The following is a 103,888-nucleotide window of genomic DNA, read 5'->3' as shown; positions in this document are numbered from 1 at the left end:
AGGGCAAAAATTGGGCAGATTTGCTTGAGCTCATTATAAAAGATTCAGGTACCCTAAACTTTGGGCTCCTCAGCTATGATGCAAACTCACTGCATGCTCAGCGCCCACATGGACCACTTTGCATTGCCCCTGTGGGACTCGGAGGGCAAGGGGAACTGATGAGAACGTGAAGCTCATGCTGCTTGCTGTGCTGTAAGTATAAAGTCATTTGGCTATGACCCAGGATCCATGAAATTGTGGCAGGCTAACTTGTAGCTTGCAAGTAGGGTGAAACCTCAGACCCTTCACAGTTCTGGACAGTGTCCTTACTACCGCCTCAGAACCATCACCATTACCCTAATGTATTAAGGTCTAATATATTAAGGTCCAGTAAAGTTCAGAGAACAGAGTTAATTTATTTGAGCAAGAGAGTACTTTTTTTTTTTAAACAAAATATTAACTTGAGCATAAAATTGTTGAGAACTGACAGAACTTTAAGGAATGACTTCAAATGCCACATTGCAAAACCAGGTCAACCAAGAGAGCTGCTGCTGCTTTTTTTTTTTTTTTTTCCATGTGGACTATTTTTAAAATCTTTATTGAATTTGTTACAATATTGCTTCTGTTTTATGTTTTGGTGTTTTGGCGGTGAGGTATATGGGATCTTAGCTCCCTGACCAGTGATCGAACCCATACACCTGCATTGGAAGGCGAAGTCTTAACCACTGGACCGCCAGGGACGTCCCCAACAGAGCTGCTTCTATTCTAAGTTCAGGAAACCACTCAATCCCAAAGTATACCAACGTGGCAAGCATCAGGATAGTGTCATCTAACGTGTCCACACCATGTTAGATGCTGTGTTTCATTCTCTTACCATTTAGGAACCTTGTTTCTAAACACTGGGGTCCCTGTCAGTAATACCTCAGAAAAATCCTTTTCATGAGCCTCCCTATCTGCTGGCATTAGCATACCCTCCATCTCTCCTCTGCCTTCTATAGGTGCATCTGCTCAACCAAAATACATCACATTCAGAATTCTAGCTGTAAGAAAGTCTGGGAAATGGAGCTTTTAGCTTTCTATCCTCTTGATTACAGGAAGACACAGAGTGTAGAATGAGATTAAGCCTCAAGCCTGCCCACCCACCACTCCTGAGAGCTTGGGTTGAGGTCAGGGATTATGGGCTAGAAAGAAAACAGCCGTTGTCATGATTCACAAGCTCAAAACAACGATGGGTCACTTGTCATTATTTGGGGTTTCAGCTTAAAATAATCTCTCCATCCTTCGTTTAAAGAAATATCAATAAGTGAAATAATTTAAACATGGCAATCAAACTCTAATTGATAAAGTATGTGTTTTTTTCATATCACTAGAAGTTTTGTAATAACTAAATTTGGTATTTACATAAATTAGTTTGTTGATTCTTACTGGGTTGCTGGTTTGAGCTTTTTAATTTTTATTTTTGGTATTCCAGCACTTCTACAGTTCTTTCTCCTCAGAAAGAAAACACAGCTACTAGCAGCTAGTAGGATGAATAAAGACAATGTCTTTAAAAATTAGTTAGTTGTGAAGGACATAATATATTGTGCTACTACACTTTATTACTCTATGGTATCGTTTAATGAGCAAAAGTCTTAATTTTAGCAAAGTCAAATTTATTGATCTCCTTTATAGTTAGTGCTTTTTGTATTCTATTTAAGAACTCTCTCCTATTCCCCGGGTTGTGAAGATAATTCTGCGTTAGCTTCTTGAAGTTTCATTGTTTTGACTTTAACATTTACACAGTGGGGAAAGGATTGTCATGTCAATAAATGGTGTTGGGAAAACTGGATACCCACATACAAAAGAATGAAAATGGACCCTCAACTTACACAAAAATCAACTCGGATTAAAGTCTTAAGTGTAAGAACTAAAACTCAGACTCCTAGATGACAACATAAGATAAAAGCTTCTTGACATTGGCCGTGGCAATGATTTCTTGGATATAACACCAAAAGCACAGGCAACAAAAGCAAAAACAGGCAAATGGAATTACATCAAACTAAAACTTCAGCACAGGAAAGGAAACAAAATAGTGAAAGGCAAGCTGTGGAATAAAAGAAAATATTCGCAAACCATATATCTGATAAAGGGTTAATGTTCAAAAACTGTAAGGAAATCCTACAACTCAATAGCAAAAACCAAAAACAGATAACCTGATTTAAAGTTGGGCAAAGGACCTGAATAGACATTTCTCCAAAGACGATATACAAATGGCCAACAGGTGTATGAAGAGATACTCAACATCACTAATCCTCAGGGAAATTAAAATTACAGTGAGATATCACGTCATACCTGTTTGAATTGCCATATCAAAAAAAAACCCCAAAAGATTTGTGGAATCTAAAATATACAATAAACTAGTAAATAAAACAGAAGCAGACTCACAGATGCAGAGAACAAACTGGTGGTTACCAGTGGGGAGAGGGAAGCGGGGAAGAGCGATATAGGAGTAAGGGGAAATAAAGGGTTATGGGATTATACAAAATCATCTGTGTGAAACTTTTTTTTTTTATTGGAGTATAGTTGATTTACAATGTTGTGTTAGCTTCGGGTGTACAGCAGAGTGACTCAGTTACACACATACATATATTCTTTTTCAGATTCTTTACCCATATAAGTTATTACAGAAAATTGAGTAGAGTTCCCTGTGTTTTACAGTAGGTCCTTGTTGGTTATCTATTTTATATATAGTAGTGTGTGTATATGTTAATCTGAAGCTCCTTATTTATCCCTCCCCACTACGTTTCCCCTTTAGTAACCATAAGTTTGTTTCCAAAATCTGTACGTCTGTTTTGTAAACTTTTGTAAATAAGCTCATTTGTATTATTTTTTAAAAATTAGATTCCATGTATGAGTGATACATAGGATATTTATCTTTCTCTGACTTCACTTTGTATGATAATTTCTAGGTCCATCCATGTTGCTGCAAATAGCATTATTTCATTCTTTTTTATGGCTGAATAATATTCCATTGTATATATATACCATTTCTTTATCCATTTATCTGTGGATGGACATTTAGGTTGCTTCCGTGTCTTGGCTATTGTATATGGTACTGCAATGAACATTGGGTTCATTATATCTTTTCGAATTATGATTTTCTCCAGATATATGCCCAGGAGTGGGATTGCTGGATCATATGGTAGCTCTATTTTTAATAGTTTTTAAGGAACCTCCATACTGTTCTCCATAGTGGCTGTACCAGTTTACATTCCCACCAACAGTGTGGGAGGGTTCTCTTTTCTCCACACCCTCTCCAGCATTTATTGTTTGTAGACTTTTTGATGATGGCCATTTTGACTGTGTGTATGAAACTTTTGAAAATTGTAAAGCACTATAGAATTTAAAGAACCTTTCATTCAATTTAAAAAAAGCATTATTTATCCCTTACATCAAAAAAAATAACAAAACAAAAAAAGATCAGTGTTGGCAAAGATGTGGAGAAAAGGGAACTTTTGTACACTGTGCAAATGTAAATTAGTACAGCCACTATAGAAGACAGTATGGAGGTTGCTCAAAAAAATTTTGCTTAGTCACCATTACAGCATTATCAAGAGAGGCTAGATTAGCAAACAATCCCCCAAATCTCAGGGGCTTACAAAAACAAAGGTTTATTTCTCCCTAACATGACCTGTCCACCATGGGTCAGCTGCAGCTTTGTTCCACATCCTATTCACTCTGGGACTCCATAGCAGCCTCTCTGAGGAACATCACTGACCATCATGGCAAAGGAAAAGAGAACATGGTGACCCATGAGCTAAATCTTAATGCTTTGGCCTAGATGCAACACATGTCACTCATTAATATCTCATGGCCAAAGTAAGTCATAGGCCAAACCTGCCATCAAGGAGAGGAGGATACATAATCATATGATTGGGAAGGACAGGAAATTGGGGGAACAATAATGTTTCCTACCACAATTATTTCCTTTTTCTTTGACCAACAAATCAAGGTTTTTACACATGAGCACCTCAATACCCCATTTTACTGAAAGAAAAGTGGTATGATTTTTATCTGTTTCTGCCAATTTAATGTAATCTTTTCCATTTTCCCCCTCCAAGCTATATTTCTTAGAGTGACAGAATTTTAAATTTGGAAGTGATTTTAGAGATAGTCCAACTCAAGCTACTTATTGTGTCAGTACTCAGGGAGGAAATTGTAACATGTCCATGTCCTAAATTGCAATTAGACACAAAACAGGATAGAACCCATGTCTCCCAGCTCATAATTGAATGCTGCTTCTACCACATATAGTTTCATTTTCAAACCTGAGTTATTAAAATGATATGCTTTTTAATCGAGTACATGTTATTCAATACACGAACATGATTACAGAAAACACTTAAACGTGTAGGAAAAAATGTAAAGATGGAACTCATGTTTGGATATCACTTTACAACATATGCTTTTGTATACAGAATCTTCTGGTTGCAAATGGAAAACCCAACTCAAACTGACTAAAGAAGAGGAAATTTATTGACTCGTGCAATTATAAAGTTTAGGAGAAAAGTTGGCTCTGAGCTTGAATCCAGGGGCTCGAATGATGTCGTCAGGATCCTTGTATCTCCAGCTGTTTCCTCTGGGTGGGCCTCCTCACATAGTCTCAAGTCACTGAAGCACCAGGCTTACATTCTAGAAATGTAGCAGTCTCAGCCAAAAGCCTAATCATTCCTAGGATCTGGGGAAATCTTCTCACTGCTTGCATCATATGTCTATCCTTGAGCCTATTCCTGTGGGCAGAGGGTGTTACCAAACCAAACTTGGGTCCCCTTGCCCCATACACAGCAAAGCCAATCTACTGACACAGGGTTGTAAGGAAGGCAAGTACAACAGTTATTGCAGGGCCAAGCAAGGAGAACAGGCAGGTCATGCTCAAAAGCCCCGAACTTCTGATGGCTTTCAGGAAAGGGACTTTGAAGACAAAGTGAGGGAGAGAGTCTCAGGGTATGTGATCGGCTTGTGCACAATTCTCTGATGGGTTGATGGTGAGGTAACAGGGTGATGTTTGGGGAATCTCCATCAACCTTCTGGTTCTAATTGGCCTGGGGTCGTCATGCAGTTATCTTCCTCCACCTGGCGAGGGTTTTCGTATCTGCAAAACAGATCAAGGATATGGCTCAGGATATTGTCTAGAGCCCTTGAGGAGGAACTAAAGGTCCTTGACTTTGTTTTATAGCTAAATTATTATTATTTTGTCTTGCGTGGCTGTTTTCCTATGTTTCTGCATTTTCTTACTCCTCTGATTAAATTTGCTCTTTGGAACTCGTGGAAGACCTAGGAGGCTAAAGCTTTTTAACAAACGAGGTGGGGGACGTAAGTGGGGGACCTGTCCCCAGGAAGCCCTTGCAGGGTCCTGCTTGGCTTCAAGGGAAGCAGTGTTCTGATTGGTTACATGTGAGGTCAGACCCAGACAAACCTTGTACATTGAGAGAGGAAGAGGAAGGGTTGGTTTGCAAAGGGAAAATCAGGCTGCTCTTTTGCAAAAACGCAAGAGGCAAAAGCAACAGATGTTCCTTATAGCTGCTGGTTGCGCTGGTTCTCTATAGGGAAAACCTGGAAATTTTGGCAAATTTTATAATCTTTAAAAAACTGAATAACAACCAGAAAATGGATTTGATAAATAGGTGTATGGTGAAAAATAACATGGGAGTAATTACTATAAGAAATTTTAGCATACACATGGTCAACTTTTTTGTGGAATCAAAGGAATCTGAATGTGAGGATAAGAAGTAAATTGGGAATCAAAATACATGTGATTAAAAGACTTTCTTTGGGAAGTGGCTGCACTTTTTCCCTCCTGTTTCCCTCCCAAACACACTACCCACCACCAATTTTTGTTAAAATGTGTGTGGGTTTCTAGGAGGAAAGAAATTTCTAGTTTTGTTGCTATGGCTCTCGGGTGAGTTGCCAGGAGGAAAACAACACCACTGCTATTTTTTTGACAGAGCATTCTGTCGCACTGAGAACTCACTTGAGAGCACATGAGCAAGCAGATTTTAAACCAATATTTCTGCTACTACCACCCAGTTCTCCATTTAAATTTTCTGCTTGAGTGTTCCAAAAATGTTGCTCCAAATTACATGATATGCAAATTATCCTTTTTCTCACTGTAGGAAAAAAAAAGTAGAGAACATTAATGTGGTCTTTCTGTCTTGACTGAAAGGGATCCCTATAAAAGAATTCTTGATGTAGGTTAGATCTTCACTTTGGAGTAAGAGATTACATGGAAGAAATTTCAGTATTACTCTTCTTGTTTGTGATGACTAGAGACTTTAAGAAGATAGAAAACCCCACTTAGCTAAGACTAAACTTTTTATCCTGGCACGCAGGCTCTCTCTAATTGCGTCCTATATCACCCACCCTACGTTATCTATTGCCACAGCGCTGCACATGTGTCCTCTGCACTATTCTAGCTAGTCTCCTTCCTGTCCTCCACATGCATAGTTATTACTTATTTTAATAATTTTTTCCTACATTTTCTGATAGATTATGAGCTCCTGCAGTGCAGGGTCCATGAGTCGACAATAAATAATTGTTGAATTAATGAATTTGATTGCTATGATGTTTTGCTTTTTTCTGTCTCTCTAAAACCTTCCTGCCCCCAACTGCTTCCCATTTGCTTCTGTTTCTTTCTACTCTGAATTCCTATCAACAACACCCAAAATCCACTATTCAGCAAATATATCAGATACCCTCCGTGCTGGGTCTTGGCCCTGATAGAGACTACATTTCCCAGACTTCCACGCAGCTTGGCTATATAATTGTTTTCACCAGCGAAATGTGAATGGACGTGGTTTGTGCACATCGCTCCCCTTACTCTTGCTTAAAAGGAAATTGCTGCCCTGTACTTTTCCCCATTAGGTTCTTCCTGTGTGCTGTAAACCCAAATGTGTCTGCAACCCATCTTCGACCAAATAGAAAAAGACAGGTTCTTTACTGCTTTGCTGCTCAAAAGAGTGATTTCCTGAGAGCTTGTTAGTATCTTAGACTTCATCCAAGACCTACTGAATTAGAAGCTGCATTTTAACAAGATCCCAGGTGATTCACATTCACATTAAACTTTGAGAAGCTCTGCTTTAGGGGCTGGCAGAGGAACTTTATGGAAAGAATGTTGGTCTTTGATGAAGACCTCGTGAAGCAGAGCAATTGCTCCTCCCATATCTATATGATTTGGGAATATATATGTTATATATATTATATATAAATAATTTGAATATGAATATACATGTTTTCAAATTATTTAAGGCTGGGCTTTTTCCCTCCAAGTGTTTATAATTTAGTAGAGGGGAAAAGATAGAGGAATATTAAAATTATAGATGCTATAAGAAAGTGTACTGCATATTTGCTGGTTTTCTTCTTAGGATGGGGGAAGCTTGTGGTAGACAGTGTAATGCTCCCCCAAAGATGTCTGTGTCCTAATTTCCTAAACCTGTGAATATGTTACTTTATATGCCAAAAGGGACTTTGCAGATATGATTACTCTAGGGACGTTAAATGAAATTAGCCTGGGTTAGCCAGGTGAGGCCAGTGTAACCACAAGGGTCTTTATAAAGAGGGAGGCGGAGGATCTGAGTCAGAAGAGTTGCCGGGAGGATGGAAGCTGAGGTTGGAGTGATGCCTTTGCTGGAGCAGAGCCGTGAGACGAGGAATGCGGGCAGTCTCTAGAACCTGGGAAAGGTAAGGAATGGATTCTTCCCTAGAGCCTCCAGAAAGAGTGCCGTCTTGCTAATACCATAAGGTTAGGACCGTTCGTGGACTTCTTCTGTCTGCCAGAACTGTTAAGATGATAAATTTGTGTTCTGGCGTTTTCTTGGTTTTTTGTTTGTTTTTGTGTTGTTGTTTTATTTTAAGCTACTAAATGTGTGGTAATTTGTTACAGCAGTGATAGGAACTAAATACATAGCTCTTTGGTTTTGGGCAGCCCATGCCCCACACCCTGATGTGTCTGGGAGGTGGAGCCAGGCATTCTTTTCCTCATCCTTGGTCGATTATATGTTCTTGCTCAGGACATGGAATTTTGAGAGAGTGAGGTAGACTTGGAATTAGAAATTAGTTATGGAGGTGGTGGCAGCAGTGGCCAGACTATTTCTGTGACATGACCTGGCCTATGTTTCCCACTGCCCATGTCACTGGGTTCCTATCCATTATCTAGACCTGTTTCACAGGTTTTCCTATTGATTCTGTCAGTTTACCCTGTCTTACCAATTAACTCCTTCTCTCAGGTTTCTATTGTTTACAGCCAAGAGCGCTGATGAATTCAGAGAGCCGTATAGTTAATGTGTGCATATTTCAATATTCCTAGTAGATACTCAGTCTTAGGAGGGGAGAGCCTTTGTTTCATTCATCTTTGTACCTACGGCTTTAGGTACAGTGAGTGTCTTGCACTCAATACATACTTGTTGAATAAAAGCAGCAAACAACTACGATGCTGCTACTTGAAAGAAAGGGGTAATTATAGAAGTAGGCTTGAAGTTTATACGAAGGAGTTAGCATTAAATGGAGACTTGAAAGATGCATAGGATTTCTGTTGGCCAGATAAGGAGGGGGCATTCTAAGCAATAAACCATAGGTGGTTCACCAGCTAAAAACCTTTCTGGTATTTGGCCACCTTTTAGAGACCTTGTTTATTTATTTATAAACATGCAGGTTAAGATATGACCAATATATTCATTATTTAAAGAAGTCAAGCAGAAGATTCTCTCCATTAGACACCTGCAGACCAGGGCTTAGCAACGTATGAGACGTGGGGCGAGGTTGCTGCTATCTACAACTCTTGCTGACATCCAGGGAGACCAGCCATGCAGATTTCCTTTTATGCTTCCTTTCAGTGCTAGCACTGTTCCACATCCTCACTGTGCCCCATTTGTCTTAAATTCAAATTCCCAGATCCCCCAATGAGGCTAGAAGATAGTTGTACCAAAAGTTGGGGGTGTGTATGTTGAAAACAAAGTTAGTCTAGAAGACTCCCTGGTCATGTACACAATGAGTAAGCTCAAAATAGTTTTCTCTCACATTCCAGTTCTCACAGCATCAAGTAATTCTAGAGTACCTGCCAGATAGCCACAATTCCTGTTTATAGTTTGGTCGAGGGAATACAGACGTTAAAGAAATAGAATGATGAAAGTTACTAGAGGGAAAGCACAGGGTGCGATGAGAGACAGTATATGATAAGCACTGGCATCCTTCCATCTTTAGGCCTCCCTTACTGTCAACTTCACAGGGCAGCAAAGAGTTGCCCACTGAGGACCTATCCAGTATATTTTTAAAGATATATTTTATAGAACTATATTACTGAACATTTGGAAAGTAGAGAATAAAGCTACCCATAGTCCTCTACTCGAGCCACACCCTACAAAATCCCTCTCAAGTATTTTTTTTTTTTTTTCCTGTACGCGAGCCTCTCACCGTTGTGGCCTCTCCCGTTGCGGAGCACAGGCTCCGGACGCACAGGCTCAGCGGCCATGGCTCACGGGCCCAGCCGCTCCGCGGCATGTGGGATCTTCACGGACCAGGGCACGAACCCGTGTCCCCTGCATCGGCAGGCGGACTCCCAACCACTGCGCCACCAGGGAAGACCCCCTCTCAAGTTTTTATTGTGTAATCTGAAATAGCTATCATTTATTGTACACTATGTGCAATGCCCTGTGCTAAGTATCTTCTATACAGGATCTTATTTCATCCTCGCAACAATCCTATAATGTAGACATTTTATCTCCATTATATAGATCAGGGAACTGAGGCTCAGAGGTTACACAGCTAGTAATGAGATTCAAAACAAGTCTGAATCACAAACCAAATCCAACAACACATGGAAAGGGTCATACCCCCAATCAAGCTGGATTCATCCCAGGGTCACAGGGATGGTTCAGTATACACAAATCAATCAATGAGTTACAGCACATCAACAAAAGAAAATACAAAAGCCACATGATCATCTCAATAGATGCAGAAAAAGCATTTGATAAAAATTCAACATCCATTCATGATTAAAAACTCACCAAATTTGGTATAGAGGGAACAAATCTCAGCATAATAAAAGCAATTTATGACAAACTCACAGCCAACAAAATACTCAACGGTGAAAAGCTGAAAGCCTTCCTGCTAAATTCTGGGACAAGACAAGGGTGCCTACTCTCACCACTTCTATTCAACATAGTATTGGAAATCCTAGCCACAGCAAACCGAGAAGAAAAATAAAAGGCATCCAATAGAAAGAGAGAGGTAAAATTGTCATTATATGCGATGACATGATACTCTATACAGAGAACCCTAAAGATTCCACACAAAAACTATTAGAAATGATAAATGAATTCAGCAAGGTAGCAGGATACAAGATTAACATACAGAAATCTTTTGCATTTCTTTACGCTAACAATGAAATATCAGAAAGAAAAAGTTAAAAAAAATTGCTTTTTAAAATCACCAGATACTATAAAACTCCTAAAGGAAGGCATAGGCAGAATGCTCTTTGACATAAATCGCAGCAATAGTTTTTTGGATCTGTCTCCTAGAGTAATGGAAATAAATGAGACCTAATTAAGCTTAAAAGCTTTTGCACAGCAAAGGAAACCACAAACAAACCACAAAGAAAACCTACAGAATAGGAGAAAATATTTGCAAATGATGTTACCGACAAGGGATTAATTTCCAAAATACACAAACAGCGCATACAGCTCAATATCAAAAATACAACTCAATCAAAAAATGGGCAAAAGACCTAAATAGACATTTCTCCAAAGGAGACATACAGATGGCCAACAGGCACATGAAAAGATGCTCAACATCACTAATTATTAGAGAAATGCAAATCAAAACTGCAATGAGGTATTCCCTCATGATGCTCAGAATGGCCATCATCAAAAATTCTGCAAATAATAAATGCTAAAGAGGGTGTAAAGAAAAGAGAACCCTCCTGCACTGTTGGTGGGAGTGTAAATTGGTGCAGTCTATGGAGAAGAGTATGGAGGTTCCTTAAAAAGCTAAAAATAGACTTACTGTATGATCATGCAATCCCACTCCTGGGCATATATCTGGAGAAAAAGATAATACATGCACCATATTCATAGCAGCACTATTTACAATAGCCAAGACATGGTAGCAACCTATATATCCATCAACGGATGAATGGATAAAGAAGATGTGGTATACATATACAATGGAATACTACTCAGCCATAAAATAGAATGAAATAATGCCATTTGCAGCAACATGGATGAACCTAGAGATTATTACACTAAGTGAAGTAAGTCAGAGAAAGACAAATATCATATCATTTATAAGTGGAATCTTTAAAAATGATACAAGTGAACTTATTTACAAAACAGAAATAGACTCAGACATAGAAAACAAATAATGGTTACCAAAGGGGAAAGTGGGGGGAGGGAAAAATTAGGAGTTTGAGATGAACAGATATTACTAGTCATAAAATAAAAAGGACTCACTGTATAGTACAGAGAAGTATATTCAATACCTTGTAATCTACACTGGAAAAGAATCTGAAAAAGTATATATATATTCTAATATATATATATAATATAGAATATATAGAATCACTTTTCTGTACACCTGAAACTAACACAACTTTTATTTTTTAATATTTATTTATTTTTGGCTGTGTTGGGTCTTTGCGGCTGTGTTGGGTCTTTGCTGCTGCGCGCGGTCTTTCTCTAGTTGTGGCGAGCAGGGGCTACTCTTTGTTGCAGTGCGCGGGCTTCTCACTGTGGTGGCTTCTCTTTGTTGCGGAGCACAGGCTCTAGGCATGTGGGCTCAGTAGTTGTGGCACGCAGGCTCTAGAGTGCAGGCTCAGTAGTTGTGGCACACTGGCTTAGTTGCTCTGTGGCATGTGAGATCTTCCCACAACAGGGATCGAACCCACGTTCCCTGCATTGTCGGGCAGATTCTTAACCACTGCGCTACCAGGGAAGTCCCTAACACAACTTTTAAATCAACTATACTTCAATTAAAAAAAGAAGTCTGGGGTGGGACAGGGAGGGTGGGAGGGAGGGAGATGCAAGAGGGAAGAGATATGGGGACATACGTATATGCATAACTGATTCACTTTGTTATAAAGCAGAAACTGACACACGATTGTAAAGCAATTATACTCTAATAAAGATGTTAAAATTTTTTTAAGAAGTCTGAATCTATGAACAATGGTTTTATGTACTGCATAAATCCGATATACTCAAAAATCCAATATACTCTTTCCACTTAATATTACACATATTACTTTAAATAACGTTCTGCGTATCTTTGTGTTATTTTGGTCACATTTTGGATCATATTTTTATGATAGGCCTTGAATAATGAAGTAGGGAAGGGTGAGTAAGACTCCTGATGTAGACTGATAAAACTCACTCTCCTATGGGCTGCACTGTTTTAAAATATGGACAATTTAATTTTGAAATAGGGACAGTTTCAACTCCTCGTTTGCAGTATAGGTGATCATTATAAAACCTCTATATTAGGCAAGAAAGCACCTCAATTTTAATTTCCACGTTTTCGGAATTCCTTCGTTCATTTACAGGTTCTATTTCCTTTCTAACTCATCTAGAAAGTTTTAAACTGATGTCAGCCGTGACAATTTAGAGTTTGAAAAAGGCCTCAGAAACCTTCCAGTCTATCTTCTTCATTTACCAGGCTGAGGAAACAGGTCCAAAACAATTAAGTGGAGGGCTGCACGTAACTTCCACGGGGCAGTCAAGGGCGCTGTTATCTACTCCTTTACTAGAGCCAACCTAGGGTACGAACAGGTGTTAGAAACCGCAGTAATACATTACAACCAAGACAGACCTATCTCTGAAATATTCAGATCATTTTGATGTTTATTTTTGTTGCAAAATCCTGAATGGGAGGCCTAGACATTTTCATTAATAAGTAGACCAAGTTGAGGGGCGGAGCAAGGCTCTTCTCCAGCCTACATTAACAGAGAGAATAAAACCCCAGCTCGTACTGCCCCACCGTTTGGAAACGGGTGAACGACTTCCTAAGAAGCTGCGGCTGGGACACTAGGTTCCCGCTAGGTCTGCAGCCGGGCGGGGCGGGGCGGGGCGGGGCTGGGAGCCGGTAGGCGCAGACGGGGTGCAGTGCGCAGGCGCGCACCTGTGAAGCGCAGGGGCCCCGGGCACCCGGCCGCTCCCACCTCCCTTGTCTCTCCACCCGCAGGCCCCGCCTTGCTTCCTCCCCTCAGACGCCCCGTGGCTCGGCCGGCGGACGGCGTGTTGCTGCGTCATCGCCAGTGGCCGGTTTGAATGAGGCTCTTGTCGCACTGAGTCTGCCGCCACTACCGCGCCTCCGCCTCGGCCGCCGCCACCACTTCTTTGCGGCCCTTTCCTTTCGCCGCTCTTGCCAGGCCCAGCCTTCCTGCGCCACCGCCGCCTCCTAGCGCGCCCTGCCATGCCGCTCTACTCCGGTGAGCGCCCTCCTCGTCTCGTGCTCCGCAGTCCCGCCCGGGGCTAGGCCTCTGTGTAGGCCTGGCCTGCAGGGCGGGTGCCCCGCTGAGCGCGGGGCGGGGATTCCGCGGCGTGGAGGGGACCCTGGCCCCTTTCTCTCTCCCTGCGAGTTCCGGGCCCTGCAACGCGAGGGAGCCGTGCCCCTCCTGGGCCACCGCGTGCGTGGGGTGGGAGCCGGAGGGGAGGTGGGGAAGCAGCGAGCGTCCGCCCCTCCGAGTGGTGACTCTGCAGAATAGTTCTGTCTCTGTCCTCGCGTGCGGGGTAGGGTGAGGTTGTGTCCCGGGGCAGCAGGGACCAGGCTGGAGGTGCAGTGGCATTTCCTGAACCTCTTCAGTGGTAGCCGTAGCCGTGGAAGGGAGCGGCCAGGAGGGGAAGCCTCGGTAAGGGAGTGATGGATGGACCAGAGATGTGAGGTTAAGCCTTCCTTCCTTCCTCGTTCTGGGGGTTTCCCTCCATAGCCTCCCTTCGCTTACCCCTTGCTGCCACCACCCCGTTTGTACCAATTTCATTTTTATCCCGAGGCAGATTGCGAGCTTTTTGCTTCATTTTCATTTCATCAGACACTGTTTTGTGTTTCTGTGTCCGAAGCACAGTGTTAGCTTTGAGAGGTAAAGGAATACAAATGGTCGCGGGTATCATTTCCTTTTGATTGGCGTTTGGCAGGGTTTTTTTGCGTGATGGCAGTCCGAGGGGTTGGCCAGGGATCATGTTTTTACCGAGTTAATGGACCTTGCTGTCTCCTAGTGTAATTCAAAATGGCCCCTAAAGTGTATGTGGTGGCTCCAGTTGGCTATGGATGTGTGATTCATTGGCCATCCTTGACACTGTATCATAATTCCTTTATTGAAGATTCAGCGTTTTCAAAGAATGACATCAAACAAAATAATGTTTAAACTCGACATGGATTCTCGATGTTCTAGAATGCTTTAATAATGATTTTTTGTTTGTTTTTTTGGGTGAAGTATAAAAGAATAGCTTTATTGCTTTGCCAGGCAAAGGGGGCCACAGCAGGCTAATGCCCTCAAAACTGTGTGTCCCCAAATGCTTTAATAATGATTGCTCAACCTCTTTTTCTAAGGCCACAACAATGGAACAGTAGAATGGTACTTGAAATATTCTGTTTATGCAGTATAGAATTTAAGTGGCATTAATGAAGTAACGGCGGTAAATACCTGTGTATGCTAATACTTAAGCACACACAGGTAGTTTGTTCCCCTCAAAAAATGCCTGTACTCACCAAACTTTCTTAGATATTGAGTTCCATCTTAAATATTTAATCAGATCTTTTCCTCATTTCCAAAATGAGGGAATTGAAGTAGATTTCTAAGGTTTCTTCCTTTGACATCTCCATATTGAGAATCTGTATTTTCAGATTCTGCAAAAAGCCCTGTATTAAAACAAGAACATCTTAAGTACTGTCATAAGTTTTGATAGAAAATTAAACGTCCAGACACTTACGTGTTTAAGAAGAAGTGCTGTAAAAATTAGCGAACACTTTTTTGTCTGGTACAAAGCTAATGTTTTTTTTTTTTTTTTTTTTTTTGCGGTACGCGGGCCTCTCACTGTTGTGGCCTCTCCCGTTGCGGAGCACAGGCTCCGGACGCGCAGGCTCAGCGGCCATGGCTCACGGGCCCAGCCACTCCGCGGCATGTGGGATCTTCCCGGACTGGGGCACGAACCCGTGTCCCCTGCATCGTCAGGCGGACTCTCAACCACTGCACCACCAGGGAAGCCCAAAGCTAATGTTTTTTATACATGTTGCTTTGTTTTAATTTTCAACATAGTCCCGTGGTACTAGTATAATTCTCCTTTATGGCAGCGGTCCTCAACCTTTTTGGCACCAGAGACCAGTCGTGGAAGACAGTTTTTCCACAGTCCCGGGGAGGGGTTGGGGAGGAATGGTTTCGGGATGATTCAAGCACATTACATTTATTGTGCACTTTATTTCTATTATTACTACATTGTAATATATAATGAAATAATTATACAACTCTCCATAATGCAGAATCAGTGGGAGCCCTGAGCTTGTTTTCACTTCCCACTCACTGATAGGGTTTTGATATGAGTCTGCAAGCAGTTGATTTATTATGGTCTCTGTGCAGTCAGATCTGTCTGCTAATGATAATCTGTATTTGCAGCCGCTCCCCAGCGGTAGCATCACTGTCTCAGCTCCACCTCAGATCATCAGGCATTAGATTCTCATAATGAGCGTGCAACCTAGATCCCACGCATGCGTAGTTCACTGTAGGGTTTGTGCTCCTATGAGAATCTAATGCTGCCACTGATCTGACAGGAGGTGGAGCTCAGGCGGTAACGCAAGCCGTGGGGAGCGGCTGTAAATACAGAAGAAGCTTCTTTCCCTCACCTGCTGCTCACCTCCTGCTGTGCGGCCCGGTTCCTAACAGGCCATGGTGTGGTATGGTCCGTGGCCTTGGGGTTGGGAACCCCTGGTTTATGGGTAAGCAAAAAGTTTAACTTGCCCATGGTGACACAGCTAAATAAATTTCAGATTCGTCTTCATTATTTCTAATACAGTTTTGATTTAGTCCTCCCTCTTTTGTTTGTACTATTGTTATATGTTTCTGGTTTGTCTCAATGATTGTAGTCGTTCCCCCTTCAAACCAGTATTTTCTCTGCTGCTGCTAGAGTGTTCTAATGTTCAAACCAGACCAAAGTGGCCTTTATGAAAACCTTTCAGGGGCTGCACATTTTGTACAACCTAAAGCCTGTATGTTTTAACGTGACTTATGTTATCTTCCCTGATTTGATCTTTGGTCAGTTTCTCCTTTTTCAGCTGCTTCCCCTTCACTCTGGGAATTACTTGTATCTCAGAGGACACCATGCTGCTTTATGCTTTTGAGTGTCTTTTCCAAGAATGCTTTTATTCTTATTCTCTAACACCTGATTTTTTTCTTTGAGACTCAAAGTTGATAGTGGTAACTCACAGTTAACACTTTCTCCAGAGAATCCTTCCTCCCTCATGAAGCATTCCACTGTGCTCCTCTAGCATTTGTAATATTTATATTGTATTGTTAATTATTTTAACCTTTTTCCCTCTCTCCTTTATTAAACTGTGAGTTCACAGAGAGTCTCCCTAATCCTTGTTACTGGGCTTATCATTGAATGAACGCTAACACGTTAATTGAACTAGTGAAAGAATAGGGATTTGGAGTCAGGGTCACTTTTTTATATTCTGATTTTAGTAATCAGAGAAATTAGACAACTATTAATTATGGGATTCTCATTTTGAGTAGGTATAAAGTTTTCAGTGGAAAAAACTGTGTACATCCTTGAGTGAGTGAGTTTGTTTGTTTGTTTATTTATTTATTTTTGACTGTGCTGTATGGCTTGTGGGATCTTCGTTCCCTGACCAGGGATTGAAACGGGGCCCTGGGCAGTGAAAGCATGGAGTCCTAACCACTGGACCTCCAGGGAATTCCCTAGTTTGTTTATGTTAACATATTTCAAAAGTTAGCTATTTTATAAGATAGAAATTTTTTTATTGTGGTAAAATATATGTAACATAAAGTGTAGTTTTAAACAGTTTTAAGTGCACAGTTTTTAACATTGAGTACATTCAGATTGCTCTGCAGCCGTCATCACCACCCACCTCTAGAAATTCTTCCCGTTCCTAAAATGAAACTCTGTACCCCTGTTTCCATTTCCCCCAGCCTCCAGGCAACCCCCATTCTTCTTTCTGTCTCTAGGAATTTGACCACTCTAGGTACCTCACATAAGTAGAATCATACAGTATTTGTCCTTTTGTGACTGGCTTGTGTCACTTAGCATAATGTCTCCAAGGTTCATCCATGTGGTAGAATGTGTCAGAATTTCATTATTTTTTTAAGGCTGATTAATGTCCATTGTATGTATATTCCACTGTTGATGGGCACTTGGGTTGCTCCCATTTCTAGGCTATTGTGAAATAATGCTGCTAGGAACATGGGTATACAAATATCAGTTTGATTCCCTGGTTGCCATACTTTTGGGTATATACCTAGAAATGGAATTGCTGGATCACATAGTAGTAATTCTATGCCTGATTTTTGAGGAACCACCATACTTTCTGTCACAGTGGCGGTACCATTTTTATATTCCCAGAGCAATGCACAAGCGTTCCAATTTCCCCACATCCCTGCCAACACTTGATATCTTCTGTGGTTTTGTTGTTGTAGCCATCTGAATGGCTGTGAAGTAGGATTTCTATAATTTTTAATAATTTAGCTATATTTTTGGATTCTTCTTAATATTTGACCACCTCTTGCTCAGGAGGCAGACCTTTCAGTTCTTCTACACCTTTCTTCCTATAATCCGGGATCTATATTCCTTAACCTGTTTTCAGTGTGCTTTATTTTCCCAAGAATATTTTTTCTTCTCAAAATACTCTAGCCTTTCTTTCCCCTCTCTATTTCAGCAGTATGTAATATTCAACTGATTTTAATGATTGTTTAAATAAACACATTCTGAAGTCTGTGAACTTTATTTTGGGAAGTGTTTCAGTGTGGTCATATTTTGCAGATACTATTGGAGTAGGATTCAGAAGCCCTGTATATTTACTGACTGGTTTTGTGACATTAATCAATCAGCTTCTTTTAAGTCTCAATTTCCTTATTTATCAAATGAGAAGTTGGATTAGATCCAGTTAAATTTTATCCAAGATCTGTTGCATTCACTTCACTCCTGATTTGGTAGGCCTTAGGTGTGTAAAAAGATTAATGACATAGTTTGGCTTTTAAGAACTAGCCTAATAGTTCCCTAAGGATCTTCTAAATCTTAAGTCTTGTTATTTTGTAAATTAAAAAAAAAATTATGGTTTGTTTGCAGTTACTGTGAAATGGGGAAAGGAGAAATTTGAAGGTGTAGAACTGAATACTGATGAACCTCCGATGGTGTTCAAGGCTCAGCTTTTTGCACTGACTGGAGTCCAGCCGGCCAGACAGAAGGTTATGGTGAAAGGAGGAACATTGAAGGTAAAATTTAGTCCAGATTTTCATTATGTACTAGTGAAAATAACTAGCACCAGAAAATGCAGCATTTAAGGTATTTTTTATTTGGTGAGAGTATATAGTCTGTGGTATTAAAACTCTTATTCATGTTAGTTTAAGGAAGGAACATTGTAGCCATTTCAAAACACTATATTATAAAGCATCATTAAAATTTTGATTTTAAAATGCATTTTATCAGTGATTATCTCTGGAGGTCAGGGGATTGGGGCACTTTCCATTTATCTGTGTTTGAATTTTTTTCTTATGAATGTGTGTTAAAAGTATTTCATTTTGTATAGACTAAAAAAGTCTATTTGTATTTCCTTAGTAATTTTCAGTTATGGGGTTAGAAATTTTATCTCTGTTAAAAATGTGGAACAGTATGGTAAATTTATTTTTTAAAGGCTACTACACAATGTGTTTTTGTATATACATGCGAATGTACCAAATTTACTAAGGCCCTGGTTCTGGAATACTAGAAAACTGTTAGTTTTTCCTTTGGCCTTTCTTGCATCCTACCATTAAAAGGAGCCCCTTTCTCTTAGAAGTAATCACTATCTAACATCTGCCTGGAGATGGGAGGAAAGAAATTTTTGTTTAAAAGAGAGGGAATTTAAGTTTTCCATTAGTTCCCTTGGAAGGATCACATTGATTACAGTTAAGAGTCCAAGCTTACCAGTATCATTGATGAAGGGCCACAGAAAAGATGTGAAGGTATTTTCTTTATTATTGTTTGTAATACTATATACTTTTTTTTTTTTTTTTTTTGTGGTACGCGGGCCTCTCACTGCCGTGGCCTCTCCTGCTGCGGAGCACAGGCTCCGGACGCGCAGGCCCAGCGGCCACGGCTCACGGTCCCAGCCACTCCACGGCATGTGGGATCTTCCCGGACCGGGGCACGAACCCGTGTCCCCTGCATTGGCAGGCGGACTCCCAACCACTGCGCCACCAGGGAAGCCCATAAGTATAGTTTTTAAAATACACTTTCTTCAAGAGTTAGATGTGAAATGCTAAAGAGCTCTAATTAACTTTAGAGATAAGGATTGGCTACCCCTGTTAGCTGGGCCGTAAAACAGATATTGGTGAAGAAACATTGTTTCCCCTCAAGTTGCAGTATGAGCTTCTGGTCATTAGTGAACTTGGTAACGTAATTTGTGCTGAACTGTGTACTGGTGGTATACTGTGGAGAATTACAGAAAAATGTGAATTAAATGAAACTATGACTAATAGCTACCACTTACTGAATACTTACTCTGTGCCAGGTTTTTGTTTTCTGTAATTGTCAACTGTATGTATATTAAAAATGAGGAAAGTAAATGTATTTTACATATTTTACTGAGCATCAGAGAGGCTTAAGTAACATATAGTAAGGCACCAAAAGAACATGTGATTTACAAGTCGAGCAGATCTGGGTTCATTTCCCAGCTTTGTGTGACCTTGGATAAGTAGGAGGAGGCATTATTTGAGGAGACATTTATAATTATCATTCCTTATGATTAGCAGTAATAGCCCTTAAACTGAGAAGGGCATTTAGAAACTTACTGTTCTACTTTGAAGCAGGATGCCCAAAAAGAAATAGTGGCACCACCAAAGGGAGGTGTATTGAGTGCCTGGTACCTTCAGTAAAAAGGAAGGAGTGATATGGAACTGACCATCCCCTGAAGGGAAGGGCTTTTAGCTGCCAAAATATCTGTGGACCAATCATGGCATTTCCAAAAAAACTTGATTTAAATTGAACATACTGAAGTCAAAGTATTTGTTAATTGATTCATAGATGTGAAATGTAGGACTTGAGAAACATTTGTGGATGCAGCAAATACTATTAAGGGTTAGTTTGCCTTGGGTAGTCTTGTTTACTCTCCTGGTATAATTTTTAGTAGCACTTTGATTCTCAAGAGTCTCTTGATTTGGGTGATTATATAATCACCCTAATTATGTAGACCTTATTTCATTTCTGAAGTTATTCTTTATTCTTGTCAAACATACGCTAGTTATTAGCTCTGCTGGTTCCAAATATGCAAAAAATTAGCATCTGTCATCAGTCAAGTGTTTCAGTACTTTTGGTGCTGCCAAGTTTACTGCCTTTTAGATTGTATCTTATGTAGTTTGAACAATTGTTAGACTTACTAGTTTTAGGACTGCATTTGTTTTTTGTTTTTTAAAAAATACTTTTGATTACAGTAATTTTAAGCAAAATCTGCATATAGACAATTTCTATTTTGAAGTAGAAATATAAAATTAGTTGATTTTTAGATTATGTTTGGATTATATGGGGGTGGTTAAATGTTTATTATTTGTCTTTAAAACAGGATGATGATTGGGGAAACATCAAAATAAAAAATGTAAGTATTATCTGAAGAACACTAGTTATAATGCAGTTCCCTAATTATTACACAAAATGTATTCCAAATGCCTTTATTTCTGTCTGTATATCCAGTTGTTCCAGCACTATCTGTTGAAAATATTTTCCTTTTCTCATTGATTTATGTCAGAGTCTTTCTTGAAAATCATTTGTTGGTTTATTTTTGGACTCTTGTTTCATTGATATATTTGATTAACCTTATACTAGTACTACATGGTCTTGATTACTAAAGCTTTATAATAAGTCTTGAAATAAGATAATGTAAGTTCTCCAACTTTTTCTGTTTCCTCAAGAATATTTTAACTCCTTTGCATTTCCTTATAATTTTAGAATTAGTCAATTCCAGCAAACGGACTCCTGGAATTTTGTTTAGGTTGCATTGAATCTGTAGTTCAGTTTGGGGAGAATGAACATCTTAAAGGTATTGAGTACTGAAATCCTTAAATAAGGTGTACTTCTCCATTTCTCTTAGCTCAGTTCTATAATTTTTCAGTGTAGAGAGCTTGCACGATTTTTGTTAGATTCTGGAACTTAACATTTCTTGGCTATTTAATGATACTTTAAAAAAAAATTGTTTTCCAATGTTCATGGCTAGATTATAAAAATACAGTTTATAGGGCTTCCCTGGTGGTGCAGTGGTTGAGAGTCCGCCTGCCGATGCAGGGGACACGGGTTCGTGCCCCGGTCTGGGAAGATCCCACATGCCGCGGAGCAGATGGACCCATGAGCCATGGCCACTGAGCCTGCGCGTCCGGAGCCTGTGCTCTGCAACGGGAGAGGCCACAACAGTGAGAGGCCCGCGTACCGCAAAAAAAAAAAAAAAAAAAAAAAAAAAAAAATACAGTTTATTTTTAACCTGTGACCTTGCCAAATTCACTTTCTAGTTCCAGTAGTTTTTTTGTAGATTCCATTGGGTTTTCTATGTAAGTAAGCATGCTCTTTGCAAATAGAGGCAGTTTTACTTTTCCCTTTCCAGTCTTTACGGCTGTTACTTCTTTTTTTGCCTTACTTTACTGGCTAGGACTTCTAATACAGCATTGAATAGAAAGTGGTGGGAGTGGACATCTTTGTCATTTCCTAGTTCACTAAGACCTTTTAAGTTATGAATGGCTCTTGAATTTTAAGTACTTTTCTGCTGATTAAAAGGATCATATGATTTTTCTCTTTTATTCTGGTAATCTGGCTAGTCTCATTGATTTTTAACTATTAAACCTTGCATTTTTGGCATGTGCAGTTCTCAGATTTCTTGGTCTTTGTGACCTCTTTACACTCTCAAAAATTATTGTGTTTTTTTTGCGGTACGCGGGCCTCTCACTGTTGCGGCCTCTCCCGCTGCGGAGCACAGGCTCCGGATGCGCAGGCTCAGCGGCCATGAATCACGGGCCTCTCACTGTTGCGGCCTCTCCCGTTGCGGAGCGCAGGCTCAGCGGCCATGACTCACGGGCCCAGCCACTCCGCGGCATGCGGGATCCTCCCAGACCGGGGCACGAACCCATGTCCCCTGCATCGGCAGATGGACCCCCAACCACTGCGCCATCAGGGAAGCCCTCAAAAATTATTTTTTAACCCCAAAGAATTTCATATATATGGGTTATGTCAATATTTATTGTATTTGAAATTAAGGCTGAGAAATTAAACATATTATTCATTTAAAAGTAGCAATAGCAAACCCATTACCTTTTTTTTTTTGAATTATTTTATTTATTTATTTTTGGCTGCGTTGGGTCTTCGTTGCTGGGTGCGGGCTTTCCCTAGTTGTGGTGAGCAGAGGCTACTCTTTGTTGTGGTGCGTGGGCTCCTCATTGTGGTGGCTTCTCTTGTTGCGGAGCACAGGCTCTAGGCACGTGGGCTTCAGTAGTCGTGGCTCACAGGCTCTAGAGCACAGGCTCAGTAGTTGTGGCGCACGGGCTTAGTTGCTCTGCTGCATGTGGAATCTTCCTGTAACAGGGCTCGAACCCGTGTCCCCTGCATTGGCAGGCAGATTCTTAACCACCACGCCACCAGGGAAGCCCTGTCTACTTCTTTTATCAAGCGTGTTGTAATCTCTATTATTGTGGATTTGATTATGTCTCCTTTCAGTTGTATCAGTTTTGTTTTGTGTATTTTCAAGTTCTGTTATTAGGTGCATGCATATATAGGATTGTTAAATCTTGATGAATTGACCTTTCATCACAGTGAACTGTCCCTCTTTATCCTTGGTAATATTCTTTGCTCTCAGTTTTACTTTGATTTTAATAAAGCTACACCATATTTCTTTTAATTATTGTTTGCGTTTCATGTATTTTCCCATCCTTTTGCTTTTAATACATCTGTGTCTTTGTTTAAAATGGATTTTTTTAGGTTAGCATATACTTGGGTCTTGCTTTTTTATCCAGTCTTACAATCTCTACTTTGTAATTGGAACCTTTAGACCACTTATGTTCAGTGTTATTATCTACATGTTTGGGTTTAATTTACCATCTTGCTATTTGTTTTCTGTCTCATTGTTCTTTTGCTGCCTTCTTTTCGATTATTTTTAATTTTGTGTTTATCTCTGACTTTGCTTTATCTCTCTTTTGTTATTTATGCTTTTATAATAAGTTTTCTGAGAAAATTCACTGACTATGAAATTCAGCGCTTTAAAATGTTCATTTCAGTGTGTTCTGCTATATTCATAGAGTTGTGCAACCATCAGCACTGTCTAGTTTTAAAACATATCATTATCCAAAAAGAAACCCTGTGTTCATTAACAGTCATTTTCCATTCTCCCCTCCATTCCCAGAGTTTTAATGATTTCTCTAGGGTAACAGTTCTCTGAGTGTATCCCGGGAACTCCAGGCAGTACCCAGGACTCTTTCAAGGAATCCTTGAGATCAAAACTGTTTTCATATTTAAAAAATGTATTTTCATGTTGACATTAAGATTTTATTTGCCTTTTCTATTGTTGATTATGTACAGTAATTTTTCAGAGGTTGTGGGACATGTGATACTGCAGCAGATTGAATACAGAAACAAATATGAAAATCCACTGTTTTCTCTTAAGTCAAACATTAAAGACATTTGAAAAAATGTAGAACAATATCAGTCTTCACTAGTTTTGTTTTGAGAATATAATTATCTTTCATAAAATGTTAATTATCTTAACATTAAGTGGGTTTATTGTTTTTGAATGAATATTATTAAAATTTCTCAGTTTTAATTTCTAATACGGTAAATATTGAGAACTACATAACAGAAGTTCTCAATTTTTAAGAATGTGAAGCAGGAGTCATCAAACTGTGAACTCTGAGCCAAATCTGGCCTGCAGCCTGTTTTTGTAAGGCCTGCAAGTTAGGAATGATATTTATATTTTTAAAGGGGTGGGGTTGAAAACAACAAAGAATATGCAACAAAGATGGTATGTGGCCCAGAAATTCTAAAATATTTATTATATGGCCTTTAATAGGAAAAGTTTGCCAACTGTTGGTATAAAGGGTCCTATGATGATGTTTGATGTTTCTGAATTGCTGTTGTAGGGTTTATATTATGTATCTATAACGAGTGATTTCAGGCATAGTATAAGACTATTACAACAGTGTATTTCCATTTCCCTGCTTTGTGCTGTTGTTGTCATACATATATATAGTTTACTTCTACCTGTTAGAAACTCCATACTACATTGCTATTATTTTTACTTTCTACATTGCTACTTTTGCTTTAAATAGTCATTTATCCTTTAAAGAGATTAAAAAACGTAGAAAACCCATATTTACCATTTCTGGTGTTCTTCCTTTGGATCCAGATCCAAATTGCCATCTGGTATCATTTTCTTCTGCCTGGAGAACTTCCTTTTTACATTTTTTGCAGAGCCTATCTATGAGTTTTCTCTGCTTTTGTTTTTCTGAAAAGCTCTTGGTTTCATTTCATTTTTGAAAAACATTTTTGATTGGTATTAAATTCTAGATTAACACTCTTTCAATACTTGAAAGATGTCTTCTCATTTGTACAGTTGCTGTCATTCTTATCATTGTTCCTCTGCATGTAATGTGTCCTTTTTTCCCTGGGTGCTTTTGAGATTTTTCTCATTATTGGTTTTCAGCAATTTGTTTTGGTCAGGTTTTCTTTATGTTTATTCTGCTTAAACCTCTTGGATCTGTGTGTTTATAGTTTTTATTAAATTTAGAAAATCTTTAGCTATTTCTTTATTTTTTCTGTCCTTCTCTTTCCTCTTTTTTGAGACTACAGCTACACATATATAGGGTAGTTTTGCCCATTGTAGAATTTTACAGGTTTTTTACAGATGTTCATCAGGTTGAGGAAAGTTCTCTTCTATTTCTAGTTTGCTGAGAGTTATCATGAATGGGAGTTGAGTTTTGGCAAATACTTTTTCTATATATATTGAAATTTTTCTTTTTAGATCCTTTAATCTCAATGTGATGAACTACACTGCCTTTTTCGAAATAGTAAACCACTTGGTCATTATATATTTTCCTTTTTATATAATGTGGATTCTATTGGTAGTATTTTGTTAAGTATTTTTGTGTCTCTTTTTTGTGAGAGATGGTTTGTAGTTTTCTTGAACTGTCTTTGTTTGATTTTTGCTATCAGTGTAATGCTGACCGTATAAAATGAGTTATGAAGCATTCATACCTCTCCTCTTTTCTGAAAGTTTATATATATATATATACACACACACACACACACACACACATAGTGTCTCGTAGAATTCTCTAGTGAAGTTCTCTGGGCTTGGAGCTTTCTTGGTGGGAAGACTTTTAATTCAGAATTTAGAGTCTTTAATAAATGCAGGATTATTCAGATGTTATATTTTCTTTACACCGGTTTGGTAGAGTCTTTTAAGGAATTGGTCTGTTTAGTTTAAATTGTTGGATTGATTGTCATACTACATTCTTACAGGATATCCTACAGATTCTAGAATCTGTAGTTCTGTCATTCCACCCCTCCCCCAGCCCCCGTATTGGCAAATTGTGATTTCTTGCTTATTGTCTTTATCATCTAGGCAGAGGTTGTAAAGTTTCATTGATACTTTTTTCTCCCCAGTACAAAGAGTTAACTTTTGCTTGTTTATTTATTATTTTATTGATTTCCCCTCTTTGCTTCATTTCCTCCTTTTACTTTGATTTTAATATATACTTCTGCTAGCTTCTTAAGGTGGAAGCATATTTAATTTAATTTTAAGCCTTTTTTGTTGGCTTTCTACTTATCTCTATTGCCTGTTTTTCTATTGTGCCTATATATAGTGATTTTTTTTTTAAGTTTGTCCTTTAAAATTTTGATTGTGGTAATGGGCAAGTTTTTAAGATTTATATAGTTATAGACTAGAGACATGAGTCCTTTCATCTTTTATGTCAATTTTAGAAAATCTTCCAAAAACAGTAAGACTTTTTAGAAAATAAACAAATGTTTTGTAATTATTTGTTTCATTTTATTTACGTTTAAATCTTCAGTTTCTAATTCATTTTGGGTGTGGCATATCATGAGGTGGAGAACTCAAAGTATTTTTTTTCTAAATTATTGTCCTCAGCATTCTTCATTTTGTAATCTATTTTCTTAATAATTTTAAAGGTATTGTTGTTTTTAGTCTTCTTTTTCAGAAATTTCTTAGCTGTTGTCATGGGTATGAATTTGCTACATGAATGAAACATTTTGTAAAGTTTCAGAAAGGAATTTTGTTAAATTTATATGATAGTTTGGAATCACATCTTTACATAATTTTTCTATTCCAGAAATCTTTCGTGTCTTTCAGTTTCTTTAGGTGTTTTTTAATATCCCTAAGTAAAGCTTTATAGTTTTCTTATTAAAGTATTACATATTTCTTGTTATGTTTACTCTTAGATATTTGTTGGTATTCTTTCTTTTCTGTTGTATTTTCTAACTGACTGTTGCTAGTATATTCCTCAGATATTTGGTTTTCCTGAGACAGTTGTCTTTTTTTTTTTTAATAAATGTATTTATTTTATTTTTGGCTGTGTTGGGTCTTTGTTGCTGCGTGCGGGCTTTTCTGTAGTTGTGGCAAGTGGGGGCTACTCTTCGTTGCAGTGCGCGGGCTTCTCACTGCGGTGGCTTCTCTTGTTGCGGAGCACAGGCTCTAGGCACACGGGCTTCAGTAGTTGTGACACATGGGCTCAGTAGTTGTGGCTTACAGGTTCTAGAGCGCAGGCTCAGTAGTTGTGGCACACAGTGTTGGTTGCTCTGGGGCATATGGGATCTTCCCAGACCAGGGCTCGAATCCTTGTCCCCTGCATCGGCAGGTGGATTCTTAACCCCTGCGCCACCAGGGAAGCCCGACAGTTGTCTTTTAAGAAAGATTCTTTAGTGATAGCTTAGTACTGCTTTGCTATTATCTTATAGAAAGTTTAAATAAAAATAATAGGTGATAGAATGAAGATTGTTGGATTTGAACATAGGTACTCATAAGACTATGAGTTTGGTGACCTTATTAATTTACTAATTTTAATCTTCGTCTAGATATTTTTATTTTATTGTCCTTTTTTTAAAAAAAATTTCTCCTTCTGGCCTTTTTTTTTCTTTTAAACCTCTCTACCCTCTGTCTTTGTCTCAGATGTTTTTGTCTTCCAGAAAGATATTGAATAAGATGTTCACATTTCAGGATTATGAGACTTAAGGTGACAGTGTCTCTATTGTTCTTCTATTGTATGGAATGGTGTATCTGTACTGAATATAAGTATTCCCTTAAGTTAATAATGTGTAGAATTATAAAATTAGATATTTTGAACTAATTTATATGTTTGGTTTGATATTTTCTATTTAATGGAGATTTCAATGCTTTCAAAATATTTCTATTCAAATGTAAATAATGGTTACATTTCACAGTAGACTTTCATAGAAAGAATCTTATCAGTGCTTAGTGTGTTATGGGGAGAAATGATGCCACAAAATATTAATGATCATTTGAAGAATTCTCTCCTTTCCAATATTGAAAACATTCTCAGCTTTCTTTGTGACTGTGTTTTTTCTGTTAACTTTATTGACGTATAGTATATAGAGAGTAAGATTCACCTACTTTAGTGTGAGAGTTTGATGGATTTGGTTAACTTTATACAGTCATGAAACCACTACCAGAGTCAAGATAAAGAAGTTCCACTATTCTAAGAAGTTTCCTTATACCCCTTTTCAGATAAGCAGATGACCTGTGGCCTGAGGCAGCCACCCTAGTACTTTTTTTTTTTTTTTTTTTAACAGTTCAGTGATCTTTAATGTATTTACAGAGTTGTGTAACCTTCACCACAGTCTCATTTTGGAATATTTTCATCACCCCAGAAAGAAATGAGTTCCCATTTAAAGACACTCCCTATTCTCACCTTCATTTCTAGCAACCACTAATCTACTTTGTGTCTCTCTAGATTTACCTTTTCTAGCAAATAGAAGCATGCAACGTGTGTTTTTCTGTGTCTGGCTTCTTTCATTGCACATAAACGTGATCAACTTTTCAGCATTTTCATGAAATTAATTTTTTTTTAAACAGGGAATGACTTTACTAATGATGGGGTCAGCAGATGCTCTTCCTGAGGAACCCTCAGCTAAAACTGTCTTCGTAGAAGACATGACAGAAGAACAGTTAGCATCTGCTGTAAGACATACCACATTTTATATATTTGATCACTACTTTTAAGAAATACAGTTAGTAAGATGCCTTTCAGAAAGCATCTACATGTTTTGAAGATTTAATCAATATTAAGATAGATGTTATTAGCAGTAAATAAAAGTTTTATCTTTGAAATTGGCTCAAGGAATCCTATTTTAATTGAATAATTCATTATAAAGTCAGTGAATATCTGTAATAAATATGTGTCTGGCAGATAGTACTATTTAAATGTTTACTGTTATTTTATGGGAAAACAGGCTCAAAGAAGTTAAATAGTTTAAATGCTGGGATATTTAAATTCTTAAAACCTTCCATGTTGAAAATATACAGTTTATCCTTAATTTAAATGCAGTGTTGGTTTAGAAACTGGCCAACACACACTTGTCAAATATTATTATTATTTTTACTACCCAGCATTTATATAGTACCATTCATTTTTTTGAAGTGTTTCTGTATATATTTTGTTACCCTCTTCCAGTGATAAACCTGCAGATGAGGCAGAACTGATATGATTGTTTTCTTATTATTTTTAAGAAGGGAATTAAAACAGGATGATTGTCCGCATGATGCAAGTAAAATTTTTTGTTAGGGAAATAAAACATTGTTAAGGTAGAATAAATTGGTATGAGTTGGTAAATTGTATTTGCTTCAGTGTGTTTAGTGATTTATATATGCTGTGTCATCTTTTAAAAATGATTTAATCCTTTTCCTTATCAGATGGAATTACCATGTGGATTGACAAACCTTGGTAACACTTGTTACATGAATGCTACAGTTCAGTGTATTCGTTCTGTACCTGAACTCAAAGATGCCCTTAAAAGGTAAGACAGAAGAGAGATTGTTTTATGTCGTATATATATATATATATATTAGCAGCTTTATCGTGATATAATCCATTTATCGTACAATTCACCCTTTTAACATGTTCAATTAGATGGTCTTTATTATATTCACAAGGTTGTGCAACCATCACCACGGTCTAATTTCAGAATATTCCCCTGCCCCCCAAGAAGAAACCTCATACTCATTAGCAGTCGCTCCTTATACCTTTCCCACCTCCAGCCCTAGGCAACCATTAATCTACTTTTTGTCTTACAGATTTGCCTATTCTGGACATTTCATATTAATGGGATCATACAGTACGTGGTCTTTTTGCTGACTGGCTTCTTTTACTTAGCATAATGTTTTCTACGTTCATCCATGTTGTAGCATGATTCAATACTTCATTCCTTTGTATGGATGAATAATATTCCATTGTATGGATATACTATGTTTTGTTTATCCATCAGTTGATGGACATTTGGATTGTTTCCATATTTTAGCTATTATGAATAATGCTGCTATGAACACTCAAGCACAAGTTTTTGTGCAGATGAGTTGTTTTCATTTCTCTTGATTATGAGTGGGTTGCTCGGTCACATGGTAACCTCTGTTGAGCAACATTTTAAAAGTATTGTAAAATGTTTAGCGTTCTCCTGCTTCAAGGTTTTTGCTGTTCTCCAGTTTTGCATATAACTAAACTTTCAAATCTGCTAACACCTGCTGCATTGATTCCACTCTGGATTCTAAGGTATCAGTTTCTTTTTGGAAATTTTTCTTTGCTTCTTCTAACATTTCTTGAAGTTTCTTCTTGAGAATGGCTAATGAAAACATCACTAATCTGATGAGATATCATTAAGCAGTTGTCATCTGCAAGTGTGATATCCTCACAAGCATCTCCTAAATTTTGGAGCTGTTTCTTTTTTAATTCTGTTTCTTCCTTTAACTGTGATTCTACTTGTATTCTGTGCACATTTATCTTTTGTTGATCTTCAGATGTAACATTGACATCTATGCAGTCATCTTCATGGTGGCTGCCATCTTGGGACTCTGTCTTTGATTATAGCCATCCTAAGGGTGAAATGGTATCTCACTGTGGCCCTCATTTGTATTTACCTAGTGACTAATGATGTTGAGCATCTTTTCATGTGCTTATTGGCCATTTGTATATCTTTGTAGAAATGTCTGATCAGCATATCCTTTTCCTATGCTTTAAATGGTTTGTCTTTTTATTATTCAGTTGTAAGTGTTCTTCATATATTCTGGGTACAAGTCCTTTTTCAGGTAATTTGCGAATATTTTCTTCCATTTTGTGAGTTGTCTTTTCACTTTCTTGACCGCATTCTTGTAGCACAGAAAATTTAAATTTTGATGTAGTTGAATTTTTTTTCTTGGTGTCATATGTAAGAAACCATTGCCTAATTTCTAGGTCATAAAATTTTTTTATGAGTTATATAGTTTTAGCTCTTACATTTAGGTCTATGATCCATTTTTAGGTGATTTTTTTGTATGGTGGGAGGTAGTTTTCCCCATTCTTTTGCATGCGGATGTCTAGTTCTTTCAGTACCATTTGTTGAGAAGACTAGTCTTTCCTGTTGAATTGTCTTAGCACCTTTTTTGAAAATTAATTGACCATAATGCATGTAATAAAAAGTAAGATTGGATTCTCGATTCTAGTCTAGAAACACATACGTTGTATGTTTATCCTTATACCAGTGAGTAACGGTTTTTAAAAGAAATAGAACTTTGTTTTTATACTACTGTATTTACAGTAAACAGTTATCCATGTTTTGAGAACATATCAAATAGTCTATAAAATGAGGGTCCCTTCTCTTCAGTGAGTATAAATGTGTAACTTTAAAAAATATGTAATTTAATTCTGACTACATTTATTACATCTGTTTTGATTCATACATTGCCAGTTATTAATATGTGGTGGAATTCTGAACTACAGTTTGGATTCTTAGCTTTATGAATGCTGTGTGGTTTTTTCTCCCCTACTGGCTTGTGAAATGCTTTGATAAAATTGAGCAGTAGAGAGGAGAGAGAAGGGACATGCAGAAACCTGAGAGTAACTGAAGGTTTTCCGAATTTCTCTGAAGTGAACACTTGTCAGGTATTTACATGAAGTTGCCTAGATTGCCACTAATATACTGCCAGTGCATAAGACAGAGCACCTGTTTTCAAGGTACTGATGGTCTGATGGAGGAAGACTACCAAGTAAACGGGTACTGTTTCAGAACAGCTTTGCTGGGAAATGTTAAAGTCAGTTATTTTTCCTCAGAGATTCATAGTTATTTCCCCACTGTTGTAGTGTGCCCATGGTTACTGATGAGAGGTCTGATATCAATCTCTATTCTTAATCTTTTGTCAGTAACTTTTAGGGTTTTCTCTTTATTTTTGTTTTCAACGTTTTCCAACAGTCCTAAGTGTGGGTTTTCTTTTATTTATCTCATTTAGCCCTCAGTGGGTGCTTTTAGTCTGAGGACTGTTGTCCTAAACTCTGGGACATTCTTAGCCATTATTTCTTCAGATATTGCTTCTCTTCTATTTTACCTTCCTCTTATATTCTAAATATTGGGGTTCTTGGATCTGTTGCTAATGTCTTTTTTTTCTCTGCACTTTTACTTTTATGTGCTGTGTTCTAGGAGAATGCCTCAGTTCTGTTTTACATTTCACTGATTTGTACGTTAGCTTTGTTTCACAACTGCTCATTTATCACAACCTTCTTTTTAATAAAATCTCCCTTTCTTAAGTTTTGGATATGATTCCTGCTTTTATTTCTCTGAGGCGCCAAAGTATTCTTATTTAAAGGTTTTTTTTTTTTCCTGTTTGGTCCTTTAACTTTGTTCTCTTTGGATATATAGATCTTCATTTCTTTGAAGATGGTGTACTTATCTTATGCAGTGTATTCTCTTGTGTCCCAAGTGCAAATTATCTGAATGAGTAGCTTGCTGGGGCAGCTCCCTGTCATAGAGGGTGGCTAGTTGGGACAGATTTGCCTTATTTCCAAGACTTCCTCTTTACTTTTTTCATCTGGGATTCCTTATTATAGCCTCTACGTCAAGGAGAGCTCTCTTTCATGTTTTGGAGTTAACTTCTCTAAGTTTTTTATAAGCAGGGAGATTTCATCTTGTTGCTTCCATTTTCTTGAAACCAGGTAAACTATTTTGAATTCTAAGTTGTTGCAAGAGGGTGGAAGCCCCTGTACTTACTAACTTAATCGATACAGAATGATGTGGATGGGGTTGTATGTCTTTGGGAAAATGACACTAACTGATAAAATAGGAATGAAAGAAAAGAGGACAATTCCATGAAAGATGCTTTACTGTTGGAGATGCTGAAGTTCATCCTCAAATGTATGGCAGGTTCTGGAGAGTGGGATGTATACTGATGAAGAGTAGAAAGAAAATGCATTTAAGAGAAACAGGCTGGATTAGCTGAAGAGAAGCAGTGAGGGCCAAGAACAATACCTGCAGATAAAATCTGGTTTGCTTGATGCTGCCCAACAGTGGAACCTCATCTTAATGTGGGAGTTCTAAATTTAGAACCTAAAGTGAAAAGTGTATATAATAAAAATTACTCTTGAAAATTCTGTGTTACTTGTAAAAGACAGTATCACATGACAGTATTTTTGTCTTATTGGAGACTGGCAAGCCAACTCTTAGTAAGTACAAAATAGTCTTTTCATTAGCAATTACTAGACTGCTATTTTACTTTCATTTTCAAATTTGTAGAGGAATGATCTATTCTTGATAGAACTTAGAATTGATAGAATAAAATTGGCTGGACCAATGGCTGATAGAATTGATAGAATAAAATTGGCTGGACCCAGCTTTTTTGGGGGCATTTTATTTATTTTTATAAATTTATTTATTTATTTTTGGCTGTGTTGGTTCTTCATTGCTGCGCATGGGCTTTTCTCTAGTTGTGGCGAGTGGGAGCTACTCTTCGTTGCGGTGCACGGGCTTCTCATTGTGTTGGCTTCTCTTGCTGCAGAGCACGGACTCTAGGCATGCAAGCTTCAGTAGTTGCAGCACATGGGCTCAGTAGCTGTGGCTCACAGGCTCTACAGCGCAGGGTCAGTAGTTGTGACGTATGGACTTAGTTGCTCTGTGGCATGTGGGATCCTCCTGGACCAGGGCTCGAACCCGTGTCCCCTGCATTGGCAGGCGGATTCTCCACCACTGCGCCACCAGGGAAGCCCTTTTTGGGGCATTTTAAATGTCCATTTTCTGTGTCTTTTTGAGTCAGTTTTGGTAATTTATTTTTTCCTACGAATTTGTCCCTATGTCTTTAAACTATTTTAGCATATGAGTTACTCTGTTTTGGGATCTATTTTTTTCTCCATTTTTATTTCGTATTAGTTATTTTTTCTCTTTTGATTACCTTGCCAGAGGTTTGTGTATTTTTCACAGAATCAGCTATTAGATTTATTCACTCAGTTCTTTCAGTTGTCTGATTCGTTCTACTTTTGTTTGTATTAACGTTTTATTTCTGTTTTCCTTAGGCTTGTTATATTATTTTTTAAGTTGCATGCTTGGATCATTAATTTATTCTCATGTAGGAATGAAAGTATTTAATTCTGAGATTTTGCTTGTTTTCTATTCATTAGATGAGATTGCTCAGATGTTTTTTAAAAAATGTTATAAAAGGGACTTGCCTGGTGGTCCAGTGGGTAAGACACTGTGCTCCCAATGCAGGGGGCCCGGGTTCGATCCCTGGTTGGGGAACTAGATCCCACATGCATGCCACAAGTAAGAGTTTGCATGCTGCAATTAAGTAGTCCACTTGCCGCAACTAAGCAGCCCGCATGCCACAACTAAAGATCACGTACGCCACAACTAAGACCTGGTGTAGTCAAAATAAATAAATATTTAAAAAATAAGTTATAAATTCTTATCTTTTCCTTTTGCCCCAAGTTTTTTGTTTTTTGCTTTTTTTATTGAAGTATAGTTGATTTACAGTGTTGTGTTAATTACTGCTGTCCAGCAAAGGGATTTGGTTATACATACATATATTCTGGTTTTTTAATATTCTTTTCCGTTATGGTTTATCACAGGATATTGAATATAGTTCTCTGTGTTATACAGTAGGACCTTGTTTTATCCATTCTGTATATAAAAGCTTACATCTGATAACCGCAACCTCCCACTCCCCCCCCCAACCCCCGCCCCCTTGGCAACCACCAGTCTGTTCTCTATGTCCATGATTCTGTTTCTGGGATAGGTTCATTTGTGTCATATTTTAGATTCCACATATAAGTGATATCATATGGTATTTGGCTTTCTGTTTCTGACTTACTTCACTTAGTATGACAGTCTCTGGTTGTATCCATGTTGCTGCAAATGGCATTCTTTCTTTCTTTTTTTATGACTGAGTAGTGTTCCATTGTATGTATGTGCCACATCTTCTTTATCCATTCAGCTGTCGATGAACATTTAGGTTGTTTCCATGTCTTGGCTATTGTGAACAGTGCTGCTATGAACATAGGGGTGTATGTATCTTTTTGAATTATAGTTTTGTCCAGATATATGTCCAGGAGTAGAATTGCTGGATCATATGGTAATTCTATTTTTACTTTTCTGAGGAACATCCATACTGTTTTCCACAGTGGCTGCACCAGCTTATATTCCCACCAACTGTGTAAGGAGGGTTCCCTTTTCTCCATACCCTCTCCAGCATTTGTTATTTGTAGACTTTTTTTAAAGGTATTATTATTTTTAAAAAATTTATTATTATTTATACTATTTAGTTTTTGCTGCATTGGGTCTTAGTTGCAGCATGCAGGATCTTTGTTGCGGCATGCGGAATCCTTAGTTGTGGCATCTGGACTTCCTAGTTGCTGCACACGGGCTTCTTAGTTGCAGCATGTGGACTGTTTAGTTGCGGCATGCATGTGGGATCTAGTTCCCTAATCAGGGGTCAAACCCAGGCCCCCTGCATTGGGAGTGTGCAGGCTTACCTACTGGACCACCAGAGAAGTCCCTGCCCATTTTTGGATTGGCTTGTTTGTTTTTTCGTTGTTGAGCTGTATGAGCTGTTCGTATATTTTGGAAATTAAGCCCTTGTCTGTTGCATCATTTGCAAATATTTTCTCCTGTTGTCTTTTCGTTTTGTTTATGGTTTCCTTTGCTGTGCAAAACCAAAGTTTGCTTTTAATTATTGAATTATATAGAAACATATACAAATGAATTATCCCAGAGTGAACACATTCCTGTAAGTGATGGGGATCAACAGAACTCTGTTAGCACTCCAAAAATCCCCTCACCAATCCCTTCCTATCCACTGCCCCCACCCTTCTTTGCAAAGTTGTTATACTCACCTGACTTCTAATTTTGAGTAATTTTGCTTATTTCGAACTCTTCATGAACAGAAACATACAGATTATGTTCATTTGAGTCAGGCTCGTTATATTTGGCTTTTCCATGTTGTGTGTGTGTTCATTCATGTTCATGCTGTAGGGCAGTGGTCCCCAGCATTTTGGCAGCGGGGACTGGTTTCATGGAAGACAGTGTTTTCATGGACCAGTGTGGGGGTGGGGGGGAATGGTTTCGGGATGATTCAGAGCATTACATTTATTGTGCACTTTATTTCTGTTATTATTACATTATAATATATAATGAAATAATTACACAGCTCACCATAATGCAGAATCAGTGGGAGCCCTGAGCTGGTTTTCACTTGCCACTCACTGATGGGGTTTTGATATGAGTCTGCAAGCAGTTGGTTTATTATGGTCTCTGTGCAGTCAAACCTCTCTGCTAATGATAATCTGTATTTGTAGCCACTCCCCATCACTGCTTCAGCTCCACCTCAGATCATCAGGCATTAAATTCTCATAAGGAGCAAGCAACCTAGATCCCTCACATGCGCAGTTCACAGTAGAGTTTGCACTCCTATGAGAATCTAATGAGGCCGATGATCTGACAGGAAGCGGAGCTCAGGCAGTGACGCGAGCGATGGGGAGCAGCTGTAAATGCAGATGAAGCTTCTCTCCCTTGCCTGCTGCTCACCTCCTGCTGTGCGGCTGGGCTCCTAAGAGGCTACATACTAGTACCATTTAGTGTCCCGGGGGTTGGGGACCCCTGCTGTAGGGTACACCATTGTATGTATATACTACCAAATAATTATTCATTTTTCTGTCAATGAATGTTTGGGTTGATCTGATCTGTGACTGAATGTTGTGAATATTTCACAGATGATAGAAAAGTCAAGACATCCTCTTTTTGTAGGTGATAAAGTATAATAGGCATTAAGTTTATTAGTTTTTTTTGGTTTCTTTTTGTTTTTTTTGCGGTACGCGGGCCTCTCACTGTTGTGGCCTTTACCGCCGCGGAGCACAGGCTCAGCGCGCAGGCTCAGCGGCCATGGCTCACAGGTCCAGCCGCTCCACAGCATGTGGGATCTTCCCAGACTGGAGCACGAACCTGTGTCCCCTGCATCGGCAGGTGGGCTCTCAACCACTGCGCCACCAGGGAAGCCCTAAGTTTATTAATTACATTCAGATTTTCTATATCATTATTTAATTTTTATTTATTTGCAAAGATTATGAAAGGTACTCTATTGGTTCTTTTGTCTGAAAAACCTCTCAGTATTTGTATCTGTTAAAACTCTTAGTACCCCTGTCAATTCCTCCTCTTTTCTAGCAGTTTTTTCTTTGTGAAGTTCATTATGAATGTTTGGCTTATTGGATGGTTTTATCTTAATTAGGACTTATAAGTTTTCTTGGTGTAATATTGAGAGTTTTAGGGGGATGGTATTAAATTAGCTATGATTTTTCTGTTCTCAGATAATAAAAAAAAGATTGATAATTCATTAATGCAGCTTTTGTCATAAACGTAGTAATAGTTACCTACTCATGTTACCCTGTAACTAGATGTAAATTCATAACAGTGGCATTTATGTAGTTACATACTTCAGTGATGTTATGGGATGCATCTACTTTATGAGTACTTCGTTTTAACTTCAGAAGTGCCCTTTAAAAAGTTGCTAAACTGTCTGACAGGGAAACTATTATGATTTCTTTTTTTTTTTGGCGGTACACGGGCCTCTCACTGTTGTGGCCTCTCCCGTTGTGGAGCACAGGCTCCGGACGCGCAGGCTCAGCGGCCATGGATCACGGGCCCAGCCGCTCCGCGGCATGTGGGATCTTCACGGACCAGGGCACAAACCCGTGTCCCCTGCATCGGCAGGCGGACTCTCAACCACTGCGCCACCAGGGAAGCCCATATGATTTTTATTTTTAAAATGAACATATATAATTTAGACAACATGCATTATTGTATATTGAAAAATTAAGAATTTTTTAGTTGCAAGAGTTTCCAAAAGATCTAAACAATTGAAAAAAAGAAAGAAAATTATTCCATTGAGTATAATTTAACATAATATCTTCTGTGACCTCTTTCATTCACTTACATAAGCACAGAGTTTTTTTTTTCTTTCTTGGCTGCATTGGGTCTTCGTTGCTCCACAGGCTTTCTCTAGCGGTGAGCGGGCGCTACTCTTCATCGCAGTGTGTGGGCTTCTTATTGCAGTGGCTTGTTTTGTTGCAGAGCACAGGCTCAGTAGTTGCAGCACACAGGCTCAGTAGTTGTGGCACATGGGCTTAGTTGCTCTGCGGCATGTGGGATCTTCCTGGACCAGGGATCGAACCCATGTCCCCTGAATTGGCAGGCAGATGCTTAACCACTGTGCCACCACGGAAGTCCCCTTTTTTTTAAATTGGAATATAATTTACGTCTAGTGAAATGTATGCATCTTATGTGTTCAGTGTGATCAGTTTTGACAAATGCAAATTCTCTGTAACTCATTTTACAATCAGATATATAGAACATTTTCATCATCCCAGGACGTTTTATTGTACCTTTTCCCAGTCAACTGCCCATCTCCCCCAAGTAAGCACTGATCTTATATTAGTTTTGTGGGATCTCTCCCATTGCCCGGTGTTTTTACCTGAATGATAATTTTTGATCCTTTGTCGTAAAACATTGTATAAGTAACTACAGTGGTTTGGGTATTTCCTTTAGGGTGGCCAGTCCTTTGTACTGCTGTAAATTAACTGAGAATCATAAAAGTGAATTTAGAAATCATTTAATAGGAACCCTTCATTTTATAGGTGAGAAAACTGACTTGAAATTTAAGTGACTTATTTAGTGTTGTGTAGGAAGTTAGTGCTGAATATAGATTTATTGATTTTTGATTTAATTTTTTTTGTTTGTTTGTGTTTTTGTTTTTGTTGTTTTTGCGGTACACGGGTACACTGTTGTGGCCTCTCCCGTTGCGGAGCACAGGCTCCGGATGCGCAGGCTCAGTGGTCGTGGCTCACGGGCCCAGCTGCTCCGCGGCATGTAGGATCTTTCCAGACCGGGGCACGAACCCGTGTCCCCTGCATTGGCAGGCAGACTCTCAACCACTGCGCCAACAGGGAAGCCCTGATCTAATGTTTTTGATCTAATGATTTTTTCTTCATTTCTGAAATTATATTTTATTTTCTTTGTAATAATGGATATTAAATATGTGCTTTTTAATTTTATTTTTTTTAACATCTTTAGTGGAGTATAATTGCTTTATAATGTTGTGTTTCTGCTGTATAACAAAGTGAGTCAGCTATATGTACTTTTTTGTTTACACAATTTTTAGAAAATGTTATAGATGAGTTAGACAAGAGGAAAGAATTTAAAGTAGGCTTCATTCATCTAATTTCCATTTTTTCTTAGCAGTCCTTTTTTGCCCATGTAATTCTTAAAGGAACAAGACCAGAAGAGAAGAAGAAAAAATGGTGGGAACAACTCAGAGAAACTTGTAGTTGAGGGTTTCATAATAAGTCCTTTGAACTAATTTCTTCCCATTTGAGTTTCAGAATAAAGTGAATATTTAATTCTGTCTTAATGTTCCTAGGTATGCAGGTGCCTTGAGAGCTTCAGGGGAAATGGCTTCAGCACAGTATATTACTGCAGGTCAGTATCTTAAATATACTACTTTTCAAGAGGGAGTATGGTATTCAATAAACGTCATTTTTCACTCACAGTTTTTTTAGTATCTTTCTGTTTTCAAAATGTATTTTTAAAACATCACCTCATTAAAATTAGAGTACTTACACTTACATGAAACAACTTGGGACTTTTTTTTTTTTTTTTTGGCGGTACGCGGGCCTCTCACTGTTGTGGCCTCTCCCGCTGCAGAGCACAGGCTCCGGACGCGCAGGCTCAGCGGCCATGGCTCACAGGCCCAGCCGCTCCACGGCATGTGGGATCTTCCCAGACCGGGGCATGAACCCGTGTCCCCTGCATCGGCAGGCAGACTCCAGCCACTGTGACACCAGGGAAGCCCTGTAATGGCTTTATTGAGAGATAATTCACATACCGTACTATTCACCCATTTAAATTATACAATTCACTGTTTTTTAGTTTACTCATAGAGTTATGCAGTCATCACCACAATCAAATTTAGAATATTTTCATCACTAGAAAATAAATCCTGTAACAGCAGTCACCCTGTTTCCTGCCACTACTACCAGCCCTGTGCAACCAGTAATCTACTGTCAGTCTGCGGATTTGCCAATTCTAGAATGTTGATATAAATGGAATTGTACAATACATGGTCTGTTTTGATGGCTTCTTTCACTTAGAATGTTTTTGAGGTTCAGCCACATCGTAAACATGTATCAGTACTTCATTCCTTTTTATTGCTGAGTAAGATTCCATTGTATTGGATATATCACATTTCATTTATCCTTTCATCATTGATAAGACATTTGGGTAGTTTCCACTTTTTGACCAATATAAATATTGCTAAACATTTGTGTACAAGTCTGTGTGGACATATGTTTTCATTTCTCTTGGGTATATGTCTAGGAGAGGAATTGTTGGGTCACATGGTAACTATGTGAGGAACTGCCAGACTGTTTTCCAAAGCAGCTGCATCATCTTATATTCCTCCCAGCATGTATGAGGATTCTGATTTCTTTGTATCCTCACTGACACTAGGTATTGAATGTCTTTGATTATCGCCATTCTAGGGGTGTGAAATGGTATCTCATTGTGGTCAATCATTAATTTGTAATACTATAAACAGTAGGTTTCTTTGCATCATTTGGAATTAGTGAGATTTTCCTCTAACCTTTTTCCCTGAAAGTAGATTCATTTGTTGAAATGTTTTGTTTTCTTTTTTGAAGATGTTGGGGGTAGGAGTTTATTAATTTATTTATTTAATTTTGCTGTGTTGGGTCTTCGTTTCTGTGCGAGGGCTTTCTCTAGTTGTGGCAAGTGGGGGCCACTCTTCATCGCGGTGCGCGGGCCTCTCACTCTCGCAGCCTCTCTTGTTGCGGAGCACAGGCTCCCGACACGCAGGCTCAGTAGTTGTGGCTCACCGACCTAGTTGCCCTGCGGCATGTGGGATCCTCCCAGACCAGGGCTCGAACCCATGTCCCCTGCATTAGCAGGCAGATTCTCAACCACTGCGCCACCAGGGAAGCCCCCTGAAATGAAGTTTTTACTGGGAAAATGTGATCATATATCTAGTTCATCTTGTAACTTACGTATCTAAGAGTTGCTCAGAATTTCAACAGCTTCTCCAGAGTCTTACAGGAGGTTTGCAGTATTTATGGGATGAAAAATACCGTTCTTTACTTTTTGCTTCTTGATTTTTTAAGTTTTTATTTTGAAATAAATTTCAATTCACAGAAAAGTTGCAAGAATTCACCAGTTACTAACTTTTTGTCACATCTGGTTCATCACTCTGTGTAATGCATGTTCTTTTTATCTGAACCATTTGAGAATAAGTTGCAGACATCCTGTTTTTTGTTCCTGAATACCTCAGTATGTATTTCCTGAGAATAAGGACATTCATAGCCACAAGATGGTTATTTTTCAAAGTCTGGGAGTTTAACACTGATGTTAACTCGTAATACTGACTTGATTAAATTTTGCCAATTAACCCTGTATTGCCCATTATAAAGTTGTTTTTCTTTTTTGCTTCAGGAGCCAATTTAGGATCACACATTGCACTTAGTTATGTTGTTATGTCTCATTAGTCTCTTAATGTATAGTGTGTCTTTTGACCTTTTTCTTTCAAACTAATGAAGTATTTGAGATGCTCTGTTCATGGTATATATTAAATCATCTGGGTTTTTTTCTTGTTTTTTTTTTTTTTTTTGAGAAGTGTATCCTTTAAAGTGTTATTACAATTTAGGCTTTTTTTATTTTAAAAATTATTAGCTTAGTAGGGATGCATAATTTCAGCTCTACCTCCTAAAATATTTTTTAAACATTGTGTTTAGTAGTTTTATTCAGGAACATTTCATTGAGTACTTACTTTGTGCTGAGATGTTATATTTTAGTATTTGCTATGCTAAATAGTCTGTATACTAATGATAACATTTCACATTTTAGTTAACAAAACAAGGCAAGATAAGCTAGATTAGAGTTTTGCTATACATGAAGTAAGGGCAAGGTGTGATAGCTAGGGAGTCAACAGAGAAAAAAGTATTCTGAACTCAAGAGCAGGGTTGAGTTTATGACCATCATGGGATTTATGGTCATGTTGAGAGAGGATAACATACTTCATTTAAACATACTCCAGATTTCAATACTCAGGAGTTCAGTACACGGGAACCAAGTATGGGCTTAAAGGGAGGAGGGCTGGGAGTGGTTACCTGACGTCCTGATAATGGCGGAACTGTAACATCATGCCTCTGTGATTCCTAGACAAAAGTTATGTGTTGTCTGTATTAAATGAATATACCTTGCTTTATTAGGGAAGACAAAGGCTGTCAAGGAGAGAGAGACATTGTTTATATCTAGTGATTGTATTGTAGAGTCTTCTGGTGAGTTAAGATTTAAAAACAAATTATTTTCTTATTAGGGATCCAACAATTGCAAAAGGAATACATATACTTAAAAATAATAGGCATTTCTTGGTATTAATTGAGAATTAATTTACAGTAGCATGTATTAAATATGTCACTATTTTACTAAGGAAGTATTTGCTTTGTTTTTAAGCCCTTAGAGATTTGTTTGATTCCATGGATAAAACTTCTTCTAGTATTCCACCTATTATTCTACTGCAGTTTTTGCACATGGCTTTTCCACAGTTTGCAGAGAAGGGCGAACAAGGACAATATCTTCAACAGGTAATCAGGGCAAGGTTCTGTGGTTTTTATTTTGTAAATGTAAAATTTAGGCGTCCTACACTTACTGGATTATATTTGGAAATACAAATAATCAGTCCTCTGTAGTTCACACCACCATTATCTCTTGCCTGGAGAGGTGAAGTAGTCTGTTAACTGATCATCTTGCTTCTGCCTTTTGTGGTGTTTCTCTATACAGCCCCAGAGTCCTTTTAAAAATGTAAATAAGATTATGCTGGTTTCCTTGTTCAGTACCTCCTAGTGACTTTCTGTCTCAGTCCTAAACAGTCTAGCTCCTGGCTACCTCTCTGAGCTTATCATGTGCCACTCTTCCCCTTGCTCAATTCTCTCCAGATACACTGACTTCCTTGCTATTTTTAAAAAACCCCCCAAGTATCCTCTTTCGGTAGGGCCTTTGCTCTTGTTCCTTTGGCTCCCAGGTGCATGGCTTGCTTCCTCACCTCATTCAGGTATCATGGCTCAAATGTCAAGGCATCAGAGGCTTTCCTTGACAGTCCTATTGAAACAGCACACTTCCCTTCCCCTAATCACTTTCTTTTTTTTTTTTAACATCTTTATTGGAGTATAATTGCTTTACAATGGTGTGTTAGTTTCTGCTTTATAACAACGTGAATCAGCTATACATATACATATATTCCCATATCTCCTCCCTCTTGCATCTCCCTCCCATCCTCCCTATCCCACCCCTCTAGGTGGTCACAAAGCACCTAGCTCATCTCCGTGTGCTATGCAGCTGCTTCCCACTAGCTATCTGTTTTACATTTAGTAGTGTATATATGTCCATGCCACTGTCTCACTTCGTCCCAGCTTACCCATCCCCCTCCCCTTGTCCTCAAGTCCATTCTCTACATCTGCATCTTTGTTCATGTCCTGCCCCTAGGTTCTTCAGAACCTTTTTTTTTTTTTTTAAGATTCCATGTATATGTGTTAGCATATGGTATTTGTTTTTCTCTTTCTGACTTACTTCACTCTGTATGACAGATTCTAGGTCCATCCACCTCACTACAAATAACTCAATTTCGTTTCTTTTTATGGCTGAGTAATATTCCATTGTATATATGTGCCACATCTTCTTTATCCATTCATCTGTCGATGGACACTTAGGTTGCTTCCATGTCCTGGCTATTGTAAATAGAGCTGCAGTGAACACTGTGGTACATGTCTCTTTTTGAATTATGGTTTTCTCAGGGTATATGCCCAGTAGTGAGATTGCTGGGTCGTATGGTAGTTCTATTTGTAGTTTTTTAAGGAACCTCCATACTGTTCTCCATAGTGGCTGTGTCAATTTACATTCCCACCAACAGTGCAAGAGGTTTCCCTTTTCTCCACACTCTCTCCAGCATTTATTGTTTGTAGATTTTTCGACGATGGCCATTCTGACCAGTGTGAGGTGATACCTCATTGTAGTTTTTTTTTTTTTTTTTTTGCGGTACGCAGGCCTCTCACTGTTGTGGCCTCTCCCGTTATGGAGCACATGCTCCAGACGTGCAGGCTCAGCGACCATGGCTCACGGGCCCAGCCGCTCTGCGGCATGTGGGATCTTCCCGGACCGGGGCACGAACCTGTGTCCCCTGCATCGGCAGGCGGACTCTCAACCACTGCGCCACCATGGAAGCCCCTCATTGTAGTTTTGATTTTCATTTCTCTAATGATTAGTGATGTTGAGTATCCTTCATGTGTTTGTTGACAATCCCCTAATCACTTTCTGCTCCCATATTGCTTTTTTTTCCTTCATAACCCTCTCTTCACTTGAATTTGTTATATTTTGTTTATGTTCCCCATTAGAACTTTTTCTGTTTTGTTGACTGTTGTGTATTCCTAGTGTCTAGATTAGTGTTTAGCATAATGATGAATTCACAAAACATCTCTTGAATGAATGAATAAACTATTCTGGAATTCTTCATTGTTTTGAAGATCATATAATATTTAATTTGGCTTAATATTTTTTAAGAAAAAAACTTCCTTCCCCTTCTCTAAGGAAACAGTAATTACTTTGGAAGCATTTTATAGATCAAACACTGTAATAGCCAGGATTACTTACTGTGTCACTTTTTAAATTACAGGATGCTAATGAATGTTGGATACAAATGATGCGAGTATTGCAACAGAAATTGGAAGCTATAGAGGATGATACTGTTAAAGAGGTAATTGAAATACATTTGTGAATATAGACTTTGATTCTCTATCCCACCCCCACCCTAAAGTCAGTTCATCTTAATAGGTAGACATGTACTTGAATACTTTAGATGCTGAATCTGTAGTTGGAACTTGACAGCTTGCATTTGATGCTTGAATTCAATGAATTATTTGCTAAATTTAATCAATTGAGATTATTGAGCATCTGTAATTTTTTGGTAATATTTTTTGATCAGTAGAAGAATTTTACAGAAAGGGATTACATTTTAAAAAGTCTAAATGTGTGTTACTAAACTGGATTGTGTGGGAGCCAATGTACATTAATATCCATATGAAGTAAAGTTGGAATTTTTATTTCATCTTAACTTTTGCAGACAGATTCTTCATCTGTACCAGCAGTGACACCTTCTAAAAAGAAAAGTTTAATTGATCAGTTCTTCGGAGTTGAATTTGAAACTACGTATCCTTATGAGCCAAGATTAGTATGACTGTAATCGTAACTTAGAAGTGAATTGGTATAAATAGCGTTGTTGCCTGCTGGAGTGGTGGGTGGGATATGAAGGAAAATTCTTCAGAGGTTTTTATGCTTAAAAAATATGGAAATTAGGAATTTGGAAAAATACACCCTTTGGAGTGCTCTTGAAGTTTAGATAAATGTACTCTTTAAGGACATTCATATTTTTTCCTAAGAACACCTTTAGCAGAATACCTCATTAATTCACCTCATAGAGAATTAATTTTTAATTATGAAATGGGATAAATCAGCTAAATTATATACATGAGATTGATATAATTAATAAAACATGAATTTAGGAGAATACTATTTTCTACATCATGGGTGGAAACTTAGAAAAAGATTTGTTTATCTATCGTTGGGTTATTAAGACCATTTTAAGACTATAAATACCAACTTAAATTTGTTGAGAGTTTATCCTTTTACACACATTCATTAATCCGTATTGTTGGTAAGTGAATGAGCATTTTTAAGTATATTAAAATGAATCTCTATTGGAAGACTGAAATGTTTTAAATACCAGTGAATGATGCTATTAATTTTAATAGCATTAGGATAACTTATTCAAGATTATATAACAAATTGAATGCCTATTGGAAAATTCCTTATCTTATTTTTCAAAGCATGAAATGTACAGAATCTGAAGAAGAAGAAGTCAGTAAAGGAAAGGAAAGTCAGCTTCAGCTTAGCTGTTTTATCAATCAAGAAGTCAAGTATCTTTTTACAGGACTTAAGTTGGTAAGGACAATTGCAGTTCCTCCCCATTGTTCGTAGATTCTGTATTTGCAAATACACCTACTTGCTAAAATGTATTTGTAACCCCAACATCAGTACTCATGGTGCTTTCATGGTCATTTGTAGATATGCACAGGGTGACAAAAATTTTGAGTTGCCTGACTCACACTGTTTCACCTGAGGTCCCCAAAGGTGATGCTCTGCCTTTTTTTTTTTTGCGCTACGCGGGCCTGTCACTGTTGTGGCATCTCCCATTGCGGAGCACAGGCTCTGGACGCGCAGGCTCAGCGGCCATGGCTCACGGGCCCAGCCACTCCGCGGCATGTGAGATCTTCCCGGACCGGGACACGATCCTGTGTCCCCTGCATCGGCAGGCGGACTCTCAACCACTGTGCCACCAGGGAAGCCCACTCTGCCTTCTTGTTTCAGTGCTCATACTATAAACAAGTACCCTTTTTGCAGTAATTTTAATGCCACATTTCTTGCATTTTTGTGCTTTTTGTTGGTGATCTTGCTGTTTATAATGGCCTTCAGGCATAATGCTGAAGTGCTGTCTGGTGTTCTAAGTGCAAGAAGGCTGTGATGTGCCTTAAGGAGAAAATAACCTTTGTTAGATAAGCTTCATTCAGGGATGAGTTATAGTTTACTTGACTGTGAGTTCAGTGTATGTTAAGGTGTCATTAAATAGCAGAAACACACATAAAACAAGGTTGTGTATTGATTGGTTGACAAAAATGTTGTGGCCAGAGGCTCGAAGGAGGCCTCTGAGGGTATTATAATGAGGATATATTAATAATTGTGAGGTAAAAACTGGGGTTGTACTGTGCAAATACGGGCATGTAGTCATTCTGCCATTGCACTAGTATTCAAGTTGAGGCCCTAGAATTTAAGTGACTTAATTGGTTTGTGGCAGAGCCAGAAATAAAACTTGCTTGTCTTATTATTCAGTTAGTACTGTTTCCCCAGTGCCATACTAAAGAATCCACCCTAATGAGCAGATTGATAAAAAAGAACAATTTTGCTTGCCTAACATTTATTTGATACGGTTTGGGGGAATATGTACATCTCTTGAATGATGGGCAGTGAATTGGGGCAGGGATTACATTGAAAACAAGATTATTTGTTGTCAGGGAGCTCTCATTTACAGTTTGGGGTAAGATTGGTTAGGGAAAGTATTGGTAAATGTTTCTATAAGAAACAGATAGATAAATAGTGCTATTCTTTGCCCTGTGATAACTGAGGGAAGAGGTGTGGTGAGGCATAATGGCTTTTAAGAGAAGTTCACTTGAAAAGCATACGTAAATATATGCAAATCAATGTGATAAACCATATTAACAAATTGAAGGAGAAAAACCATATGATCATCTCTCTAGATGCAGAAAAAGCTTTCCCCAAAATTCAGTACCCATTTATGATATAAACCCTTCAGAAAGTAGGCATAGAGGGAACTTACCTCAACATAATAAAGATCATATATGACAAACCCACAGCCAACATCGTTCTCAATGGTGAAAAACTGAAACCATTTCCTCTAAGATCAGGAACAAGACAAGGTTGTCCACTCTCACCACTGTTATTCAACATAGTTTTGGGAGTTTTAGCCACAGCAATCAGAGAAGAAAAAGAAATAAGAGGAATCCAAATCGGAAAAGAAGAAGTAAAGCTGCCACTATTTGCAGAAGACATGATACTATACATAGATAATCCTAAAGATGCTACCAGAAAACTGCTAGAACTAATCAATGAATTTGGTAAAAGTAGTAGGATACAAGATTAGTGCACAGAAATCTCTTGCATTCCTATACACATGATGAAAAATCTGAAAGAGAAATTAAGGGAACACTCCCATTTACCATTGCAACAAAAAGAATAAAATACCTAGGAATAAACCTACCTAAGGAGACAAAAGACCTGTACACAGAAAACTATAAGACACTGATGAAAGAAATTAAAGATGATACTAACAGATGGAGAGATATACCATGTTCTTGGATTGGAAGAATCAACATTGTGAAAATGACTGTACTACCCAAAGCAATCTACAGATTCAGTGCAATCCCTATCAAACTGCCAATGGCATTTTTCACAGAACTAGAACAAAAAGTTTCACAATTTGTATGGAAACACAAAAGACGCCAAATAGCCAAAGCAATCTTGAGAAAGAAAAACGGAGCTGGAGGAATCAGGCTCCTGGACTTCAGACTATACTACAAAGCTACAGTAATCAAGACAGTTTGGTACTGGCACAAAAACAGAAAGATAGATCAATGGAACAGGATAGAAAGCCCAGAGATAAACCCACACACATATGGTCACCTTATCTTTGATAAGAGACAAGAATATACAATGGAGAAAAGACAGCCTCTTCAATAAGTGGTGCTGGGAAAACTGGACAGCTCCATGTAAAAGAATGAAATTAGAACACTCCCTAACACCATACACAACAATAAACTCAAAATAGATTAAAAACCTAAATGTAAGGCTAGACACTATAAAACTCTTAGAGGAAAATATAGGCAGAACACTCTTTGACATAAATCACAGCAAGATCCCTTTTGACCCACCTCCTAGAGAAATGGGAATAAAAACAAAAACAAATGGGAACTAATGAAACTTAAAAGCTTCTGCACAGCAAAAGGAAACATAAACAAGATGAAAAGACAACCCTCAGAATGGGAGAAAATATTTGCAAATGAAGCAACTGACAAAGGATTAATCTCCAAAATTGACAAGTAGCTCATGCAGCTCAATATCAAAAAAACAAAACAACCCAATCCAAAAATGGGCAGAAGACCTAAATAAACATTTCTCCAAAGAAGATATACAGACTGCCAACAAACACATGAAAGGATGCTCAACATCACTAATCATTAGAGAAATGTAAATCACAACTACAATGAGGTATCACCTCATTATAAGTCAGAATGCCCATCATCAAAAAACGTACAAACAATAAATGCTGGAGAGGGTGTGGAGAAAAGGGAGCCCTCTTGCACTGCTGGTGGGAATGTAAATTGATACAGCCACTATGGAGAACCATATGGAGATTCCTTAAAAAACTAAAAACAGAGTTACCATACCACCCAGCAGTCTCACTACTGGGCATATACCCTGAGAAAACCATAATTCAAAAAGGGTCATGTACCACAATGTTCATTGCAGCTCTATTTACAATAGCCAGGACATGGAAGCAACCTAAGTGTCCATCGACAGATGACTGGATAAAGAAGATGTGGCACATACATACAATGGAATATTACTCAGACATAAAAAGAAACGAAATTGAGTTGTTTGTAGTGAGGTGGATGGACCTAGAATCTGTCATACAGAGTGAAGTGAGTCAGAAAGAGAAAAACAAATACCATATGCTAACACATATATATGGAATCTAAGGAAAAAAAAATGGTTCTGAAGAACCTAGGGGCAGGACAGGAATGAAGATGCAGACGTAGAGAATGGACTTGAGGACAAGGTGAAGGGGAAGGGTAAGCTGGGAAGAAGTGAGAGAGTGGCATGGACATATACACTACCAAATGTAAAATAGATAGCTAGTGGGAAGCAGTCACACGGCACAGGGAGTTAAGCTCGGTGCTTTGTGACCACCTAGAGGGGTGGGATAGGGAGGATGGGAGGGAGATGCAAGAGGGAGGAGATATGGAGATATATGTATATGTATAGCTGATTCACTTTATTATAAGCAGAAACTAACACACCATTGTATACTGCAATAAAGATGTTTAAAAAAAAGTAAAAATAAAAGCATACAGATACTAGCTTACCGCCCTAAGTCCTATAAAAAATTATGATGCAAGTTTTGGGGCATCAAAACGTGCTGTAAATGTTAATTGGAGAGTGTGGTATAGAATGTTTCGGCAGGGACTCTCCAGGGTGTATTCTTCGTAATTTTATAAAATTCCAGGATACCTGGAACTTCTAGATGATCATGAATTGATGATAATGATATGTAGCTTACCTGATGAGTAACATTGTACCATGTATTCTTTCTTTAACAACATGTATTAATGAGATGTTGTATTTGTTGTCTTGGTAATTTTTTAGATTTCTTATCATCATTCGTTTTATTTTTGAGTAATTTTGCTCCACATTTCTTTACCTCTTTGTTGCCAGATAAACTTGGTTAAATGTTAAAAAGCTACTCCATGGTGCTTTCTTTTGTAATTAGTAATTTAAAAAAATCAAACCTGAAACAATTTTTATACAAGTATAACATGCTTGTTGAACATAGAATATATACCAAATAGTTCTCCAAGTTTTCTCCATGTACAAACTCATGTAATTCTAACAATAGCACTGTCATGTTAAATGCTGTTAGCACCATTTACAGACCATGCACCATTTACAGATGATGCCCAGAGGGATAACTGTCTTGCTCAGTGTCACACAGGCTGTAAGGAGTGGAATGGCAGACATGATGGTTATAAGATATAATGGCTAAAGGCTTTCCTACATTTATTAGATTAACAGAGGTTTTCTGTGTTACGACTTTTCTCAGATTTAGCAATAACTGATTTGTTCTGGAAGGCTTTGCTAAATAAAGCATAAAGAACAAGGGTTATCTGCATTCTCTTAATTTTCTTCTAATATGAATATTCTGTTGATCCATAAGTAGAGGAATACCATGAAAGGCTTCCTTAGGTTGTATAAAATACAGTATAAACTCTCAGAATCTGAGCATTTGGGTCATAATTAAAAGACTTCAAATATTATTTACATTCTGAGGAGTTCATGCCAGTAAAAATTGATGCCTTTTAAGAACTGAACCATATCTAAAAGCCTTCCCACATTGTCTTCATTCAAATTATTTCTCAGGGGTATAAATCCGTTGACGTCCTGTGTGTTGTCTATTAATTAGTAGTGCTGATAATTTTTAGAAGAATTAAAGATATAACTGTATTGCAGAAGAAAATTCTTTAATGTTTGGACTTCTGTTATGTTCTTTTTTAGCGACTTCAGGAAGAAATCACCAAACAGTCTCCAACATTGCAAAGAAATGCTTTGTACATCAAATCTGTAAGTTTTGGAATCCAGTTCCATTTACTAGAAGGGTTTCCAGCTAATTAATGTTACCCAGTCTTTGTTTTTACCAAACTGAGGAATTAAAAATTTGCGTGGTATTTGTATGTTACAGAATTTCTTTCCACTTTTTCTCCTCAGTCCAAGATCAGCCGGTTGCCTGCTTACTTGACTATTCAGATGGTTCGATTTTTTTATAAAGAGAAGGAATCTGTGAATGCCAAAGTTCTTAAGGTTAGTAATGAACTTTACTATAATGAATTATTGTAATTCTTTGAAGGTAATTCATAACTTACAGTAGGTTTCTTTATTCTTTTAGGGGTAAACTCACTTTAAAATACTATAAATAGGGAAGTTACTAACATTAGACAAGTGGTTCTTAATCAAGAATATATATTGGAATTATCTATTGTCCTTTTTATTTTAAATCATACACACGCCTGCCCCTCAACTGCCACCAAGCATCTGATTAAGTGGGGCCTTAGTAGGTCTTACATTTTTCAAAAGATTCCCAGATAATTCTGATGGATGCCATCCATTCCCCAGAAATATTGCCCTAGGCCAGATGCTCAGTTCCAGAGATACTGGTCCAGTAGGTTTGGGGACGGGAGTGGGGTAAGGGGCAATATAACACACTCTATTCTAGGCGGTTCCTTTCTTCCAGGTGAAAGGAGAGTGTTAAATTACTGGTGCCCAAGGAATACTTAAATTGTAATCGTTTGACGTCAGAGCTAACCTTATGATTTATCTGTTTTGTTGAACTGTAGCTCTGCTGTGCATCCATAGAGTCTGATCCTTGGGAGAGGTATATGTAATTTTAGCCTCTTGAGCTGAAATTTATAATACATTTTCAGATATACTTAGGGTCATAGGAACAGGTTAAATGTAGTTGAAATATCTGCTAGTCTAGTATTTCTGAAATGCTTCTTTAATTGTTTAAATTAAAAAAAAAACTTATTTGGCTGCATTGGGTCTTAGTTGCAGCACACGGGATCTTCATTGCAGCATGCGGGATCTTTCGTTGTGGCGCATGGGCTCTTTGCAGCATGCGGGCTTCTCTCTAGTGGCACGCGGGCCCTTCAGCATGTGGGCTCAGTAGTTGCAGCACTCGGGCTCTCTAGTTGTGGCGCACGGGCTGCAGAGCGCACAGACTCAGTAATTGCAGCATGTGGGCTCTCTAGTTGTGGTGTGTGGGGCTCCAGAGCACACGGGCTCAGTAGTTGCGGCACATGGGCTATCTAGTTGTGCGTGGGCTCTAGAGCACGCAGGCTTAGTTGCTCCGTGGTATATGGGATCTTAGTTCCCTGACCAGGGATTGAACCCATGTCCCCTGTATTGGGAGGTGGATTCTTAACCACTGGGCCACCAGGGAAGTCCCTGTTGTTTAAATTTTTGGTAACTCCTCTGCGGCCAGTTTCATGGGTTAAAATGTTTAATGGAAAAGTTAAAAATTTTTTTATCTTAAAGTTAGGACCACGGGCTTCCCTGGTAGCGCACTGGTTGAGAGTCCGCCTGCTGGTGCAGGGGACACGGGTTCGTGCCCTGGTCCGGGAGGATCCCGCATACCACAGAGTGGCTAGGCCCGTGAGCCATGGCCGCTGAGCCTGCGCGTCCGGAGCCTGTGCTCCGCAACAAGAGAGGCCACAACAGTGAGAGGCCTGCGTACCGCAAAAAAAAAAAAAAAAAAAAGTTAGGACAAGATTGAAAATAAACATATTTTCAAATGCTTAGATTTCCACGTGATTTTTACAGTTCTTATTTTCAACTTTATTTGAATATGAAAGCAGTACTTAAAAAAGTGTGATAAATATTTTAAATAACTACCTTTATAAGTCTGTTTACCCTTTTTCTTTTGGTTTGTATATAGGATGTTAAATTTCCTCTTATGTTGGATGTGTACGAACTGTGTACACCGGAACTTCAAGAGAAAATGATTTCTTTTCGATCAAAATTCAAGGATCTGGAAGATAAAAAAGTAAATCATCAGCCAAAGACAGTAGGTTCTTATTGGTCATTTTCTAATCTTAATATGTTTATCTTTAATCCGTGTCCAGTATTCATTTTATATTGTTAACCTGTTAGTAAAAATGGATGAACCTGTGTTTAGCATATATACAAATCTTGCAGATATTGGTGCAAGCCCTTAAAGTTTTAGGTGTGTTTTAGCATAAGAAAAAGAACTCTAGCTATGCTAAATGGGTCCTTCATGGTAGAATAAACTTAATATTTTCTTTTCCCATAAAAATCTTCAGCTTATATTCCTTTTATATCAATATTTATTTCCTCAAAGCACTTCATGTAAAATCTTGCCTTGTAAAATTCAGAGTATTTTATTATTTTCCTTGTAAGGCATCTCCATTTTTTAAAATGGAGTTAGTGTTATCGAATATTGCTTCATTATGCCCACTGTGACAACTTAAGTCATATCTTTTAACAAGCACCTATAACTGTTAAAATTATAACCTTAGCAACTTTATATATTTAATAAATTGTATATTTTAAATTCAGAGAAGGGACAGCTGAATTATATGTTGGATTTTCTTCAAAAGGAAGAAGATATTTCCTGGTAAATAGGAATATTTCCAGTGTGATATTATATACCAAATTTTAAAATTAAATTCTTCTGCAGGTTACTGTGTGTGTGTGTTAAAAGCAATTTTAAAAAAATTAAACTTTATTTTGAGATAATTGTAGAATCACATGAAGTTATAAGAAATAATAGAGTACCTTTTACCCAGTTTCTCCTAGTGGTAACATCTTGCAAAGCTGTAATACAATATCACAACCAGGATATTGACTTTGATGTAGTCTAGATGCAGTACATTTCCTCTACCACAACGATCCCTCATGCTGTCCCTTTGTAGCCAAATCCACTCTCCTTTCCCCCTACCCCGTTCTTTTTTTAAAAAAAAATAATTAATTAATTTTTGGCTGTGTTGGGTCTTTGTTGCTGGTGCAGGCTTTCTCTGGTCGCGCGCGGTGACTGGGGGCTCTTCTTTGTGTGGTGTGCGTGCGGGCTTCTCGTTGTGGTGACTTTTCTTGTTGCGGAGCATGGGCTCTAGGCGTGCAGGCTTCAGCAGTTGTGGCTCACAGGCTCAGTAGTTGCGGCGTGCGGGCTTCAGTAGTTGTGGCTCGCGGGCTCCGGAGTGCAGGCTCAGTAGTTGTGGCGCACGGGCCTAGTTGCTCCACGGCATGTGAGATCCTCCCACACTAGGGCTCGAATCCGTGTCCCCTGCATTGGCAGGCAGATTGTTAACCACTGAGCCACCAGGAAAGTCCACTTCTTGTACTTTGGTTAAATTTATTTGTAACTATTTTATTCTTTTTGATGTTTTTGTAAATGGCATAGTTTTTAAAAATTTCATTTTTGCATTCATTGCAGTTGATTTTTGTATATTGATCTTACATCCTCTACTCTCCTGAATTGGTTTATTAGCTGTTTTTTTCTCTTATTTTTTTTGAAAGAGATTGTGTAGAATTGGTGTTAGTTCTCTTTTAAACGTTTGGTAGAATTGTCTTGGTCAGACAGTCATGGCCTGCAGAGTTCTTTTTCAGGAGTTGTTTTTTTTTTTTTTTTTTTTTTTTTTGTGGTACGCGGGTCTCTCACTGTTGTGGCCTCTCCCATTGCAGAGCACAGGCTCCGGATGCGCAGGCTCAGTGGCCATGGCTCATGGGCCTAGCTGCTCCGTGGCATGTGGGATCTTCCCAGGCTGGGGCACAAACCCGTGTCCCCTGCATCAGCAGGCGGACTCTCAACCACTGCGCCACCAAGGGAAGCCCTTTTTCAGGAGTCTTTAAATTAAAAATTCAACTTTATAGTTATGGGCTATTGAAATTTATTTCATATTGGGTATGTTTTGGTAGTTTGTCGTTTTGTGGAATTGATCCATTTCATCTAGCTTGTCAATTTTATGTGTGCAGAGTTGTTCCTAGGATGATGATTATTCTGATGTTAGCACGGTGTGTAGTGATATCTGTCCCCTGTTTCATTCCTGATATTGTAAATTTGTGTCTATTTTTTTTCTCTTTGTCAGTCTTGCTAGAGGATTGTCAATTTTATTGCTCTTTTCAGAGAACTAGCATTTCGTTTCATTGATTTTTCTCTATTTTTCTGCATCTCGTTTTATTGATTTTTACTCTTATTATTTCTTGTTTTCTGCTTGCTTTGGGTTTATTTTCCTCCTCTTTTTCTAGGTCCTTATGGTGTGGGAACTTAGATCTTTTATTTCAGACTTCCTGTTTTCTGATGTGTGCATTTAGTGTTGTAAATTTCCTCTTAGCAGTACTTTCAGATTGTGTCCTACAAATTGTTGTATTGCATTTCCATTTTCATTATGTTTCTTGTATTTTTAAAAAATTTGAGACTTCTCTTTGACCTTGGATCATTTAGAAATGTCTTGTTTAATATACAAGTGTTTGGAAAATTTCCTGTTATCTTTTTGTTACTGATTCTAGTTTGAGTCGATTGTGGTGAGAAAACACCCTCATGTGATTTAAATTCCTTTAAATTTGTTGAGGTTTGCTTTATGGCTCAGGATGTGATCTATCTTGGTAAATGTTCCATGGGCACTTGAAAAGAATGTGTATTTTACGGTTGTTGAGTGGAGTATTATGTGATGTTGATTAGATCCAGTTGGTTGATGGTGTTGTTGCTTTTTCCTGTAACCTTCCTGTTTTTCTGTCAGCTGTTGAAAGAGGAGTAGTGAAATCTTCAACTAAAATTGTGGATTTGTATGTTTCTCCATTAATTCAGTTCTGTTAGCTTTTTGCTTTTCATGTTTTGTAACTGTTATTTGGTGCATACACATTTAGGATTGCTCTGTCTTCTTGGTGGAGTGATTCTTTGATTATTATGCAGTGTCCATCTCGGTTTGTGGTCATTTTCTTTGTTCTGTAGTCTACTTTATCTGATATTAATATTGCCTCTGCTGCTTTCTTTTTGTTAATGTTTGCATGATACACCTTTTTCCGTTCTTTTACTTTAAATTTGCCCATGCTATATTTGAAGGTAGTTTTTTATAGACAGCATATAGTTGGGTCATGTTTTTTAATCCTGTGTTAACCTCTGTCTTTTTATTGGTACATTTAGACCATTTATATTTCATGTAATTCTTAATATGTTAGTGTTTGAATCTATTTTATATTTTGCTGTTTGTTCTGATTTTTGTTTCTGTTTTCCCTTCTTGTAGGTTACATGAACATTTTTTAGAATTCTAGTTTATGTATAATTTTTTTTGAAAAATTTGGTTTTTAAAAAATTTATTTTATTTTTGGCTGCATTGGGTCTTTGTTGCTGCACACAGGCTCCCCCTAGTTGCGGCAAGCAGGGGCCACTCCTTGCTATGGTGCGCGGGCTTCTCACTGCAGTGGCCTCTCATCGTGGAGCGTGGGCTCTACGGCTTTCGCGCTTCAGTAGTTGTGGTGCACGGGCTCAGCAGTTGTGGCTCGTGGGCTCTAGAGCGTAGGCTCAGTAGTTGTGGCACATGGGCTTAGTTGCTCCACATCATGTGGGATCCTCACGGACCAGGGCTCAAAACCATGTCCCCTGCATTGGCAGGCGGATTCCCAACCACTGCACCACCAGGGAAACTCATGTGTAATGTTTTTTAATGTGTTTCTTTGTATAGCCTTTTTTGGGTTGCTCTAGGTGTTAAAAATATATAAAGGAATGGTTGACCTAATTGCCTTTCTTTGTTGTAAGATCCTTTGGCTTCTTGTCACTTTAGCTATCTTTTAAACTGCTTGCATTGTCTTCATTATCATTATAGTCTTCAAGAACTTTGTGTCCATATGCCTAAGTAAGTTTTTTTTTTTTAATTTTATTTATGTTTGGCTGTGTTGGGGTCTTTGTTGCTGCACGCGGGCTTTCTCTAGTTGTGGCGAGCAGGGGCTACTCTTCTCTGCGGCGCGCGGGCTTCTCATTGTGGTGGCTTCTCTTGCTGTGGAGCACGGGCTCTAGGCACGTGGGCTTCAGTAGTTGTGGATCGCAGACCCTAGAGTGAAGGCTCAGTAGTTGTGGCTCACGGGCTTAGTTGCTCCGCGGCATGTGGGATCTTCCTGGGCCAGGGCTCGAACCTGTGTCCCCTGCATTGGCAGGCAGATTGTTAACCACTGTGTGACCAGGGAAGCCCCTGCTTAGTTGTTTTTATATTACACACTGAAATGGGTTGAGGCAAGAGAGTTCCCACTGAAGTACCCTTGTTTAAAGTTGTAAATCATGCCTCTTAATTTAGGTAAATATTTGCTGAATTAAGTATTTTAGTTCATTTGAGCTGAAGTGGCAGGTGGCCGTGGCTTAGTAGATATAATATTAATTGCAGTAATTCGACTTGTTTTTTTGAGGCAGGTTTTCTTTTATCTTCACCTATATGGTTTGATAGTATTCTGGAAAAGTTGCAGAATTGGGTTTTCTTTTTTTACCCTAGAGCAGTGTTTACTTGTACTCTGTATTCACTGGTGTGCTCTAGGTTTAGTGGTTTGAAGTTGGTTCTGTAATCAGGATCTCCTACTATACATATGAGACTGTATGTTGTTAAAGAGTAGGACTTTTGGGTTTACAGCTTTATGTTAACTGTAACTGTATCATTTGAGCAATTTGTAAGGCAGATCATATTTTTTCTTTGTCTTGCCTTGGTGATTTGCATTATAGACAGTAAATATTTGTGGAGATGGATACTCATTGAGAATATAAATTTTATTTCCAATATCATGAAAACTTAAAATTAAAATTTTTTTCCCCTCAGAGTGACAAAAAGAGTAGTCCCCCAAAAGAAGTTAAGTATGAACCCTTTTCTTTTGCTGATGGTAAGTGAAATCTTCATTTCAGTTGACTTTTACTGTGTGTAGTGTTTTTTTTTTTAAGGTAAAATTACTGTCTTTCCACATATCTGTTTTTTTCAGGTACTGTGCTTTAAAAAAAAGTTGTTTCTTATAATTTACTCTAGTATGAGATAGTAAAAAAATCACTTTTTAGTGAATATATGTTCTATGAATGGTAGCATACTGCTTAAAACATCTTTCATGAACCTTTAATTGGACAGTAGTATCTTAGTGGATTTTAACAATAAAGTAGTAGTTCTCTAGGCTAAACTTGAGTTGTTCTTGCTTGTTACTTAGCTTGAGAAAGCACATATCTGTTCATTTCTAATATTACTGGGTTTACATCTTTCTTTAGACATTGGCTCCAATAATTGTGGATACTATGACTTACAAGCAGTGCTAACACATCAGGGAAGATCTAGCTCTTCAGGTCATTATGTATCATGGGTGAAAAGGAAACAAGGTAAAGATTGTTTTTTTTTTTAATTGTTCCATACTATTTTGATAAGTTGTTTAGATTTTTAGCACATTTGTTCTCAAACTTTTTGATCTCAGAACTCCTTTTGCATTCTTAAATTATTGAGGATCCCAGAGAGCTTCTGTTTATGAGGATTCTCTCTTAATATTTACTATAATAGAAATTAAAACTGAAAAGTTAATTCTTTTAAAACTGACAGTAATGAAGTCATTACATATTAACATAAATAACATTTTCAAAATAAAAATTACAATCTTTTCCAAAACAAAAAAAGGCAAAAAATGATATTGATTTACATTTTTCTAAGTCTGTTTTGTTAGGCTTAATAGGAGACAGCTGGATTCTCCTGTTTTTGCCTTCAGTCTGCTGCTTTATCACACATTGTGTAACCTCTGGAGAATTCCAAAGCACACTTCACAGAATGAGGGGGAAAAGGGAAATAATGCTTTAGGAGTGTTATAAAAATGGTTGTAACCTTCATGGAACCCCTGAAAAGATCTTGAACCTGAGTAGTCCCTGGACCACTCTTTGAGAACTGTTGGTATGGCAGATGGAATACTACTGTACATAAAATTACTCAGTACCTCTTTTGCAATGGAACTCTGAAAAAATCATATATGAGATTAATTTCATTCTTCTCTTTTGCACTTTAGATGAATGGATTAAGTTTGATGATGATAAGGTCAGCATCGTGACACCAGAGGATATCTTGAGGCTTTCTGGTGGTGGAGACTGGCATATAGCTTATGTTCTACTCTATGGGCCTCGCAGAATTGAAATAATGGAAGAGGAAAGTGAACAGTAATCTTCATTTTAGCTATTTATGCTTAGGTGTGAAATAAATGTTGTTTGTTGATCATTTCTATAACCCAGAGCTTTAAAGGAAGATTTTTAGGTGGTTTTACATGTTTCCCCTCATGTGGAACAAAAGAGGGCAGAAGCAGACCACTCTGTGTTATCAACCTAAATAACAACAGAAAAGAGAAAATTGCCTTTGGACTGTGCTGCCCTATATAAAAGTGACAGGAAGACGTTTTTAAAAAGCTTATTTCTTGGATTAATTTTTAAAAATTATGAGTTGAAATGCCTTTCAACCATTACCTTCTGTGGTAATTTTTCTTCCTGTCTTTTTCAGCCCAAGATTCAGCAATCAGATGTTTATTGCACACCTATTACTCTATTATTTGTTGTTTTTGCATGGTTCAAACCACCAGTGATTCAGTAGCTGCCCATCCTTTGCATTATCTAACAAAAATTTTGCCAGGACGGTGGAAAGGAAGTTAAGTGTTGATCTCATTGTGTAACTCAGTGCTGCTGTCCCCATCCCATGGAAACATGGGTACAATCAAGTATTTGTCCAGCCTGACTGTTGCTGGCTTCTCATGACTTTAAAATAAATTGTGATCAATAATAGTACATTTGATTATACATTTATTACTGTGTCTCTGATGTACTAGGTTTGTACATTTAACTTTGCAATGGTTTTGTAGTAATCAACCTTAAAAATAATGTTGACAAGCTCCGGTTGCTTATTTTTAGAAAATTAGGATATTTAATAAAAAAACAAAACAAAGAGGGACTAACAGCGTTTGACCTCAAGTCTTTTGTCTGTTGAGTGTTGGAGCTTGGCTGAAGTTCAGATATGTTTACTACTATTAGTTTCTGCAGATGGTTAGTTTAACTATGCTCTTAAGCATCCATTTAAAAATAGTCTTTGCCTGCTAGCATAATATTCTGTTTAAAAAGGAATAGAGTTGTAAAAGTAATGGAGTTCTTTGGATGCTGAATGCAACCATGTTATCAGATCTGTTCCTTGGCTCAGTTGGGTGTTTATTTCTACTCCCCTGTCAACTCCCAAATTCTTAATGTCTATCAAAATTTAGTACCAATGATTTTTAAAGTGATGGTAGAAATACCAGAGTATGAGATATCTCAATATATGGTATGTTTCTTCCATTTTAATACTCTAGTCAATTCATTTTTGTTTTAGGAGCCTTGCTTGGTTGCAGAAGGATAGAATATCAGCTGACTTGTCTGATTTCCTTTGAGTTAGATATTTATAATAAAGTTTTGGGGATTATCGTGAAATCTCATATTTGCTTATGCTGTTTTAATGCTCTGCAGAGCATAGTAGTGATAACTATAAGATTCTTAGAGAATAATGGCCATTTCCTCTCAAGTTTGAACAATGTAATATAATCTAAGAACACTAGGGGATAAAATAAGCATTTCAGGAAAATTTATTTGTAAATAGCTTCTTCAGCTAAGCTTTAATAATTGGCAATCAGTACTCCTTTTGCCTTGGAGGTGGTATAGAATAGAATAGGGAGGATGAGACCATAAGAATTGTAATGATTCTTTTATATATTGGTGTGATGCTTGTAAATTTGTGAAGTTTTTTTATTCACTAATTTTGTTCTGAACAATTTTGAGGACACCAATTTAGGAATTAGAATTCAGATTTTACGATTTGGAGGATGCTGTAGCTACTAGATCAGGTAGGGTTAGAACAAAGTATATAAGCCTTGTATGGAATTAGCATTTTAAATTATAATTCCTTAACTGTCATTACAAAACACTTCATTTTATTTGATCCAGAAAAGCATTATGAAGTATAAGAAATCGGACTTATACTAGTGTTGTTTTAAACTATTTAGGCTATTTTAGAATTCAGCCTTTCATATAAGATCTTTGAAAAGAGAGAATAAGCAAGAAAATGTCTTGATTGATTCCTGAGCGTGCCTTATGTGCTGTGCCCCTCGCACTGAGGCCCTTTTGATATTAGAGCTGTGCTGGATCACTGTTGGACTAGTGAGGTGAAGCCCCAGCAAGAATATTTTTAGTGACAGGCACTTAGCCCTCCTTCCAGATTCAAAACAATGACCGTAGCGCCCTAAAGGGTAACTTACGTGGGAATGGAAACTGTCTCCAGCCATGATGACTACATAGTGCTTTGCTGTTTGTAGGATGCTTTCACATACATCTCATTTGAACTTCACAACAATCCGAGGTATGTACCCCTATTTTAATGACTTGAGAGCTTAAAATAAGTTCTCTAAGGCTAAATGAACTACGTTTTAGACTTCACCCCATTTCTTTTAAAGTTGGGGGTTGGAGAATATTTTCTGCCATGGGCCAGGTATTTTAAAAATGTTTTAAGCTTTGCAGACCATAAGTTTTTGTTGCAACTATGTAACTTTGCTGTTGTAGCATGAAAGGAGCCATAGACAGTACTTAAAAGAATCAGCATGGCTGTGTACCATTAAAATTTTACTTATAAAAAGAGGTGACAAACAGACCATTGTTTGCTGATCCTCTGCTTTAAAGCATAGATGAGACTAGAGCAGTCATATAGTTTCAGAAAGTATTACTGTGGGATGTTCAGGATAGCAAGTTAAATTCTGTAACTGCTAATGGAATGCAGGAAACCAGTTTGGCATAGTGTATCTTAGGAAACACCATGCCCCTAAATATTGCTTACTGACTTTATAAATGTTTAATTAACAAAAATATTATGTGACCTTGAGGTCACTTTACTTTGGCCATTTCCCAACCTACCCCCTTGTCCCCCCAGACCCTGAGGTCAGTCATCAAGAGCCACCATGCGTTCTGTTGTTCTTGGAGCACCAGCCAACTGTACAACTGTTATAAAAATGTTTATTGTTTACCAAAACCAGTGAACCTCTTATCAAATGCTGCTTGGTAACAAAAGCTTATCACAGTTTTAATAATAAAAAAAAAAAGCTAACTATTTGTCTCATTGTCATTAGTTAGACTTTCTGCAAGGTCACTTAACCCAGACTTGTTGAGTGCATTGATCAGGTTCTCAGGTGTTGCGTGCACTCCCTCCTGATCCTGCCAGGCGACTAGCAGCTGCTTAGCTCTCATCTTCATGTCTTCACTGTCACACTCAATCTGTCTAATTTCTGAGTCTTTCATTTCCAAGTAGGGGGCCAGAATCTTCCATTGTTCACCCAGTTTGTTGGCAAATACCTCTATTTGGTCCCCTGTTACAGGTTTGTCTCGCCGAACATCAGGACCTAGAAAACACAGGAAACATAAATTATAAACAAAGTACGAGGATGTGTACGATTCAAAATATAAAACGGAATATGGGGCCACTGAGATATTAGTCACCTTTAATAAGCTTTATTTTAAAAGTAAAACAGTTCCTTTTTGTACTCTCCACGGGTTGAATTACCATTCTTATGATCATTAGGGACTCAATCAAAGCTAAAGCTGTTGCCTCTATTATAATTAGGAAGGCTTCTGAAACCAGTGGCCCTCAATCTAAACCCCAAGAATTAACAGAGGTATGAGTTGCCTTCAAATGTAAGTACTTTTCTTCCCAACACTTCCAAATTTTACTGTATAAAAGGTACTATTTTAAAAGTTATTATCAAGCAATGTTTTAGATTCCTCACTATAAGAAACAGCTGAGAAAGATGGTAGAAGTTGAGAAGTAGATCAAATAACGTACCTCTCAACAAAGAACCCCAATCTTTTCCAATTTTGTAAAATAGCCAAGAAAATTCAATTCTTACTTTCATTTTCCTTCAGTAAAGCATCATTATCTTCCTCATCTTCATCCTCACCTGTTTTTATTTCTTCAGAAGGAGGCTAAAATGAGTAAAAGAATGTTTTAAAAGAATGCCAACTTCCAAAATCAGATAACTGGGCATACTTTCTATTTAGGTACGAGATTCCAATTACGGGGCCCAGAACTTTACCCTTGAGAGTGTTAAATGTGAATGTCAGGTAAGGATCGCAGTGGGACAGTGTCAACCTGGAGAAGGAGGGGTGGGCGGGGAAGACTGAAGGTTGGAAAGACTCTTATTCCAACCTGGGAAGAAGGGAGCCAGTAAGAAGTATGGTAAGATGACTTGCAAGTACTCAGCATATGGTAACAATGGTCTAGGGAAGACTGGGGGAGCAGCCATGTCCTTAACACTTTTTTTGAGTAATTTTATTCAGATTTATGCATACAGTATAGTTATTACCATATTGTATTGGAAAAGAGCAGAAAGATAGGCCAAGCTGCCTACCACACTACCCCATGGGCCCTACCTTTGATAAAATATAATGCATTGGCACACAGAAAAAATAAGTTAAAGTATAATAAGTTAATTTTTATATAAAGTTACTTTATCTATTTATGTACTTCCTATAAATGTATACTCAAATGCATTTTTTTCTCATTCTAAACAAGGGGGTTTATGGATTTTTTTTTTCCCCCCACATGATAAAGGCTAAATTCAGCTCTTAGCTCAAACAGCAATAGCAGTCTAAAAAAAGAAGGTAACGCGAACTAAAGGATGTAAAAACTGATGTGTTACTTACTGGTAATTCCTTGGCTAGCTTTATTACCATGTTTTCGAGATATTCTGGCAAACTTTTAAACTGCTGGTTGGTTGGCTGAAAGAAGTGAGGGCTTCTCCGTGCTAACAGTCTCAGGGCTCTCCAACCATAATTAGAATTGTTCACAGCCCTATAAAAAGAGATAGTCTTGTAATTTATACTTCTTTATTTCTATATTCCCTTCTAGTTAATGTAGTTCACCAGGCAAAATTCTATACTCCCAGGTCAGTAGCTGAAGGCACCGTTCTTCTCATTCTGATCACAGCCCTAAAGAACCTCTCAGGGAGCAGTTCACTTATAAATGGAAACCAACAGAGTCCAAAGAGGCAGGTTCATATAGAGCAAACAGTTTTTAAATTTAAAAAGTTTAAATACATTTTAAGTTAAGTCAATTAGTATGTGTCCAGGACTGGCTAGATGCTGTGTGTGCAGGACAGATCATCCCCCTGGTCATTTAGAGAGAAAAATACTCATAGGTTCACTATGTTCGGTAGACTTGATATCCAAACAGGCAATGCCATCTGCAGGTGTGAGTTTCAGAATATTTTATAAACCCAACCGTTTTCATCATGTTAATTTATCTGTTTTTTAAAAAATTTATATAACATCTAAACTTTAATTTGCTGAGTATCAACCTCAGTGAATAAAAATTACTCCAAACTAAAAGGGACACATCCAGTAGCCAACACCATAAGCAGTGATACCAAGAACAGAATCCACGAACTGTTCCTTAATATAGGTGGTATACAGTAAGGTAAGAAAAACGTGAGAAACTCTAAAGATAATGTTTTGGAAACAGGCAAGCTACAGAGAATACAGAGCACAGATTTGTTCCACTTAAGAGTTTTTGTAAGTGACTTGGAAGTCCCCACAAGTTCTTAGAGTAGCAATCTAGTTTATTAGTCACTGCTCATAAATGAGCCTCATTACCTCTGAGACAGTCTTGGCACCTGAAAAACTACCGCTAGGCAGTGCGTGGTTCAACGTGAACCATCTTATTTAATGCTCAGAAGAACCCTGTGAGATGGGTACTATTACTGTTTAACAGATAACGAAACAAAGCAAAGAAGGGTTTAAATTAGCCCTTAGAAGCCTAGCCAGTAAGTGGTAGAGTCCCAGGACTGACCTAGGCAGGCTGATGAGAGGGCCCTTGCCCTCGGATCACTATGCCATAATGCCTATTTAAAACCACGGGGCTGTGTGGTGTCACCTGGAAGATACAGCTAAGACTGACTCCTGAAGTTACTACAAAATTTGAGTTAGATGGAGAGCCAGCAATGGAGACTGAGACAGTGAAGCTAAGGGAAAAACAGGAGGAGAGTGCAGTTAGATGGGTGTCAAGGGAAGAAAACATTATCTAAGCAGGGAGAGATCAACTGGAGAATGCTGCTGAGAGGTCAAAAAATGATCAGAGCTATTTCAGTGGAGTGATGGGGAGACAGGCATGGGCTGACCCAGAGAACAGGAGCTGAGGAAATGAAGGCAGTAATTATCAACCACTGTTGGACATACTGTGATTTGAAGGGGAACAGAGAAAAGAGGTGATAGAGGTGGGCTCAAGGGGGATTTTTCTACTTTTCTGACACAAGCGTGACTCTAAGTCATGCTTGTTAGTCGATGGGAATGGTCACTGAAATCAAGACGTGCAGTAATGTGAAGCTGGCACATAAACGCAGCTGAAAGAAAAAGTACTATGCTCTCAACTGTCTGCCTTGATAAGCATTCTAGTATACATACAGTTCTTAAGAGATATTAGGGAAATTAGTTCATGAGAAACATTACTTACTTGAATTCATTTTCAACCATATTTTCAGGGTCTGCCTGTTCAATGGCTTCTTCAAAGAATTCCTCCAAAGTTGGCATATATTCCCTGGGCATTAAAAAAATAACTAGTGAGGATCATGTCTGTTCTTATTTACAGTTATTACAGAATATTGGTTCTATTCCTTGTGTTGTACAAAATGGCTATATTTTCTTACTGCTACAAGAAGTACTTGTTTTTTCTAATTTGCCTGGTCCTTTTTGAGAGTGCCATGTTCCTTTTAGTTGCTTCTTCTGTCTGCTGATTCTTAGTCATGGTAGATTGTTTTCTTAAGTTTGGATGGTGAGTTTATCTTCAGACTTACCTGTAGAATCCTTGTGTGGCTTAGGTTGAAGGTGTGGCCGCCCTACCCCACCACAAGCTTTCTGTCAGCCTGGGACTTTTTAGTTCACCCTCTTAGCTTAAGGGTCGTTCCTTTATACTGCTGGTAGTATAAACTCTAAGACGGCATGACAGCAGACCTGTGGTTATAATTTCTCAGGGAATACTTTTTCCTTTTCCTCCACATCTCAGGTGGAAATGGATGAGCTCCTTGCTTCCTGTGCCAGTGAGCAAGTCTCTCCTCCTCCCGCCGTGTCCTTTTCTTTACAGATAGTGTGCACTGAGGGCCTCAGCTTTACTTGGGGGAAACTCAGTTACATATTTGTACAGTCCTAAGGCTTTACTTTCTGTCCTTTTGTGGCCGTTAAAACCCAAGTTCTCTGGTTCCCCAATGTGGGAATCACTTGCACTGCTCCCCAGCTAGAAGCAACCGGCAGCATTAGTTCTTACTTTGGTTTTTAGTTCCCCCTTCTTTTGCAAATCTTTATTTTTTGTGATTTCTATAATTATTTTATCAGTACTTCTAGGTGTTTTATGGAAAGCTATATTCTACTGGGCCAAAGTCAACCACAGTAAACTTTAAAATTTCTTTTGAGCTCTGCTTATAGCTGACAAAATTCTACTCTAGTTTAACATTTGAGAAAAGCAATACTTCATATGAAACATTTTAAACCTGCCTTGTCTCTGATTTACAGGCTTCCATATTATCAGGACAGAGATTCCAAAGCCTTGTTAACTCCTCACTGCAAAACAGACAGACACAAAGATAAATACATTTTTCTATGGACACCATTCTCTTCTACCTTAAAACTATAAAAATACTTAAATAGTGGATTTTGGGGTGGTGATGAGTTTTAATCATTTAGCAAATTTTCTATATAAGCATATATTTAATGATTTTTTTTCTCTTTTTTTTTTGTTGGAGTAAAATTGCCTTACGATGTTGTGTTAGTTTCTGCTGTACAATGAAGTGAATCGTATATGTATACCTATATCCCCTCCCTCTTGGCTCTCCCTCCCATCCCCCCCCATCCCACCCATCTAGGTCATAACAGAGTGCTGAGCTGAGCTCCCTTTAATGATAATGATAACCACTACTTTTTTCTAAAAATATTCAAGTGCAGTATAACGCGATGAATAGTTAACTAGAAGGTAAAAGAAATGAAAGGATTATAGTACCATGCAACAACTAGAAATAAGCTGGATTAATCTAACAGCAATTGTATTGTCTGTGACATGGAAAAAATGGCAGAACCTAGAGCCATGGATTTTGGAAGCAGGAGACAAAAAACTAAGTTTTGTCTCAATGCGTGAATCCATGATGGACCCTACAGATTGATAGGGTGTGGTTTGCTTTAGTCATCTGTGTACATACCAAACACACAAAAAACTGGAAAAACACAAAACCTTGGGAGTTCTTACAGTAATATTTTCACAATATAAAAGCCTCTATGATAACATCCCACCTATGAGACAGGTTAACCTACTTTCCCATCAGAATTTTTTTGTTGGGTCCTTTCCCTAGGAAGTCCTCTGGAGCCGTTCTCTTCCGTACTACTCTTGTCGGCTTGGTATCTGATGTTCTGTGGTGAACAAAACATACTGGAATTTCAAATGTTTAATGTAAAAGAAAATTTAGTTACTGTTTTCTTCCTAAAAAAGCTTCATATGAAAGTTTCATATTATTACACTCATCAGAGAGAAGACAAAAAGGCCACACCAGGGGACAAATTACAAGGAGTGGGTACACAGCATTTTTTTCCCAATAATTAATAACAGATCAGTTTGTTCTGAGAAGTTAATGACAAGAAATTTGAGATAAAAATGTCAAATAGAAATATATCAAAATGGTTGTAATTTTTATGGAATACAATTTACATTTTTTATATGAAATACATTTACACATATCTGTACATAATGTAAAACAGTCATACCAAACTGTATTCTGAAAGCCTTTCTCATATTGCTTGAGAGGAGTATATATTTACCTTTCTTTCACAAAACTTGGGCAGCCTTCATTTTTCCATGAGTTCCAGTTTTCTTCAGTGTTTAATATATGCTGGGAAAAACAAAGAAATTACATTTCCATAATGAAGACTTTGAAACTCTACTGGGTGCTAAGAAGACTATGTAAATATAAAACACATACCTCTACCATCTTTGAAAATCTTTCTCCATCAGGGGGGTTTTCAGATAGTAGCTGTGATTAGAAAGAATATACTAAGCTTTCAACAACTTTCTGCATCATAGGAGTGGTTTGTAGGCAGAGAACCAAGAAGTGTTTGTGGTCTTGTACCTGAGCTTAACTTTATCCTTATTTTCCTATTTGGGGCTGAAACAAAGAAAATTCTAAATTTTCATTTTGTTCAATCATGGGTTTGTTGCGTGATGAACTTACTTGATAAACTGATTTTGTAGTATCTTCAATCCAGAGTGATTGCTCATCAGTTAAAACATAGTTTGAACTAGGAAACAAAGCAATAAAAGCATGCTTGAGTTACAAGAATTGTATATTCAATTTTAAGGTTTATGTACCATCTTGAAGAAACACTGAACAAAGCAATGAATGTTTCCTAAAATAAGTTCAATGTGGGATAATAGCCTCAGAGAAAATGTTAACATACTCCTCTCCAAGATGCACATTCAAATAAGTCACACTATGTTCCTTTAAAACGCATTCAAGATACAATGAATGAAACCCCCAAAACTCTAGAGAAGGCTGAAGGCAGACCCAAATTGTTAACAGCTGCCATCAATTCAGCTCTCACTATGTACTAGGTGCTCTATAGTTTATAGCCATCCAACGAATACTGATAGACTGCCATGTGCCAGGATTTACACACATTATTCATTTAATTCTCAAAACAAGGACATGTGCATATATTAAACAGACTACAGAGGCTCAAGCCATAAAGCATGCATTCAAACCCAGGTCTGCCTCCAATTTCTACTATGCTATACCAAACCTCCACAACAGATAGAAGGATAACAAATAGCATTTTTGAGTGTTTGCTATGTGTTATCTTAAAATTACAAGTCTGAAAGCTGAATTGCAGCTAGTGGGTGATGAAAGTGGGATTCAAAACCAGAAGGTAGAAAGCCACATTCTTTACAACTAATACAACACTGCTCTGCAAACTTCCGATACCATCCAGTAACGGAGCTCTGCTTCAGTTTTAGGTGGGACAAGAGGGACTAGTCCGCCCTACAGGTGGAGGTATTCAGACTGACAGCGGAGGTCCTGATTAGGTTTTCTGAAATCCCAAAGAAACTAGAACTCCTCCGTGCTTCAAAGCTTTACCTAATTTTTTTCAGTTCTAATGTCCTAAATAGTCCCACACCTGGAGAAAAAAGTATTATTGGCTGAGTTTGCAAATCACGTTTGGAGAAGGTCTGAGTGAGGTGAGGAATGACGGAAATCACCACCCACCAAGACAACTGAGAACTCCCAGGATGCCAGGCTCTCAGCAAGAAAGACACTGGCAGCAGATACAGTCAATGCCTTTTCTCTAAAACAAATACCGTAGCATCTTGTTAAGCTAACAAAAGCCCCTGATTATCTAATATTGCTGCAAATGAAATGTTTCAGGGAGGTGAGCCTTCCACACAAAATGAGCCCGCTACATAAAAATATACATCAGTAAGCATTCTCTTTGCTGCTGTTTATAAACCATTTACTACCCATATTAACTTACCTTTTAAATTTGACCTGCCCCTTGAGATACTGGAATAAAATGAGATACTGCAACAGGATGTGTCGACGAAAGTTACTGTCGCTCAGTTGTAAATCCATCAGCTACTCGAAAAACAAGCACACACACAAACCACCACATTAAATTCAAGTTCTACCTAAAGGTGCAAGTGATGCTATTACAGAAATGGAAGATTTCAATTCAAAAAACACGTGCTGAGAACTCACTGCATGTGAGGCGTTACTGTACAAGCCCCAGGACAGAGTAGCAAAGCTTTATTTAGCTTTCTTAACCATTTTATGCCATGAGGTATTTATGTTGGTGGATAGCAATGTTATACCTGGGGTCCTGAGGTCAGGATAAAAGCGGAAATATAAAAAAGTAAAAGTATGGCTGTCACTTTCCCACATATAAAGAAATAATGGCTACAGAAGAGGTCCCTGTGGGTAAACAATACTGAGGGACGTCGCTCTTTTCTGTAGTCCTAGGAAGTGCCTGCAACAGGGTGGGTGCTCAATAACAAGCAAATGAGAAGAATCAGAGGTGAAAAGTCATCCATAAATTAAATGGATTGTTCTTATATTTTAGAAAAAATTGTATCACACCTGTATTATCACAGAATTTGGATTAGAAAGGACTTGAAGGTCATTTATGAGGAAGCTCTTCAACAACACTGCCACCTAGCTGGTCTTGCTGTAAGAATGACCGCAGTGATGAAGGCGTCATTCTGATTCTGTCCCACGTGCTGAGGGAAAGCTATGTCTATGTCCACAAACCCTGTTTGTGCTGTTCTGCCCTCCAGACCTAAAGCAACAATGGAGGCCTCCTTCTTCTAAATGAATAACAGTGAGACACACCTGACAGCCCTAGGAACCAATTTCCAGTACCAGGTCCCAAGTTCCTTGGGCAACGCATCACACGCTATGCTTTCATCTACTAACACAGCAGTTGGGCTGCACCCCACAGGCCTGGAAGCCCTGTACTTGCCCAGCCTCAAGACAGCAGAGCCGGAGTCAGCAACAGAGACATCAATGGTTTAACGGACGCGGAAGCTTACAGGTTTGAAAGCGAGGCCTGGAGTGACACCCCACCATGTGTGGCAGACGGTGGGCAGGACGAGGCAGCAGTCTTCGCTCCCCAGGAGGGAGGGGGGAGATTACCAGTTATAGCGGGAACTGATGTCATCGGTTACCAGGGAAACTAGCAGAGGCGCATGCCCCTCACTGCCCCTTAGGTAAGCTCTCCTGGTGGAGATCTTCTGACCTAAAGATTAGATCACCAGCTGGGGCCTGGGGCAGGTATGTAGAAGGGCAGTCATGTGAGCAGGGTGTGGGTGAAGCAGGCACTGGTTGGCAGGGGATGTACAGAGAGCAAGAGAACAGCCATCCTGGGTGACCTGGTCATGCAGCAGCCTAACGTTCATTAGCCATTTACTCACCAGCCACTTCTTCCACAAGGGTGGTTCTTGTTCAAGCAAATGCCATGCCCTTTTTTCTTTTAATTTTAAACATACGATTGGCCTTCCAGTGGGGGTTCCCTCGCCTTTAGAGATGTGATTTAAGGATCTGATTCTGTTACTGTATTAACCATCCCAAATTGGCAGGCTGAATGGCACGCTCCCAATCTCCCTTTCCTCCACTCCTGGATGACTTTATATCTCCGCTTGGGCTCTCAGTTCCCTGACCTCAACTCCACTGACAGTCACAGCCCCTCTACTTTGGTCCCCGACTACCATGGCCACAGCTGGACCTGGTTGTCACTTGCAGCTGCCCCAGCTCTGAAATCTAACTCACAAGAGTCTCACTTCAACCTCCTATCCTTCCCACTCAGTTGTCCCATTGTACCTAATATTTGGACTTTACTGAGACCTTAAGTTCCTTGGACCCTCTATTTTCTGGCTATCTGTAAGTCCCATCCTGTTTTTACTATAATCCTATTTTAGTCTAGGTAAAGGTCAGGAAACGTTTTCTTAGAGGGCCAGAGACTAAATATTTTAGGCTATGTGAGCCAAGAGGCATATTATGGATATTATGTAAGTACTTATGTAAACATTTAAAATGTATAAAAACACAAGACAGGCAGTGGGCCACATTTGGCCTGTAGTCAGCCGACCCCTGTTTTAGACTACGTGGTCTATCTCTTCAACAACTTTCTTGCCAACTTCCTTAACAGAAGTCCCATACTTCTGTCACATCTACTGAGCAAAAGGGCAACTTGGAGCAAACCAACTGTTAGTCACCTTCTCTATCCTAACACTAAGGCTTCCCATCTAGCCACAGGTGGAGCTGCTTGGAAAAAAATATAAATCAGGGCTTCCCTGGTGGCGCAGTGGTTGAGAGTCCGCCTGCTGATGCAGGGGACACAGGTTCGTGCCCCGGTCCGGGAAGATCCCACATGCCACGGAGCGGCTGGGCCCGTGAGCCATGGCCGCTGAGGCTGCGCGTCCGGAGCCTGTGCTCCACAACGGGAGAGGCCACAACGGTGAGAGGCCCGCGTACCACAAAAAAAAAAAAAACAGAACAAAAAAACAAATCACACAGCTACGCAAATGGTACCACTGCTATGTTACTGTCTCCAACTTAGAATTCTCCCTTGTCTCTAATGAGCAATCTTTATTCTCCAAGGCTGTTCTCCCTCCTATTCTCCATAGCAACTATTTCAAATCCCTTGTACTTACCAGAACACTACTTACTACCCCTCTCGCTCTCAGTAGATAATTCCCTCTACCTTCAACGAGGAGAAAAACTCATTAAAATGGAAGTTTCAACTGCACCCACATCCTCATTCGCCTCATCTCCTCTGCCACAACATCTTCAGGATCTTCGCTGAAGGTGATCCTTCTATCTGGACATCCCATCAGTTAACCACCCTGGTGCCTTATCTTCAACCCTTTCTTCTTTCCAAGCTCCTTTCCATTAGCATTTAATAACTTCTCTCAAAAAGATTCTACAGCTTCACCTTATCCTTCCTGAATAGCAAAGCTTCTTGTAAGAACTGGCTACATTCACTGTTTCCAATCCTCCCCTCAACCTGCCTCAACCAGTGGTGTTCTGGGTCACCAATCCACGGGAAGTGTTTTGCCAAGACCACCGATGACTTACTTGTTATTAAATCGAATGAGCACTCTTCACAGTCCTCATCCTACTCAATATGCTTGGCTTCCATGGGGTCATATTTTTCTAGTTCTCCTCCAATTTCACTGGCTACTCTTCTATCTTCTTCTCTCCTTCTCTTTTCCTTCTCCCTCAAATGCTGATTTTCTTCAGGATTTGGTTTGATGCTTCCTTTTCTTTCCAGTCTACACTCTCCTCTTTAATCACCACGTATAAGCTGCTAACCAAACTATATACCAAATCTATACTCTCAACCTAGATCTCGCTCCTAACCTCCAGATCTGTGTGCTCAAGAAGCTACTACATATCTCTATTTGAATGTCCCACTGACACTTGATCAGATTTCCTGTCCAAAATAAAACACACCAATTTCCTCAACAAAGTCTGCTTTTCTCCGGTGTTGGCTAATTCACCGAGAGGCTCCACCATCCATCTATTTGCCTAAACTACTCCAGGAATACTTCCTGGAAAAGGAGCAACCATGAGCCACAGGAGCAAACCTAAAGTTGGAGTGTATAGAAGAAAGAAACAGGAGGTACAAAGACTGAGGCAAGTAAAAGACTGGCCAGTTTGAAGACCCTGAGGCGTTTAGCTTACAGTGAAGACAGGAACTCCTGGCTTGAAGAAATAGGTGCTGTTTATGAACTTTTCATCTACCTTGAGCTTTAAGTCCCCTATTCCACATTTATTTTTTATGTTGGATGATAATTTTTTTTGATAGAAACAATGGATTGAAAACAAGAGTCAAGAAGACATTGAATCACAGGTGGGAGGGGACTAGTTTGATCATTTAAACTAACTGCATCACACTATCCTTAAGAAAATGAGGCCCTGACAAGTTAAAATGACCCCTGCAAGGTTACACAGCTAGTTAGTAAGAGGTGTTGTATTCTTTCTTCAATAATATATTTTTTCTAGTCCTGCTTTTCTTTGGTTATTTTAAAAATTACACCATTTACATCATGCATTTGGTCAAATATTTCTTTGCTGTCTTTGTTTTGTGAACAAAGGGCCTTTTATTGTCCTTAGCTTTTACTACACCTCTTAGCTCAGGCCTCAGCCTTCCTGATTATTATTCTAAACCTAAAAAGGCTCAGGCTACTCTTCTTAGTTATTCTTATGTGCCTTTCTGTCAATAAATCGTACATACAAACAATATTCCTTTCTGCACATTTGAAACTTTTCATAATAAAAAAATTTAAAAGCAAAACAATGCTCTGGAAAAATTAAACTGAAGTATGAAATCTTCCATTTCTGTTACTTTAACACAAAATGCTTAAAAAATCTTTACTAAAAAACAAAATATTAAGAGCATTCTCATTAATTAAATTCTTACTAATTTGTGATTATTAACACATCAGATGAAAATATCCAATTTTCAAATTGTGGGGTATTTTTTAAAGTTCAGAAAGGTACAGTTAATACAACATTCATGTCTCACGATCCAGTTACTTATCAAATCCTAACATTTTTACTTGTTCCACATTTCTTAAAGAAATAGAATATTATCAAAACTGTTGAAGCCCCTCTATAAGCTCCCTCCACTACGGAAAGCACTACCATGTATTCAGTGTTGCTGATTCTAATGCATATTTTACACTATTATACATATAGAGGCATCTATAAATATCAAGGTATTTTGCATGTTTTCAAACTCTATACTACACACATTATTCTGCAATAAGCTATCTTTCATATATTATGTTTGACATTTACACAACTTGATACATGTAGCTCGAGTTTAGGGGTTGGCAAATTTCTGTTAAGGGTCAGTAAATTACTTTAGGCTTTGTGGTCATACAGTCCTCGTCCCGACTACTTATCTCTGTTGCCATGCAGAAGCAGCCACAGACGACACGTAAAGGAGTGAGCATGGCTGTGAGCCAATAAACTCATTTACAGAAATAGGCAGTAAGTAATGTGCCAACCCCCATCCTAAGTCATCCATTTTCAGTGCTTTATAGAAATCGATGGTGTAAATTTACCATAATTTACCACCCACCCAGTCTCCTGCTTATGAACATTTAGGTCGTTTCTACACTTTCACTCGCAAACACCTAAGTTACAATGAGTCATATATTTCCTTGTGCATATGTGTGATTCTCCAGGGCCCACATCTTAGAAGTTTTAACTTTGCTCTTTATTATAAAATTACTCTGCAAAGTGGCTGTATCAATTTATACTTCAACCAGCAGTGTGTTAAAGTTCTCCTTTCCCCACACTTTTGCCAATACATTTCATTTATTGTTAGGATATTTAATTTTGGTCAGTTTGACAAATGTGAAGTGATTATCTCATCATTTTAATTTCTTTGGCTACTAGTGACATTTAGCATCTTTTATAAGCTCATTAGCTATTCAGGTTTCTACATCTGTAAATTACCTGTTCATACCATCTTTCCAGTTTTCCATCTGGTTGTCTTTTTGTCAACGGTATATTCAAAGTACTAATCTTCCTCAGTTCTGGAGATGGTGAATATCTTCTCCTACTTTGTGGCTTGTCTTTTCACTTTGTCTAGTCCTAGTTCCTTTTTCTTCTTTATACCTGTACTAATACTTACTGTTTTAATTACTAGAGCTTTATAGGTCTTAGTATCTATATCTGATAGGGCAACTGTTCCTTCTTAGGAGGAAGTAGTTACTCTTGGCTTAGTTACTCCTGGCTTTTTGCTTTTCCATAAAAACTTTAAGATCAACTATTCAAGTTCCCTCAAAAAGCCTGTTTGGATTTGATTTAAAATACACTGAATTTATGGACACATTTGGGGAGAAGTTGCACTGGGTCTTCCTATCTATAAATGTAGTCATATCTCTTTATTTTTATAATTTTATCCATGAAGATTACTCATAGGTATTAGTTTTCATTGCTGTTTTAAATAACATTTTGTAACCAGTTACTTATAGGAACACTATTGATGTTTCTTTTGTAACTTTGCTGAAGCCTCCTTAATTCAAAGTTTGTTGGTTCTCTTGGATTTTCTCTGTAGACAATTATATTGCCTTCAATTAGAGACAGTTCAGTCTTTTCTCTCCAATACATATAACTCCCATTTCTGTTTTGTTTTCTCTTATTGAAATGTAGGTCCTCCATTACAGCGTTGAACAGAAATATGGTTGGTAGATATCCGTGTCTTGGTCTTGAAATTACTGAGAATACTTTTGAAAGTTTGATCATTACATATGACGCTTGTTATAGGGTTTTTGTCAATCCCCTTAATCAAGTTAGAGAAAATTCCCTTCTACTTCTGATTTGGTTTTGTAATGAGTATTAGATTGTATTGAAATAATTTTCTTGGCATCTGAGATGGTCATAGTTTTTATTTAAAAACCATTAATCTGTTAATTTCGTATTAATCTTTCTGGTATTGAATCATACAATCCTGGGATTATTAAAATATTAATAAATATTAAGTCTATTATTTAGAGACTTAAATGATAAATATTATTAAATATTAGTCTCTATTTTTTATTTATTTTATTAAATTTATTTATCTATTTATTTACTGGCTGCATTGGGTCTTCGTTGCTGTGTGCGGGCTTCTCATTGTGGTGGCTTGTTTGTTGCGGAGCACAGGCTCTAGGCATGCAGGCTACAGTTGTGGCACACGGGCTCAGCAGTTGTGGCACATGGGCTCAGTAGTTGTGGCTCACAGGCTTTGTTGTTCCACGGCATGTGGGATCTTCCCGGACCAGGGCTTGAACCCGTGTCCCCTGCACTGACAGGCGGATTCTTAACCACTGCGCCACCAGGGAAGCCCCTAGTCTCTATTTTTTAAAAATAGCTACCATCAATTTAAAAAATTGATTTGTGAGTTTCTACAATATATTTTTCATCTCTATTCGTAAGTGAAATTGATATATATACTTTTTTTCTTGTTCTGTCCTTATTGGGGTTTTATTTAAAAGTTACGTTTAATCTCATATAAGGACCTTGGTTGCTTTTCCTCTATTCCTTGAAGTGCTGATAATACGTACCTAAAAAAATCTGGGACTGATGTCATTTGAAAGGTGTCACTTTGATTACTATTTCTTTAATAGTTATATGTTTATTCAGGCTTTTAATTTCTTTGTGAATCCATTTTGGTAATTAAGTTTTTCTACAGAATTACTATTTCATTAGATTTAAATATAGTCTCTTACACATTTTACTGTCTCTGTATTTCCAATTACTCCTATTTTGTTTATTGGTACGTTTTCACTTTTTTCCTTAGTCAGGCCTGTTCTACAAGAACTTCTACAAAACTTCTTTTTATAAAATTTTTCTTTTCAAAGCCTTCAGTTTTCCTGATATGTTCTATAGTTTCTTTGTTCTATTTCATTAATTTGTGCTATTATTATTACTTACTTCTCTCTTGAGGTTTATTCCGTATCTTTTTTAGCTTCCTGAATTCTCAATTTGTCACTCTTAAATTTTTCATTAATGCATTTAAAGTGGTAATTTTTACCTCTCACTTTATTTGTGACCTACACACGTGACATAAAATACTTTGTCCTTCTTCAGAACTAGGCTCCAAATCCAGTCTACACTGGCAGGGTATTTTTTTAACCCTATCTTTAGTCTTTCCTAAATAGCTGCTTGGCATCACCAAAGAATTTACTCTTATCTTGCTTGCATAACTATGGATTGACTCACACACAGAAGGGATTCTAAAAATAATAAAGAATGATGAGTATGCTCTAAACTTTCCAATATGTTCAATGGTATTTATGGAGCTGCCCTGTGTCAGGCCCACAGAGTACAAGAGTGTCACAATAAAGAGAGCAGCTCATGCCTCCCACCTTGCAGACCATTTCAGATTGATTTTATGCATGTAAAACTTTAGTAATTGTGTTTACCTTTTCAGATGAGTGGAAGTACACCCATATGTTAAAACTGACATGAGTGTCAGCAAAAGTCTTCAAACAAACTGCAGTTTGTAAAACCCTAACGATTCATCAATGCCTTCATGCCATAGAACTGGAATTCAGCAGAGAAAGTCAAACATCAAAAGAGAATTCTGAAAAATAAACTAACCCAAGAGTTTGTATATATTTCAACTATAGTGGTTAGACACATTGCCTACAGCTCATATGACAATGAGATCTATAGTAAACAGAAGATTTGGTTTCTCTCCTTGTGAAATATTAATGGTAGGCCAACTAAATTTCTGATACTTCCCCAGTGGCCGCCCAAGGGCCAACACTGATGTGCTAGATAATGTTGTGTTAGATTACTTCAAAGCCTGGGTCAAGTGTGTCAAATATTCTAATCACAGTTGTGAGAAGCCCAACCAGTTAACTCAGATGGATGGTGTCAAGACGTAAAGTCTAACAACTGATTTACATCAAGGTTCATCAGTGGAAAACATTGCTCCGTTCTTATTGAGAACTGCTGAGTGCTTATATGATTTTTAAAGTGTAAGGCCTTCCATCTTGGACCTATAAGAAAATGTCAGCACCACCCGTTTAACAGCTTTTTGCTATAACTTTTTTTTCTCTGGGGGCACAGGGATCAATGATTTAGTTTCTACTTAAATTTCTGATAAATTCCAGGAACCTCACGGTACACTCCTGGAACTATTTGGAGGGCTGGCTCTTTCTCTGGCTGCAGACAAGGAAAACTCAAGTGGTGTTCCAGAGTTGTCCAAAAACCTCCCAGACCTGTTTAAAGGGAGTCCCATATGAGACAACTGATGAAACTAAAGGAAATTATAGGGAAGTGGTTAGCCTGCCTGTCTGTCTATAGGAGGGTCTCAGGTTGTAGTGTGTCTCATAAAAGATGAGACCTGTCTTTGCCTACACTACATAAACACTCAGCCTTGGCTATCTCTCAAATTGATAGAGAAAGTATGAAAAATTTAAGGCTGTACTGATAGCTTCTTTCTGCCAGGAACTTTTTTTTTTAAGTGACTAAAAGTTCTTATTTGAGAGCTCTTCATACAATGCAGAGTCTGGGAAGAATTGTTATTTCTCTTACCTCCATGAACAAGAATGGCCTAATGACCACACTAGTGTGTGACTGTGGGGCAACCACTCTGGTAACTGATAGCTCTGGAGTATTCCCCCGGATCTTTTTCATTAGGTCACTGAGTCTCAACTGTAAGGGGAAAAGGAGTTGGTATTCTGAAGAACTGGGTAACCCTGAAGCTCATACCTAGTTACTGGCTGGGCTTTTTTCTGTAAGGACTCAAAGATATAAAAATACATTCCTTTAACCATCATGCTAACACTCATGATACTTGGAATTTTGTTTTAAAATGCTGGTTCTACTTTTACATGCTACACAGTACTGAGGGAGAAATTCCTATAATAGTACAGTGCCCTTCACACAGTATGATAAACTGGACAATTAGAGGTGAAATCCTCCCTTAAAATTTCTGAGTATGACTCTGGACTAAACTTAAGGAACCGGCAGTTCTCCACTAAAAATAATAATCCAGGGATTATTTTGCTACGTTAACAAGGGAACTATATTGTTGGAAATTAGTGTTTACAATCATACCCTAGGCATGAGTTTCTAGTGGAAACTTCCACCTTTAAGAAAGAAGGTATGATAAGTTAGAAACATATCTATTTTATCTGTAAAATCTGTGCCTACCTGAAGCTGCTACATGATTGGCCTGTCTCTAACTAGAAAGGTTATATCATCCTTCCTAAGAATGATATAAGGAAAACTCTCCTAAGAAAAAGTTTGACCACATTCATGTAAGCAAAACACAAGGGTTCTGGGTAATAACACGGCCATCAAATGAGGCTATATGCTCTATTTGAGTGATTAAAGACCTAACCTTGTAATGACAAGACCACTCTCCTAAACCTGCTCACCACTGAAACGATGGGCTATAGAATTATACTCTAAATAATTAAATGGCTTTTGATTTCACTTAAGCTAGCTCTCACTGGCAAGAAATATATCCCTGAAAAATCAAGAGTGTTTCTGTCCTTTACCAAATCTACAACCAGAAGAAAGTAACATTAGATTGGCACATACTTAGGGATGGCCTTTTCAGAAATCCTGGGATGTAAAACATCATGTAAGGTGTTACAGAAATGCTAGAAGGCTCCTTTTAGTGAAGCAGTAAAACTTATCAAATGGTGCTATAGGTGGTGCATTACAAATATTTTCACTTGGATGCTGAGTAATAAACATTGGAAATACATACGAAAAATACGAAGATTGCACAGGAAGGGTTCTTTTATAGGTTGAAATTTAAGATAAAGTTACTGCTTAAGAGGCAACAAATGGAAGTGAAGATGCAAAACATCACATGCCTTACATTCTTTGTTGCAATTCTCTGTGCCTTTTTTCTTTCCCATATTGTAAAGTTTTAAGCTTCTAAAACCTGCTTTTCCCTCTATCAAAACGTTACCTAATGGAATTCCAGTGCTTAACCCTGAAAGCTCATGCTGTCTGCATTGCTGGTGAAACAAAGCTCACAAAGAGTCAGTAAGGGAGACACTATTCAGGGACCAGTTCTGATAAAGTGGTGAATGGAGATCGATACAAAAGCACTGATTTTACATTCCAGTGTGGAGATGTCTCTGAAAATGTATAATCCTGCTGCTTTCTAAAATGTCCTTGGAAATGTCAACTGTCCAAAAAAAAAAATCTTTTAAGATATCCAGGGTTTTCAAATAGTTGTCATGTCCTGAGAAATGTGACCTTTAACTGCTAAAAGCATACAACTCTTACTGGTTGTTGTATTTTTTAACTGTTTTGCCCTGATAATATTATTTAAATTGATATCTCAAGCTTTCTGAAAGGTATATATCTTTGGGAAGCTTCTTTGTTAAATTAGAGGAGGTTTTGGAATTTTCTTCCCTTTCTACATATGGTAAAATAAAATTTTGAATTCTTTATTCAACCAAAGAGTTTTATATGTCTGTTTCATTTAAATTAATAAATATATCTGGATTTTAAAAAAATCCAATGTGATAATCTCTATTAGGTAAATTAAATCAGTTTATGCAGTCATTACTGATATATTTGGACTTACCTACCCTTCTCTCTTTTTTTCCTCCCTTCCTGCCATCTGTTGGATTTATAACGTAGTCTATATTCCTTCTTGTCCCCTTTTTTAACCCCTTGCCATTTGAGAGCTACAGGATGTTTTTCCTTTGGTGGTTTCCCTTTTAATATAATAATGTCTAAAGTTATTCAGCATTCCTTTTCTCCTCCTGAGGATTACAAGGACTGTAGCATATGCTTAAATTACTCACTAAACATCTGTTTTCCCCTCTCTGATTCTTATTGTTATCTAGTTTACATACTACATTAAAATTTTTTAAAAAATCAGTTATTATGACTTTTTTGTTTTTAGTCAATAGTAAACTGAAATATTTTTCAATTTCTGTGCTCACAATTGCTTTCTGTATTCCACTCCTTTCTTATGGATTCATTTTCCTTCTTCCTGAAGATCATCCTTTAGTAGTTTTTCACAATGATGGTCTTAGAGTGGTATGCTTTCCTGGTCTTAGAATGAAAATGTCTTTATTTCCTCTACAGTCTTGAGTGCATTTAGCTGGGTATGAAATTCTGGACTGATAGTTTTTTCTCAGAAATATTTCTCCACTGTTTTCTGGTATCTATTATTGATAACTGTTAGAAATCTGTTCCTTTCCAGTATATTTGTGTTTTTTTCCTCCCCTCTTTGGTGGCTTTTAAGGTTTTCTCTCTATACCTGCAGTTACAGCATAATGTACTGAAGTATGGATTCACCTTTCTTTATCCTGCTTGGTAGTTGTAGCACACTTTTAATCTGAGAACTTGGGACTTCCTTCAATCCTTTAGTTTCTCCAATATTCTCTCCATTTTGTTCTTTGGCAATCCTACTTAGATATATGCTAGAATTTCTCAATCTATCTTCCATCGCTCTTAACTGCTTTCAGGTTGACCAAAAAAATCTGTCTCTGTGCTGTGTTCTGGGTGAACTTCTCATCATTAGTACTCTTGTCATCTATGTCCAAACTATAGTTTAATTCTATGTGCTGTGCTTTGGTTTCAATGATCATATATTTTCATTTTCAAGAATCCCAATTAGTTGTCATATTAAACTTTCCTATTTCATTTCAACTGAAATGTTTCAGTTACACAATTTCTTACTCTCCATGGAGGCTGTACTATCAATTATCTCTTTGATTATCCAAAACATATATATTTTAAAGTCTTGGTCAGGCTATGTATCTAAAATAAACAAAGATCATCCCTTGTTGGTGATCTTTCTTAGCACTGGATTTCGGAATTTTAATTTATCAGAAAGTTTTGAATGGAAGGCTTTTGTTTTGGGATTGTTGCTTATTTCTTCTTCTTTATCTCTGTGTATACCTTTTTCTATCTAGTAGTTTTGTGCTTTCTTTCACCAGGTCCATGGGCCCAGGTCTAGAAAACAGTCTCATGATGACTTTTTGGAACAGCTGTTTCATGAGTATACTGGGGATATCTCATATCTGGTCATAGAGCAAGCAGAGGACACAAAGTTGTGCCTTTGTTATCCCTAGACCCACAACTTGCTATGAAACCACAGCCTTTGGCAGAAGACTGGTAATATCTACCTTAGCTTCTTTTCAAAAGTGGGTTAAGTTCTACCCCAGTCTCTGGCTTCAAGCAGTGAATATGGCTCTGGCTCCTGGTCCCACATGGATCTGGTCTCACTTGTAGCCAAGCTCCTGGTTGCCACCACCTGCTTGGAATATACAGTCAGCAGGCCCAAGGCTTCATTTTCACTTATTACTTGGCAGTTCTGGTCTGTGAAGATATTTATCTTGTCTCTGGAAGCCCAGCTTTGTCTTTTTGGTTTTCTCTTTTTATATTTTACCTGTCATTGCTATGTGTTTGGAGCAAAGGGAGTGAATCGAAACACAAACTCAATGTGCCATCTTGACTAGAAACTTGCATAATGCCTTAGCATTGTATTTGAACAAAATTTACTTATTACTTATTAAACTGTGTAAATAAGATTAACAGGGAATTTTAAAACCCCTTATTTGTACCTAAATGGCAAACTATACAAAATATTTTCATAAATGCAAATGAAATCCTAACTTGAGGTTCAGAATATATGTACTTGAAAGTAACTAAAATGTATTTAATCCAAAGTAAATCTACAAAACAGACAATGCAGAACAACTTTTCACCTTTGAAATTAAATTAGTCTTACTTCTACAAGAAGAAATAGGACTCTCAAACTAACATTTGTCAGTTTCAACCAAAAATAAAGTAAGAAATTTTTCTACTGTATTTAACTTAAAAGGATATCAGCTAAATAGAGAAAACAAAAATAAAAACATTTCTTACTATGCTTAGTGAAAAAGAAAGATTTATACCTTTTCACTTGTTAAAAACTTTGCAAAATATACATGCTCTCCTCCTGTTTTCAATTCTTCCATCTTTTTCCTTGAGGCCTGAGTATCATCTAATTTATAACTCTTAAAAACAGCTAGAACTTCTTCAGAATACTGCAAAGTAAAAATATCAATTAGTTTTATTTGGCATTGTTGCCCAATCATTTGTTTAGTGCTTTTCTTTATCAAAATAATGTACAATTTATTCCCAGTTAATCGTATATGCATCCTTAAGGCACACTAAACAAGAAAAATTATGACAGCAAAATGAGGGTAAAATTATTTTTTGTGAGATATCATGGTTACTGTAAAAGTAGGAATAAACTCTCTACTTCTGGAAAAATGTGATTTCTTATGCAGTTTGTGTAAGGGGCAAACAGAGAAAGGAATGCTTTGCGAGTATACAGAAATTTACCAGTAAAAGTAGCTGTTTAATCAGCAATGGAACTCTCAAGCATTTCTTGTGCTAAACACTGTGACCAAATAAAAAAATGATGTCAAAGCCTATCCAGTTGAGGAACAATTCCAGATGATTTCTCACTTACCACTTAATCTGAATTTGGATAGTTATGGGGAAAAAAAAGATACTTCATATAAAATAAAAACTTTAAAAAGTAACACAGAAAACACACCACGCTACTTTTAAGAGCTACCTATTAACTTTAGATTTTGATTACAACAAAAAGGACAAACTGACCTTTAAGGAGCCAAGAAAAAGAAATACAGAGGATTCTTATAATAAAGAGGTTAGTAAACTTTTCCTGTAAACAGTCAGATAGTAAATATTTTAGACTATATGGCTCATATGGTCTCAATCACAACTACTCAAGTCAGCCATTATAGCACAAAAACAACCACAGATAACACGTAAATGATTGGTGTCGCTGTGTGACAAAATTAACTTTGTCCGCAAAAGTAGGCAGTAGGCTGGATGTAGTCCAAAGCCATAGTATGCAGAGTCCTATTCTTAAAGGATAGCTGAAATAATTTTGTGCAAAGGCAGGATGTATTCTGCAAAAGTTCATCAATTGACAATACTCACTATGTAAAAAAAAAAAAAAACCAAGGCTGTAATTACTAAATTTTAATCCTCAAGTCATTTATAAACTACTCTCAAAATCAATTGTTTATATATTAATTTACAATTTAGCTTCTATATTATGAAATAGGTATAAAAACATAAGAGGTAGAACTATATAGTGAAAAGTATGCTGGACAAGAGTCAAGTTCTGACTCTGCCATTAGCTATAAAATATTGGGCTTTTGGTAGTCTGTAATTGGCAACTCACCTTGAGAAAAGTTTTCCATGAAATTTTCTCATAGCATTGCACAGGGTTCCTAAAGTAATCCTGAAGTGACCAAAATTTTCGGTACAGGTTGTAATCAATTGGAATGGAGCTGATAAAATAAATGTTACATTAAATAAATCATTTAAGTTCTTTTAGAAATATCTAAATGCTTTGACTTTTCTTGGGTCACATATCCTCTGAAAAAGGTAATGAAAGCCATGGCTTCTTTCCCCAGAAAAGTATACAAATTCATAAATATTTATATAAACGTCTATAAATAATTTCAGGGGGTTCATAGACCCCTATTCCCTCTTTATCTTCAGTGGTGGAACCCCTGAATTTTGGCTGGATACATTCAGAATTTAAGGCTCTCTTTCCCAACCTCTCCTGCACTAGGTGTGGCCATGTGATTAAATTCTGGCCAGTCAGTGGGGAGCGGAAGTCATATGTCTCATATGCGCTATGTTTTACCATTTTCCCTTTTTGCTGGCTAGAATGCAGATATGATGATGAACCATCCTGGACTATATGAAAAAGAGCAAATACCAAGGCATGGTGGAACAAGAAGTTAGAAGGAACATGGGTCCCTAGACAATCTCCTTGAAGAGTGCTACTGCATCAGCCCTGAACACCTGTCTTCTGAACACCTGTCTTCAGACTTTTACATGAGAAAGAAATCAATTTCTATGTTGTTTAAGCTAATGTTAATTTGACTCTAATGGTAAAAGCCCTAGGCATTATATCCTAACCAACACACTAAGACCTAGTATGAAACAAACACATTAGATAAATACCAACTTAGTATTACAAAAATGGCGTTACTAATTCAATTTCTAATTAGGCTATGTTACAAATCTTCAGTGTCAATACATATTTTTTTTAAACATCTTTATTGGAGTATAATTGCCTTACAGTGTTGTATTAGTTTCTGCTATATAACAAAGTGAATCAGCTATATGTATACGTATACTATCTTACTCCACTCTTTCCAAATAAACCTTAACAAGTTGAACCTATGGATTACAGTTAGCATCTGTGCTAAGCTTCATGCCCATACAAATATTCCAAGTAAGACTGTAATTTTATATGGGAAACAGGAAGTAGGTTTAGTGATCCACACAGCACCATGATCTCAAAATGAAATGGAAGGGAGAAGGGAAGGAGTGCGTAGGTTGCCTGTGGTTGGCTTTTCAAACGTTATGAATATATATAAGGTAGGTTACACCTAAACAACGGACTGCCTGCACACAATTTAGAAACCAACTGATACAGCCCATTAGTGATTTTGGAGTTGTAATTTTAAGTGATATACATTAAAGTTACAAACAAAAGAAATCTATAAGCATGATCTCCTTCCTCCCTGTCTACGTTCTCACCTTAGTACCTGATAAGTCATAAGGTATTATCTTTGTAAATCAAGAAATCTGAACTTCTAAACACTCACCAAGTTGTTGGAGCTTCATCATCCCCCATTTCACCTTCTTCCACATCCATTCCTTCTTCTCTGTCCTCCATGTGCTAAATTAAAAGAACGTACATCCTGTCATGAAGCAGTTGTCAAGCAGAGGAGAATTCTATATGACAGGGATCCGAGAACTCAAGAGCGGTATGACAATAATATAAGATAGCCATGAAGACATGGTGCAAGGACCTCCCTGGTGGTCCAGTGGGTAAGACTCTGCACTCCTAATGCAGAGGGCCCGGGTTCGATCCCTGGTCAGGAAACTAGATCCCACATGCATGCCGCAACTAAGAGTCTGCATGCTGCAACTAAGATCCCGCATGCCGCAACTAAGAACAGTTGCAGCCAAAATAAATATTAAACAAATAAATATTAAATATTTATATAAATAAATAAATAATAAAAGAATATAAATACCTATTCATTAAAAACAATAACAACAACAAAAAACGTAGTGCAAAGTTTTAAACCAGTACTTTTCCTAACACATTCAGTACATTCTCTCTGGGAATAGAGAATCTATGGCAAAATATGATTTGGAAACATAGTATACAAAAAGTGAGAAGATCATTAGTACACTAAGGATTCCAAGAACCACAGTAAATAACTCAAAGCGATTTAAGTAGTTTTTGTCCCCAACTTTAATTTGACCTTGAAAATCTTCCCCCGCCTGTACACATAACACTTATTATCTGGGAACACTTTAGGATATGCTGGGTGTACAGCTCCATATTGAAAAAAAATTTTTTTAATAATTAATTTTTATTGGAGTATAGTTGCTTTATGATGTTGTGTTAGTTTCTACTGTAAAGCAAAATGAATCAGCTATACGTATACCTATATCCCCTCGTTTTTGGATTTCCTCTCCTTTTAGATTACCACAGAACATTGAGTAGAGTTCGCTGTGCTATACAGTAGGTTCTCATCAGTTATCTCTTTTATACATAGTATAGTGTATATATGTCAATCCCAATCTTCCAATTCATCCCACCCCCCCCACTTTAAAATAACAAGTTTACATAGAATAGTCCAAGAAATACCTAAAAGATACATAAAAGGGAAAGGCAGATTTTGAAAAATCTTAAAGTCAATATCATTTCCAAATTGACAATGATTACAATTTAAGGGATAAATTAAGTAAAGTACTCTGATTAATTTACAGTGAAATATTAGTTACATCTAATTAATAATTTTTTAAACTTTATAACTTGCTCTTAAATGAAGAGCAGGTGCTGAATGTCCAAAAATTTGCCAGCTCTGGACTGTCTTCTGGACACTTCAAAAATAATCTTTAGGGGGTGTCCCTGGTGGCACAGTGATTAAGAATCTGCCTGCCAATGCAGGGGGACATGGGTTCGAGCCTTGGCCTGGGAAGATCCCACATGCTGTGGAGAAACCTAAGCCTGTGCACCACAACTACTGAGCCTGCGCTCTAGAGCCCGTGAGCCACAACTACTGAAGCCTGTGTGCCTAGAGCCCATGCTCTGCAACAAGAGAAGCCACCGCAATGAGAAGCCCGCGCACCACAACGAAGAGTGGCCCCGACTCGCCGCAACTAGAGAAAGCCCGTGCACAGCAACGAAGACCCAACGCACCAATAAATAAATAGACAGATAAATAAATAAATAATCTTTAAAAATAAAGTTGATCTTGCTGATGTCCTTTTGAAAAAATCAGTGGGCAAATGATGGATTACTTAACAAATGGTTCTGAGATAACTGGCTCACCATTTAGAAAAAATTAAATTATAACTCAACTTACTCCAAACCCCAACCTTCCTGCTGGGTAAAAGATTTAAAAGAAAAAATAAAATCATAAAAGCACCAGAAGAAAACAAAGAATTACATACTCCTGTGGAGTGGAAGCCTTCAGTATGACACAAGGCTAGAAACACTAAAACAAAAGACCAACAAATGTTAATATTACTATATCCAAATTTAATAGCTCCATATAGAAAACTATAAAGTTACAAGAAAAACCATAAACTGAGGAAAAAAATGTATCAACACACAGTAGGAATGAATTAATAATATTCTATATAATGAGTTTCTACACATCAACAGTAAAAGACGTTTCAGCAGTAAAATGGGCAAATGTCATGAATAGGCAATTCTCTTCCTCATTGTTTCTAATCAGCACAGAAGAAAAATAAATTCCAATGAATATGCAGTAAGTTCCTTGACTTCATTAATAACCAAAGAAATGTAAGTTAAAACAAAGACGACTTACCTTTCAAGTATGTATCAATTAAGCAAAAATTTTTAAAAACTGGTAATTCCCCATGTTGGCGTGAGGCTGTGGGGAAATGGGAAGGCATTCTCTATGTGCCACTGGGGTGGTATAAATGGGTACAACTTTTTTGAGAAGTACCCGGGCAACAGTTATCAAAATTTGATATATATGCATTTATTTTGACACAGAAATTTCACCTATCAAAATTTATCCTAAGGAGACACAGGCATAATTTAGCAATGATATACAAAATGCTATTTACTATAATGTTGTTAACAAGTTTTCACTATTAGAGATTATCTAAATGCTCAGTAACAGGAGACTGTGATATATCCAAAGACTTATCATGAGACATTAAAACACAGAGACAAATCTAAATGTACTGATGCAGAAATGCAACCATTTCATACTGTTAAAAGAAGAAAGTGATTTTCAGAACAGTATGTATTGTATGACCTCAATTTTGGAATAAAACTACATATACACAGAAAGTCCTGTAAGGACAAAAAAAGAATGTTAAGAGTGGTTATCTTTGGGGCCTTGGATTATGGGGTAGCTGTACTTTTTATTTTAAATATTTCTATTTTGTTGGCATTTTTTTCTACACAGAATACATATTATTTCTATAAATTGAAAACAAAGGTTTTTAAAATTTTTGATTTAGAAGACCCATTCATCTGAGTTATCTCAATAACAAAATATGTTATGTTAGATTTCATATCAGCCTCACCTTTTGACCCAATGTGCTTTCCTGCTCATTGGTATTGAAAACAGTGACATTTTCCAGATTAAACTGACTCTGCAAGTTAAGACCTATTAAAAAAAAAAAAAAGATTTTCAAAGCAAATCCATCAAACACCTAAACTTGTTTATGAGTATAACTTTGTTGTCATATAACCAAAATACATAAAATGATAAATCCATAATTAAGCAAAAGATCAAGTCAGAATAACATCACACTTGATTTTCAAATTCTTTCTAAAATTCATTTCTTTTAAGGTGCCTTTAGAGTATGCTGAATTCTGTATACACTGTGACAGATATATTGATCCTTGTTATTTATGAATATTCTAGAACAATTTTACAGAATGCAATATGTAGTAATTTATAATTTTGCTGAAGCACAAGTAGAAATTGTATTATTCAAGAAGTGTGAATGTATAACAATATTTATAGGAAATATAGTTAGTGAGGGCCAGGTTTCTCGCTGTCAGGGAAAGAAGTTATAAATAAGCAGATCTATTGGTGCTAGATTAGACTCACAAGTTATCAGTCACTATGATAACATTGTTTTTGTTGTTGGTCATTAAAAAAAATGTAGACAGATACAGAAATACAGATACAGAAATACATGTTAGTATACATATGTATCTTTCCAAGCTCTGTCTACTGAGAGGGCTTAGAAGCAGTGATATTCTAGTAACAAATAGCATTATCTAGGTCCCAGATCTTGTCTTCTAAACACCATTTTTAAGTAAAACAAATCAGGCTCTTTGGAGAAGTGGCTGATTCCAGGGGTTGGGCAGGGAAAATACAAGATGTGCCTGGACTATCCTCGCCTACATGAAAGAGCTCCCAATGGGGAAAACTATAATAATTTGAGCAACAAAGTAAATAATGATATTATGAGATTATAACCCATATAAAATAAATATCCATGAGTTCATACTGAAATAGATGACTGAATTACAAGTAAACAAAGGAGAAGAGACAACTCTTCTTCTCTTTTTTTTTTTGGCTGCACTGCGAGGCTTGTAGGATCTTAGTTCCCTGACCAGGGATCAAACCCAGGCCCCCTGCATTGGAAACGCAGAGTCTTAACCACTGGACCGCCCGGGAATTCCCAAGACAACTCACCTTTAGAGAAGACTCCCAATTCATAAACGTAGAAGGAATGAAAGGAATAGAAAATCACCACCAGGACAACCTAATAATAATCACTGCAGGCAAGATCCACTGATGAACAGTACTAAACTCAGCCGGCAAAGGTCTAAGGAGAAAAAGTATCTGCATAGCCTCGAAGTATCTCCCTCCAAATATTTATTAATTACAAAGGGGAAAATAGTAACTTTGTAGTAGAGAAATATGGTGATCAAGGATAATATCTTAAATAAGTGATGAAAGATAACACCCCCAGTAAAAAGACACATCAATACCATGTTGAAACGATGCACTGAGAAGGGCCCATCACCTCTGTGGTCTTCTTCCCCAAATCTATAACCTCAATCTAATTATGAAAAACATCACACAAACATGAATTGGAGGGCATTCTACGAATTATCTGACCAGTGCTCTTCAAAACTGTCAAGGTCATGAAAAAATAGCAAAGACTGAGGAACTGTCACTGACTGGGTAGATTGGGGAGATTAAAGTGACATCACAACTAAGTAATACAGGATCCCAGATTGAATCCTTAAAAAAGAAAGCACTGATAAAACTGGTAAAATCCAAATAAAGTCTGTAGCTAACAGTGCTGCACCAATGTTGATTTCTTAGTTTTGATAACTGTACCATGGCATGTAAGAGGTTAACATTAGGTGAAGCTATTTGGGTACTCTATACTATCTTTGCAACTCTTCATGTCTAAAGTTATTTTAAAACAAGAAGTTTTTTTTAAAAGCTAGTATGCTAGATGACATCATTAAGCTAGTGAATGAACCTGGCTGACCATTTAGCATTGACTACTTAAAATATCTTTGTCCATTTTGTTTATTACTCAACAAAGCACATGCCATAATTCTCAGGTTAAAAATCTCAGTCATACTTTACTAAATTTAATGGGTAAATTACATGTGAAGACAGCTTTCTGAAGGTCTTGGGATATACTCTAGTGAATCTTATGCAATCAAATGTAAAAAAAGAAGAAAAAATACTGCAAGAAGACATCCCCAAATGCCAACCTAGCTTATGTTAGGGTGACAGGATTGATTATGATTTTTTTTTCCCTTCATTTTCCAAATTTTCTGAAACAAGGTTGGGTAATTTTATAATTTAAAAATTAAATTTAAAAATATAATTTATTAAAAGATATATATATAGTTGAAAGCTACCTTTAGCAATTATTGTTAGTCTTTCAACTAGTTAATAAGAAAAAAGTGATTTCTCTATGTCTTGTCAATCTAGGAATGTAGCATATTGAAAAAGAGGTTAAAATGTTTTTTTAAAAATGAGAGTGGAGGCTAGAGATCAACAGGAAGGACTAAAGAATGGCTGAGAATTGAAACCTTGTTTTTATGTTTTCTGTAAATTCCAGAAAAAGAAATCACAAATCAGTACTTATGAAGGGGCACTTCATTTCACAAAGAGATAGAATTTCATTCATCAAATATTTAAATAGTGCCTAGATATCTGGTATTAGAAGTTACTAGGCACAGAAAATACAGAGGTGAACAACACAAACACACTGAAAATGCCAGGTGGTGCTAAATTCTAAGAAGAGATTTGAAATCAGGTGGTGATAATGGGTTACTGTGGTGGCAGGTTTAGATTAGATGCTCAAAGACAGCCTCTCTAAGGTAGTAAAATTTAAACCGAGATTGAGTGACAGCAAAAGTCAGTAATGTGACAATAACGAACAAAAGGATTACAGACAGCAGAATGAGTGCCAAGGTCCTAAGGTTCAATTGATCTTGATATTTTGAAGGTAAAAAGAAGGCAAGATGCCAATTCAGTGGGAAAAGAATAGTTTTTTCAACAAATGGTGCTGGGACAACTGGGTATCCACATATAAAAAGAATGAAATTAGAACCCCACCTCACACCACATACAAAAATTAACTCAAAATGGATCATATACCTAAATGTAAGAGCTAAAACTCTTAGAAGAAAACACAGATGTAAATCTTTGTGACTCTGGGTTAGGCCAGGGGTCCCCAACCCCCAGGCCGTGGACCAGTAGCGGTCAGCGGCCTGTTAGGAACCGGGTCACACAGCAGGAGGTGAACAGCAGGGGAGTGATTGAAGCTTCACCTGCCGCTCCCCATCGCTAGAATCATCGCCTGAACCAGTCCGTGGAAAAACTGTCTTTCACGAAACCAGTCCCTGGTGCCAAAAAGGTCAGGGACTGCTGGGTTAGACAACAGTTTCTTAGATATGACACCAAGAGCACCAGCAACAAAAGAAAAAATAGATATATTAAACTTCATCAAAATTTGAAACTTTTTTGCTGCAAACAACACGATCAAGAAAGTGAAAAGGAAATCCACAGAATGGGAGAAAATATTTACAAATTATTTATCTGATAAGGGTCTAGTATCCAGAATATAATAAGAACTTGTACAACTAAGTAATAAAAAGACAAATAACCCAATTTTTAAAATGGGCAAAGAATCTTAATAGACTATTTCTTTAAGGAAGACATGCAAATGATCAGTAAGCACATGAAAAGATGCTTAACATCTTTAGTCATTACAAAAATGCAAACCCAAACCATGAGATACCACTGTACACTCCCTAGGATGGCTATAATAAAAAAGACAATAAACAGTCAGTGTTAGCAAGGATGCGGGGAAACTGGAACGCACTTGCATCAATGATAAAATGATGCAGCCTCTTTGGGAAACAGTTTGGTAGTTCCTCAAGAACTTAAATCCATCATTTGTAGAGACATGGATGGACCCAGAGATTGTCATACAGAGTGAAGTTAAGTCAGAAAGAGAAAAACAAACATCGTATGTGAACACATGTATGTGGAATCTAGAAAAATGGTACAGAAGAACCAGTTTGCAAGGCAGAAATAGAGACACAGATGTAGAGAACAAACATATAGACACGAAGCGGGGAAAACGTTGGGTGGGATGAATTGAGAGATTGGGATTATTGACATATATACACTAATACATATAAAATAGATAACTAATGAAAACCTTCTGTATAGCACAGGGAACTCTACTTCACTTTGCTGTACAGTAGAAACTAACACAACATTGTAAAACAACTATACCCCAATTAAAAAAAAAAAGAACTTAAATACAGAGTTATCATATGACCCAGTAATTCTACTCTTAGTTATCTATCCAGGAGAAATTAAAACAGTTACCATATGACCCATCAATTCCATCCTATGTATATGGCCAAGAGAAGTGAAAACATACATCCACATAAAACTTGTACACAAATGTTCACAGCACCATTATTTACAATAGCCAAAAAGCAGAAACAACTCAAATGTCCATTAACTGATGAATGGACAAAATGTGGTATATCCATATAGAGAATATCATTCAGCCATAAAAAGGAATGAACTACTGATACATACAACACAGATGAACCTTGAAAGTATTAAGCTGAGTTTAAAAAGCCAGTCACATGAAGTGAGAGAGTAGCACTGACATATATACACTACCAAATGTAAAACAGATAGCTAGTGGGAAGCAGCTGCGTAGCCCAGGGAGATCAGCTCGGTGCTCTGTGACCACCTAGAGGGGTGGGATACGGAGGGTGGGAGGGAGGCTTAAGAGGGAGGAGACATGGGGGTATATGTATACGTATAGCTGATTCATCTTGTTACACAGCAGAAACTAACACAACATTGTAAAGCAATTATACTCCAATAAAGATGTTAAAAAAAAAAAAGCCAGTCACAAAAGACCACATATCTTATTACTCCATTTTTAAAATGTCCAGAATAGGAAAGTCCATAGAGACCAATAAGTAGATTAATGGTTGTTTAGGGCCTGGGAGACAGGGTAAGGATGGAGGTAAGTGGAGAGTGACAGTTAATGGGTGCAGGGTTCCTTTTAGAAGTTAAAATGTTCTAAAATTAGACTGCAATGATGACTGCACAACCCTGTGAATATACTAAAAAACAGTAAACTGTACATTTTCAATGGTGAATTGTATGGTATGTGAATTTACATCTCAATAAAGCTGTTAAAAAATATAAAAAGCTGAGCTTCCAGTAATGGAAGGCTAATTAATTAGCTAATTAATTAATTCAGATTAACCCTCTAAGGACAACTGAAAACTTGGATAAATTACATTAATTCTATGAATACTTATAGAGCATAAACCATGTTCACAGCATTGTTTTAGGCAAAGAAACAGAAAATTGTTTTCTTAAAAATAGTAAAGAGCTGACATTCAGTGAGGAATATATGGCAAAAATCAAGAAGGCAAGAAAGATAAGCAATGCATCATCAGCACTCAAAGCCACTTCTGTCTTGAGGATATCTGCCAAACAGGAAGAATCGGCTGCAAAACTGAGCTACTCTTTTAGCAGCTTCCTGAAGTGAGGATGATAAAAATAAATCTCTGAGTCCAAGGAAGGTGGGGAAACTAATCCTACCCCAACCTTCTTCTAGACTGGGACCTACGTCCTCAGGTAGGGATCAACCAAATTGCAGTCCAGTGCCAAGTCTTCTCGATTATCTAAGGAATCACAGGCCTTGAGCTGGGCTAGATTAAGGTAATCTTGGACTAGTAGTAGCACCCTTGTAAGGGTGCCTGGCAGGAGTAATGAAAACTCTTATCTGGAGAAAGGTATCTAACCTAGGTGTCAAAATTATTCCCCCAAATATCTTCTCAAATATAACATCAAACACTAACCAGAAACACAAAGGGGTAAGATACAATCAGTGAGAAACAGTAGAAACAGACACTAGAGACATACCCACAAAGACTTAAGACACTGGAATTATCAGACACATAAAAATAACAATGCTTACCCTCGTTAGAAAATTAAAAAACAAGTTTGAAAATATCAGCAGGGAATAAGAAACTAAAAAAGTGACACAGCAGACTTAAAAAAGACTTTCTAGGAATGAAAAAATACAATTACTGAAATTAAGAGCTCATTTAGCAGCAGATTTTTCATAGCTGAAGAGAGAAGTAGTGAACTGGAAAAAATTTCTAAAGAAATTATGCAGAATGTGATGGAGAGCAACAAAGAGATGAAAAATGTAGAAAGTGTAAGAGACAGGATACAGTGAGAAGATATAGGATGTCTACTAGAGTTCCAAAAAGAGGAAAACAGAAAGAAGCATATATAATATTTGAAGAAATAACAACTTAAATTTTTACAAACTGGATGAAGGACAACCAATCCATAAATTCGAGATGCCCACAAATCTGAAGAATGATAAATTTTAAAAATCCATGCTTAGATACATCATATAAAACTGAAAAACAAACAAAATAACCCAAACAAATAACAAACAAAAAACCCAAAGAAAAATAAAACCTTAAGAGCAGATAGAGAGAAAAAAAAAAACTAGATTATCTTCAAAGGAGTTAGACTGACATTTGCCTTATCTATAGAAGCTAGAAGGCAAAGTAATGATTATCTCCCACTAAATGAAATCCTATATCCAGTGCCAACCTACAATCTTCTATCTATTGAAACCATTCTTCAAGAGTAAAGAAATAAAGATTTTCAAAGAAAACACAAATCTGCACTAAAGTAAAGTCTAAAGGGGGAAACAGAAGGTCAGAAATACAAGTGGTAAATACACTGATAAATCAAAATTAATCCTGACCACATTAAATAAGAGGAAAGAAAAAAAACATAGATCTAGCAGGACAAAAAGAAAGCCACATGTAAAACAACTGCTAACATACACTATAGGTCTTACCATATGCAGGCACTGTTGTAAGCTCTTCACATATTTTAATTCACTTAATCCTTACAACAACATATGAAGTAGGCGGTATATTAGCCTGATACTAAGGAAGGGAAGACTGAAGCAAAGAGATTAAAATCTGGCGTATTTGAACAGATTGTGGTGGGCTCTAGAGAGCCTTGTGGTGGGCAGTGTTCCATTTCTGGACCTGGACAGTGGTTACACAAGTATTTGCTTCATAATTATTATACTATATTTACTTTATGCACTTTTCATATTACCATTATATTTCACAATAATAAATGATAAAAGAAACGAACAAAGTCAATGTGGCTGAACAGTAGTGACTGAAGGAAAAAAACAGAAAAATAGGCATACATTAGGAAATGAAATAAAAACATGATTCACAGCTACATATTTCAGTGTGATTCAACTGTACATTATTAATAAACTTTGAACTTAAAGAATCAATAACTTTAGGGACTTCCCTGGTGGTCCAGTGAGTAAGACTCTGTGCTCCCAGTGCAGGGGGCCCAGGTTCGATCCCTGGTTGGGGAACTAGATCCCGCATGCATGCCGCAACTGGGAGCTGCATGCTGCAACTAAGAGTCCACATGCTGCAACTAAGAAGTCCACATGCTGCAACTAAAGATCCTGCATGCCATAACAAAGATCCTGCGTGCCGCAACTAAGACCCGGTGCAACCAAAATAAATAAATAAATATTAAAAAAAGAGAGACAAACAAACAGGCTTGCAGATATAGAAAAAAAGGAATCAATGACTTTATTTAAGGGTTACCTGTACCATACACTGGGACAGGTATAACTACTTATAAGTAAAATAAAGTGGGAATTTCCTATGTTTTCAACTTTTTAGAACCATTTTTCTTTGTTATCATCATAGTAGATTCTAATCTGGTAAAGATTTTCCTGCAAAGCATTTTATGTACAAAAGCTTACCTGACTTCTCAGATAAAGGGAAAAGTCTGGCCAAAAAGAGCTGAATTCGTCCACAGAAGACTGTATTCTGGGATTTTGATAATCTTCGTAAGAGATCTAACAACACATGGAAACGAAGGTTACACAGGTGAGATCATTCTATGTTTATTACAACCATACCTAAGTTTCTTAACCAGTTTGTCAAAAGTATTTTCCTAAAGCAGTAGTTCTCAAAATGGGGGTAGAAACTATTGTCACAAAAAAGCGCTAGAAAATTAGGAATAAAACTAAACAAGTTTAGCATGGGTAAGACAAGCTTTACTAAATTTTTTTTTCATTAAGTTTATACCCAGAACAGGAATAGTTTAATTTAAAGCAAATGATCAGTTTTAATAAGTCAGACTGCTATTTAAAAATGAAGATACAATCTACTTTAAAAATTTTACCACCTGTGTTTAATTCCACCACCTGTTTTCCTGGCCACATTTACTTTTTAAAAAACAATCATTTACTGTTGAATTACTTACCATTGCACATACGTAGTAAATAATTTTTCCCAGCAGAATAGAATGTATTCTGAAATTAAGACAGAAATTATTACTATTGTTCTGAAGTTGTTGCACATCCTTCAGTAGTAAGTCACAGGAAGTAAAATTTTAAAGAACACTACTATGCACTGAGAATCTACTATGCCACTTTCACTTTTTTCAAGCAAATAACAATTTTAATGAAATAAAAATATTTTCAAATATATAACAAAACACAATTCTAAGTAATTTTTAAACATGTAAAAGTGTGTGTTTTCAAGTTAATTGTATCTACTCAAATTTTGTACTTCCATTTTTTTCTCCATATAACTTTTACTTGGCTTTTCCAAGAGAGCAGAATATATAATTCTCATACGGACAAACTTTTTGGCAATCAGCAATATTAGAAATATAAGCAAAAAACAAACAAAAACAACAACAACAACAAAAACTACCCTCAGAACTCTGGATCTATAGAAAGATAATATTAGCAGAAAAAGAAACTAAGGCACTTACTGATTTCCAAGTAGCAACATTTTTTTCCACAAAAGTGAATATCGTGTCACACTGATCCAAAGGAAGGCAATCCAAAACATCTCCCAACAATACAAAAGGTGTAGATGCTGTACAAATACCTTCAAGTGGAGCACAAGCCAATTAAAAAGTTTAAAATACTGTTGAGTAAAACAGCCCATGCAAAATAATTTTAAAGAAAATATTAGAGGTATACTTTGTCAATCCTAACAAGGCTGTGAAAGACAAGAAACAGAAGCAACCTCAAGTCCCCAAACAGGATATACTTAAGTAAGTTTTGGTATGTGATGATGATAATCATTCTTGATAACACTTCTAGAGCATTTACTATATGTCAGGCACACTAAGTGCTTTACATATACTAACACATGTAATCCTTATAACCCTATGAGGTAGATAACATTATCTCCAGTTTATAGAATGGGAAAACTGAGACACAGAGAAGTTAAATAACTTGCCCAAGATCACAGAGCCAGTAAGTGGTAGAGCTGGGATACGAACCCAGGCAGTCTGGCTCCACAGTCTGTTTTCTTCACCACTAAGCTATTCAAAAGAATATAATGCAGCCAATTAAAAAAGATGGTTATGACGACTATAATAACTTGGAAAATGTTTATGATATAATGTCAAGTGAAAAAGGCAGGGTTCAAAACTGTATGGGTATTATGGTTATCACAATAAAATCTTTTAAAAAGACCAGAGAAACTAAAACCATATACCAAAATAAATGGTAGTTTTTTTTAAAGTGGAAGAATTAGGACTAGTATGTTCCCTTCTCATTTCCAAATGTTCTGTACTATTGCTAAAATTTAAGTTGTCTGTGATTTGAAAGAACTACTTCAAAAAAGATAACAAAACATCACTGTAAAACAATTATACTCCAATAAAGATGTTAAAAAAAAAAAAGGTAAATGAACTTCAAACTGAAAATTCTGTTCTTCCACTCTTCCTAAAGCTTTCAAAAACCTTCTGAAGTGGCAAAATAAATATTTGTTTCTAAAAAAAAAAAAAAGATTTGATACTGATTTCAACTCATTAAACTTTTACAATAATACCATTGTTTCAAGGGAAAAAAGGGTAAAATAAAAAGTTGTTTATTTCTAAATTCAATCTTACTAAAGTAAAGCAATAAATTAAAGACTTTAAGGTCATCTAGGCTAGCTAAAAGTACTTTTACCTACCTGCTCATTCTTCCTTCTATTTTTACGTAATAGATACTAACACTTGTTAAGTGTTTAGGAAAAGTAGACACTTCAGCATGATATGTAAAAAAAAAAAAAAAAAAAAAAGTACTGAGTGGGTACTATTAGCCCAAATTACTGCATTAACACAGTATCTTCAGAAACAGGAAGTAGTATTTCCAGCTCTACTCTGCACTGGTAAGATCATATCTGGAATGTGATGTGAGGGATACTGCCTAGAACCAGGGAGGCATAAAGCAGCAAATTTCAACTCAATACAAAGGGGAAATCACACCATCAGAACTATCTAACAGAAATCAAATAGTGAGCTCCATCAATGGGAGTAGAGGCTGGATGACCACCTGCCAAGGACTTTACTGAGGGGAGACAGGATAGGTCAGAGACAAGATTGGACCATATGACCTCTAAAGTCCTTTAACACTTAGATTTGTGATACTTTTATGTCCTGTATATCCAAGAGATTTGAGAGACATACTCCCTGCCCTTAGCAGAAGTATACTTTGGCAAAAGTTAACTCACATTAATAACTATAGAAAATTACCTAAATTCCACTCTCAAAGATTCTGATTCAGTAAAACAAAGCTAAAGCCTGGCAATCTCATTCGAGGGGCTTCCCTGGTGGCGCAGTGGTTAATAATCCACCTGCCAATGCAGGGGACATGGGTTCGAGTCCTGGTCCAGGAAGATCCCACATACCGCAGAGCAACTAAGCCCGTGTGCCACAACTACTGAAGCCTGCGTGCCTGGAGCCCGGGCTCCACAACAAGAGAAGCCACTGCAATAAGCCTGTGCACTGCAACGAAGAGTAGCCCCTGCTCTCCACAACTAGAGAAAAGCCCACGCGTAGCAACGAAGACCCAACGCAGCCAAAAATAACTAAATAAAAATAACTAAAAATAAATAAATAAATAAAAATAAATAAAAGTCTCTTGAAACTATCCCCTACTGCCACTGCCCCATTTTAATTGTCCTCTACCTAGTTTTCCTGCCAGCAGTTTCTCCCAATCCAATGGCTCTTCCATAGGTCCTCTTTAGCATGGCACACAAAGCCCTTTACAAATGGCCCTAACCTACCCCTCCTGCTTCTTTTCTTCACCATGCTCATCATCCTCTCACCATTCTTCTCTACATTTTTTTTAGTCATGCTGAACCAGGTCTTTATATAGCTATATCCTTCTGTTTCTGCCTGACAAATTACTCATCCCTCACATCCCAGTTCTTATGTTACAGTTTCCTTTCTAAGACCATCCTGATTCCTTCAGACTCTGAAGTTTAGAGAATCACTTCAACCATACTTCATTCCTACTTCACCCCCCGCCCCAGTAAGACATTTAGACGTGTTTCCTCCATTAGCCACTAGGCTCCTTACAGGCAGCGAATATGTTTTATTTACCAATGAATCTCCCAATTCCTAGTTCAGTACCAGACACATAGTAGATGCTCAATAAATATTTACCTGATGAACAGAACAAGTGGAGAACAAAGAAAGTGCCAAAGTGTGCACTGTATACACTAGTGACAAGAAATACCTGTGAGCTAATTTCCATGGGACTTCTTGGCAAAGGGGGTAGGCAGAATTTTAAAAATGAACAAAATCAATTAGGTATGGGGAGAATAAGTTTTAAATAAAACATGTCACGCCCAAGATTGCTTTTAAAAAAGACAAAACAAACCCATACTTACCTTCAGTAACTCCCCCAATAGCAAGAGAAATAACAGCTAAAACGTTTTCACATGATGAATGATTTATCTACCAACAAAGGAGAAAACAACTTAATTTAGGAGCCAGACTTTAGACTAATTTGATAATAAGAAAAACATATCCTCTGACACTAAGTTGATTATCATAAACACTGGATAAAGATATTTCTCACAGAAGATAAAATTACTTTCTAAGATGAAAATTTAAGAAATGAACAGTAATAACCCTCACCGTAGAAGTATATCAAATAATTAAACAGCAGGTGATTCACTTAAAATCCAAGTCTTAGGAAGATCCTTACATTAGCATGATTAAGGCTATAAGCTAATCAACTACACATGTGCTGAGGCCATAACTCACTCAATGGCAGGGCCAGGGGAATTAATTGTACTGGTGCATCAATATGTCTGAGGGAGGGTTTTAATAGAAGAGAGGTGGTGCTTAGGTTTGATAACATCATAAAATCCAGCATTTATTGAGTGTACATTAAGTGCCGTTTCACACAACCACCATGAAAACATGGTATTTCCCCTCTTACAAATGAAATTGAGGCTCAGAAAAGCAAAATAACTTGCCCAATACCTGACAACAGGTAAGTGACTAGGTCTGAAGAAGAGGAAAGAATGAATTTGACATAGAATTGTCCAAAAGAAAGGGACACTGTTTTATGGCCACGGGAAAAGGGTCTAGCTTCTCGAGATCTAAGCTTTGCTAAACCAAGAATAAACTATTGAAACTTTTCCTTTCATTTGGGTGCTCCACTAATGGTAAATAAATTCAGATTTTTCATGTTTAGATTAAATTTCTCTACTGAAGTTGGATAGGCTATTGTTATTTTTGCAGGTGAACTGATAAGGGGATGCCATAGGAAAATGAGGGCATGGAATCCCAGCTCCCATGCTGAACATCCTTGGACTAGACCTTTTATGCCACCAAGAGATGTGTCACTGTTTATACAGCAAAGCGAGAGGGCTCACCTTCAAATTACAGTTTTTGCTCAGGAAGACCTCTTATCAAATTTTCTTATACATATTCACTTGCAGAGGGCTCTATTCATTTATTAAACCAAACCCTTAAACAAGTCAAACTGTGCTATTAAAACCCTTAATCCTTACACAACTCCTATACTAACTATGACCAAGTTAGGTTTCACAAAGTAGCACGTTCACTCTAGAAAAAATAGTCATGTTTAAATACCTATTCTAAGGATAAAAGCAAATTTAAAAATAATATTAATTTGCCAGCAAAATTCTAACGATAAATAAAGGAAAAACATACTTACAATTTCTTCTTCTACAACACCTCTAAAAGCTTGGTCAAGGGTACATTTTTTTTCATTTTCACTATTAAAAACAAAAAACACCTGCATTTTTAAAGCAGCTCAGGGTAAGTATAAAGATTTCAGCGAGCCTATTTCATGGATATCAACGCCTTACCTTCCAGGCAACTGGCTGAAGGTATTCAACAAGGGCTTGATATTTTTGTTGTTCAGGGCCTCTCTGGTAGATTTCTAGAAAAATAAAAATAGCAAATAAGTGGAAAGATTTCTGCTTATTATTTACTGAAAAACATATCACTCATCAATAGTATGTCTAACTAAAAAATGTTTATACCTGGGAAAAATTACCTATGAGTCATTCTATCAGTAATTCTTATTCAAATGCCACTTACTGATATAGACTCATCACTTTAAGTCTTGCAAGAGCTCCCCAGCTAGACTTTCTTATTCCAGGTTTTCCCTCCTCCTTTCTTTTTAAATATCCCATTCATGAGAGTATCCTGCTTTTAAAAAACAAAATCTCTAAGTGGCTCCTTATTTCGTAGCTTCCTCTAAACGTCCTTGATAATGTTATCCCACTCAAGCTATGCAACCTCATTTGCCAGTACCCCCTAACACATACTCTCCACTAGGGTCTAGCCATTTTCCCATCATTTTCTATCAAGCTCACTCTAGTGTATTCATTCCCATTATTCCTCCCACGTGCTCACGCAAATTCTATCCATTCTTCAAGACCCATCAAAAGTCCTACCTCGGAAAAAAAAAAAAAAAGTCCTACCTCGTCTAGGTAGCTTGCACAGCACAGCCCCTGACACCAAGTAAACACTGATTGTCTTAAAGTAGTAAACCTGCTGGTTGTCTTAAAGCAGTCATAATTGAAAGACAAAAATATTGCCAAGTCATTCATTCTGTGAAAATTCACATACACTTGGAAAATCAATGTTACCTCACAGGAGTTACATTTATACTGGAAAAGTCCATTCCTGACTCTGCCTGTGAATAGGCTGTGTAATCTTGGGCATACCCCCTTACCTCTGTGCTTCATTTTCCTCACGAGTTAAATATGAGGGTTGTTACTACCATCAGCAGCAGTGGCATCACCTGAGAACTTGTTAGAACTGCAGAATCTCAGACCCCATTCCAGACCTACTGAACCAGAATCTACATTTAACAAGATCTCCAGGAGATCTCACCTCATGCTCAAGCTTGAGAAGCACTGGGCTAGATGAGCTCCCATTAAATGGTCCCCTCCAGGACCAATATTGGATATTCCTAAGTTACTCCTGGCAGAATTTCAGAGCACTAGGGAAAAATACAGTCAAACAATTTAGTGATGGGCAACATAAAAAGAATACTGGGTCTTAAGTCAGAGAAAACAGTAAAGTAAATCATTTAACTTTTGGAGTTAGAGTTAAACTTAACTCAGTTTTTATCTCATCTACCAGGGATAATAAAACAGCCTCCTTACAGTGCTATTCTAAGAGTTAAACAAGCTAACAAGAAAACGCTCTGTAAAGTGTTTCCCAAATGCTTAAACTACTGTTCCCCAATGTGTAAGAATAAAATGACAGCTGACAACCCTTTCCAAGCTGACCTGTTTGTCCTGTCCCACTTAGGACTTTCCTCATCGATCTCTTACGAATGAGATACGGAGGATTAAAGGGTGGTGAATAAGCGGCCAGAACAACCACCTGGCAGCTTAGGAGGCGGGGCGGGAGCCAAATCTCTGGGCTAAAGTCAGTCCCGCCCTCCCCCTTCAGCAGCCCCCTTCCAGTTCTGGAGACACCTGACCAGCTGAGAGAGCACTGCAGAGGACCTGGACCCGGACAGAGGTAGTCTGCGGATGACCCCTCCACGCAGGGCGCAGACACGCCCAGAACGCGGGGTCCTGGGACCAGCCGGCGGGAAGGTGGAGGCGTACCGCAGAGGACGCGCGGAAGAGACAGGTAATGCGCCTTTGCCACTTCCCAGCCCACGACGAGGCCGGGAGCCCGTCGCCGCGGCGCACACGCCTCTGTCCCCGCTTTACCCCAGAGCAAAATTCGAGTAATTTCAGGGAGAGGAGGGCAAAAAATAGCGCTGAGCCAGGGCCGCACCCACCCCCCTTCCGCTCACCGTAAACCGCGTCCGCGCTTCGGGCAAAGTGAAGAGCGGCGGCGTAGGAGACATCTTCTCGGCCGCGCGTGCCCGCCACCGCGCCGCGGCGCCCGCCGATGACGTCAGGGCGGGAGCGAAGAGATTGCCGGCTCGGTGCGCGGCTAGAGCGGCCTGTGAGCGCAGGGGCGGGCCCGGTGGGGGGTGGGAGCGTCTGTGGTGACCGAGGACGGGCTGGCGCTGGGAGCCGGAGTCAGCCGCTCAAAGCCCGATTCGGGTTCGTGGGTAACCCTTGGGGTGATGGTAGATGTGTGGCCTTGTCCTGTAAGCGCTGCGGGTTGCAGGCCGGGACGCGCACT

The 103,888-nt window shown here is 37.7% G+C and overlaps 2 protein-coding genes across 2 annotated transcripts; one reads left to right on the top strand and one right to left on the bottom strand.

The window, feature by feature from the left end:
• Window positions 1-13,256: 13,256 nt before the first annotated feature.
• On the top strand, window positions 13,257-58,892 carry USP14 (ubiquitin specific peptidase 14). The gene is made up of 16 exons (XM_082667285.1): window positions 13,257-13,429; window positions 18,294-18,439; window positions 20,764-20,796; window positions 28,282-28,386; window positions 29,119-29,222; window positions 39,121-39,179; window positions 42,222-42,352; window positions 44,434-44,514; window positions 44,881-44,966; window positions 45,644-45,758; window positions 50,721-50,786; window positions 50,931-51,023; window positions 52,657-52,785; window positions 57,533-57,593; window positions 57,964-58,071; window positions 58,740-58,892. Exons 1-16 carry the CDS (start codon window positions 13,414-13,416, stop codon window positions 58,889-58,891), a joined length of 1,485 nt encoding a protein of 494 aa, XP_082523411.1. The 5' UTR covers window positions 13,257-13,413; the 3' UTR covers window position 58,892.
• Window positions 58,893-61,823: 2,931 nt separating this feature from the next.
• On the bottom strand, window positions 61,824-103,654 carry THOC1 (THO complex subunit 1). The gene is made up of 21 exons (XM_082667284.1): window positions 103,551-103,654; window positions 101,593-101,666; window positions 101,439-101,499; window positions 100,138-100,204; window positions 97,235-97,353; window positions 96,719-96,767; window positions 96,213-96,308; window positions 88,425-88,507; window positions 85,445-85,518; window positions 84,001-84,109; window positions 82,694-82,825; window positions 69,283-69,383; window positions 67,986-68,052; window positions 67,737-67,787; window positions 67,576-67,646; window positions 67,075-67,170; window positions 66,265-66,330; window positions 65,231-65,314; window positions 63,427-63,574; window positions 62,631-62,706; window positions 61,824-62,126 (listed from the first exon to the last, which is right to left on the bottom strand). Exons 1-21 carry the CDS (start codon window positions 103,602-103,604, stop codon window positions 61,831-61,833), a joined length of 1,974 nt encoding a protein of 657 aa, XP_082523410.1. The 5' UTR covers window positions 103,605-103,654; the 3' UTR covers window positions 61,824-61,830.
• Window positions 103,655-103,888: the final 234 nt, after the last annotated feature.

Source organism: Grampus griseus (genome assembly GCF_964374135.1).
Source record: "Grampus griseus genome assembly, chromosome: 12".
NCBI classification, from domain to species: Eukaryota; Metazoa; Chordata; class Mammalia; order Artiodactyla; family Delphinidae; genus Grampus; species Grampus griseus.
Note: the sequence above shows the minus strand (reverse complement) of the source record. Positions and strands in the feature narration are given on the sequence as shown.

Excerpts from the sequence above, each read along its gene's own strand:
- USP14 (XM_082667285.1), top strand. Across the intron at positions 29,223-39,120 it reads CTCAAAGATGCCCTTAAAAG|GTATGCAGGTGCCTTGAGAG; the intron begins GTAAGACAGAAG and ends TAATGTTCCTAG. Across the intron at positions 52,786-57,532 it reads TAAATCATCAGCCAAAGACA|AGTGACAAAAAGAGTAGTCC; the intron begins GTAGGTTCTTAT and ends TTTTCCCCTCAG.
- THOC1 (XM_082667284.1), bottom strand. The coding sequence starts at position 103,604 with ATGTCTCCTACGCCGCCGCTCTTCACTTTGCCCGAAGCGCGGACGCGG. Across the intron at positions 100,205-101,438 it reads GTGTTGTAGAAGAAGAAATT|ATAAATCATTCATCATGTGA; the intron begins GTAAGTATGTTT and ends CTTTGTTGGTAG. Across the intron at positions 82,826-84,000 it reads CATGGAAAACTTTTCTCAAG|TATTCTGAAGAAGTTCTAGC; the intron begins GTGAGTTGCCAA and ends TTTACTTTGCAG.